The sequence below is a fragment of the Cheilinus undulatus genome, linkage group 18 (genome assembly GCF_018320785.1).
Source record: "Cheilinus undulatus linkage group 18, ASM1832078v1, whole genome shotgun sequence".
Taxonomy (NCBI): Eukaryota; Metazoa; Chordata; class Actinopteri; order Labriformes; family Labridae; genus Cheilinus; species Cheilinus undulatus.
In genome coordinates, this window is record NC_054882.1 from 25878116 (window position 1) to 26012168 (window position 134053).

General features: G+C 39.4%; 4 protein-coding genes across 9 annotated transcripts in view; 2 read left to right on the top strand and 2 right to left on the bottom strand.

Moving 5' to 3' along the window:
• chrm5a (cholinergic receptor, muscarinic 5a) overlaps nucleotides 1-167 on the top strand; it is a 1581-nt gene extending 1414 nt beyond the window's left edge. Inside the window, exon 1 of the mRNA XM_041813296.1 lies at nucleotides 1-167. This exon is cut by the window's left edge and continues 1414 nt beyond it. Coding sequence (XP_041669230.1) covers nucleotides 1-167 — 167 coding nt within the window.
• A 2124-nt stretch (nucleotides 168-2291) lies between these two features.
• zgc:194887 (uncharacterized protein LOC571819 homolog) lies at nucleotides 2292-7665 on the bottom strand. The gene is made up of 3 exons (XM_041813354.1): nucleotides 6986-7665; nucleotides 6703-6902; nucleotides 2292-4021 (listed from the first exon to the last, which is right to left on the bottom strand). Exons 2-3 carry the CDS (start codon nucleotides 6845-6847, stop codon nucleotides 3327-3329), a joined length of 840 nt encoding a protein of 279 aa, XP_041669288.1. The 5' UTR covers nucleotides 6848-6902; nucleotides 6986-7665; the 3' UTR covers nucleotides 2292-3326.
• A 352-nt stretch (nucleotides 7666-8017) lies between these two features.
• On the bottom strand, nucleotides 8018-71322 carry LOC121526670 (KATNB1-like protein 1). Of its 2 annotated transcripts, XM_041813353.1 has the most exons (11): nucleotides 71241-71322; nucleotides 21976-22107; nucleotides 10129-10241; nucleotides 9994-10031; nucleotides 9643-9913; nucleotides 9416-9531; nucleotides 9285-9335; nucleotides 9107-9196; nucleotides 8753-8848; nucleotides 8562-8655; nucleotides 8018-8461 (listed from the first exon to the last, which is right to left on the bottom strand). In XM_041813353.1, the coding sequence occupies exons 3-11, from the start codon at nucleotides 10234-10236 to the stop codon at nucleotides 8429-8431; spliced, it is 897 nt and encodes a 298-aa protein (XP_041669287.1). In that variant the 5' UTR covers nucleotides 10237-10241; nucleotides 21976-22107; nucleotides 71241-71322; the 3' UTR covers nucleotides 8018-8428. The 2 variants fall into 2 exon arrangements, with proteins under 2 accessions (XP_041669287.1, XP_041669286.1); XM_041813352.1 differs by lacking the exons at nucleotides 21976-22107; nucleotides 71241-71322 and adding an exon at nucleotides 11353-11499.
• Nucleotides 10934-37415, top strand: acp7 (acid phosphatase 7, tartrate resistant (putative)). Of its 5 annotated transcripts, none has more exons than XM_041813347.1 (15): nucleotides 10934-10987; nucleotides 11918-12030; nucleotides 12194-12309; nucleotides 12844-13044; nucleotides 13164-13346; nucleotides 15503-15528; nucleotides 16322-16419; nucleotides 25970-26032; nucleotides 28610-28724; nucleotides 28902-29015; nucleotides 32499-32565; nucleotides 32936-33003; nucleotides 33082-33153; nucleotides 33511-33648; nucleotides 37124-37415. In XM_041813347.1, exons 3-15 carry the CDS (start codon nucleotides 12201-12203, stop codon nucleotides 37187-37189), a joined length of 1320 nt encoding a protein of 439 aa, XP_041669281.1. In that variant the 5' UTR covers nucleotides 10934-10987; nucleotides 11918-12030; nucleotides 12194-12200; the 3' UTR covers nucleotides 37190-37415. The 5 variants fall into 5 exon arrangements, with proteins under 5 accessions (XP_041669281.1, XP_041669284.1, XP_041669282.1 ...); XM_041813350.1 differs by having other exon boundaries at nucleotides 11918-12025; XM_041813348.1 differs by having other exon boundaries at nucleotides 10942-10987; nucleotides 11950-12030.
• Nucleotides 71323-134053: the final 62731 nt, after the last annotated feature.

The following is a 134053-nucleotide window of genomic DNA, read 5'->3' on the forward strand; positions in this document are numbered from 1 at the left end:
TCTGCTATGTAAACAGCACCGTCAACCCCATGTGCTACGCTCTCTGCAACAAGACTTTCCAAAAGACCTTTCGCATGCTTTTACTCTGTCAGTGGAAGAAGAAAAGGATTGAGGAGAAGCTGTACTGGTACGGACAAAACCCTGTAGTCAGCACTAAACTGACGTGAAATCTTTTCTTAAGATGATGGCTGTAAATTATGTGTTTGTATGAACAAGTTGATATCAAAAGAAAACATCCTGTGTAAAGGAGCTGGTAGAGTCTAAAGTGTTGCTTGTCAATCAGTAGGTCTGCTATAAAGAATGCTGCTTTGAGCTTAAAGCTGCTGTGAGGAACTTTAAGTTTGTGTTGATCTTGGCGCCCTCTGTGGACTAAATGGTACATTTCATCTCCTTGTGGTCTCGTACTGTACATGAGTTGGTAGTTAAAAAAAAAAAAAGAAATATCACATTGCTGCTCACATGCTGTCTTTAACAGTCAAATATATCATTTACAGTGAGTCAGAGGTAGTATCCTGTTAAAGCTCCTGTTAGTAGATTTTTACATGTTATGAAACAGACTCAGAGTTGGTATGAATGCTTCTTTTTGGCTTACAAAAGCAAACAAAACAATAAGCAAAAAGGTCTTCTATTTCAGTATGGTTGTATTCAATGCCTGTAGCTGCTGCTGCGGGGTAGGTGTTAGATTCCTCAGAAATTGACCTATCGCTAAGCCCATTAGTTCACTGAGCTCACCCAGATAAACAATCAGCAAGCTGCCCAAGTTAATATTAATGATTTGTAGTTAACCTGGCACACCAGATAGACTGTTTCACATATCAATTGCATGGATATATTTCACAATCATCTTGGAAACCTCCCATACAAAGCACGTGGGAAGGGCAGGAATTTGCAAAAAATTCTTTGAAAGTGATTGGACGAACATTCTGTCCGTCACATTCATGACGGGCCAATCAGAGCGACAAGACAAAATGAGGTTATATACATATGCTTTTCCTGTATTTATATTAGCTGACAGGGTAAAAAAAAAAAAAGCTGAAACAATGTGATTAATTGCAAAAAAGCATTGGGAATATTGCTCCAAAATAAAGATTTCTTTTGATTTTCATAATTACTAAAGAATGTTATTTTGTAAATGACACCTGTCACAAAGTTTGGTTCTCATCAAACACCCTTTGATGCAAATCACCTCAATACGAACCAAACTGTGACCCGAAAATTTGGTAGGAACCAAACCATGACCCCAAAACTGAGGTACAAACCAAACCGTGACCCCGAAACTGAGGTACAAACCAAACCGTGACCCCGAAACTGAGGTACAAACCAAACCATGACCCCAAAACTGAGGTACAAACCAAACCATGACCCCAAAACTGAGGTACAAACCAAACCATGACCCCAAAACTGAGGTACAAACCAAACCGTGACCCTGAAACTGAGGTACAAACCAAACCATGACCCTAAGACTGAGGTGGGAATCAAACTGTGACCCCAAAACTGAGGTATGAACAAAACCATGACCCCAAAATTGAGGTACGAACCAAACCAAAACCCCAAAACTGAGGTACCAACCAAACCATGACCCCAAAACTGAGTTACAAACGGAATTGTGACCCCAAACTGAGTTACAAACAGAATGACGTATCAAATATGATACAATTGGCCTTACAGGCTTAATTAGCACTCATTGCTGTCCTTTATATGGTGGGGTGGCTGTTCTGGGATCCTCTGCCTGGGCCCATATGGAGAGCATTGAGCAGGAATAGCACACATTCCTCCTATTTCTGCGCTGATTAAGAAAACATATGACAGGGAGCGAAGCAGCAAAAACAAACAAAAAAAAAAACAGAGCAGGGCAGGCATCAGTGACAGCAGAATGACACTGATTAAGTCAAAAAGAACGAAGGAGGAGCTGGGGTGGAGGACGGCTGCAAGAGCAGCTTGCAGGGAGAGTGGCAGAGTGTAGCCAGGCAAGAGCAGTTTTAAAAAGGCAGCATGAAAGCATTTAGCCCCTGAAAGTGCTTGAAAATAACTTTATAGAAATAATTAACATACTTGCTGCTGCTCTGATTTGCCTTTGTAGTTCATATAGAGGCATCAGTGTTAATTTCACTACGGGAGCTTTAAAATTCAGAAAAGGTAGACATTATGAAGTTGTCCTTTCAATGGTATTAGCTGACACTTTAAATAAACTCTTAAGATATTAAAATAAGACTAATTCTCCCCAATGCCGATGATGTAAGCAGGAAAAGCCATTAACACACATATTATTTCTTGTAGTACTTTACATTTTATTCAGCGTGATATACAAAGGCAATGACAAATAGTTTCAAACTCATTATTTACATTGTATATTGGGTTTCAAATATTTAAAAACAGTGTTGCTTAAGTTGTTGCTCTTACATTCAAAAACACGTTTTTTTTCTAGTTATTATGTCTGTTTGGAGAATGCACTTTTTTGAATTTATTTTGAAGGGCTAATACGTGTCGTCCTGATGTCAGAATCTGCTCGCTGAGTCAAGATTGTAACTCGATGATAATCAAAGCCTTTTCACATGTGCCAATGTCATCTGTTAAAGGAGGTAATGTAGATTTTTTTTCACACCTCATATTATGCATTTTATATTTGATGTCCTGGCAGATAAAGAGAAATTGCTTCACTAAAAGTAATAAATAACCCCTAATTGAGCCCATTTTATTCTGCAACCTCTACAAACTAAATGGCCTGTTAGTCATTTTGCATCAGACAAACTTGCTTAACAGTGTCAGAGTTTACGATGGGAATGGCACACTGGCTGATTAAAATCTGTTTAATATTCTTCATCCTCAGGATTTTCTGTTTCTCTAAGTATTGAATTACAGTATGTTTCTCTTATTTACTGTAGCTTCATCATTTTTTGCATAATCTCATTGTATTTCTGGACAACTTGTTGTTTACTGTGGCAAAAAAAAGCACTGTTTGTGAAATGTCTTGTAAGCATTGGAGATGGCGATGTTTAACACGTGTCATAAGCTACAGTGTCATGAAGCACATTTTTGTAACTGTGATAAACCAGATAAATCTGCACTTGTCATTGGAGGAATGAAGATGCTTTGCTTAATATGATGTTCAGATGGAAACAAAGCTTGAGCTCAAACCATTCTGCATTTTTATACCGTGTTCAGAGCTTGTGGATTATTTCTTTGTTGTCCTTTTCATTATTTTGTGATCATGTCCATGCATTTCTGAATAAAATGTGGTAAATTTAACATCCATTTGTGAAAAAAAACCTTAAAATAAAACTTTAAATCCAGAGTGTCATACAGCATTACAAATCTTTAAATGTTCTTCATAGCTCATCCTTCTTGCAGTCTGCACTGTGAATCAGTTTTACCGTGTCTGATGGTCTCACCATCATCCATGCGTACTTGCACAACCGCTCCTTGTTGCAGTCTTTCTGCCAGTAGATGACATTCCTGCGGTTGAGGTTGGCACCAGCACAGGCGTCATACCACCAACCTCCTCCTGGAACTCCCTGAAATTCCAGCTTGGCACAGTTTTGGAAGTAGTTGTCGTTGTCTCTGTCTTTGGTGGTGAATCTCTGGTTGTCATGCAGATAGTTCTCTGTGTCTAGGGTCAGTGCGTCCACAGCTGTACCCTGAAACAACCCGAGCCTCAGCCTGTAAGCTGATGATTCATCCTCCACCAGCACAGGGTCGTATTCCCCCATCTTTGTGATTGCGTCTCGGTCGACCAGTTTGACTCCCAGTTTATAGCGTCCAGGCCCACGGGTGAGCTGATGGAGGTATTCGTTTCCAAGCCAGTGATCACCAGTAACATCTCCAAAGCCATGCTTGTACTCAGCCCAGGTACGATCGAAATTCTCGCTGCTGTTAACAGTGATGTGCTGAACCACAGTCCAGCCTCCCTCCTGCATGGCACAGTACGCCACGATGGGGGAATCTCCTGGCTGGATCAGGTACACGCCGTCTCTGGCCTTGCCTGAAGAAGTCATGAGCATTTCATAGCAGTCTCTGGGAAGCACTGTTGACCAAGGAAACAGTCATTAGCATGTATTAGTACTCAACACATCAGATTTCCGTGTATTTGGAAAGTCACCAAAACTGGCTAAAACTGACAACAAGGAAGACACTACATAGCTCTAAAAAGACCAGCTTAATGTTATTATGTTTTATTGAATAGACATTAAAATGTTTTTATAAAGATATTTCTGTTAAATTGAGTCAAAAGATTGATAATTGGCAGCATAGACAGCTAACTGGCTAAGCGCAAATACTAAGAACATGAGGAAGGCCAAAGTGAAATACTATTTTTTTTAACTTAGTATGACCATATATCATACTATACTTTTTATTTTACAAAAACACAAAATGCTAATTTCTATTTAAACAGGGGAGTTTGTGTTTGGCTATGAACTAACTTAGCACAGCAACTTCCTGGAGTTCAGCACCTTTAACATGATAAAAACAAACACCATGTAACTGTATTTAAGCTTCTCTCGTTCTGGTTTATATAACATTGGGTTGGTTCCAGATAGAATTTCTCCATTATTTGTGATAGCTATGCTAAGGTGACCACAGCTTAGCTTAGCCTAGGCGTTAGCAAGACTGTCCTGTTGCTAATGAAAACAACACTGTCCCAGATTTGAAGGTCCATATACAGTTTTAAACTAGTGAAATACCAAAACAATGCTTGCAACACTGATTTGTACATACATAAATCAATATTGTTGCCAAGTCTGAAATGTTTTAACCGATAGAATTTTTTTAACCTTTATTTAACCAGATAAAGACCCATTGAGAACGAGATCTCTTTCACAAGGGTGGAATTCAGCCAAGCCAAGTTCATGTTGATTTGTCCGTAAATGTTAGCTAGTGTGGTTCTTGCTTAGCTAGCCCAGCTATAATGCTGACAGGATCTGCTCTGTAACGCTAAGTAGGCTAGCTGTGACGCCAAAAAGAATGTTAGCAAATTTCCGAAGAGCTCCAGGTACAGTAGGGTTACTAGATGTCCCTGATTTCTGGGGACAGTCCCTGCTTTAAAAGACCAGTCCCCTGCTTGTGCTGTCCCTGAAAATGTCCCAGATTTTTTCTTTAAATTTTAAGAAAACCTTGCACAAGTAAAGAAGATGCTGCAGGTCTGATCGTGGTTGCACACAGACCCCCAAAAACTTTACAGGGGATTGGTATTACCTTGGGATCTCTGGTTATTTGTGATAACTACAGTGGACACATTTAAAGTCCTGTGAGTACAGACTGTGTCTATAATTTGTGAATTAAAATTTCATGTCAAATCCCATAAACCAGCTCACATGGGTCCACATGTTCAAATCCTGTGCAAATCAACATCTTGGTTTTTATGGGATGGTGATTTTGATCCCTGTTCAAAGAAAGTAATGGCACTGTAAACTTCTCTCTTGCAGACTGAATAAGATTGTCCTCCAGGACTTTCTTGTGTTTTTCAACATTCATTTACAAGCTTTCCAGGGCTGGCTGCTGAGAAACAGCATGCTGCCACCACTGAGCTTCACAGTGGGGATGGTGTGTTTGTCAAGATGTGCAGAGTTTAGTGTCTGACAAACATAGCGGTTGTCTGATGGCCAGAAAGCAACCATTTTGGTCTCATTAGACCAAAGAACTTTCTTCCATTTGACCATGGAGTCTCCCACATGCCTTTTTGATGAACTCACTTGTGAATTTGGTGCAATCACTTATTTGACCTTACAGATTTTTATTAAATTGACATTACATTATAGAGATCTGCTTTCACTTTGACATTCAAGTTTATTTGGTCAAAAACTCAAATTATATTGACCATGATTGATTTATAAAATCCAATAGAGGGTAAAACATCCAAGGGGGTGAATAGTTTTTGTAGGCACTGTATTTTAAATTATTTAAATTCCCTCCTGGCTTTAAAGTCAAAAGCTATTGGTCTTGAAACAGAAATGCCAAGAATTTTTGTCTCTATTGATGTAAACTGTAAAAAGACTGGTTATCATTGTTTTCTAGGTAAACCTAGTTAAACATTAACCATCAGCTGAATTATTACTGCTGCTTATCTGATAAATTATCTTAAATCACCATAAAGAATACACTTATCATTTTTAAACCACTGAACACTTTAGCGCTACGGTCTGGAGTTTGACCCACTGTTTTTGCCACTTCTAAACCAATTCTTGCCACATAGCCTAATATTGCCTCTGTTGACCCATTATTGCCACTATTAACCCAATTTTACAAATTTGTATTACCAATTTTTCCCATTCTAACCACATTTCACTATTTGATATGCCCATTTTTGCCAGTTTGACCAATTTCTGCCAATAGGTGCCTATTTTTTCTTTCACAGTTAGCACTGTTTTGCCAGTTTACATCGATTTTTCTTCCCATTTCAGCAGATTTCCACCCATTTTTGCCAATTTAAAGCCTTTTCTGACACTTTAATTCCCTTTTACCAATATCTATGCCCATTTTTGCATTTTTTCAGTTATTTCTTGCCATTCTTATATAATTTTTGGCACTTCTTACCCAATAAGGGTAATGTCATAAAAGCTAATTTCTTAAAATGAAGACTGTACCACCATCATCAGAGATGTTGCTCTAGTTTTGAACGTTTAATTTTCCAAAACTCATTAATCAGTCATGCTAGTTCGATAAACAGCAGAGGAAGTAAATCAAACTGAAAGTGAAAGTCTATGATACCTTTCATCCCAGAGTTCAGGACCAAGTTATGCTGATCTGGAGGAATGAGATTCAGGTTCTCAGCTTGAAGATGCTCCATGTAGACTCTAGTCACACAGAGCAGCAGCACAGTTACTTGTGGCAGCCAGCATCTTAAAGACTTCATCCTTCAGTTTCTTCAGTTTTCAAACCAAGCAGAATGAGACAGTACCACCAGTTTCCTGATAAATGCAAGAAACTTAGTGAAAATGAAAAAAATACTATTCTACAAAAGAGAATGAGTGTTAAAATGTAAAACCATTACCTTCAGTAGATCCAAATCTTCCCCACGTTCCTGTTGTATTAATCCACAATGACTGAAAACAGGCTGTTGTGTGCTCAGATCACATTCAGAGTTTACTGAAATCCTCACTCACAGCCTGTCCTACCTAGTAAGCTGGACTTCAGCCTCGATTTCACATCACAATGACATCAACCCTCCACTTATCTGTGTCAGGTGAGATAAATCGCCATGTAGACAGAGTGTATGAGCTTTTTGAACCCATATCTCTGCTTTACTTAAATCATTTCAGGACTGAATGAGGTTAAAGTCCAGGTGAGATTGCACTGTATTGGAAGTTGTTGTTGCTGGTGATGCAGCACCTTGTTGTCCCACCTTTGATTACACCTAAATGTACTTTAACTTGATGTAAAGTACATTGTTGTGATGAAGTTCAGTACATACTGTTCTACAGAAGTGCATGTTTGGAAAAGTTAAAAAACAAAACTCTTTAATGTCAAAGTAAAAACAGATTTTAAAAAAGTAATGTCAAACAAAAGTGGGGTGTCTGCATGAATATTCATCCTCTTTAAAGTGACTGACCTAATTCAACAGTGGTCTAGCTAATTAGTGTGTATAGTCTCACAGTTAGTAAAAGGGGATCACCTGAGTGCAGTCAGTGTGTCTGAAGGATTGTAGTGTAAAGACACCTGTGTCTGCAAAGTCCAGTCACTGGTTAATCAGTACGAATGAATACCATAAAGACAAAAGAACACTGAACAACTCAGAGAAAATATTATTGAAAAGTAAAAGGTGCTTGAATTCAGTATGGGTCCAGCGGTCCTTCCAAGGGAAATTTCTTTTTACTATAAATCTTTATTCTAATGTTACTTTTATTCAAGCTGGGCACCTTCTTTACATTCTGAATACCCATCTTAACTATTGAGATACTTTACACACATAATTCACATTTGCCTTTCGCCTCAAGGCCCCTTACTACATCATGCCCCAGGCAATCACTTACCTCTGCCTAATTGTGAATCTGCTTATATGTTCCCAGATCCCAGCATACTACCATACCAAGTATTTCAAAGCCAACCACAAAGCCCAAGATGTACTATAAATCTTTAAATAAAACATTTATTCATCACCAGTGTGAGAATTAACCAGAACAGATAGACAAGATATTAGCACAAAAGTCTGACATTCATTAAAGGCTATGAAGTGCCATAAGGAAAAACAAATTGTGATCATATTTACAGTTGACTTGATCAAAGAAATAAGATTTACTACATATATCAATTAATATTGCACATTCTCCTTTCATGCTGCTGTTCCCACCAATAAATATAACAAGTTCTACAGACATCACATTAGTGCAGTACAAGCTAAAAGACAGTTTTACCGTGAAAAATATCATACTTAATCCAGTGATTCCATGATTCTTTACGTTTGCTACCAGAGAATTAACTTTTACCAGGCTCTTCATTATTTTAGCTGAGACAGGAAAGAATCAATCACCTAAGGAGAAAAATTACATAAAAAGACATGAGCATTCTGTAAGAAAATTCAAAGCCAACGGTGACATTACTAATGATTTATTCATGCGTGTAACTCTGACCTTTGCCATGTCTCCTGCAGCTCCTGGAACAGATTTCAGTGAGGGTTCCTGACGCCACAACTCCATTAACTGCTGATTAAAAAGCTGGAAATTTCTGTAACAAAGACAGATAATCTTCACACAATCTGATCTTCACATTATAGGAATATCTCAGTTTTTGTGTTTCATGTGCAAAACATTACACCACTCACTTATCTGACGTTGATCCACTGTAGCCACTTGTGCTAAGCTCCTCCCACCAATTTATCAAAACTGAATTTATCCACTTTAACCCGACTGTGAGATACCTGCAGGATGAAAGAAAATTTTGGCATCTCTGTGATGATCATTTTCAAACTAAGGTTTTCAAAAGTTTTATATTGCATATTTATGTTGGCTTTATAACTAATTTTTAGAGCCCTGGGATTCTATAGTTGTTGTTGTGGTGGTATTGGTACTGTTTGCATTGTTTTATCATTATCGTATTCAAGTTTAATTTCTGGAATTGTGGCAGACATACTTTACAAATTCTGTCTGCTTAAGTTCATATCAGCAGGGATACTCACTCTTCATATGGATTAGTGAGGACTTTCTTAACTAAAGGAAAGAGGTCAACACAACAGCCAATGGTGATCCTGGGAGAGTCCTCCTCAATGCTGCAGACCAAATTAAATGTAAGTAACATTTACTGCACTTGTTATAACTCAGACTTAAAAAAAAAAAAAAAAGAAGTAAAACACTGACCTTTTACTTATCAGTGGGAGAAAATCAACCAGCACACCGATGTCTTGGATTCTGTATAAATGCAGTGAAGTTAGAACACTTTTAGCAATCACACCATGTGTCACATTGTTAAATAATGACTCACTGTGTACCTCAGGAAGTATGTCAACAGCTCTCCAACATTTCTCTGCCACAGCGTTAAAGACACTTTCAGTCTCAGGTTTCTTCCAAAAAGGACGTCAATCATTGTGCTGTGATCTCTTGTGAGCTGAAAAACATTGTTAGGTTCAGATTTTATCTGCATGGTAGTTACACAGTTATTCATTAAAAAACAACACAAGAAACAGAAGTACAGCCTGAGCCATGCAGTATTTCTGACCTCAGTGAGTGTACAGTAGTCTGCCTGCTCAGAACCAGTTCTGCCTGTCTTGTAGTTTTTATTGACACTGAGAGGAAAGTCCCAAGGATCTACGTCAAATATCTCCTGGTTCATGTCCTGCAAGCAGTTCATCTCATTCTCTTTGTTTGCAGCATCATAAGTCCTCCCACTCCCAAGCTGCTTCCTCCGAGCCACCGTGAGATGATAAGTTTTCCTCTTGCATGACACCACCCGCTTCAGTCTGCCACTGCCTGAACGACTCACTGGATTCCTGTGCAAAGTGAAGAACATCTACATAAATCCCAATATACACTTCATCTGGGATGCAGCAACAAAACATGAACGGCCTACCTCTTCTTGGAAAACTCTTCGTTTTTATCATAATCCTCCTGCAAAACATATTTTAAATAATAAAAAGGAATAAGTAAAATAAAGAGGTCCAGCTTTAAGACATAATTGTACATTTAATTGAAAGATCCGCCTCACCTGTTTTGTGTTTCCCACATGTGTATAAGTCACTCTGTATTGGGTTTCATTCCTTTGTAAGGCATAGTCAAGATTGTGGTACTCTCCGTCTTCACTGTTGGAGTCCATTATACCTAAAGACACACAAACCTGTTTTATGAGCCATGGGGTGTTGTTTGGCATTGCTACATATACTCAAACTCACAGTCTGTACCCATTCTGGTCAGGTAAGCAACTTAAGAAAATCTGTTTTATATCGCTTAATGCAGTAGTTCTAAAACCTATTTTCCTTAGAGAGAAAACTTGCCTTTTTTTCTTTTTTTTTTTTTTACTTTATTTTAACAGTCATAAAGGTTCATGAACCAAAATTTGAATTTTTAAGATTTTAGAGTAGAAAAGTCAAAATTCAAACCACTGTTCTCAGTTTGTGACTTTTAAATTTTGCCTTAACAAAGTTTTGATTTTAAAAACTTAAAATTTTTGAATTTCTAATGTCAAAATTTTAAGAATTTAGAAAGTGGGAAATTTCGAGTTTTTGCCTTGTAATTTACACGTTTTTAAACTCTGAGATTCTGTATGTTTTTTTTTAATACACAATACTTTTAAAATATTTTAAGAAAAAAATTTAACAGAAGCTTTTATTTTTTGTTTTAGGGTGTACATTTTGTTTCTAGTTTATTATATATACACACAATGGCGCGCGCTCAAGTGTTTATCTAGAAAAGTTGATTTTTGGAAGAAAAGGCTAAAAAAAAAAAAAAAGTCAAGTTTCAGGCAAAACATATCAAAAACACAATTTCCCATAATTCACGTGTGCATTGTTGTTATTCTGTACAATGACGTAATCAGGAAGTGTTCTCAAGTCGAAAAGCAGTGCTCCGTGAGTATTTTTACTGTCTTATTTAAGACATCGCTTCTGCTGACATGATTCCTCCAGTGTTAAAACTGTTGGTCAGTCTGCTTTGTTTGTAATTTTAAACGAAAATGTTGACGGCTAACACAAAAGGCTTTTTTACTTGGCGTAACGGTTTACGTGCACATCACTGTTGTTTATAACTTCACGAGATAAAACACCTATCTCATTAGCAGTGAATACTTCCCAAACAGAAGGTTAGCATACTTACATTTAGCACACAGTGGCGTAAAAATGTTGATTGTGGCAATTCATTAGCGCATTACCCCTATAGTAAGGGGGAACAAATACCCTAACTTTAAACTATGTAATAAATAAACTCGTGTGCTTACCTTTTTCCCTTTCTTAAGCAAAGATAGTCGAGTTATAAAGTGTTCGTTTGATCATTAAAAGCGACTGCCATCATGCCTTTGCAGTTTAAACTGGTAGAACCGCCCCGTATCAGAGAATAAAGGATCCTATTCATAATGCATATTATGCTATTTGCTCCCTCTAGCGGTTAATCAGATATTAATGGTGCAAATTTCAGTCGCTAACATTAAAAGTAGTCACTTTAGGGTTTTTCTCCTTGTCAGCCTGGCATTAACATGTCTGAATGCTTATGCCTGAACTGCAGAGGCATTTACCAAAGCTAGTGAATGATAAATCTGCTTGTATTGCTTTTATGAGGGAAATGAGTCTATCATATGCTTGTGCCTGCAAGAACTATGACCCTTATCCTGATCAGTGAGGCGTATGTGCTGTTTGTCTTAGCACTTTATTGATCAGAGGCGAGCTGCAGCTTGTGGGCTGATCCCAGCTGTACTTGAGCTCACTTTGATAGCAACAACTTCCCTGAATGCACAATGAAAAACAACATCAGCTACTTTTATTGACACATCATCTCTTTCCATGCAGCTCACGCTGACTCTGCTGTTTTACTTATGCAGTTTCATTACTGGATCACCGATGTAGAGGTCGTCATCACAGTCTGACACACTGTCTGTGTGTGGTGTTGTCACTGAGGTCAGGTGGGATATTTAAGACTATCTCAATCCCTGATCAACTTAGTCAGCGCATTGTCATGTGATGTTTGCATAACATCTTTAAATATCATGTGATAACTGTGCTGTAAAAGTTGTATATCCTGGGTGTTTGTTGCTACTTGAATCAGATGTTTGTTCTGTTGTCCAGAGTTAAAATGGGACCTACTCATGCTGTCTGTGCTCTGTTGAGCCTTGCACCTCTGCTGGTGCTTGCTGTTCCTCCGATTTGGACCCAGCCAGAGCAGGTGCACCTCTCTTACCCAGGTAAAGTGTTTCCATTGGTCTGTGGATCGAATTTTCTTCTGACTGCTAAAAACCTGTAACTAGGTGAAAAGGTTAACAGATTTGCTTCTGCTTAGGGCCTTAAATAATTTTAAAGCAGGAATGTCATTGCTTCAAATGTCTATAAACATGCCTAAGAATGTCGGTTATATTTTGATTTTTTTTTGTTAATGTTGTAAAATAACTCCATCTCTGTTACTCTAATGATTAATTGTATTGAATGGGACCAAAATTCTTCCAAATACACCTATTTCACAAGACAGGTGCGTAGGTGAGGAATGAGTAAATCAAACAGGCAAACCCTTGCATGTTGCCAGAAATGTCCCAAATCTAGTTGGTGGTATTAAATGAGTTGATGTCTTGTTGCACAAGTATCCGAACAGTCAAAATGCTTAACTCAGCACTTTGGTGATTATGTTTTGTTTACAACAACATCAAAAGCACCTCTCTTGTGAAAGTCAGCCTACTCATTAGCATTCTTTGCCTCATGATTTTAGTGATCTGGTTCCTTCACAGGAGAGCCAGGGTCTATGGTGGTGACCTGGACCACCTTCAATAAAACAGAAAGCAAAGTGGAGTTCAGTCTTCTGGGGGGTCGGCTCTTTGAGATGACGGCCAAAGGTGAAGCTACTCTGTTTGTGGACTCTGGAGAGGAGAAGAGGAAGATGTTCATCCACAGGGTCACTCTCACAGGCCTCAAACCTGCTGCTGCATATGGTGGGCATTGAGCTTATAATAATAATATCATTAACATTTACTTTGTTTGTCAACGTGTATCTACACATTTATGATATATAGTCATCTTCAAGTGTTCCTCTTTTTCTGTGTGATTTTAGTATACCACTGTGGGAGTGATGAGGGCTGGAGTGACATTTTCTTCTTCACTGCACTGAATGACAGCACTAGTTTCAGCCCCAGGTTTGCTCTGTATGGTGACCTGGGTAACGAGAACCCTCAGTCATTGGCTCGACTACAAAAGGAGACACAGCAGGGGATGTACGATGTTATCCTGCACATAGGTAAACTCACAACTTAACTCATTTGATTCTGACTTTTTGAAAGTTTGCACTGTGAAGGCATTGTGACAGCACTTTGTCTTTAATGTCTAAGGCACTAGTCATGCAAGACAGAAGACATGACTTATCAAGAAGTTTAGCTGAGTCCCCTCATAAATGTCTAAAGAGGGGTCAACTTATCATGTGAACAGGACAAAAGTACCTATTCTTGTGTTTAAATTTTTTGCATGGGGGGCACTATGGGTAGGATGGTCATTGCCTACACAGCTAATAATGTGAATAGGCTTGAAGTACAGCACTGTGCAAAACTTTTAGGCATGTTTGGGTGAAAAATTGAGGCTGAAGTAAGGTATAGATGTGGCAGACATCAACAGCCAGGAGGGACTGACACATCCCCCGTCATGCTGTGGATGTCTTCGAATATTACCAGGGGAAAGGGAAAATAATCTGTTGACAAAATAACAAAGTCCACACCTATAGAGCAAAGTAAGAGGGGGGTGGCAAGTAAGCATGCCCTAGGGTACCGTAGGAGTGGCTAGTAGCCCATGGTTGTGCCGTGGATGCCCCATTGGCCTGAAAATTGCTGATGGCTGCTGGGTGTATTACCAGAGGGGAGAAGGCCATCAGGCTTGACAGTGGCTGCGATGTGCCGACATGTCGAGTTTGACACATGACTGCGTATATACTTAAGAATGTGTCTCTGGTTTGCCAAAATATATTTGCCTCCCAAAATGACTAAATCTGATTCTCTGACTTTTGTACCCTTTATTGGAAACAACAACAGAAACAGCCTTGTTATTTTTTCCTTTTTTGTTGTATATGGTGTATGTTGTTATGTTAGGACTTCTCTCACTGAGTCAGTTACAGTACTTCACTGATGGTCAGAAAAAAATATTTTGAATGATTGATTAGCTTTAACTAGAGCTGTCAAGATTAATCGCATGAATTGTGATTGACTATGATCCACAACTAATGCTCTGTTTTTTTTTTTTAAATCGTGATTAATCACATGCTTTATTTTACCTTCACACACACTTATGGGGATGCTGATGTAAACTCACATCAGCATCTTCCAGCAGCCACAGTGATGTGAAATAAGTCCACCACTGCTCCTTAATGTCTCAATTCAATTTAAAAGTCTCACAGACAACTCAGTGGACAAGTCCGAAGTTATCTGAACCCTCTGCTATCAGACATTTGGCTTTTTGCCGTTCACTTATTTTCTTTTCAATCCATAACAAGTTCCTTTTTCCATAGTTAAGTTCATGTTATAATCTACAGTCTATCAATTAAAGCATGTCTGTATCCAAACACAAAGTCAATTTCACCAAGTTGAAAACTGTAAAAAAAAAAACAAACGTCCCAAATGCCACAAGTGCAATTTTAAATGCAAAATAATAGAATTTTTAAATGCAGTGGAAATGGTGTGCCTGGACCCCAGGTTGGGAACCACTGGGTTAGCCACTATAATAATGGCATTCTTAGCATTTTCTTAAAGCCTTTTCATATAATTTTTAAAAAAATTTTCAAGCTCGGAGGGCATAACTTCTCCCTGTTTTTCCAGCAGCACCCAAAATTGTTTGGTGTTTTTTTCCTTCTTTGACACCACTGAGAAACTAGTCAGTCCTCCTTTTCTCTAACTGTAAAGTGTTGTGCTTCTTTCATACAAATTTGTATTGATTAATGCTAAAACAAAACTTGTTGGCTCTAGCTTCAAGTAAGAGCAGACCAGCCTGTCTTTTATATAACCTTAAGAAATTGATGCAAAATATTTCTAAGAATTTTTCCTGTCAGTGCCACCGCTTAAGTCAAACTCTGCAAACCACATTTTAAGTATGCAAATGCTAAAAAAAACCCCACATGTAATCGGTTCTAAATAAATGATTTCAGCATGCCAAAAGAATTTTTTTAGCACATTTGGCTTGCAGAAATGAAGTGCATTGTGCTTTGTTTTGTCTTGTAATAAATCCTGTTTAAAGGCAGAAAGATTTACAAGATGAGAATGTAATACAGGCTAAAATGTTTAAGTACAGTGCTTTAAACATAAATATTTACACTGATTGTCATTTCTCTCAACTGTGAAAGAGCACAAGTCTATGAATTCCATAAGAACCAACCTAAAAGATTTATTCTGATGACTGTTTTTGTTTGTTTTCCAGGTGACTTTGCTTACGACATGCATGAGGTATTTTTCTCTTCTTTTTAATATCATGAACTTTGATCAAAGTTCAGCTCTTTCACTGACAACAAACTTCTTTCATCAGTGACTTTTATTTAAAAGCCACCCTCATATTCCTCTAATCCCAGAGTGACTGATTCGTTAAGCATCTCTACCTTTCTCCAAAGCTTCATCTTCACTCTTGTGTATTAGCAGTGAATAATAAGCCTCTCAGCTGTGGTTGAGTCATATGTGTTATGATTACTACCTCTGTGAAATGCCTTAAACTGGCGCTGAAAGACAGGACTTCTGGTTATGTCATCTGAATATTTCTTGGAAAAAAAATAGCACCACTCATGACCACAAATATGAAGTCCTGATATCATCTGTGCTCCTCTGAAAACCTCCCTGCTGTCATTGTTCATTTAGCAAACATAACCCTGCTATGGATGTTAAAATCAGCTTTCCTCAGTACAGTTCGTGCATTATTCATGTTTTTTCAAACATGGAAAATGCAATCAGCAGGCTACCAAAAAAAAAGAATAACTATAATTCATCCAAGCTGTGTTTGTAACTGGAATGTGTGAGCACATCCCGTGGCTTCACTGATAATATAAATACAAAAACAGAGAGAGGATTAATGGCTGCGGCAGGTAAAATCCATCAGTTCTGCAGTGAACTCAAGTGGGCTTTTAAAGAAAGTTTGTTTGGTTGACTGATGATGAGATTCCTAAGGCTGTAAGGGGTCTAGACGACACACTCTAGTCCAAAAGACTGTTTTTTTTTCATCTTTGACAAGGCTGAATCTTCTTATTTTCAGGACAATGCCAGGATTGGAGATGAGTTCATGAGGCAGGTCCAGTCCATAGCAGCCTACGTGCCCTACATGACCTGTCCAGGCAACCATGAAGCTACATAGTAGGTGCCATTTGATTTAAGTATGTCTTTTTATAGTGACAGGGAAACTTAGAATATAGACTGTAGTGTTGCCAAAACTGCTCATTTTCTCACACTTTTTCAGTACTTTTTAATACATTTTGCAGTACTGTTTCAATCAAGTGCTTTACAAATACACTACACAAAAGAGAAACACAACAGAGTTTGGAGGAGGATTTAAGAGAAGCTATGGTGAATAGGTGGTGCTTGAGACGTTTTTTAAACATGTCCAAAGATGGAGCATTATAGATATTTAAGGGAGGGTATTCCAGAGGATGGGGGCTGTAGTCCTGAAGGCTCTGTCACCATAGGTACAGAGTCTGGTGGTGGGAGAAAGCCAGTGGCTTGAGGACTGGAAACACCGGACTGGTGTGTATGGATGAAGAAGGTCAGAGAGGTACTGAGGGGCAAGGGTGTGAAGGGATTTGTTAGTGAGGAGGAGGTTTTTAAAGGGGACATATTTTACCCTTTAATGACAGGTTTGTTGTTCTCAGAGGTCCCCAAAACATGCCTGTGAAGTTTGTTGCTGAAAAGACACTCTTGTATAGGATAGTATACAGACACTTTTATCCAAAGTTAAGGACCTGACTGGGATTCAAACCATCAATCTCCCAGATTAAAGTCAGCAGGGTAACTCACTAAACTATCTAAGAGCAGAGGAGGGCGGAACTTTCTTCCAAGCGGGGAGGGCCAACCAAACCTGGGGTTGGTGCTTACTCCCCACATGAGATCATGAGGGGAATCTGAGAACGGCTTGTTTCAGCACACATTTTCTGAAAGATGGAGAAAGAGAGGGCGGGAGGGAATGGATTTTTCTGGTATTTAAGGGGATTGTGGACTGGCCAGGGGCACATATTTTTGTTAGAAAAGCCTGAAAAAGTGATTTTTGCACAATATGTCCCCTTTAAATTTGATCAGTAATTGGAGACGTATGAGTCTAGGGTTGATGTCCTGCCAGGGCCTAGTGTGGGGGAGAACCCTGGCAGCAGAGCTTTGGACCTACTGGAGCCTGTCAAGGGCTTTCTTAGGTACCCCAGACTGGACTCCATTACAGTAATCCAGACAGAAGGTGATAAACACATGGCTGAGGGTTTACGCCAGAGAGTCTCTAAGTGATAGTCTGAGTCTGGAGATGTTCTTGAGGTGAAAAAAGGCAGTTTTGGTCACAGAATTGATGTGGGACTATAAGGAAAGGGTGGAGTCCAGGATGACACCCAGTTTTTTGAACATCAGAGGATGGGCAAGTGGGAGTACCGTCCACATTAAGGCACAAGGTCTCCAACCTTCCTGGAGATCTCGTCCTCACCATATCGTACCATATCGTATCAAACCATATGGTTTTGTACCATATCCCATTGTATCCTATTGTATCATGTCTTATCATACTGTATGGAGTTGTGTCAAACTGTTCTGTATCGTATCACATTGTATCCTGTTGTTTTATACCATATCGTACGGTTGCTACTGGTATTTTACCAACTCTAGTAGTCAGTGAATTAAAATGAAACCTCTTCCATTTGTTATTCTGTTTGTTTACATTAATGTGGAGACTTGCCAGACTCCACATGGCAAATTACTTTCAGATCTGGCTACTGTAAATATAAATTCTATATGCAAGGCTGTAACAAAACTACCCCCCCCCCCCCCCCCCCAAAAAAAAAAAAAAAAAAATACCTCCCCAGTCTGCCGCAGTTTTTCCCCCATGCAGAACACACCGTGGCCCGCAGAAAGAAAAGCTCTTCATTGCACCATTCAAACAGATGGGAGCTATTTTGGTCACTAAAGGCTGGAGCATTGTCAGAAACCACCAACATCTAAACAAGGGAGCTCTCTCCAAAACAAACATTTATCTGACTGGGAATCATCAGCTTTTTTGCTATCTGTTTTTCAGCTCACAGAGACAGTCCAGAGGTGGTGGGAAGTCTGGTGTCTGCTTTTTGACTCATCTTCACTGAATGTGTTGATCACATTTGAGCCTGGGAAATGTTCTGGTGCTGAGAAACCCGCTGAATTATTGTTGTTATTCAAGCAAAAATTCTAAACAGCTCCTGGTTCCATGTTGTCAGATATGAGGAATGTTAATTCAATATCTTTCAACTTGGAATTTGACCATCTGTTGGAAATTTTTTTTCCCTTTTTGACATTTTAACTATACAATGTTAGATTTTAAAAATAACTTGCAGGAATACAAAATGTTGTGGCCTTTAGTGCTACTCTCCTTGCAGACTTAAAACCCATCTGCAACCATTGTCTATTGTTGTCTTGCAAGGGCCAGTATGCCTCTGGGAGTGTTGCCAGTTAGTAGTTATCAACTTTAAGACAAGACTTCCATTTCGGTGCAGCCTTTATGTTTTTAGCATTTGGATGCCAAGTTTACAATACTTATGATTACACATGACAATGCACCTTTAGTGACAACCTTCAATTAAAACTCATTTGTGCACCTCCTACCCATCAGGCTTATTATTAGACTTACAATGGTTTATTTTGTGATGAAAATAAGAATCAATGGGGGCAAGTAAGCCATGGGCTAAGTTGCTAGCAGTGCTTCTTTAACAGCTTTTCCCCCTCATTTTGTCATGAACATGGTTTTAAAGGAAACTGTGGCACACTATCAATAAACCCTGGTTAGACTGAAAGTACCACTCAATCTAAGACAAGAAGATGCAATAGTAGTGATGTGCTTTTGCAAACAAGCCAGTTCTAAGAGCTCGCTCTTTTAGGTGAACAATGGGAGTCAAGTCCCTTTAATATCAATTTTTTATTAGTCATATAAAAGCCAAAACATTACCAAATGAAGAGCCATTCGGGAGTCAAAAGATGGGCACTTATTTCTAAGCTGAGCCAAATAATCCTGATCTCTAAAAGGTGCTGGAATTCCCACCACTGCAAGTAAGGCTGGATTGACATGAGTAAAGCTGTGCTTTTTGTTTACTAGGGGACTACAGACAATTAAATCAAATGACAACACAATTGTTAATGGACGTGGCATCTACATCACTCATTCCTAATCTGAGTTGGTATGCTCATGTCTGCAGTGCACATTACAGCCACATGGGGGCTCCACCCAGAAAGCTCATCCTCTCTACCAGGATAAAACACAAGGCTCTACCTCCCATTGAATGGTGGTAGAGCTAAAGTCACACTTCCATCAGCGTTTCCACAACACCTGTGGGTTTGACAATTATCTATGAACAATCAACACCAGGTGGCAACTCATTGGCAGAGCAGTCCAATAGGGAACCCAAATGATACGATAGGAAGCAAACAATGAAATACAGCTTGATTAGGATGTGCACACATCAGCAGGGAAAAAATAAAAAGACATAAGAGAAAGACAGGAGCAGTCTCCTAACCCCTCGCCCTCCTCGCCTTAACACACACTCAGTTGTTTTAACAACAACCTTTCACTTCTCTCTAGCCAGATTTAAGGTTTTATCAAGAAATACTGGCATATTTTGTCTGGTGACCCTGTATTTGGCAAGGTATTCGAGAAACCTCCAATCTGTGCAACTAAAAGATCTAGCAACCTCAGAGATAAGCTGGTGAAAACTGACGTGTATGTTAAACCAACTCACTTCCTTTGTTCTCCCACTCCAGGTAACTAGCCCTGTTCTGTGTGAACTGTAATGCCATGATTAGATCAGATCAGCTGTTACATCCGCATACCAGTAGAAAAACAAAAGTTAAAGGCAGAATAACATGCAGAAGCACTCATGTGGTTTATCTTCTCAAATGTCCGTGTGGTTTTTATTATGTTGGTAAAACAAAAAGGGAACTCTGGATCCGTGTATCTGAACATAATAGTAACATAAGAAATCATGATGAAAGGTCACCGGTGGCCAGACATTTTAACACTGCTGGACATGGAGTGTGTATGTTAAGGTTTATGGGGATTGAGTCTGTGGGGCCACTCCTGACAGGAGGTGATATAGACAAAAACCTCCTCCAGAGGGAAGCCTTCTGGATTCCTCTTCTACAGTCTGAGTATCCTAGAGGTTTAAATGAGGAGCTGGTTCTTTCATGTTTTTATAAGCCTTGTTTTTGGAGAATGAATTAAGTGGGGTGCTTTGTTTTGACTGACATGTTTTAGGAATTAACGTGTTTTGATACATTCCTATTTGGAGGAGTCACTTGTATAATGATTTTGTGATTTTTATTCATTTATTTATCTATTTATGTTTATTTTACTTCGTTTCCTGCGTTGACAGGGATATAAACATTTGGGGATTGTATAATAATGTGATTTAAATTCCTTGTTGGTATTATTATGATTATCATTATTATTAATTTATTTTTTCCCTGCTGATGTGTGCACATCCTAATCAAGCTGTATTTCATTGTTTGCTTCCTATTGTATCATTTGGGTTCCCTATTGGACTGCTCTGCCAATGAGTTGCCATCTGGTGTTGATTGTTAATAGATAATTGTCAAACCCACAGGTGTTGTGGAAACGCTGATGGAAGCCTTGGGCTGAAATGCGTCCGTTTTCGTTTGCTGCTTACATTCCTTTTAAAAAAAAGTGTAAAACTTATGACGAGTGCCCGTCAGTTTGTTTTTTGGTCCATAACTTACCAAAGAGTAAATTTGTTCATCTGTTTTTTGTGAGTCTCAGTTCCTATAAAATGATGAACTCAGCTGCTAAAAAAGTAAAATCCAAACATCATAGTTTATTTAAAGTAGTCATGTAAAAAGACAAAAGCATTCACTCTGGTCAGGTCATAGTGAAATTACTCTGAGTCTACTGTAAAGGATTCTTGAAAACATATCTTTTAGGTGACACAATATATAATAAGTAAACATGCAAACATACTACAGATGATTATGAGAACGCTTCCTGTGCTAAAAATCCAGAATCCCAGTACAGATTCTACATTACTTCACATGCATTAGGTTGTAAATTAGAATTATGACATAGTCTTACTGAATTTATCTTCCTTTAGTTTTATCATGGCATCCTCTTAGTGCTGCCTCATTGAGAATTTCTGGTTTAATTTGAATCTGTTTGCAGATTTAGCAAAACCATGAGTTGGTAGGTTTTGAAAAAGGAAATATATAGCTGTATATGAAGTAGAGCTTATAATCTGTGTTTTGGGTCTGATATATTTGAAAACAATTGTTTAACTGTTTTAGTCAAATGTTTCAGGGTACATTTACGAGCTCAGCTAAATGGAATTTAGTTGAAGATGATTAAAGACTTTCATAAAGTTGAGATAGCAAACTTTAAGCATCCTCAGATGTTTTCAATCCCACACATCAGCAGCAGATGCATCCTTAAATTCCAAGCACATCTGCTGGTGTGTGTTTATGCATTTTGAAACCTTTAGAGGAGCCTGATCTTCCACCATAATATTTACTTGCTGCTGCATAACCGAGACAGTCCTCGCCTGGCCTTGCCATGTGTGATGTGATGGCTGCCTGGTTCTTATTAAGGAGCTGCTAACAGTAGTCTCTTTTTCTTGGCGCTGTATCCTGACATGAGAACTCGATATCAAGAACCAACTCTGTGTTACATAACTAGAAATCCAGAGCCTATACCTTAATTTGTGTTTTGCTCTGCGGTGTCGTTGAGAATCCAGATATTCCCAGCAGCTTGCTCCTGCTCTTCTCCCTCGCTTTCTCTCACTCTGTGCCGCTCTTTCCGACCTCAAAAGCGAATGGGTAGAGAAACTGAAACAGGGCAGACCACAAAAGTTTTCAGTCAGCATTCCAGTGAGATGAGAACAGAGGATCCACAGAAGATGCTAAGGCCCCAATCAAGACTGTCTTTGTTCCCCTGAGCACAATACGGTTCATCATACGGCCCTCAGAGGGGCAGGGAGGTAACCGTCGCTGCCTGAAACAATGTCCTGTGATGGCAGTCAGCGATATGCCTTCTGAAGACGACAACTGCTCCCTTTCATCCCTCTAACGGTTGGGATTAAGCTCATCAGATGATGAAAGCAGGGGTTTGATGAGGCCTGTTGGCTCAGTTTAAGAGTCAGAGTGTCCACATTGGATTTGACAGCCACCAGATTTTTATCTCCATAACATTTGAACAGGAAAGTAAACACACATAGGAACAAGCATGCTTTGGGTTACAGAGGATGACTCACACTTTGAATTGGTCTTCCACGGTGCAGATTAATGAAAAGAATATAGGCTTATCATATTTGTAGCCAATACCATTTTCCAGCCAAAACTACAAAATGAAAGACTTAAAACTGACCCTGCAGTTATTTCTACAACTAAGCCTTTCTCTCAGGGCACGCCCACTTACACCACACTGTTTGGATTCCTAGAGAGTGTGTGTGTTATTATTTGAAGGAAAATGTTGTAGTTTATTTCTCCTATCTGTACAGTGCCTGTCGTGATCTCTGTGCATGTTTGCTTTTACTCTTCCTGGCCACAAGATGGGAGCATGAGCACATATTTAGGACTGTTCCTGCTTCAGTCTCCCTACTTTTAGAGTTGAAAGTGATTTTAGATGCATGCAGCTCTCACTATTTAGCACTATTTAACTTATGTTACTTCTGTAGTTTGATATGGATTAGCCATAGATTTTAGTTTGTTTAAAAAAATTACATCCCTGGAAAAAAACATGACAGCTCATTAAATAAAAATGGTTTTTATTGGTTCTACCAGTTATAGGTTTGAGCTTCTGTTTCATACACAATAAAAAAAAAAAAAGCCACTAAGTTTAAATTCCTTTTTTATATGATTTTTATACAGTAGAATACTAGTGTATCTCAGGGAGAGTCCAGAATCGATATTTGGTGGGAAAAAAATAAAGATAAGTGAGCACTTCCCCTTTTATGATCTCTACATGTACGGCAGCATTAGCTTCTGGTGCATTATTCTCCTGGCGGGTACAGATTATTATCTTTGTTAGTTACATACCAATGCATAATTGCCATTAACATCCATTGCAGTACTTTTAACTGAAAGAAATGTCAAATTACAAAAAAAGACTTCAATTCAGACAGACAAAACCCCACTTTTGAATATTTTTGCACCTCACTTTGTTAAAACTGATTATCTATAAAACCACAAATAGGAAATAAGCTAGCCCAGTCCTCTGTTGGTGCAGCAATAACCTCAGAAGTCCCTGCATGTACATTTTGGCTTTCCTACAGAGTAATCATTTCTGCTATTAGAATTTTTGAGATAATTGTCAAGAAAGTCCATTGAAGTTAAAATAATTTACTTTAAATTTCGACCGAATTTACTATGTAATTTCAGGAATTTTCAGATATTTGGGGGAAATATCTTTGAAATTTCAAGGATTTTCATAAAAACTTTGGCATATATTTTTATGTTTTGGGCAAGTTTTGTTGGAAGATTTTTTTGAAATTTGCTGTGAATTTTGGGGGTATTTTTGATGGATTTTTTTATGTTTGGGGGAATTATTTGGAAATTTTCTGGCTTTTTTGAGTAAGTTTGAGAAATATTTGTAATCTGGGAAATTTTATTTGAATTTCTTAGGGGGATGTGCTTTGAAATTTTAAGGTGTTTTGACGGAAACTTGGAAAATGTATTAATTAATTTTTAAAATTTCATTTAGGACTTTTGGGAGGGTGAGGTGTCCTTTGAAATTCCCAGACCTGTATGGAAATTTCAGGGAATTTGTTTGGATGTTCGAGAGAAATATTTTTGGGATATTTTGGGGAAATATCTTGGAAATTTCAGGTACTGTCAGGAATTTTTATTGGAGTTTTGTGGGGGAAATTTGCTGTAAAATTTCTGGGTGAAGTTTTATGGAAATTTCTGAATTTTGGGGGGGAATTTGTTTGGTAATTTTCTGGCATTTTTGTTTAAATTTGGGAAATAATTGTCATTTTTGTTGAGTGACATTGCAAGGGGGGGTGTTTGGAAATTTGAGGTTATTTTCACGCAATCATGGGAAATGTATTTGTTAATTTTGTTAATTTTATTGGGACTTTTGGGAGGGAGCAAAACATGCCAATGAAATGGTGATTTTTATTTTTTTTCCAGAGCTGTATGTTCTAGGAAAGGGATTTCTAGCTGTTATGAAATCTACTGTTGATTTGAGCTAGTAGTGGAAGGATCAACACCATAAAGGCTAAAAAAAGATGCTGAGTCAGACTGTTTTCTCCTTTGTACTCAGTGATCACAGCTCACATCGACCATGCCCATTTAGCTTTGACCTCTGTGCCTACAGAAACGACAGGTCTCATTATGAAAGACTTATTCAGCATAAGTAATGGTCTCCTCCACCCTCCTTTTCTTGCTCCTGCTCCTGGCTTTAGACCTCTGACCCCGCTCTTCTCTAGTTACCGTTACCCATACATTAACCGTCCAAACCCACCCCGGCTGTGGTCCAGCCAGAATGTTGCCCTTTTTTCCTCTCCTTCACTTATGTAAGATAAGAAAACAATCAGCCCCATCACCTCGCTTTAGTTAATGGCCCGTACAGAAGATTGGCTCCTGCTGAAATTAAAAACCATGAAAGGCGCGCAGTGGTTTGGCGTCAGGGAGAGATTTCCATGAAAGAGTTGTTCTCTTTGGCATGCACCCGTTGTGATATATGGAGACAATGTAAATAATGGTGCAGACTTGGATGTTATTTTTGATTATGTCTTGTCTTAATGGATAGGCTTGTGAATGAATTTGTGGTTAAAAATTAGTAGTAGTAGTCAAAACAGATCCAGATTCAAACCAACCACACCAGTTTTGATACAATGGCAATATAAAAATACAAGGTGACAAATTCAGGGTAATTTTTGCTTTGAATAACCAAAAATTGCAGGCAAACTTCAGTGCACCATTTTGGCAGCTTTTGTTGAGTTTTGTTTTTAAGCTTAGGTACTTTTTGATCATACTGGTCATTGAAATAGGTGAAACTGAATACATTTAAAAAACAAGATACTATCAAAGTATTGCTGCATGTAAAATTATAGTTGGAAGACGTTCTGGTTTTTCGGGATGTATATTTAGAGGCCAGTTTTTCTTGATTGACACATGCATTGCTGCCCACTTGCTCCTTTTTAACTCAACCAAGGCTCTCTAATTTTCCTAATCTGGCTCCAAAAAATGACCATGTCCTTAACCTTAAAAACATGCCATCAAAAACTTGTAGCGATGTCATCTGTGCTTTTCTACAGCCTTTAATTTGAGGAAGCAGCCACTGATAGTCGAGATACAGCAGAGAGCACAGTTTTTGTTTGAATGTCTTAAAATAGAGACATGTTTTCAAAGTGTGACCCAGAAGTTTTAAGGTCATCTTGATCCAATGATACATATGATTTGGGGTTTTCTGCAAAGTTAAGATGAAAACTGATAGTGGCACTAAACAAAAGTACTGCAGCAGCAAGAGGCCATTTCAAGAAGGGCTGCTTTATTACATATTTTGAGGGAAAGCTTAGATTTCTCTTGAATGTGTTGTGAGTGGATTGCATGTTCTCTTTTGTGTAAGCTCTGGCGGAGGTACCTCAAAATAAAAAAGGAGCAGAAGTCTGTGGTCTTCAAAGAACTTTAATTGCATGATAAGCCCATCTAACTTACGTTTTCCTCTTATTTTGTTTGTTTGCAGTAACTTCTCCAACTACAGGAATCGCTTCAGCATGCCTGGCAAGACTGAGAGCCTGTGGTACAGGTGAGGGAGAGGAAAATTGTTGGTTTTATGGAATCACATGGATTGTATATTGAGATGGATCGACTAGCAGCTAAAGCCTGGTTTAAACTTCTGCATCAGATCTGTGCTGTAGTGGTTTTCGCTGCAGTGAGCGCTGTGTTCAAGTTGCTCTTCAATATTCAGCCCAGTCACTACTTGACAGTGTTTTTATGCCAGTTGCTGGTTATGCCTCCACATTTCCTGCATGTTTTTGTAGAAGAAAACAGCTAAAGCTGAATGTATAATGCCAGATTTGTAGCTGGTAAGTATTGAGCAGCTGATTATACTAATCTTGCAAAGTAAATTGATTAGCCAGGCTCCATGTCTGTCATCAGGCAAATCCATTGTGCAAAGCTCCAGTCTGAAATGATTGTGTGAGAACAGACCAATCACTGTCATTTGAGGAGAATGAGGTGGTAACCCAGGTGGGCTTTAGATCAGTGGTTTCAAGTTGTGGGACTCATCACAAGTTTAATAATGAGAAATAGTGACCCAAATTTCTAAAATACTCATCAATCAGACAGGTTTATTAGATAAAAGATGGTGCTATTTCGATTTTAGATAGACATATGACAAATCAGACTGAATAAAAAAAGATAAATAGTATGAAAAATAAAGAATAAAATTTCCAGGAAAGTATCATATAAGATTTCTGCAAGTTTCTGGGAAAATCCCAGATAAAATTAGAAAAAAACTGCACAGAGATTCCCTGAAATTCCTTAACATTTCAGCTGAAAATCTGCTATGAGTTTGAATGAATTCACGATGAAAACGAAAAGCGCAGAACAGAACCCATGACACATTTTTGACCCACTGAAAACATCTCCACAAATCACTTCTGGGTCCTGGCCCACCTGTTAAAACCACTGGTTTAGATGATAGCAATGGCTGCCTCTAGTGTAGCATTTAGTTTGGATGTAGCTTTAGTATTGCAGCAGTTTTATCAGAACTGGTCCACATTTCTTTTTTTTTTTTTTTTTTTTTTTAACAAGAGTAAAGAGCCACACAAGAGCTCCTCTTAAAGAAGATGTCTTTGGACTTCTCCAGACCAGTCTCTACATGATTTTATCCACTGACAAGCACCTTTGTTCATAAACCACAGTAGTGCCTGTCTGTCAAGCTCAGGTTACCGCTGGAGCTAAAAGTCCTTGCCTTCCCAAAATGCTTTGCAGGGGAGGTTTCCCAGGTGATTTTGAAATACATATAGCTATGAAATGGATGTATGAAACAATCTGTGTGGTATGTCTCGTTAGATTATACTGCAGTAAATGCAAAAAAGAAAAGAGAGTAGTCAGAAAGAACTGAATCAGCTGAGGTAGAGGATGGAGGAACTTTTTACACACCTTCAGCCACCGAGAGGTATAGATGAAGAAATGCAAGTCTGATATTTTTAAATGCTGGCAAATAGATTTGATTAATTGTATCAACGTCTCATCTCACGCCAGAGTAGATAGCTGTAGGCATTACTCAGAGACTGGTCAGCCTTTGTTACCCAGCAGACCAGTCACAGGGCTTGAGGTCTGCATATTTTGGACATGCATGGAGTTCAGGGACTATGCCGTATGCTACAACAAAGATTCGATGCAGAAGTATACATCAGGCTTGATGAAATATTTAGAGCTCCTTCTGTTGTCTGGCTTTAGGATGGGTCATAAACCCCACCTCCTCCATGTTAACAGATGGGACATGGATAAACTTTAAAGTTAAAATACACCAAATATTTTTTTTGTCTGATGTGGACAGTATAGATGTGACAGATCTCTGATGTTGTGCTTCAGTTGTCATAAGGGCGGTGTCAGTTTTGGGGGGTATTTTGGCTTCATTTTTGTACGATGGGCGTGGTTCCCATTCTAATGAGCTGTTTATGGCTTAATGTGAAAAAACACAAGCAGTTTTATTGCAAACGAGGATGTTAACTGCTTACACAGAGCTCAAAACAGGCCTCATGTGAAGCCTACTACTGTTTTCAGAAAGCATTAATGAGCTGTCTCAGGCCACCCAGAGAAGTTGGCTCCCTTTTCTTAATTTAGCCTCTCCTATCTCAGGGACATTGGGTCTACACAAAGGAGCTATACATCCTTCTGGGTGACTCATGGCCCACTACAGACCTCCTCCTCTCAGACAGAAAGATAAAACTAGACTAGATCATAGACCAACTGCCCACTCCCCAGTCTCTGGGTCTAGACTCAGACAGGCCTGCTGGCTGAGAGCCATCACTCTATGTGCATGGATATAAAAACTGGAGAAACCATCAAACTGCAAGACTGCTTCTGGAAACTTTTCAGTTCATAACATGCTGTACACATGTACAGAACACATGCCTTTCCATGAAGCCCGCATCAGAACATGGAAGCACTCAGAGCAAAGTGAGAGTTTTTCAGTAAAGAGGATCTGGCATCACATTCAACAGCAAAATGCCAGAGACAGGCCTTAGTTTTGGAGTATTTTTCACACCATCTTGAGTGTAAAGTGAGGTCTGTTCTTGCTTAACTGCTCACTTTCAGCATGCTTCCTCTACTGGGTCAGGCTGTGTATCATTTTAACGATGTGTGTCCGCAGCTGGAACCTGGGGTCAGCGCACATCATCTCCCTCTCCACCGAGGTTTATTTCTATCTCCAGTTCGGCCTGGAGCTCCTCTTCAAGCAGTACGAGTGGCTGAGGAAAGACCTGGAGGTTAATGACCGCACCACTTACATGTGTTGATGATGGCTGAGTGATCTCATTTTCTTCCCACACTTGCCTCTCTGCCTCCAGCACAATGTTATTCTTAAAAGTAGTTTTATTTTCCTTTCCCTGGTTATTAATCCACTGATTTCTCTCTCTTTTCCAAATAAAATTGTCTCGACTCAGGAAGCCAACAGGCCAGAGAACCGAGCAGTGCGACCGTGGATCATCACCATGGGACACAGACCCATGTACTGCTCTGATGATGACCAGGACGACTGTACCAAGTTTGACTCTTATGTATGTAAAACACTTTTTATACAGTGGCCTAATGTAACATTTTCTTTTCATTGCTAACATCATACAAGTATGGTCCACTGACTGTGTATTAAGCTGGATCACACGTCTCCCTCTCCTCCCATCATACAAAAGTGAAGCCAAACAACTCATAAAGTTGCTATAACATTACCATTTTGGAGATAGAGTCTGAGCCATAGCCGTTACCGTGTGGAGCCTCGTTGTTAATATCCTACCCCTTTTATCTAACAAAAACATGCAAATATTCAGATCCTCCAATCCTCCAGATTCTACAATCATTTAAATTCATTTTTTTCATTAATTGACACTCAGTACCCCATAATGACAGAGTAAAAAAGGATTTTTAGAAATTTTTACAAATTTATGAAAAAGAAAATCTGAAATATCACAATGACATAAGTATTCAGACTCTTTGCCCTTTACTTGGATGGAGACTGTCAGTGGAGAGCCATTGTCAGGTCTCTCCAGAGAAGTTCAATAGGGTTCAATTCAGGGCTCTGGCTAGGCCACTCTAGGACATTAACAGAGTTGTAGCTAAGCCAGTTCTGTGTGTTGGAAGGTGAACTTTTGGTCCAGTCTGAGGTTCTGAGAGCTGCAGAACAGGTTTCATTGAAGGTATACTATATTGCCAAAAGTATTCGCTCACCTGCCTTGACTGTTGAAGTAACATAACATTCTTAATCCATAGGGTTTAATTTGACATCGGTCCCATTCCACCCTTTGCAGCTATAACAGCTTCAACTCTCCTGGGAAGGCTTTCCACAAGGTTTAGGAGTGTGTTTATGGGAATTTTTGACCATTCTTCCAGAAGCGCATTTGTGAGGTCACACACTGATGTTGGATGAGAAGGCCTGGCTCTCAGTCTCCGCTCTAATTCATCCCAAAGGTGTTCTATCGGGTTGAGGTCAGGATTCTGTGCAGGCCAGTCAAGTTCATCCACACCAAACTCTCTCATCCATGTCTTTATGGACCTTGCTTTGTGCACTGGTGCACAGTCATGTTGGAACAGGAAGGGGCCATCCCCAAACTGTTCCCACAAAGTTGGGAGCATGGAATTGTCCAAAATCTCTTGGTATGCTGAAGCATTCAGAGTTCCTTTCCCTGGAACTAAGGGGCCAAGCCCAGCTCCTGAAAAATAACCCCACACGATAATCCCCCCTCCACCAAACTTTACACTTGGCACAATGCAGTCAGACAAGTGCCGTTCTCCTGCCAACTGCCAAACCCAGACTCGGCCATCAGATTGCCAGATGGAGAAGCGTGACTCATTACTCCAGAGAACATGTCTCCGCTGCTCTGGAGTCCAGTGGCGGCGTGCTTTACACCACTGCATCCAACACTTTACATTGCACTCGGTGATGTATGGCTTGGATGCAGCTGCTCGGCCATGGAAACCCATTCCATGAAGCTCTCTATGCACTGTTCTTGAGCTAATCTGAAGGCCACATTAAGTTTGGAGGTCTGTAGCAATTGACTGCAGAAAGTTGGCGACCTCTGCGCACTATGTGCCTCAGCATCCGTTGATCCCGCTCCGCCATTTTTCGTGGCCCACCACTTCGTGGCTGAGTTGCTGTTGTTCCTATTCTCTACCACTTTGTTATAATACCACTGACAGTTGACTGTGGAATATTTAGGAGCAAGGAAATTTCATGACTGGACTCGTTGCACAGGTGGCATCCTATCACAGTACAATGCTGGAATTCACTGAGCTCCTGAGAGCGACCCATTCTTTCACAAATGTTTGTAGAAACACCACTATGCTTCACTGTTTGATGGTACTGGGCAGGTGATGAGTGGTGCCTGGTTTCCTCCAGACATTCTGTTCAGAATTGAGGCCAAACAGTTTAATCTTAGTTTCATCAGACCAGAGAATCTTGTTTCTCACAGTCTGAATGCTTTTTTGCAAACTTCAAGTGGGCTTTCATATGTTTTGCACTCTAGCCACTTAGTCAGAGTGACCATTTGGCCCTTCTCCCCTGGATTGCTCAGTTTGGCCAGGCCACCAGCTCTTGGAAGAGTCCTTGTTGTGCCGAACTTCCTCTGTTTGAGAATCATGGAGGCCACTGGGCTCTTGGGAACCTTCAATGCAGCAGAAATGGACTCCAATCAAGGTGTAGAAACATCTCAGCAACGATCAAGAGAAATGGGAGGAACCTGAGCAAAACTTTACTTGTTGTTGCAAAGGCTCTGAATACTTATGTTAATATAATATTTCAGTCTTTTCTTTTATTGATTTCCAAAAATCTAAAATTCCGTGTTCACTTTATTATGATGGGGTAAAATCTTTTTAAGCTAATATTTGCTAATGATATCATGCTGATAATAACAGGCATCCATAAATCACTGTCTGTATTAGATCAGCTGTACTTTATAGAGATATCTGTTTACAGAGACATAAATCACAAGAATATCATTGATAAGAGCAGACTACAAATTTATTTATTTATTTATTTTTTCATTTTTAATATTTATTTATTTATTTATTTGTGACATGGGACAATGCACATTAATGGGCATAAACATGTAAATGTGCCAGATTGTAGCCATAGGCTAATTTCCATCTGTAGTCCCCGGCAGGATGGACATTAAAAATCTACACAAGAGTCAGACAACACCAAAACAAGACAACATAGATGATACAATAAAAAACAAAGACCCAAATAAAACAATACTTACTTTAGGACAGACCAGAGATAAATTGACCATTCCAGGTTAAGTGCATAAGGCATACGATAAGTGCTGTAGTGCTAAAGTGCAAGTGTGCTGATTTATTGCACATGGTCATGAGTGTGCTTATAGAAGAAATTGCACATTGCCCTTGGCCTGGTTAGATAAAGTGCTAATATTATTGCACATAGCCCTAGCACATAGTTAGCATTATCAGATGTGTTTATGCATATATTATTGCACCAAGAAGAAAACATACATAAGTGTATCTATGAATGTATTATTGCACAAAATATGCATACATAGCTGTATGTAAGTATGTATGCATAGAAATATTGAGATGGTTAAACATGGTCACAATTCTGGTTTGTCCTAAGCAAACAGAAACCAGAAAATTAAACCGTGATGATCCTTCTGTGAATAGGGATCAGGCTTTGTGTAAAGAGTAACACATTTGTATGGTAAATCATTTTTATGCCATCACATTTAGTCCTTTGTAGAATTAACATTCTGCTGTGTTGCCTGAAGTTTTAATTACACCTGGTGGTCGACGTGTCACTTTTATTGCAAGCTGGCTGGTCCACATAAGCACGCTGAGTACTGTCTGCTGTCATAATCACTGTAATTTGGACTAAATAGTTTCCACTTAGACTCTCTTGTCTCAGCAATTGGCACGGTTTGGGCTGAGACTGGCACAGGTTTAGCAGGGCTCTACCAGGTTGTATTTCAGGTAGCAGGTAGAGTTTCAGACATTGATGCCAGTTCTCGCTGTCATTATTCCTCTCTGTTTTATCTCAGGTCCGTCTGGGACGGAATGACACCACACCTCCGGCTCCCGGCCTAGAGGATCTGTTTTACAGCTATGGTATGGAGTCTATTTGACAAGGTCACACATTTTCATGATTCAACAGACTGCTGTCCTAGCAGAGGCCTATTTCATAAACATCCTTTATAAAAACAGGCCTTTTGTCCCAAAATCCCCTTTGTAAATGTTTTCCTGTATTACATGTCTCATTCTTATGTTTGTTGCATTTAATTACTGAACTTGTAGTGGAACTTTGGAGGTTTATGTTGCTCTGATGTGAAGATTTTGGTCATTGTGGAGAAAAGCTCAAAATTAAATGGGCAGTGGATCTGAGAAACATGAGATTTCACAGCTAAATGTGTGTAATTGAGCTGTTTGGTTAGTTATTTTTCTATGGAGGATGCTGATTATCATCAAATCTCTTTCACAGGAGTGGATCTGGAACTCTGGGCCCATGAGCACACATATGAGAGGCTGTGGCCCGTCTATGGGGACAAGGTCAGCTCCTCCCCACATTCTTATATCTATATTCTTTCCTCTAGATCAGTGGCTGAGGTGGGTGTTTTTCTCTTTAAGGTCTTCAATGGGAGTAAAGAGCAACCTTATGTGAACCCAAAAGCTCCAGTTCACATTATCACAGGCTCCGCTGTAAGTAGTTTCTCATCACTGTATCAGCATTTTTCAACAAACATCAACGCATGAATTGACAGCAGCATCAACAAAAACAATGTTGCATTGTTCAGAGTCCCTTCTGTGCAGCAGTTAGTCTGCCACATGGTTCAGTGCCAGCTGTTTCTCTGGTTAAATGTTTTCTGATGTGGCGGAGAGCAGCGCAGGACATGCTTCGTCATCCGACCGCAGAGGGATTAGTCATCAGCATATCAAACTGCAGCTAGACTCATGCCAAGGCGCAGCCACAGTCGTAAATGTCACACAGGGTTTTGTGGACAGCACTGGAGGAGGGCGAGGAGCTCATCACTAACAGATCTTCTGATTCCTCCGCAGGGCTGCAGAGAGAGGACCGACAGGTTCAACCCAAACCCCAAAGAGTGGAGCGCTTTCCGCAGCACGGACTACGGCTACACCCGCATGCAAGTGGTCAATGCCACCCACCTGTACCTGGAGCAGGTTTCTGATGACCAGGTGAGCACACAAGCAAGAACATAGTGGACCCCAAGAAGAATAGCTGCTGATATGTGAAAGCTAATGGGGATCTAAATAAACAAACAAATGGGGCTTTTCCATTACATTTAGTGGCTTGACAATACTTGGCAGCCCAGCGTGGCATGGGATTTGCTTTTCCACCACAACATACCCGTTTGAGGTAGCGTCTAGAGCTGATGACGCAGCAGTTTGAGCCCTCCTTGACCTCATCCACTGTCACTAATACTGCACCCGCTGAGAGTCATGTGCGATATCACTACTGGAAATCTTTATGACATGACAATAACTGACAAAAAAGAAGGAAAGACAGGAGTTAGAGCTGAATGTTCCAGTCGGATCTGATCGCAAAAATCAAGCTTTTTCTAAGCTCAGACTGACAACACCTCTTGCCGCTCTTTTCCCATTGACTCTCTTTCCACAATCAGTAAACAATAATTCACTCTCATTATCAATGAGAATTTTCCTACATACAAGTTAAAGAACAGTCTGCTGATGAGTAATTTATGGGTCTTTAGGAGAGCAGAAAATGGACACAATTATATTTTTGGATTGGGCAATAAGAATTGTATGCTTTACTAGTGCCAGATATAAACACTCGTCAGTTCTTACATAGGAAATACTGCCTCTATCACAGGCTAAATGTTTCAAACATCTCTAGCATTTTATTTAAAAAAGTCTACAACTTATTTATTTGTATAAAGGGGAAAGGATTAAACTTAAGATATTAGTAGGCGCAGACAAAGTTGTAATCCCAGCGCAGCACCTGGTCCATTCTGATTTTAATCGTCATTGTGAGAACTCATTCCATGCGCAACCATTGGACCATAGTATGAGCACAAAAATCTCTTGTTTTGGTTGCGTGCCATACATTTTCATTCAGTCTGAGTAGCGGGAGGGATAAAACTTATCCCCCTGTGGGCAAGGCCATCCATAAGGCAGATAAAAGGGAGAGCCTTCTGAGGCCCAGTCAAATAAGTGGACCCATGACAAGGTCAACAAATCATGGTCCATCGTAAAGTTAATCTGTGATACCTATGTTTGGATTTAACTGGAATAGTAACACTTATCAGAGGAACAAAAATAAATTCTATTCATTAATGCAGTAGAACATTATAGCCTTTTACAAAATCTAAACCCTTTTTCTTAAAACCATATTATGTTATGGGATAATGTTAACAATATGGATGGGGAAATTGACTAAACCACTTGAAAAGTTATGTCAGACTTCCTAGCTAAGCCAAGATGTACACAAACATACAGACAAACATACATACAAAGGAGCCGAGACAACTTTAAGGTAAGAATAATTAAATAATTGCAAAAATGGGTTAAAAGTGGCATAAATGTGTGGCAAAAAATGGCAGGAAAAGTGGTGAAAAAAAGAATAGAAAAAAGAGATTGACAGTGACAAATTTGTTGGCCAGAATAAGTAGTGAGAAAGGGTTAAAAGGGAGCAAAAATGGGTTGAAGGAGGCAGAAATGAGAAACAAGTGGCAAAAATTGGTGATAAAAATGTGTAAAGGGGTTAAATGGGGAAAGTATAAAACATGAGTTTAAATTGGAAAACATGTTGCAAAACGACCCGATAAAAACGGGGTTAAAAAGTGGGAAAAGGGGTTAAAGAGTGGCAAGATGGGCAAAATGTGGCAAAAATGAGTTTCAAGTGGGAAAAATGGCATAAATGAGGGAAACATTGAGGAAAAGGGGTTAAAAAGTGGCACAAATGAATCATTTTAGTATCAAAACTCAGTAACAACTTGAAACACTTTTAAGCTCAAAAATAGAGTACGGTTAGCCAGGATGCTAGCACCAATGCTACTGATCCAACACACATGCCCTCAGATTTGCCAGGGAGCACAAACACTGGACTGTTGATGACTGGAAGAAGGTACTCTGGACAGACGGGTCCAAGTTTGAACTCTCCAGTCAGCATTGTCGTGTTTATGTCCACAGAAAAGCTGGAGAACGTTTTGATGCCAGATGCATTGCACCCACAGTGAAACACAGTGGAGACTCCATTATGGTATGGGGTTCCATTTGTGGATACGGCGTGGGCAAATTAGTGAAAAAATGGATGGTATCATGAACAAGAACGTCTACCACAACATCTTAGTGCATCATGGAATCCCCTCTGGACTGAAAGTCAGAGAGTCAGAAAGTCAAGTCAAAGTCCGAATTTGAATCCTATTGAACAAATTTGGGATTTAGTAGATTCAAAGATGGATGGCACAAAAGTTTCATCTAAAGCAAGTCTGTGGGAACAGCTAGAAACTATTTGAAACTCAATAACAAAAGAGACTGTGGAAAAGTATAAAACCAATGCCAGCAAGAAAGCAAGCTGTTATCAAGGCCAAAGGAGGCCGTACAAAATATTACGTTTTTTTATTATGTGTAAAAAAGACTATTTAGTTGTTTCAGTTTGTTATTTGCCAAATAAATAATAATAACATTTTTAGTTTTAAACAAGTTTTTGAAATATTTCTAAAATATTTGTTTTCTTGTTTTTATGACAGGTGGTCTAATAAATTTGTTAAGCACTGTATATATATTTATTATATATATAATACTAGAAAAGCACTCGGAGAGCGCAGACCTCCACCAATAGCCCTAATTCCCAATAGTGAAGGATCCTTTTAAAAAATCCCTGGATCCATCCCCATGTGCTCCCCACCACAGCATTATTCCCTCCCCAGTGGGGTGGATACACAGTGAGGCAAAGCATTGGCTTTGCTATGGGGTACTGTCATAGTGGAAGCATTGCCTGCTGGTGCCAACAGATGCACTGACGGTCTCACTCATGGTCTCACCGGACGACTGTAATTCATGGCAGAGGGTGAATATTCCTCTATTCCTCCCAGCATTGTGAGTATTCTCACTACAATTCGCTGTCTTTCTCTCTGTTACGCTCCAACTCGTCTCCTCGACCAGGGGTACATCTTTCAAACTCTATAAACTCCAAACCTTTGAATAGAAACACATCAAAACTGCTGCTGGGATTGAAGTTACTCATGTCCGCCATCTTCTGGTGTAAAGTGGTAACAGCGCAAACCTCCGCCATTAGCCCTATCTCCCAATAGTACAGAATCCTTTAAAAAAATTCCTGGATCCAGACGCTGATCCGGATCACTCCCAAAATCTAATCAGTTCTTCCTTATGCCATTGTGACATTTCCTGAAAATTTCATGAAAATCTGTCCACAACTTTTTGAGTTATGTTGCTAACAAACAAACGAACAAACCCACTCCATCACATAACCTCCTTGGCAGAGGTAATTACAACTGGAAAGGGCCCATTCACTGGGTTTTTCAGGGGACCAGTTCTGGGGGTAGGCCTGCATCATTCTAGGCGCAGCTCGAAGTAGCCCAGTGAAGCCAAACTGGTGTTGGAAAAGCAAATCAGCATGGCTCTGTTTGGATAGGCGAGGAATATAATAAAGCCTTCTTTTGTGTTGCAGTATGGGAAGGTGATCGACAGCATTTGGGTGGTGAAAGAAAAGCACGGCTTCACTTCCTGGTTCTGAAGATTGCTGTCTTATAAAGAATCTGCTCAGAAAATGCACTTTAAACTTTATTCAAGGTATGCACTGATGATAAGATACATGATTCATTTCTATGCTTCTCAGATTTTAGAATGAAGACCACTTTATGAACCTCATACTGTAAACACACTATATGGGAATTAACTGTCAGCAATGATTTGTAAACAGAGTTATGATGGACTTTTAATAAACTCTGCTTTTCCATGGATTTCTGATTGGTCCCTCTTCCAAGAAACCTATTGTTCATGATTTTAAGCTTTTTAAGTTTCAGTTCTCATTGATAGATCGATGTAGCTCGAATATTCTGTTGACATTAGCAGAAGACAGCGAGACCCTGGCAGACACCAGGCTTCAGTCCCTTTAGAGCACATTTTTCTTTGAAAACCTGGATATGCACTTCCACACATCAGATCCCCTTCTATCACTCTGTCTAGATGACACACTCTCCCTTGGCTAATCGCATCAGGATATTGGAGCCTCATTTCACTGTCCATCTGTGTGGCCTTCGGGGCCTAAAACAAAAAGACACATGGATTTGTACGTCTGCATAAAAGGGCGGTTATGTAACTCAGGGATGCTTGTGGCTTGGGCACATGCAGAGTGAGAGAAGGCTTCTCTCCCCAGAAGGATGTTTATGCTATGACTCTCACCGCTATGTTGGCGTTAATTCCTAATAACAGCATGCTGCTGCAGATGAACATTGGCAGAAGATCAACACGGATCAGCATGCGCCTGTGTTTTTTTAGTTTTCTTTTAGCGCCAGAGTTTAATCATGTTTCTGCAAAATTATGTTGACACAAAATCGGCTACTTATACAAATCAATGCGTCGTTAACGCCGCACACATAGGCTTTAACATACAGCACGCTGCTTGGCAGACATTTTTATCAGAAGCACATGCAAGTTTTAAGAGAATATACGTAAGCAATGGTGGAAATACTGTGGAAAGGCATAATTTATCATCTGAATGAAGAGGAAGAAATATAAAGCAGCTCTGAGTTGGTCAAGACATGTCATAACAAGTTAGCCGAAAGCTGCTCAGAGTTCTTGTAGAAAGCACAAAAATAGTCAGGCGTCAGTAGCATGTGTGTAAATCAATCCAAGGATTTGTTGAACTTCTCTCTGATGTCGACGCCCCGCTGTGCTGTGGTGTCTGGCAGACCAAAGAGACACAAACGTACGGTGATCACACCTCGTACTCACATGCTCTTGGTGCGCCTACCCACTGCTAACTGCCACTCAAACACAAGCGTCAAAGTGTCTCCATCGAGAAGGCCCGGCTCTGCAGAGTGCCTAACCTTTAACCCACTCATGCTGTACTGGGTATATTGTTGTGCCCCACTGAGTAAGAGACAGGAAGAAGAAAAGACCGCAGAGACCAGGGGGGGCTTGAGAGAAGAGTGCTGCCAAATTGTAGAGCAAATTGCATCACTGCTTTTGTTTACAATTGCTAGCAAACACATTTATGGTCCTATAAAGGTTTTTTCCAGTGGTCATCCATGTAAAATGTGTGATGCTAAAAAGATGGATGGAAAGTTCTGAGGATGTCATGTGGCGTGCACGTTCATGTGATTTTCTTTAAATCCAGAAAAAAATATTGATCACAATCCAGGAAAAAAAGGGCAAGGAGAAAATAACATGTCACATCAGATCGCATGCCTATTGCTGAAATATGATGTGCTTATTACTGCTTATGATAGAGGAACAGCAGGGTTTTTGGTGCTGTGGTTTAAGGCTTTTGTTGACAGAAAATGTTTCTCCTCTTTAATAGAGCAGAAAGGTTTTACAGTACTTCCTTGACCAGGCAATCCATTCCTCTCAAACAAGAGTTTTGGCAGGTCAGAAATTGAATTTATTAGCTTATTATGGCAAAACATACTTTGGAGAATTCTGTTTTCACAACTTTAGACATGAAACAGACATATCCCCTTGTAAAATTACCCATTTCTTCCCTTCACTGCGCATCAGTTTGAGCATGCCCTGCAAGTCCCAGCTTATGACCTGGTAAAGCAGTGTTTGTTAAACTCTCCGAGACCTCAACATGACCACAAAGCCTTTCCACTTTAGTTGACTGCATTGTAACAGACTAATTTCTAATGACATATCAACCACTGTTTATCTTCTCCCAAGCTTACAGTTAAATAAACCCTTAAAGTGATGAACTCTCTTCTGACCACAAGTGAGATCAGGATGCAGATGGCTCTTTATCTCCACCAAACTGCCATAAAGCCTCTTTATAAGACTCTAAGAATCCCCTTTGGTTAGTCTTTGTGGCTTACCAACGTTATTTATCTATTTCTGAGAGGTTCTAGTAGTTCTCAAACTCAAAAACAAACTCCCCGAGGAGACAGGAGGCGGCTTCTGTGTGGTATTTCTCTCCCCGGGCGATCAAGGGGCGGCACATGATCACAGGGTTAAACTGTGGAGACAGGGGACATGTGTAATGAATTCAAGGCCCTTAGATGCTGGATCTTGGGATTTTTTTTTCACCAATCCAGAAGCTCAGTGTTCTTCCAGACCCAAAGCGCCACTATTAAAGCAGCCTCAGACCGCCACCTAAACAAACAGCAGAGTACAGTCTGCCCCGGCACATCACTGCGCAGTTTTGCCGTAATTGCACTCAACATCAACACCACAGTGACTTACAGGGCTTCAGAGTATGGCATTAGCAGGACCACAGCATGTGCTCGTGAAAACACTATATTGCCACAGTAAATCTGAAGTAAATGCGACAGCAGCACCACTAAAACACGGCTTTGTTTTTGCACTTCAACTAAGTTTGTGAGCACATTTTTTTTTCATTAGAAAAACAAAAACTGAGACAGATCAGACTGGGCGCTTGATGAAAGCTGTATATTATTTCTGGAGATATGGGAGGCTGTCGGCCTGGGTCACAATAACACTAAAAGAACAGTCTAAAGATCCTCATGGATGAACCTCTATAAGGAGTCAAACAGCATGTGTAGAGTCTCCACTAAACTCACAAAGATGTAAATCACATCAGTGTTACAAAGAATCGCACGTCGACTTAAAAACGTGCATGGTTATGATTGATTTCCTTATGCTAAGGTGTAATACTCAGGACTAGTCTATTTTTAGTGATCCAGATCATTCAAACTCAGAAGTACAAGACAACTCTTTTGGCTCCCATATGGCTCCTCATTTGAAGAATAATGTCGCCTAAGGGTGGTGAAAGGAAGACACTACACTTCCTGGCTCTGACAAACCCGGAACTTTATAATTACATATTTAGCACATGTGCATGAGGTTTGGTATAAAACATTCCTGTCATACCAGAGAGCACAAGTCCTCATGAGTATTTAACTTATTTTGCAGACTGATGAAATAACACCAGTATCAGATGATATTGGCTGCTATTGACAAACATCGTCCAATTATGTGGCATTACCTATTGGACAAACTGATCTGTTTGGTATTGGTATCAGCTCTAATCTAACTCTATAATAAGGGTCTGTTTGTCTCAATTTGCACGCCACATCGTTGCTCTAATTGTCCTTGAAACCTCTCAGAAGACTTCTTGGGTTAACTGGATCCAAACTGATGCCATGACAAAATCATAAATATGCACAAAAGTCTGAAGTCGGATGTCGGAGCTGGGAATGACGTTGCACCCCAGTTGAAAGTGTCCCATTTGCTACGAGCTCAAGGACTGGTTGACAGAGCCGGAAAACAACTGGACTTTGTTGAAATACGCCCACAAGGAACTGTATTTGGATGAGATGATACACCTGCTCCATCAAAGTAAGCTCTTTTTAAAGTACTACTCCATGCTCATATTAAACAAGACAACACAGGAGATGTGTCACGTTGCTGTTAGAATAATTCTCCCAGAAATCATGGTTTAATTGCTGTTTTGACAGTTGTAGTCGCCGGTGCTGCGTAAACATGTTTGAATATGGGTCTGTCTCCACGCAGCCAGCTTCACACACCAAGTCGCTCATGTAATGCTTTGTTAAAGCTCCACAAAAATGTAAGTGCACCAGGACTTTGTAAATAGGTTGAAAGGTAGAGCTTTAATGCTCTCTTTATTGTGTTGTTGGCCTATCAACCCACATACACAAAGGCATGCAGAGATGCTGAGCCATTATACAGCTATTATAAATGACAAAACAGTCATTTCCATGAAAACTAGCCTTATTGCTTTAAGCAACTAATGATGTGCATGGTATGTATTATGACACACAAACTTTCCAGAGATCCGGACACAATTTCAAATCTGTAAATATATAAATATGTAAATAAGGTCAGTAAATCTTACTTTGACATTGCTATTACTAAACCAACACCAGTAGTTGAATCAGTCTGACACAGCTGCTTTTTTTATCCATGTGTGGCACTGTTACGCTTGACAAGGATGTGGTTGTTTCCTAAGGCTGGCCACACACTACAGGATTTTAAGCCTGATTTGGGGCAAGGTTTGCCTCCCCTGATGATCGTGGGGGCGTATACCGACTGGAGCCTCGTCCGAACGATTATTTGTCTGAGTAGTCTGCATGTGTGTGTTGTCAACACAATTAATTTACAGCTCCAAATCGCGTCATAACCTCTCAAACCCAGAATCGTAAATATCAAATATGTTATCAAATACGCATGCTAGGGCAGCCTGTTTCGGAGAGACAGCAAGATGGTATCAACAGACATTTGTGTTTTGTTTTTGTTTTTTTCTGAAGTCACGTGATCACGCCAGGTTGTAGGCAGGTCGGCAGGTGAGTGGTCTCCAGTGATCTGACAATCTGGCTGAGTCGTCTAGTGTGTGCATTCAGAGGATTAAAGATAAAAAATATTTGGAAATTGTCCTGAAGTCTGCAGTCTCCCATGGTTTTAAAATCGTTTCAGATTAAAGGGGCTCTGTGTAAGATCTTTGCTTTAAAACTTCCCACTTTTGAGTATATAATGGTGCGCACTTTATCCCAATGTGAAGAATGAGGCTCTTTATGTCTTCCTTGTTTGCCTGTATAAGCCTGTAGAGTAGTTTCTCTGTGAAGAACTCGGGCCGAATTTTCCGCGAAATCTCAATGGAAGTGACATCGGGTACTACGTAATGCGCGCACCCCGTTGCTCTGTTTATACCTGACAACGGCGTGTAGAATGGAGAAGGCTGCTTCCGCGAGTAAACGACTGGCTAGCTCAGCCCAAACACCCACACAAACTCCTCAAAAACATAAAAAACTAAGACAGTTTTATCTGCTGAAGCCCTTTATGCTAAAAGAGAGTGTAACCGACGCAGGGGGAAATGGAGGATAAATATCGATGGATCATTTGAGAAATAGAGGGAGCTACACTCGGTGCTCAGGATAAATACCGATCAGAGATGGCCGTCTTTCTGTGGAAAAGGTAAAGCATCACTCTGGACCATGAAATACAATGTAGTGTTTTATGTTGTATAAACCATACGCTACATCACGTTAGTTTGCTTACAAAGATGCTATCCAAACAACGAGAATGTTACGTTGCTCATTTAGTGTTTTCTGGATAATATTTCATCTTTTTCTTGCTTCCTGGCACTGGACTCAACTTACTGAGTTTATGTTTTGATACTTAGTTTGTAAAATATCTTCAACACATAACGTCAGCTATCTGATATCCATGGTCGAGGCACCATTATCAGAGCTAAGCAACGTTAGCCCTGTTGCTTCTGCTCTAAAACGCATCCCATTCAATACACATCACACATTACACATGTAAAAAGACAATTAAATTAGTCAGTGCTGCACTAATTCGCTAAGTTGTTCATTCATAGAAATGGTCGCGAAAATATCGTCCTTTTTTAATAGCCTTTGTGCCGTGTCCGCACTAGAGGTTCAAATATGCTTTATTCATTTTCATTTTTAGTTGGTGGAACTTTTAAGTGTTACTTCACTTACCTCCTCTGTATACACGATGCCGGTAAACACCTTGGTCTGCGTGTGTATCAGCTGATAAACCGGAGGCTTGTTCATGAGCAAGGAGCGTGCCATCCTGGACGAGCAACACAGTATTGTTGTAGTTCGCCTAATGGCCGGCAGTGTCGCTACACTGATATTTTTCTAAATCTTGCATAGAGCCCCTTTAAAAAATTGTCTAGTGTGTGGCTGGCCTTAGGGTTTCCCTCAGTCAGAGAAGAAACTTTATCAGGATGGTGTTTATGTAAACCTATCAATATTTCCTTTAATTAAATGTTATGTGTCTGTTCTGAATGTTCAACATAGATTGTTAGAATTTGTGCAGTTTGCAGGCAGGATTTGACACATCTGTTGTGAGTGCGGGTGGGAATGGATGGCAGCAAGCGGTAATGGTCAGAAAACCAGCACCAGCCAGATAAAGAAAAACGTCCCACACGGGGCTCTAGTATTATTAACCAAATAAACTTTGGGGTAAGAGGCCTAGTGCCGGGCCATTCAGGAATGATCCTTTTCCATGAAACAACTCTTTAATGTGAACCACAGTAGCTAGCTTCTGTTTGAGAGCCATTTTTATTCCCTATATTTTTGTTGTTATTTAATCCACATTTACAAAAGCTAAACTGGTACCAAATGAGGAGCTTTTTGGAATCCAAAAGATCTTACTACTTAGCTGAGCCCAATGATAGAGGTCTTTAAAAAGAGATGGGTTTCTTTAGCGAGGCTCGACAGACATCACCTGTGGAAACACAAGCAAGATTGGGACTTACTGTGCCAAACTGTAGGCCACTGAACCTAGCTGGACGGCTTTGCAAAAAAGGATCGTACAGGAGCGTTGTCTGCTTCAGCTCGCCCAGGTTTAAGATGAAAGCTTTTAATCTGTGCCTTTTTTAATCTCTGAATGTGTCACTACTGTCGGGACTCAAAAGTAGCTAAATATATTTTATTTACAATTTGAACAGTCGGCACAGTCATAAAATAAATAGCATTTTAATAGCATTCCTCGATGCAGAAATCACTACTTGCCCCCCATCTGGAGTCCTTCACTGACATCATCTATAAAAGGACCAATATAATCCTTAAAAGTGGAGCTGGACTCACAGCAGTCTGTTGGTTGGTCGAAAGAATCATTACTTACTGTTTAACAGAAATAATAATGGGCAAACACAAAATGAGCCATGTTTTCTACTGAGCTGAACAGTGTCTCTCCTTCATTTTGTTATAAACATGCTTTTAAAGGAAACGCAGTGCAAATAAAACCCTGCCCCCTATTTGATGCTGGTTTCCTCTTTTCCATCTTTGTTGTTCAGTTGATATAAAAAAAAACAAAATGTTACCAAATGAAGGGCTGTTTGGAAACCATAGGAGTGACTCTCAGAAAATAGACACAGTTTCCATCAACATGAGCAAGGCTGGATGGACACTGGGTGTGGAAATGCAATCAAGATGAGGGTTTACTGTGCCAAACTGTGCCAAACTGTACTGAACCAGACCGCACGGTGGAAACATACCATCAGAGTCGGTGAGATGGACTCTGAAATCTAAAGCACTGCCAGCATCATAAGTGGGCTTGAACTCTTCCACTTTACAAGGAAGTGGAAACACAGCAGGTTAGTAACCAATGATTTTAAGGATTGCTTTTATTTACATAACTACCAGTAATGAACAATGTATGATTATATACCCAATGAAATGTTTCCACATAGTTCTGAGTTTGTTACAAACAATCAACACAACTCTTGCACCAGAAAAGGACCAATTATCAACATGCAATTTAACAGTGAATGGGTTAGGCTCCTAGTTTTTCATGTCTCCCTATTCCCTCACTTGCAGGTCATCAATCTCCCTGAGTGGCCAACCTTGAAATCCAAGGGTCATGTTGTTTCACATTCAGTCGTAGCTGCTCTGTACGGGCCAACCTGGGTCTCGTCTCAGTCTGCAGGAAGTGTTTGCTTAGAGCTGGGGAGAGCAGAGATTCAACTCATTAATCCAGCACTTGAGGAGTCTTGAGAGCTGGGTGATAACAGGGGTTTGCTAACAGACTGGCCGCTTTGGCAGGCAGAGTTGGGGATGTCACTCGGTTCACAGAGTCCATGTTCGGGTCTGTTAAGTCCCCAAAAAAGTCCCCCCTTGCTTGTGTGGGAAGCTAAATTAGCTCAGCCTGATCTGTCGACAACATGACGTCAGACTTCTTGCCAGTGAATGACTGTAAAGAAAGCCTTGCTTTGCTGAGATAAGCAAGAGTATTCATCATTAATTCTACTTTGCAAAGGATTGGTTTGTCATTTCTAGTTGTGAGCATCCTCAGATAGCAATGACATCTAACCTATTGTGGACTAGAGCTGCTGCTGAACACATTTACATCTTTTCTCTAAGCCAGGCCACAAGGATCCAACTAATTTAACCACCTCTAATTTTCTCAGGGCTGCGTCATGCCTGCCTGGTTGAGACAAATTGCACAGAAGAGCTGTCTACTCTGACGGCTTGGCAAAATGCTTTCAGAGAATGCAGCATGCTGTTGAGAACAATGCCAGGCTCATTATTGCCCCGTCCTGTGTCCTAAATGTTGCGCATGCCAGGCAGTCTGTGTGCCTACTTCAACTTGTGTCACTGTGACGTTCGGCCAGCATTGTCAGAATTTCTTAACATCGCAGTGTTCCTGTTGTTCTTTGTCCACAGTCTGATCCACATGGCTGTGGGGCACTGACCATGTTGAGGTGAACAGCCCACCTTTGTCTTTTTGGGTACAATCCATCAGTCTATCAACATTTGAGATCAGAGCTTCACCAAAGGAAAGGTCAGCGATGGGTTTACAGTACTTGTCTGGGGTTTTACTGGAATGGTAACTCAGGAACTCAATTAAACTGTGGTTTTAAGACCATTTAGATAGGAATGAAGTGATAACCAGTACAAAACCTCCTTTAAAATGTCACAGAGCTTGAAGACTTGGTGAGTGTTCTCTACCTTCTGAGCACGTGTGGAGGACATACTTCACACTCCTCACACTGGGAAACAAGTACAGGGAAGGAAACCGCAAGCTTTCTTGAGAGTTAAGCACAAACCTGCTACCACCATATGAAACGACAATCACCCAGTAGAAATAAATCCCGGCAGTGCCAAGAGGAAATCATTTAGCCCCGTAAAGGTGTTATTCTAAGGGCAGAACTGGCTCTAGACATGAGATGAAATTTCAACACCTTATCTCCCAAGGGTAGCTCATGCAGGATCTTTCTTTTGGAACTCTAATGGAGGAATCAGGCCCTGATGGATCTTTCAGCACTCAGCTAAAAAAAAAAAAAGGCAATTGTCAAAGCAACATTTTTTGTTATCCAGCTGAGGTAAGCTTTATATACAAGACTGAGGATAGGTTACAATACAAAACATGAAATAATGTCCCTATACTGCAACTCTGATATCTGATTTACACTATATTGCCAAAAGTATTCACTCACCCATCAAAATAATTAAAATCAGGTGTTCCAATCACTTCCATGGCCACATGTGTATAAAATCAAGCACTAGGCATGCAGACTGTTTCTACAGACATTTGTGAAAGAATGGGTCACTCTCAGGAGCTCAGTGAATTCCAGCGTGGTACTGTGATAGGATGCCACCTGTGCAACAAGTCCAGTTGTGAAATTTCCTCGCTCTTAAATATTCCAGTCAACTGTCAGTGGAATTATAACAAAGTGGAAGCGATTGGGAACAACAGCAACTCAGCCATGAAGTGGTGGGCCACGTAAAATGATGGAGCAGGGGTCAGCAGATGCTGAGGCACATAGTGCACAGAGGTCTCCAACTTTCTGCAGTGTCAATCGCAACAGACCTCCAAACTTCATGTGGCCTTCAGATTAGCTCAAGAACAGTGCATAAAGAGCTTCATGGAATGGGTTTCCATGGCCGAGCAGCCACATCCAAGCCATATATCACCAAGTACAATGTAAAACATCGAATGCAGTGGTGTAAAGCACGCCACCACTGGACTCTAGAGCAGTGGAGATGCATTCTCTGGAGGGACGAATTGCACTTCTCCATCTGGCAGTTTGATGTGGGTTTGGCGCTTGCCAGGAGAACGGCACTTGTCTGACTGCATTGTGCCAAGTGTAAAGTTTGGTGGAGTTTTGGTTCCAACATGACTGTGCACCAGTGCACAAAGCAAGGTCCATAAAGACATGAATGAGAGAGTTTGGTGTGGATGAACTTGACTGGCCTGCACAGAGTCCTGACCTCAACCTGATAGAACACCTTTGGGATGAATTAAAGCAGAGACTGAGAGCCAGGTCTTCTCGTCCAACATCAGTGTGTGACCTCACAAATGCGCTTCTGGAAGAATGGTAAAAAATTCCCATAAACATACTCCTAAACCTTGTGGAAAGCCTTCCCAGGAGAGTTGAAGCTGTTACAGCTGCAAAGGGTGGACCAACATCATATTAAACCCTATGGATTAAGAATGGGATATCATATGCGTTCATATGCGAGTCAAGGCAGGAGAGTAAATACTTTTGGCAATATAGTGTATGTCAGGACAACCATACAGTGATAAATCATATCTGACTAAATGAAGATAATGAAAAACACGGAAGAGTCTGCACTCAGAAATGTCCTTTATAGGGATTTTATTACTGGACTTGGCAGCTACAGGCCACACAAACCTGTTTCAACATGACAAGCGGTCTTCCTCACATTGTGAAGAAGACCACATGTCGTAACAAACTGTGTCTGTTGTGGCCTGTACCCTTCCAAGCCCAGGGATAAAAGAATCCTCAAAGACATTTCTTTTTACAGACATTTCAGTTTTTTAAAAGCCTTTTTAAAATTATGTACCTAAGTCAGATTTATTGAGTGTGCTCCTTTCTTTGCCTGCATTATATGTGAAGATGATAAAATGTCGCTAATTAGATGGATTGCAAGATTACTGCATGCAATTTGGTTTTAGTTTCATCATTTATCTTGCTTCTTATCAGTGTTGTTGAGAAAGACATAGCTGCAGACTGCATATCTCAGGTACCTCTCTCAGAACAGATGTGATGTAATTTGCTGGTACAGTGTTTCAGAAGTTTTATTCAAATTCATCTTTAAGTCTAGCAGTTACATTCATGAAATAACCACATTATAGACTAAGAAACATGTCATTAAAAATAACAGGAAAAAGGTCTGATATATTCAAACAGTGATGAAATTATGCACAGACCTATTTTAGAAGTAGCCTAGTTAAGCAAACAGTGGCTTGCTTTAGCTTCGTTAGCAAAAGCTAAAGCTAACATAGCTTCATTGTTAATGTAACTGCGTAAGTTAATGTAGCTACATTAGCTTTAGCTTCAGCTAACAACTAAAGTAAGCCACCAATTGCATAACCACTTCTACAATAGGTCTAGCTTTAGCAAATTCAGCATAAGCTAACATAGGTATGTTTGCCTTAGCTACATTAGGTATGTAGCAACATTACCAACACATCTGACATTTTTTGCTTTCTTTTTAGCTACGTTACTTATATAGCTATATTATCTATTTAGCTAATTTAATTTACAAAGCTAGCGTCGCTTTGTTTTCTTTAGTTTTAGCTATGTTACTCATGTAATAACATTAACTACATTGCTTATGTAACTCACATAGCTTATGTTGCTTTGTTAGCTTTTGCTTTAGCTATGTTACTACTAAAATAACATTACCTACTTAGCTAATGTAACTCATTGCTAATGTTGCATTGTTAGCTTTTGCTTTAGTTATGTTACTAATATAGTAGTATTACCTACCTCACTTATGTAACTCATCGCTAGCGTTGCTCTATTAGCTTTTGCTTTAGCTGTGTTTCTAATATAGTAACATTAACTACTTAGCTTATGTAGTTCACATAGCTAGTGTTGCTTTATTAGCTTTTGCTTTAGCTATGTTACTAATTTAATAACATTACCTACTTCACTTATGTAACTCACATAGCGTTGCTTTGTTAGCTTTTGCTTTAGCTGTGTTACTAATATAGTAATATTACCTACTTAGCTTATGTAGCTCACAGAGCTAGTGTTGCTTTATTAGCTTTTGCTTTACTAATATAGTAACATTAACTACCTTACTTATGTAACTCACATTGCTAACATTGCTTTTTTAGCTTTTTGCTTTAGCTATGTTACTAATATAGTAGCATTACCTACTTTGCTTATGTAACTCACATTGCTAACATTGCTTTGTTAGCTTTTTGCTTTAGCTATGTTACTAATATAGTAGCATTACCTACTTTGCTTATGTAACTCACATTGCTAACATTGCTTTTTTAGCTTTTTGCTTTAGCTATGTTACTAATATAGTAGCATTACCTACTTTGCTTATGTAACTCACATTGCTAACATTGCTTTGTTAGCTTTTGCTTTAGCTATGTTACTACTAAAATAACATTACCTACTTAGCTAATGTAACTCATTGCTAATGTTGCATTGTTAGCTTTTGCTTTAGTTATGTTACTAATATAGTAGTATTACCTACCTCACTTATGTAACTCATCGCTAGCGTTGCTCTATTAGCTTTTGCTTTAGCTGTGTTTCTAATATAGTAAGATTACCTACTTAGCTTATGTAGCTCACAGAGCTAGTGTTGCTTTATTAGCTTTTGCTTTACTAATATAGTAACATTACCTACTTAGCTTATGTAGCTCACAGAGCTAGTGTTGCTTTATTAGCTTTTGCTTTACTAATATAGTAACATTAACTACCTTACTTATGTAACTCACATTGCTAACATTGCTTTTTTAGCTTTTTGCTTTAGCTATGTTACTAATATAGTAGCATTACCTACTTTGCTTATGTAACTCACATTGCTAACATTGCTTTGTTAGCTTTTTGCTTTAGCTATGTTACTAATATAGTAGCATTACCTACTTTGCTTATGTAACTCACATTGCTAACATTGCTTTTTTAGCTTTTTGCTTTAGCTATGTTACTAATATAGTAGCATTACCTACTTTGCTTATGTAACTCACATTGCTAACATTGCTTTGTTAGCTTTTGCTTTAGCTATGTTACTACTAAAATAACATTACCTACTTAGCTAATGTAACTCATTGCTAATGTTGCATTGTTAGCTTTTGCTTTAGTTATGTTACTAATATAGTAGTATTACCTACCTCACTTATGTAACTCATCGCTAGCGTTGCTCTATTAGCTTTTGCTTTAGCTGTGTTTCTAATATAGTAACATTACCTACTTAGCTTATGTAGCTCACAGAGCTAGTGTTGCTTTATTAGCTTTTGCTTTACTAATATAGTAACATTAACTACCTTACTTATGTAACTCACATTGCTGACATTGCTTTTTTAGCTTTTTGCTTTAGCTATGTTACTAATATAGTAGCATTACCTACTTTGCTATGTAACTCACATTGCTAACATTGCTTTGTTAGCTTTTGCTTTAGCTATGTTACTAATATAGTAGCATTACCTACTTTGCTTATGTAACTCATTGCTAACATTGCTTTATTAGCTTTTGCTTTAGCTATGTTACTAATATAGTAGCATTACCTACTTTGCTTATGTAACTCACATTGCTAACATTGCTTTGTTAGCTTTTAGCTTTAGCTATGTTACCACTAATATATAACATTACCTACTTAGCTAATGTAACTCATTGCTAATGTTGCATTGTTAGCTTTGCTTTAGTTATGTTACTAATATAGTAGTATTAACTACCTCACTTATGTAACTCATTGCTAACATTGCTCTATTAGCTTTGCTTTAGCTGTGTTTCTAATATAGTAACATTACCTACTTAGCTTATGTAGCTCACAGAGCTAGTGTTGCTTTATTAGCTTTTGCTTTACTAATATAGTAACATTAACTACCTTACTTATGTAACTCACATTGCTGACATTGCTTTTTTAGCTTTTTGCTTTAGCTATGTTACTAATATAGTAGCATTACCTACTTTGCTTATGTAACTCACATTGCTAACATTGCTTTGTTAGCTTTTTGCTTTAGCTATGTTACTAATATAGTAGCATTACCTACTTTGCTTATGTAACTCACATTGCTAACATGTTGCATTGTTAGCTTTTGCTTTAGTTATGTTACTAATATAGTAGCATTACCTACTTTGCTTATGTAACTCACATTGCTAACATTGCTTTGTTAGCTTTTGCTTTAGCTATGTTTCTAAAATAACATTACCTACTTAGCTAATGTAACTCATTGCTAATGTTGCATTGTTAGCTTTTGCTTTAGTTATGTTACTAATATAGTAGTATTAACTACCTCACTTATGTAACTCACATTGCTAACGTTGCTCTATTAGCTTTTGCTTTAGCTATGTTACTAATATAGTAACATTACCTACTTAGCTTATGTAACTCACATTAGCTCACAGAGCTAGTGTTGCTTTATTAGCTTTTGCTTTACTAATATAGTAACATTAACTACCTTACTTATGTAACTCACATTGCTGACATTGCTTTTTTAGCTTTTTGCTTTAGCTATGTTACTAATATAGTAGCATTACCTACTTTGCTTATGTAACTCACATTGCTAACATTGCTTTGTTAGCTTTTGCTTTAGCTATGTTACCACTAAAATAACATTACCTACTTAGCTAATGTAACTCATTGCTAATGTTGCATTGTTAGCTTTTGCTTTAGTTATGTTACTAATATAGTAGTATTACCTACCTCACTTATGTAACTCATCGCTAGCGTTGCTCTATTAGCTTTTGCTTTAGCTGTGTTTCTAATATAGTAACATTACCTACTTAGCTTATGTAGCTCACAGAGCTAGTGTTGCTTTATTAGCTTTTGCTTTACTAATATAGTAACATTAACTACCTTACTTATGTAACTCACATTGCTAACATTGCTTTTTTAGCTTTTTGCTTTAGCTATGTTACTAATATAGTAGCATTACCTACTTTGCTTATGTAACTCACATTGCTAACATTGCTTTGTTAGCTTTTTGCTTTAGCTATGTTACTAATATAGTAGCATTACCTACTTTGCTTATGTAACTCACATTGCTAACATTGCTTTTTTAGCTTTTTGCTTTAGCTATGTTACTAATATAGTAGCATTACCTACTTTGCTTATGTAACTCACATTGCTAACATTGCTTTGTTAGCTTTTGCTTTAGCTATGTTACTACTAAAATAACATTACCTACTTAGCTAATGTAACTCATTGCTAATGTTGCATTGTTAGCTTTTGCTTTAGTTATGTTACTAATATAGTAGTATTACCTACCTCACTTATGTAACTCATCGCTAGCGTTGCTCTATTAGCTTTTGCTTTAGCTGTGTTTCTAATATAGTAACATTAACTACTTAGCTTATGTAGTTCACATAGCTAGTGTTGCTTTATTAGCTTTTGCTTTAGCTATGTTACTAATTTAATAACATTACCTACTTCACTTATGTAACTCACATAGCGTTGCTTTGTTAGCTTTTGCTTTAGCTGTGTTACTAATATAGTAATATTAACTACCTAGCTTATGTAGTTCACATAGCTAGTGTTGGTTTATTAGCTTTTGCTTTAGCTATGTTACTAATATAGTAACATTACCTACTTCACTTATGTAACTCACATTGCTAACATTGCTTTTTTAGCTTTTTGCTTCAGCTGTGTTACTAATATAGTAACATTACCTACTTAGCTTATGTAGCTCACAGAGCTAGTGTTGCTTTATTAGCTTTTGCTTTACTAATATAGTAACATTAACTACCTTATTTATGTAACTCACATTGCTAACATTGCTTTTTTAGCTTTTTGCTTTAGCTATGTTACTAATATAGTAGCATTACCTACTTTGCTTATGTAACTCACATTGCTAACATTGCTTTGTTAGCTTTTTGCTTTAGCTATGTTACTAATATAGTAGCATTACCTACTTTGCTTATGTAACTCACATTGCTAACATTGCTTTTTTAGCTTTTTGCTTTAGCTATGTTACTAATATAGTAGCATTACCCACTTTGCTTATGTAACTCACATTGCTAACATTGCTTTGTTAGCTTTTGCTTTAGCTATGTTACTAATATAGTAACATTACTTAAGTAGCTAATGTTGCTGGCTCTTTTTTTCCTTCAGCATACTTGGCTTTATTAAACGGGGACTGATGATTATTTGATATGTGACATATTATGTCATCCAGATAAATGGCCAGTAGTATTTATCTGAGATGGAGCATATCTCCAACAGACATATTTCCGTCTAGAAATCCGTCCTCTCTACATTGGGACAAGAGTAGATTAATTAATTAGATGTAAGAATGCTAAGAATGACAGCACAGATTTTGTCCCATCCCATGTCTGACTGCCATCTGGAGCTCATGTCCAGAGGAGACCTCTCTTCTTTTAGAGCAGCAGAGAGCACAAAAACATTCAGCAGTGCCCCGTGTTGACCCTTGTATCACCTTTAAGTGGTCAGGAAGGTAAATTTATTTTTGTTTATGAGAAAGGGAGCTTCAAACTTCACCAGGGATAACAGAGAAAGTGATGAACGGCAGAACTAGAAGCTATTTGTGTCTTTGGAGCCACATCTCAGACTGTAAAGGTAATCATACCCATGAGACGGTATCTAGTGTTGTTTTTGAAAGACTGCGATCAAGTGGTTTTCAGTGTTTATGGAGGGGTCCAAATGAATGGGTAATGTAGATCTCCAGTGTACCTTGAAAAAAAAACATCTCTTTTCACCAGCCTGTTGGATGGGAACTGCAAAAACACAGATGTCTCAAATCACAAAAAAGTAAGTATTCAGAGTATCTATGCAGCAGTAGCAGGTGATTTTGTCATTAGAGGTCATTGATGTCCTTGGCTTAATGGCATGGCACAGTTGGACTCAGACAGACAGCTATGTCCCCTGACTAGACTCTCTCAGATTCATTGCGTCTCCATACCAAAATCTTCTTAATGAATCAGGACCTGGGGACAAGGCTGGCTATGAATGACTAATAACGCTACCAAGAGAACATTGTACTCTTCAGACACATAAATAGCCTGCTTGTTGTCTGGGGACTGTTTGGAAATGTGCTGAAAGTTAATAACAAAGAGTGTTTGAAATATGAAGCCATTGTGGAAGTGCGGAGAACTGCAGTTCCTTTAGTTTCCACAAGAGGCAGGCTCAAAAAGCCCATGAGATGCCATTCACAACAATGTTCAAATGCCCACTATGACAGTAGAAATAAGCATGATTATGAGCTGGAGTAAAGACAAATTAGCTATCAGGAGCTCGTGAATTTATAGGTTCGTAAGGTAGTTAAAGTCCCTTTAAAGTGAAACCCAAACTTTTTGTCTTAACACAGCAGATATGTCGGAATGAGGTTGCTGTAAACATGTGAAACACTGAGATCTACAGTATCTGTGTCTGAATTCTGGATTTAGACTTTTAGCAAGTTTTTCACCTCTTTTCTGGCCTGGTTTTATTTGGGCAGTGCATATACAGGGACCTGCCACATCATTGGTCCCTATCGGGAATTATTCTGCACCCCAGACTGTACAAGGATATAAAATCACAATTTATTTAAGTACAGTCTGATGTTAGCTGATGTCACCTCCTTCATTGAACGTTAACAGCCAGCTACATGATATATTTTTGTTCATTGTGAGGTAAATCTATCAGCCTCAATGGTCTACGGGTCTTTAAAAGTATCATAACAGAGATATTTGTGCCAGAAAACAGTAACTTTAATCTCCAACCTCGCCATGCTGCTCTGGCACAGACTCAGGCAGCTGCGCTTTGACCTGAGTTCAGTGTCAGGGGGCAGGCTAATTGCTGGAGTGCTTGTCTATTTTTTACTTAAACCAGCGGGAACAAACAAACCTGCTGTTGGTAAGATCTAATGCAAATCAGCATTGAAGACTTTTATTTTGAAGAGCAACATCAGGAAATGCGGTGTTTATGTTGCAACAATGACATCTCATGAATGGTAGAGAGACATAACTTCTCATAACTTAGAAAATGAGTTATAAGGAATACCTGAAGAGTTAAATACAGGATGAGAAAATGAAACTGAGACTTTGAAGCTCTAAACTATCAAGACATAAATGTGATTGTTCCTCTGGTGGCTAACAAAGAGAGCCGACAGGTCCAGCAGAGGAGATAGATGATTCCTCCAGTCAGGTTGTAGCAGGGTGGGTTTTTTTTTTTTTCAGTTTGAGAGGATAATCTTTCTCGTGAGTGGGTGTGGCTTCAGCTCATCCAACTTACATACCCACGCCATCCTAGAGCAGATGTTACTGCCTTATTACTTCTGCCAAGGAGGTTATGTGATTGGGGGGGGGGGGGGGGGGGTTTGTTTGTTTTTTTAGTAACATAACTCAAAAAGTTATTGACGGATTTTGATGAAATTTTCAGGAAATGTCACAAAGGGCATAAGGAAGAACTGATTAGATTTTGGGAGTGATCTGGATAAGCGTCTGGATCCAGGAATTTTTTAAAGGATTCTGTACTATTGGGAGATAAGGCTAATGGCGGAGGTCTGCGCTGTTACCACTTTACACCAGAAGATGGCGGACATGAGTAACTTCAATCCCAGCAGCATTTTTGGGTGTGTTTCTATTCAAAGTTTTGGAGTTTATAGAGTTTGAAAGACGCGCGCCTGGTCAAGGAGACGAGTGGTTCATAATACATTGACCTGTCATACAAAAAACCTAAAACAAAGATTTTTTTCATCACTTTATAGGGACTTTAAATAACTTTAAATGAAATAATTTTGACTTTTACTTCAGCAGATTTAGGCCAGAAGTTTTACTTTTACTTTCACAGGATCAGACTTTAACTTAAGTACAGTAGCTGTGTCCTTGTGCATCTCTACTGAGATGTCAGAACGGAATAATTCATTTTGCACTTATTAGCACTCAAATCTGCCAGTTTAGGAAAGTTGAAGTAACACAGACTATCAAATGATATTTTACTTCATATATTAAATAATGCATAGAAAATACATGATTTAAATATGGTTGACTTTTATTTCAATCATGCAATATTTGGGTAACTTAAGAAAATAAACTAAGAACTTTAGTGAGAATATTTTTCCATGAAACACATCTACAACAACCTACATCATATAAAGGCATTCAATGTGTTCAAACCATCATTTAAAAGTGCCAGTTTTTAGAATAATCGTGGTTTCCATCAAATATTATTCATTTTGAAATAATAAGGTATGGACATTGTCTCTTTTGTTTCCAATTGTTTTCCCCCTCCCAGATTTAACTTTTTCTACTTCATCTGGTGAGCATATTTTCCTGATTACAGCATGATGGACACTGTTTCTGATGACAGCGCTGTCAGATCTTGTGATACAATCAGATTTATCTGTAGTGTATATTTAGTAACCACAATTCATGCTATTTAATTACCATGTCATTCAAATCAGCCTGTTTGGCCTTCATTTCAAGCATTCACTACTTGAGTATTTAACTCAGGTGCCCTGTGTGAAGTCGTTTTGAGGTTTTAGCTTGGCATCTCTTCCATTGACTTCTGATAGTGTGTGACTTTTGTATGAGTGTATGTATAGGTGTCTCTGCAGTCTTATGGCCTTATATGGACATCAAAGGGGTGTTTTTTATGCTCATTTGGAAAAATGTGAATGAGCTTCAAGCTTACAAAAACATGACATTAGTCGTTAATGAATGAAGCCCTACATGTTGAGGCTGTTAGACCGTTGGTGAACTCATCAATCAGAATTCATGTGGAGATTTTATAAAATCGCAGGAACAAATGTTAGCCACACATTGACAGCATGCTACATTCTTCTTGTGATGACAGAAACAGGTGGTTGAAGATTTTGTACCCTTAGGGAGTGAACAAAACCCTGACTTGCAGTGTTTGCTGTACCCGTCAAATGGACCACAGCATGAATTTGGGCAGAGAAAGGCAGATCATGCCGAGCTAGGAAATGGTTTTGTGTGGCCACCGGCCGTCTGAGGAGCTTGTTTAAACAGACACAGACTGAAAGACTTAATGACCACGCTGACAGCAGTCATTGGAGATGTCTAGTGAGGCTGGACCGCTGTGGCTAACAGCTGAAGAGTCGGGCAGCTGCAGAAAGAAAAGAAGGGATGTTGTGGTCACTGTCTCTTTATGTAAGCTCCAGAGAAAAGATTCACAAGGGATTCATTTTAAAATCTGACTTCAACATTTGTTCTCACACCAAACCTAAACCGACAGAATACGGAGTATAATCCCTCAACGGCCTGCTGAGTTTCCCCTGCCACCTCAAACGTGTTCTGTCGTTTGCTCAAATGTCATCTCAATTAAACTTCATTATGTGGACGGAGAACAGCTCTCACTTAAAAGTAGGTTTGTGTTTTTCTAAGGTAGTGGTGAGTTTTGGGTTGCATCCTAAATAATATCACACATATCCTGGATTAAATTTTGCTGAATTGATTGATTCCCTGAAACCCATGTGTGATTTGCACGTGCTTAACACGTGCAGAGCAGCAGAGGCTGAGCACATGTAGAGGAGACAGCAGCAGGAAAGGTGGTGCAGATGCACAGGAGCAATCTGAACATTTTGTTCAAGTGATCTGCGTAACTCAAAGACATGTCTATTTTCCAAAATAAATACAACACTGTTACAAACGAGTCTTTTCTCTCTTTTATATTCCTCAAAAGCTAAAGTTTATTCATGTTGGCCCATGATACTCTGGATAACTTTTATCTTTGACCCTGTCGTACCCTGGGTTTCAGGAGACCACATGCATGCTAAACCTCCCCAGTACTCTGATCCTCTTTATCTGATAGAGACTTGGTCTGCTGCTACTTTTTGATCCCTCTAACTTGGACCAGGCCAGAGCAAAGGAGAGGATCCATATATCAAAGGCTCTGAATAAGCTGAATCTGTACTCTGTGTACTGGCTCACTCTATATTATTACAAAACCAAATACTTTAAGAAGAGAAGGTATTTTTCATTTTTCTACTCGGTCTCAAAGCACTTTAAAAAGCCAAGGTCAAAGCAGACGTCTGCTTTCTTAAGGAGCACAGTCATGGTTGAATTCTGTCAGTAATAACTATCAGGACAGAAAATAGAGATGATGTTTAGGTTGTTAGTAAAGGCATGCTGACTGTAAGGAACACTGAATCCTTCTTTAAAGCTCCCATGAGAAGTTTTCAGCTGATTATGAAACAGACTCAACTTAATGTTGATACCTCTTTATGCCCTTTAAAGGAAAACAAGACCACCATTATAATAGCTGATCATTTCTTGCCTTGTATTTTTATTACCTTAAGCATCAGACAAGGTGATTAACTGTTCACTGCTCAAACTGCAGTGTTTTGTTTTGCAACAGCAATGATTTGATGAGTGATTTAACAGTTAAAAGAGAGTAGACTGAGATTTTTTTGTGTGTAAAAATACCGCTTTTGTTTGTCCAGGACAAACTTTGTCCACAGGGGTCGCCAAATCAACACAAACCTCACCTACCTCACAAGGTTCAATCATTTTTTTGTAAGCGTGCTTGGTGCCTAAAAGAGGATGTAATTAGAGAGGAATCACAAATAAAGGCAACATTTTTTTGCTGATTCATCATTATAGCAAAATCTTGTACCTAATATGAATGAATTGATGCTCTGATTATATTAAAATATCTATCAGAATAACTGCAGAAGTGGGTATCCCCTCAGTAGGTCCTCAAAATTTTTTAGTGACCCAACTTGCAAAGGAAAAATGTCCTTAGAACTGCACAGTATGACCCGACCTACCCAAGATAAAAAGATTTCTACAAAGTCATGTCACTTCAATTAAAATATGTGATTTAAAATAAGTAACTACATAAATATTTAATCCCTTTAAAGTGACTGACCTAATTCAACAGATGTCCAATTAATTGGTGCTAGTAGTCTCACAATGAGTTAAATGGGGATCACCCTAATCAGTATTCCTGGCTACCATTACACCATGAAGACAAAACAACACTCCAAGCAATTAAGAGAAAATTTTATTGAAAAGTATAAGTATGGGGATGGATACAAAAAATTTTCAAGGTGCTGAACATCCCCCTGAGTTCAGTTAAATCATCAAGAATCGGAAGGGATATGGCACAGTTCTAACCTTGCAAAGCAGATGGATATGCACATTTCCGTGTTTCTCACTGGCGAGACCATCTTGCAAGGCTGCCTGAACAGTTTGGGCCTGGTTAGAAAGTTACAGGACCAATCAACGATGAGAGGCAGTACTTTCGAGCGTGGCAGAGTCATGACATAAGCAAGCAGCAACAAGAGGCCGGTGCAATAATGGCAGATGACATGAGCATGGATGCTGCTAAAGCATCAGTTTTATCAGAACAACATTTCTTCATTAAAAGAAGAACAAAGAACAGCATTGAGTTCTTTTCTTTTAAAAAAACGACAAAAGTTGTGTACTGACATGTCTACGGTCGTCATGGTTCGCTGCGTTATGCAGTTCTCTAAGGAGTTTACTCCTTTGGTAGGGGTGCAGGCGCGCAGCTTGGTAGCGGCTGCATCACGTGTTTTGTTGCTCTGATTGGCCCGTAAAGATGTGACAGACCGAACATTCATCCAATCCCCTTCTGAGTTTTTTTTCAAAGGCTCTGCCCTTTCCCCAAACGCTGTCAATGAGTGGTTTTCCAGGTGGATGTGTGAAACACATCCATCTGGCATGTGTTAATCTACATAGATCAGGCCATCCTCACAAACTGAGTGACTGTGCAAGGCGACTAGTGAGAGAGGTCTATGACTACGCTGAAGGAGTTAGAAGCTTTAGCAGCTGAGATGGGAGAGACTCTGTATACAACAAGTAATGCCCGGGCTCTTCACCAGTCCAAGATTTATGGAAGAATGGCAAAGAGAAAGCCACTGCTGAAGAAAACTCATATTAAATCTTGACCAGTTCACCAAAAGGCACGTGGAAGACGCCATGGTGAAGTTGGAGAAGGTTCTTTAGTGGGAATGCTTCACAGCAGCAGGCCCTGGAAGGCTTGTAAAGGTAGAGGATAAAATAAATGCGGCAAAATATAGGAAAATCGTCAAGAACAATCTTGAGAAGTATGGCTTGGAGAAAAAATGTTTTCCAGCAAGACAATGACCTGAAGCAAACAGTGGAAACTACACAGAAATGGTTTAAATACAACAGGGTGAACGTTCTGGAGTGGTTAAGTCAAAGCCCAGACCTCAATCCAACAGAGAATTTGTGTGCTGGACTTGAAAAAGGCTGTTCACACCTGATCCCTGTGCAACCTGACAGAGCTTAAACAGTTTGCAAAGAATGGAGGAGATGGAGAAAAGATCCCTGGGGGACACCACAGGAGAGAGGACAACAAAAAGAGAAACATGTCAAACATCTGCTCGGTTCAGCGTTATTCATTTGAAAAGAGTAAAGACAGATAAATTTAGTGGATTTAATTGCATAGAAACAAACAGTTGTTATTGAAGAGAAAACATTAGTCTGCAGAATTTAAGCAAGCTTCTGTTGTTGATTTAAGACATCCCAGTCTTGATAACAAAGAGTGGATCCTCCACATTCCAGTCTACAGGACAAAAAGATTAAGTACTTTTGGAGGGAAACACCGTCTCTCCTTCCTGCTGTGGTGAGTGTGATCAAGTCTCAAACAGAAGTCAAAAAGCTAAACGTGGTGAAATTTTTCGGTGCTTCTGGAGATGTGTTTTGGTTTATCCCAGACTCAGCAGTCTCCCACAGTTTGACCCCTGCTTTGGTCAAAAATACCCCTCACGAGAAGTTTAATAAAATGATGTCTGTCTTTAGTTGTGGGCATCTGAAACATGTTGATTTTTCAGCTGCCTTGACGGATACGATTTGCCATATTGGATCCATGTGATGGACCAGACCGAAAAGCAGCAGTAAGCCAAATGTTCCTTCTTCAGACAGCATAACTCAGCAAAACAGAAACACACAATACATCTGAGAGGGCCTACTTTCACTGACAACAGGAAGTTAAAAAAAAAAAAAACAGGGTCAGCAGCTCATCTTTTCATCTCACACAGACCTTTCATGTCTTCTCAGTGTCTATTTTTAGCTTCCGCCACTTTATACTGAAGGCGGCATGAGGTCAGCTATGGTTTTCACAACCAGGTGAAATATTCCCCCTCTGTATGGTTTTGGGCTTCCTGTCTCTGCTCTGTGTGTCCACATAATTTGTCTCCTCAATGGTGTGTAAACTATCATAAGCTGTGTCCCAATTCAGGAGCTGCATCCTTCTGAGGGTGAACTATGATTGTTGCTATTTCAGATGTTCCCTGATCTTTAATTATTAGTTTAAAGAAGGCCATGTTAGTAGATGGCATGATGTTAGTTATATAAACAGCTGTCAAGATGATGCAGCTATCAAGGATGTGAGACTGGACTGCCCCCACCAACACCAGTTTTCATTCTTTTTCTTTATAAGATTTGTTTTTGGACTTTTATTCCCCTATTAGATTCTGGACAGAGTCAGAAAAGCAGAAAAATATTTACCAATGTAACATTGCAAGGCTCTGAGTATTCCACCATCTGCAGTGCATAATAATATTGAATGCTTTTGATGTTCGGGCCCTCAGGTAGCATAGCATTAAAAACGGGCAAGATTCTGAACTGGAAATCACTGCATGGGCTCAGGAAATCATCGTCTTTCAACACAGTTACTGTGCCATTCACAAATGCCATTTAGGCAAAATGGAAAACTGTTCTGTGGTCACATAAATCAAAATTTGAAACTCTCTGGATATTACAGATGCAATATCCTATGGGCTAAAGAGAGGGATCATTCAGCTTGTCATCAGTACACAGTTCAGAAGTCTGCATCTGTGATGGTATGGGGTATTATTAGAGCCTATGGCATTGGTAGCTTACACATCTGGAAAGGCACTATCAAGGCTGAAAAATATAGAGAGGTTTTAGAGCAACATATGCTCCCATCCTGACAACATCTCTTTCGGGGAAGGCCTTGCATATTTCAGCAAGACAATGCCAAACCATGCTGTTTTGATGGTTGTGGCATGCCTGCAGTCCAGACCTTTCACCAATAGAAAACATTTACTGCATCATAAAACACAAATCAGACCAAAAAAGACCCAGGAATGTTGATAAGTTTGAATCCTACATCAGACAAGAATGGGACAACATTCCTCCCCATAAACTCCAATCACTGGCCTCCTCACACCCCAGATGTTTACAGACTGTTGTTGAAAGAACAGGGCATGCTACACAATGGTAAACATGACCATGTCCCTACTTTTATTTAGATGTGTGGCGACCATCAAATTCAAAATGCGCTAATATTTTTCATGAAACGGTAGCATGTTTCCATTTAAACATCTGATTTGTTCTAATGTAAATAAAATATTGGTTTCTGAGATTTGCACATCATTGCATTCTGTTTTATTAAGATTTTACACAGTGTCCCAATTTTTTTGGAATTGAAGTTGTAGATATGTCTTGAGATAGTTATTGTTCATTCATAAAAACAGATTTGTAGTTGACTGAAAGCATTTATACAGACTCATTCATGGTATATTATTTTTATTATATATTAGTTTATTATCATTTTTTCAACGAAGTGATAAGTATGAAAAATGTAAAACAATGAAGTAGAAGGAGTTAAGACACAACAGTAGCTTAAAGATTTTACAATAATTAATGATGTTGCGCTTGATTAAGCTTCATGTCATTCCTGGACCCCTAAGAGGGACTTGACCCTTCCTAGATTGGGCCTCCAAAGGATGCTATTCCTGAATTGGGACACAGCTGCAGACTATTCTCTATGCCACTAAAAAAAAACTATTTCTTGAGTCATAAAGGGTCAAAAGGTCTCAAACTTTTGAGGGAGTCAAAGCAAATTGCCCCCAAACAGGTCTTTTTTTAGCATTCAAATAAACACTGAAAGGATTTTATTTTGAAGGATTTCATTCACACAATGCTCTTGCACATCTCAGAGGAGCCATGTAACAGACAATGGACTTTTTGATCTATCTACACATTTATGTGCATGTGTGATGTTACAAGTGTGTGGGCTCATCAGTTCACACTCTTGTCAAGTATACACATGTGGAGCGTCTTTCCAGTCATGGCTTAGATTCCTGCCATTTCCACGGCTGTGACGGATCCAAACACCAGTCCTTCAGTCAGCCGCCCTGCGCCTGCAGAAAGGCGTGATTCACTCCTTTGAGCTGCGTGACTCAAAGCCCTCTTCCCTGCCTCCTCATGTCCTCCCCTCACTCCCACTGTCCTCCCTGGACTCAGGCTTGCCATCTGACCCGCTTCCAAATTGGACGTGCTCCCCTCGATGGCCAGCTGTGGGCTCATGTATGACGTTTCTGCATTGCAACAGTTTGTGGACTTACACTTTATGGCATAGACATTCAAAAAATAGCAAACAGATGGCTGTGAAAGTAGAGTGATTTGCATTTTTCCAAACGAAATGATTGATTCCCCCCTTTTTCCCCTATTGCCTCCATACACTCTTCATCAATAATGAACTGAAGGAGGCCCAGAATCTATCTGATACAGGCACAATGCTGTCAGCTTTGGTAAGAATCAACACGTGCAGATTGTTGCTTTTGGAAAGCAAAGAATTGACTCTTTCATGAGGTGGCAGTCTGAAAAAAAATTCCTTCAAATTGTTCCAACTTTGAGGAAAAAACGACAAGTTACCAAGTCCAGCTGAAGTATCATAAGAAGACGGAGCCCATGCAAGTGGATCTACTGACGGGTGTTGAAGAGGACCAGATGATTGGGTGAAGGTGTTTTCAGCCATGGGGTTTCACATTTTCATAATTTCTGACAGGATAGGAAGAGAGGAGAGCTGCAGATGTTCAGGCTTGTTCTGCAGATTTTATTTGAGTTCATATCGATTAAGATCAAACCAGATCAGCTGGACCACTGACCTCAGTGGGCTTGCCACTTCTGCATATTTGAAATTGGGTGTGAAATGATCCCCTTGTCAGAAACAGAACCAGGGTGAGATGAGGTTAGACTGAAATGACCTCAGAGCCCACAGGGCTGAGATTTTGCTCCGAATGTTCCAGTGAGACACTTTCCCTCCAGAGGATGTTGTAAAAAGACTTTCCTGTTCCTCTCCTTGTAAGCCTCAATCGCATTTCTCCACTTTCTCACCAGGACCGTGCAAAACAGAATCCAAGACTATCGTAAAAACAGTCAAAGCAGGGGGAAAGTCAGTCTGGCCTGTGTACAGAGGCATGGTGTCATGTAGGCCAGGAAGCCAAACACCACAGAGGAGCTCGCTCACAGGGAGGGGCGTCCAGTCTCAAGAGTGTCCTTCAAGACTTTAAAAACCCCCTCAAACATGTTTAATAGCCAAAATAATTTTTAAAAACGTGCATTGGAATTAAATATCCAACAATACCATACTAACTATCAGTGAGTATTATTGACAAAGAGCGAGACACAATCATCAAGAGTCAACACACGACACATAAGTGACTATTTGTGTGAATGAAGCAAATACAGCGAAGCTTCAAATATAATCAGTAAACAACACAGATTTCTTTTTGAAAGTTAAGCTGTTTAACAATTCTCTAATATGAATTTCATAAATTAATACTCAACACTGATTTGTTTGGACCTGGATGGTGTCCAACTCAACTAAAAGAGCTGTACAAGGGAATTAAAGAGATTGTGCCATGAGTAAAACCTAATCAGGGTCAGATTGTAAATGATATTTTGGAAGTGTTCAGGAACAACAGCAACACAAAGCGGAAGATCACGCACATCAGAGTTGGTTCAATGACTGCTAAAGCTCAAAACACACCAGCACCGTCCAATGTGCATCAAAAAGATTGCACCCCATTATTTTCTGTGAACAAAGCAGCTGCCAGGTGCCTGTGGGCGTGGCTTGCTGTGGTACTTTGGGTCACTGCTCTTTTTCTGACTCCACAGTCTGCGGCTGGCGGAGTGTTTCCCCGAGAGAACATGCCAGTCCAGTGCCGGTGTGTTTTGGGCTGCCAGCACATGCTTGCCAACTAAAATTGCCAACCCTGTCATGATTCCACAATGAATATTTCCGAACTTCCACTGGCATTAATGCAGGCACAAAAACTGTGTGGCAGGAGCTTCGTGGAACAGATTTCCATGGGTGAGCAGATGCATGCAATCCTCACATCACCAAGTCCAATGCCAAGAGTCAAATGGAGTCATGCAAAACACACCGACACTGAACTATGGAGCAGTGGAAACAAGTTCTGTGGAGTGACCAATAACGCTTCTCTGTTTGGCAGTCTCCGGGAGAACATCACCTGCCTGACTGGGATAAGGGTATGGAGCTGTTTTTAGGGGTTGGGCTAGGCTCCTTATCTCCAGGGAAGGTCAGTCTTAATGCTTCAGCATATCAAGATATTTTGGACAATGCAATGCTTCCAACTTTGAGGCAACAGTTTGGGGAAGGCCCTTTTCTATTCCAACATAGCTGTGCCCCAGTGCACAAAGCAAGGACTATAAAGACATGGTTTGATGAGTTCAGTGTGGCCCACACAGAGCCCTGACCTCAACCCTATGGAGCACCTTTGGGATATACTGGAACTGAGATTGCAAGCCAGGCCTTTTCATTCAACATCAGTGCTCTACAGAATGAATGGGCATAAATTCCCACAGAACTGCTCTAAAATCTTAGGAGTAATTGCCCTATCCGCTGCACTTTGGCAAATTTCTGTATTTTATTCATTAAAATTGCACTTATTTAAAAAATGGGTTTGTGCCACCTGAGGGCAGAGGCCTCACAGACTGACAGAACATTGATACTATAATCCTTTGTAACAGTCTTGCCAGAAAAGATGGATTATTTTAGTAAACACTGGCACTATTTCTTCAACACTGGAATCTTAAACATCCTTTCCAGGGTGTTAGAATGTTGTTCATTCTTTGCAAACTTGCCATTAGGACTGACCCAATAACAGAAGACAAAAGCTCAATAAATGCCTTTACTAGCAGATTTGTTCCAGACACTCACAATGGATGCCTTTTGTGTTACAAAGAAAATAAAAAAATCAAATTATCACATCTTGCAAAGCAACTTTTATTAAAAGCTGCTGCAAAATCTGGACTCTTAGGCTGCAAAAATAAAAAAAAGAGTAAAATCCTGGATGGACGGCCTTCATTCCTTTATGGTATCACTGTGTTTACTATTGGTTTAATATTACACACATTCAGCCTCACACATGGCTAATTGTTCTCCTAACCAGTAAAATGAAACTGTGGCGGTCTGCAATTTACCTCAGACCACAAACTGATCATAACACCCACATTATCATTCCTACTTTCACCGTTAGCCAAACCGTGACCACAACACTGAGTTTTCTCAGCTTTTGGTCATAAAAACACCAAACCAGCTGTGTTGAAAACCAAAGCTCAAGCTGACGCAGTGAGAGAGCACGTGCCATACACAGTGGTTGCCCTCTCTCTTGCGTGTCGGTGAGTAGTTTAGCAGCACCTGTGTTTTCATATTTGTTCTCAGTTTGTCTCTGCTGGAACAAAGTTTCCTCTGAGTCTCCAGCTACTCGGACCACACCTGGTTAACATTTCTGCTTAAGTGACTCAGATATATTTGGCTCTGTTGCTTCAGTCATGGCAGCAAAAAAAATCTTGGCACAAACATTCGAGATTTTATGACTGGATTTTTGATAAAGGTTGTAGACTTTATGCCTTTAGCTAAAAGTTTGCATTGCAACTCCCTGCACTAAATCTTGAGGAAAAAAAAAAAAAAAAGCAGAAACAGAGCTGACCAAAAACAGAGAGTTGGTGATGTGACTGAGAAGTTTTCTTGCTAGTCTGTTACTTTAAACTGTTCTAAATCCTCAGACAGAATTCGAAGAAAAAAACAAAAACAAACTGCCACCAAGATCCAACAACCACCTAGGTGTTAGCTAGCCGGTAAAATAACCATTTTACAATTTAAAATGTGTTCAAAAGTTGGTGCATCAACAATACAGATGTTAGCTATAGCCTAACTGTTACTGTTAGCATAACAAGCCTTGACCAATGGACCATTTGTAGCTAAGTAAGAGCAAACATACCAGCCATAAAGATGTAGCTGTAAACTAGCAAAAACAAACCGTAACTACTTGTCATTAGAGCTGTCTAATGCAGGAATGGGACATCATCAGAAGAGAGGGAAAATAAAGATGATGAGACTCAGGTACAGTCTTCAGAAATGAGACCATCGCAGGGAACTAAGCTCACAATACCATCTAAGATTTCATAAGTGGCTGACCTAACAAGTTTTTTTCCCCAGTTAAATTTATGGCATTATGAGCATGGCCTCTGCAGTCCATATCTATTTTATTCAAGTTTTGCTGGCAAATAACGAAGCACAGTAAGTTGTTGTTTATCACACTCATATCCTTCAATAGTTGTTGCTATTGTGTGTGTGTGTGTGTGTGTGTGTGTTAGGGCCTGTGTAAGACACATACTTTTTAAACCCTAATGGTGAAATGAGTCCGAATACGTCGCCATCATTGAGTCCGCGCATGTATAATGAACAAAACCTCACTCCAGCCAGCAAGCCAAAGTTGGCAACCCTGGTAATGGGCTAGCAGAAACACCAGTGCACAGATGTTAGCAGTTAGTTGGCATGTACAACGTAACCATGTTGCAATTTGAGCAGCCTGAGCCATAGTAACAAAGCACAGATGTTAGCTAGCAAAACAAATATGATTTTAGACAGACGTCCACTGATGCGCAGACTTCCCTGTTAAAAGTTTACTCCTGTGTTGCTGCTTTAAAAGTTCATATAGAAGTCTAATACTGTTAAAAAGCACATTTTTCGTTGCAAACTTTCGTGATGTCACCTACAAGGAGCTTTCTGTGTGTGCTTTCATGTTAAAAAAACTTACAATAATTAGTGAGACAAAAAGAGGATGTCATAGACATTATTTGAGGGCTTTCCTGCCAGGAACTGCCAGGAACCAGGCTGCTAGTGCATTATTCTCCAGGGAGGTACAACTTCTCAGAGATGGCCTTACCCTCAAATTACACATACACCTTCTGTGAGTGATCTTCAGCCACATTGGAGGGGTTTTAGGCATGAACAGCCTGTTTAAGGTCATGCCACAGCATTACAATCGATTTGGCCACTCAAAAACATTTTTTTGTGTGTGAAGCCATTCAGAGGTGGCCTTGCTGGTGTATTTTGGATCATTGTCCCAAGTGCACTTGAGCTTGAGGTCATGAGATGATTGCCAGACGTTCTTCAGGATTTTCTGGTAGAGGGAGGAATTCATGGTTCCATCAATAACGGCAGGTGGTCCAGGTCCTGAAGCAGCAAAGCAGCACCACCACCATGTTAGAGTGTTTGTATGATGTTTGTTTTATGAAATGCTGTGTTAGTTTCACGCCACACCTTCCAAAAAGTTCAACTTGTGTCTCATCACTCCACAGAATATTATCCTAAAAGTCTATGGGATCATCAGGATGTTTTTAGTCAAATTTGAGACGAGTCTTTGTGTTCTTTTTGGTCAGCAGTGGTTTTGGCCTTGAAACTCTTCCATGGATGCCGTTCTTGCCCAGTGTCTTTCTTATTGTTGAATCGTGAACACTGACCTTAAATTAGTTAAATGAGGCCTACAGGTTTTTAGTTGGGTTCTCTGGGTGTTTTGTGACCTCCTGGATGAGTTGCTCTTGGAGTAATTTTGGTAGGTCGGTCACTGCTGGAAAGGTTCACAACTGTTCCAAGTTATCTCCATTTGTGGATAATGGCTCTCACTGTGGTAAGCTGGAGTCCCAAAGCCTTAGAAATGGCTTTGTAACCCTTTCCAGCCTGATAGATGTCAGTGCCTTTGTTCCTCATCTGTTCTTGAATTTCTTCAGTTGACGGCATGATGTGTTGATTTTTGAGATCTTTTAGCCCACTCCACTTCAAGTGATTTATTGATTAGACAGTTCTGGCAGTAATCAGGCCTGTGAAATTGTGGCAAGTGAAATTCACATAGGGCCGGAAGGGTTTGGATGATTTTTTTCCCTTAATAAATTATCATTAAAAGACTATTTTTTATTTACTTTGGTTATCTTTGGTTATCTTTGTCAAATATTAAAATTTGTCTGATGATCTGAAGCTTTTAAATGTAACAAATATGCAAAAAGAAAACAAATCAAGTAAGGGGAAAATACTTTTCCACAGCATTGTTTATAAGTCTTGCTAATGTGCTTCAACTTGTTGTGCGCGAGTGAAAAGAAGTCATCCAAATTTAATTCAAACCATCAAATCAAGAACTCTACCAACAGCCTATGTAAGAACATTTCTCACAGATTCCTTTATTTTCTTGCTGGCAGTTAATTCTCCAAGTAAACCGTGCCCAATCATCCCCAAAGTTAATGTTTCGGATCATCGAGTTGTCTTAGCTTCAGGCAGCTCTCTGGAGCTGAAAAACAATGGTGCAGTGTGCTCAGATACCAAATATCTTCTGCTTGCCAAAGTCAATGGAGCTGGAGTTCCTTACGATGCTGGAAAACAGGCTCCAAGCAACAATTAACAAGCAATGTGATTTTATCTCCCTCTCTCACGGAGAAGAAACACATTCAGTTTCCACTGGTGTTTGCTTTTTTCTTCAAAAGCTGAGGACAGATGAAACTGCCCAAGAAGACATGAGGAAAGGGCAGTGAGGTTTTGCTAACACCACCTGGAAAGCAAAACAGGTGAAAGGATGGCAAGAGATGTCTCCAAGAATTCGGGCTGTATTTTCCAGCGAGCCCTCGTGTATAAACATAAAACAGAAAAAGGCTGTCTGAGAGTGAGCTGTCAGTGGGCAGTGACAGCTCCAGATATCTACACCGCCGGCTGCATGGTCTAAACAGAAGGGACAGGGATTCCACAGAGACTCCTCAAATAAGCAGCACACGGCACAACGCCTCCCTTCACAGGATGACGGGAAGGAAGATGAGACTGAGCGAGACAGAGACCTGCCTGTCCTGTCAGCCAGTGGAATGGGAAAACTAAACACCTCGGTTTAAACAGTCAGTGATGGACTCCACTCATCTGTGATCAACAAGCTCAGACAAAAATGGAGACCTCCACTTTTGTTTTTATGATTCATTCTGGTAATATGCTAAAAAGGACTAGTATTCACTCTGAGGCTCAATTCTAGGAAAAAAAACCTCCAATATAAAGCTGACCATGTGAAGGTTGTCCTTTCTGCTATTTGGAGACATTCCTTTTGTCCAGTACTTTTGATGATAAAAAAATACCAAGCAGCAATCTCTGGTGTTGAAAAATAAAGCCAAGTGGAATAGCAAAAGGCTGCTGTACCTCAAGTGGATGTCATATTTGTTGCTTGAATTTATCATGCATGCAATGCCTACCATGTTTTTGCAAAGTTGATTTGTCACCTTAGAAAGAAGCATCCAAACCCTACTCTTGCATGGCAAAACAGATTGCACTGAAACTGAAAAAGAGCATAACACCTTCTGTCCTTTAGAGAGTTTCTTCAGAGTCACTGTGCTTAAGGTTGTTTCAATGATGTGTGTACCCAGTACAGAACGCTTCTTTGGCTGCTTATGTCTATTAAAAACACATATAGAGCTCAGCCAAAGGTCAGGGTCACTCATTAGTCGCCATTTGTTCATATCTCTCTCTTCTCTCTTCTCTTTTCTCTTTTAGGTCTCCTGCTCATCTCATCCTGCATACCTCAGTCTCCTCCTCCAAGCCACCTCATTGGTTCCTGGTCCAGCTTCTCCGAAGTCTACTCCTCATCTGATCCTGGCCTGCATCCCTCATCAACACCACTACCAGTGTCTAGACTCCTGCTGTTTGCCCCACTTTTAACATTTCTGTTTCATTAAATTTAGCGACCCAATCTGCCAGTGAATCGTACTTTGGAGCATATCCCTCTCTAGTCTATCAGAGCAGTTCCACAGCCAGCGCTCCAGTCCGCCATCGGCGAGTCACTGGAGAGCCACTCCACTCCACTTCATTCGAGATACGCTGCAGGTCTATTTTCAACGCAGGCGGCTGCCAAACCACATCATTTCATGTCGATGAGAAAGCTCAAAACAGTAAGTCACAAGCGTGGTGTATCTGGTTCTTTCAAAATACAACACAATGCAAATCATTACTATATCAACATTCATCTCATCCTGCAGTGAGAGCAAAGGGTCACAGAGCTACAACGGTGCCATTGACGAGGAAAAGTTAACTTTTGAGGACATTTAGTCAAAACCACAGCTCCTTAAAACAAACATTAATCTTTTAACTTCCTAATGTACTCACCCAATGGCAGAAGGAATAATGTTAAGGAACTTAAACCAGAGAGGATGATAAATGAACCCCAAAAGGTAAAATTGTCCACTGTTGACATACTATTCCTGCGTGAACTCGCAGTTCTCCCATGATCTCTGCCTGCTGATCAGGGCTGCGTCAATGAGCAGTGCTCTAGGCACGCTTCCAGTGGGTGAGGTCGCTCAACTTCAGTTGGAGCACACCCGTGGCGCTTTGGTGCGCGGCACAGTCGTCCTATGTGGAAAATTGTGGTTAACACTCTGCCATGTTAAGATGATTCTCTAGGTGGATAATCATATTGATTTTGCGCCTCATGTATGTTGCATCCTGGTGCTTGTGCATGCGCTGAAGCCTACCTTATACTGAACTGATTATAGGTTTTAAGCATATTTGTACATGGTACAGACTGCCAAGTGTGAGTGTAGCCTCAGGTCCCCTGAAAGTGTAGTTTTGTAGCTGCAGAAATTGTTTAGTGGTGGTGATCTGACTGATGTGCAATTACACCTCAGTCACTGACATTAGACTTTTTTTTTATTGTTTCATGTGCACTTTTTCCCATTTAGACTGGAATGCCAGATTAAATTATGGCGGCTTCCTTCATGTAAGTGACCTAAAAAATACCACCAGTGAAATGTGGATTTTTTTGGCTGTTGAAAATGCTGCAGTTAATCAGAAATAAAATTATGTAAAGATGCAATAATGTTAGAAAGAATGATGGAGGCTTTTTCTTCTAATAAGTGTGTGTTATTATAAACTCCTGCTCTGCTGTCAATGCCCGTTTCCTGCTCTTATAGGTGGCCTCAGAGAGAAAAATGGCCCTGATGCACACCTTTAACTGCCTCAGTCTCTACAGGGAAAACAAGCTCTTGAAAGCAGCAGTAAAATGAATTTGCAGCATTGTGCTTTCTCAGGCTGAACACACAGGATTTGTTTAACATGTTATTTACACACTGACATGCACGAGCAGAAATCTAATCATCCTAGATCTTATCGTTAAAGGCCTTTATGTCGACGGTGAACATAACCATACAAGGGAAAAGGGGAAGTGATGCTGTCAGAGAGTAACGATTCAGCAGCTGGTCTTCGGTGGAATCCTGGGCGATACTGGGGATGACGGAGACCAGCTGCTGACTCAGTGACTCATTTTTACCTCAGCGGGGAGAAGAAGGGAAGGAGAGAAGGAAATGGCAGAGCAGCAGCTCTCGCCCAGACAAAGAACAGGCACAGCCAGCTCCCGCAGAGAGACGGCCACACAATTTCAGTCTGCTCTATCAGTTTGTACCGTATGTCCTTTCCCGTTTGGCACCACACTTGGATCGTGTTGCAATTCCATCATTTGGTGCATAAACAAGATGTGATGAAAGAGTCATGGGAGAAACATCCATCCTTTGGTTATTTCAGTCATGACTGTGGGATAACTGGAAGCTGAAGTTTGTGAAGAAGGTTTTGTGTGTAGCTTTTATCTTTGAGGCTAAATGACAGCGACCCAAATATCTGTTTCCCCTCTCCTCTCCTCTTCTCTCCTCTCTGTCCCTGCTTCACTCCATAAATTTTTGTGTGCAGGCCTGTGTTGTGTCTGGATACGGGCATTAGTAATAATTTAATGTTCTGACAGATGAAAATAGCACAGTAGTCCACAGTGCTCACAGTCAGCCTTTAGATTCATGGTCGGAAAGAAAAATGGTGCAAATGATTCAAGCAGATGTAAAATTACTCAGAAGTAGGAGAGATTATTTTTTTAATTATTATTCAGACAAACGTCACAGTAACTCTTCTGTTAAAGCCTTAAATATTGTATTTCCAAGTCTAGAACCTTGGTTATCCCTAAAAACACGTTTAAATTTTACTGTCCTACATGTTGAAAAGACAGACAGGGAGCAACCCTGATCAATATTTTTAAGTCATTAATGGATATATAGGTACAGCTCAAAAAATTAGAATATCATAAAAAAGTTCAATATTTTTGTCACTCATTTCAGAAAGTAAAACCCATTTATTATATAGACTCATTACACAGAACAAAATATGCAATCACACAATCATGGGGAAGACTGCAGACTTGACAGATGTCCAAAAGACAGTCATTGACACCCTCCAGAAGGAGAGTAAGCCACAAAAGGTCATTGCTAAAGAAGCTGGTTGTTCACAGAGTGCTGTATCCAAGCATATTCATAGAAAGTTGAGTGGAGGGAAAAAGTGTGGTAGGAAAATAATCCTAGATGTGCATCTGTAATTGCTAAGTGATTATAAATAGACGATTTAAATTTACTTGGATCTTTGAGGATCCAAATTTAAAGGTGCAGTGTGTAATATTTAGCCTAGTAGCATTTAGTAAAACAAACAAACTTGGTTAAATGAAACATGATGTCTATAGGTAGGTCTATCCTAATTAGTGTTTATCCACCTGAAAAAATGTGTTTTTCTTTAATATTAACTCAGAATAAACAATCTATTCATACATGGGGAGGGTCCCCTCCACGGGCGTCGCCATCTTGAATTTTTGCATTTTGCATGTTTCTCTGGTGAAAACTGTGGCAACCAGTGGAATTTAAAAAAAAAAAGTGTATCTGTTATATGGTCGCTTCTGTAGCGCCATAGAAACATGCAAAATGCAAAAATTCAAGATGGCGGCACCCGTGGAGGGGACCCTCCCCATGTATGAATAGATTGCTTATTATGAGTTAATATAAAAATAAAAAACAAAAAAAAACTTTTCCAGGTGGATAAACACTAATTAGGATAGACCTACCTATAGACATCATGTTTCATTTAACCAAGTTTGTTTGTTTTACTAAATGCTACTAGGCTAAATATTACACACTGCACCTTTAAGAGTTTTAAAGTGTAACATCCTTCAAACTTTACCTCTTCTGTTATCCTCTACTTTGAAAAACAGCTGTTGTGAATTCAGTGTAGTGCATGTATAATACCCCAAATCAGTGTGTATCATCGTATCACATTGCAGCCTCTGTATTGGAATACATATCGTATGTGAAGCTGTGGGAAACACCCAGCCCCACAGAGATTAGATTTTACTGAACTGATACATCAATTCAAAACAAAAACGGAGCTGTAAAGTGTCGTCTTTTGTTAAACTTTTGCTTGGGATCCTCCTGGCAACGGGATTTACATGCAATTGTTGCAGAAATGCTCAAATTCTACTTTGCTCTTCTGTTCACCAAGCAGCACAAGGACAAAGCCAGCAAACTAGCACAAGCTAGGGCTAGCATACTTGAGCATTTGTCAGCTTATGAGCTACAGTAGATGTTTAACCCCTGAGGTGACAGCCACAGCAAAATAACTGCTATAAAAAAGAGTGAAATTTCTTTTTAAGTTCAATCACATTGGCTAGAACACTAATCTTGCAAAGCAAATGGACTGGCCAGACTCCATGCCTGTCGTCAGGCAAATCTATCTTACAAAGCTACAATTCTGGACCACACTTCTTTATTAAAACAAGAGCAAAGAGCCACACAGAAAGCTTTTCATGACAAAAAATATATTTTCATTCTACCTCTGACCTGCTTTGACATGAGTTTGCGATTGTTACGGGTGGGGTTTAATTGTTCTGCTAGTGTATACAATGACTGCTGTTGAAGCAGTTAGCTCAGATGTAGCTATAGTATGTTTGCATTTTTATCAGATTTGTGCCACTTAATTAAAACAAGCAGAACGCCACACTGGGAGATTTTCTTGGCAGAGAAAATATTTTTGCACTTTGTCCGACTTGCCTTGCCATGAGTTTTATCCACCAGCAAGCTCCACTATTCGTAAACTACAACCGTGTCTGCCTACCGAGCTCAGGCTAGTACTGGAGATGTCTTCCTCATTATGTCTTGTTGCTCTGATTGGTGCAGAATGAATGTGGCAGACGTGTTTGTCCAAACACCTTCTGATAATAATTTTTTTTTAATTCTGCCCTTCCCAAACGCGTTGTAAGAGGGGTTTCCCAGATGAATGGGAAATATACCCATGCAGTGGATATATGAAACAGTTTATCTGGTTGTTCGCTCTAAACGGATGCTAATTGTGTTTGTGCTCTTTGTTTTTTGAATGTGTGAAAGAGCAATTTCTTTGCTGATCCACAAATAGCTGAGAGGCGGTTATTCCACAGGAGGGACTTTTGTATTTATCATTAAAAGGAAAGTACAGGTGTAACTAATAACACTAATAATGGATTTTTCCACAAAGAATCTGTGTAATCCGTTCCAGTGAAGAAGCTTGGACAATACCAGGAACTGACTCATCTTTGAGGAATGCAGCCACCATCAGTGTTATTAATTACAACGTGCTTTATGTGCTGAGAAAGTCAAAGGTCTCTACCCTCGTTGCCACTGCATAAGTCTTGGCTCTGCAACAAGTAGCTTACATGATCATGCAGAGCAGCATGGGTACTGGGTCTTGTGTTGTACCATGACAGATATACCTCTAAAAGGTGACTTGGTTTGGTCGTGTCATTGTTGACAGCAGCTGAACCCAATTGAAAAGCTTGAACTCTGGCACACCTCAGAGAGACCAAACAGAAAGAAAACACACACTGCTCAACACCACAAATTTAACACAGATCCTCTCCCTTTTAACTCGATGGAAAAAAACAGCATATTTTCCTGTAAACTGTCTGATTTTTGAAGTGCCAGATCTGGTTGTGCATTCCACCCGGATGCTTTTTGTCCCAGATGCTTTCTTTCACGGCTCTAAAGTGGCGACTCCTCACCACACACCATCTCAGAAATGTATGAGTGTGTGTGTGGTTGTCTTAGAAGATTAATTTAACTGATAACAGTCTTGACTTCGTGGTCCCTATGAGTCTCTCTCCTCCATAAATAAAGTGACACTGTGATTACAGACACGTCACGTTTGATTGAACTCTTCCCACATGTCGGGGTAAATCCCTCTGAACCCCTCTGCTTTATTCACTGTTAGACAACACAAAGAAATGCTCCTACGCCTCGGTAGCATGTCTGTAGTTACAACGCTGAATATGACTCTATTTGTACAACAATCAATCAGTGCATTTAGTAAGCAAAAACCTCATGACATCAGCTGTGACTGCACTGGAAAGAACCTCCTAGGATAAACAAGTTCACTTCTCACGGTCTCAGACAATAGCTCAACATGAAACATTCAATGAGAATTTACAGCGTCTCCTCAAGGACACTAATGCAGACTTTCAAAATAGGAAACCAGTTCAGATAGCAGCACATAAAACAGCTGAAAGGTGGAAATGATAATTTTCTCTAAGTACATACCATTTCTGTCTGGGAGTGTGTTTTTTGGAGATTAAGGGAAGCTCCGCAATGACACGGTAGCTTTGCCCTTATATGGATGCCTCTGTCCTCCTACTGTGTCCCGCTGAGACTGAACGCCACCGTTAAAAGTCTTAGAAACAGCAGAGTTCAATTACATAACAGACCTGGCAGGGACAAAACATGTATGATTAGGGCTTAGACCTTGAGCCACGAAGGATTTGTCAATGGAGGTGGCTGGAATGTCTGGTATGGCTGGTGGTACCACCGGCGTACAAAATCAGAACAAGCTGCTGTTTGTTAATTCAACACAGAACAAACAAGCTATTATCGTGGTCCAAAGGGGTTTATTAAGTCTACGTAACCATATCAAAATAAAAGATACGTTTGAATAAACAGAGCAGACTGCGGTCTCAGACACTGACATGAAAAATTGTTCTGAGAAGACGTGACGACTTCATCAAGAAAGACGTCAAGTCAAACTTTCCACTCCCTTTGAATCTTGATTATCTGATCCTGCTTTTACTGAAATCATCATGAGTCATGGGTTAAAAGGGGACGGTTTTCATTATGGGTTACTTTTGCATGTGCTCTTAAGTGACTTAGACTGGACTGATGAACAGCACACGGAAAACCATCTGTGGTGACGGTGCAACTTTCAATTTCCGATAAAGTATCCTACAAATAACAGTGTTGCTTATTCCAATAATGCATTTTCAAAGACATCTTAGTTAGAAAGGAGGTCTAAGGGGGGTTCCACATTAGAGAACTGGGCCTGGATGTTATCACACGGGACCCAAATTTCAGTTCAGAGGCAACTGGCGACTATAGAGATGTCAGTACACGACATTTGTCATTTTTGAAAAGAAAAGAACTCAATGCTGTTCTTTGTTCTTCTTTTAAAGAAGAAATGTCATCAAGTTCTGATAAAACTGATGCTTTAGCAGCATCCACACTAATCTCTTACACCATAATTGCACAGCCCCTTGTCGCTGATTGGTCTTGTCACTTTCTGACCGGGCCCAAACAGTTCAAACGGGAGCTCTGCAAGATGGATTAGCCAGAGAGAAACACAGAAACGGGCGTATCCATCTTCTTTGCAAAGTTACTGGACTTGAGGTCTGTTGAAGAAGTGGACTTGATTCATATGTGCTTGAGCACAGTCAGTGGGACATGCAAACGCAACCGTGCTCAAGTACAGGCTCTCATAAGTAAGTAAAGTTGTGCAGGCATCTAAATTACTTCTTTTCCTTTAAGATCCATCATATCTGTGCACTTAGAAGACTTGTCTGTTCAGGAAAAAAGTCTAAAAAAATGATTATTATCTCAGCCAGTGTTTTGAATTATTAACTAATACATTTTCAGACGTTTATTAAGGAAGCGATGAATTTTCCCTGCATCCTGACACAGAATTATCATCCAGATTTTTAGTGTTTTGCTTGCTAAAATTTAAAATTGAGATATTTATAATGTTTCTCTCAAATTACAAAAGAGATTAGTAAGACTGGGATAAAAATCAAGGGATGCTCCAGCATTAAAATTGACATGTAAAATGGCATTTAAAAGTGTAGTTGGAAACATTACAATCTGCACAACTTTGGCATTATTTTAACCTGATACACTAGATAGACTGTTTCATATATCCTCTGCATGGATGTTTTTCACATTCATCTGGGAAACCTCCATTACAAACATGTGTTTGGGAAGATCAGGACTTTTAAAAAGCATCTCTGAAGGTGATCGATTGAATATTCTGTCACATTAATTATGGGCCAATCAGAGCTACAAGACATTATGAGGAGCAATAGCGGAGCTTGTTGGTGGATAGAACTCAACTTTATTGCAACATAAGGGATACTGCATCTAATGCAATTTTATTTATCAGCTTTGCACAATAACTTTTTATGTACTTCTCTCCACTTAAATGAGGTACAGCCATATTGTTGCTCAATGCAAGAGACTATGTTAAGTTTGACAGCTATTTTTAATTCTAGTCTCAGTCTTAGTCTTCAGATTAAATGCCTTTTACTTTAACTAGTCACATTTTAGTGATTTCTACCCTTCATAGTTTTAGCCTAGTTTTCGTCGACAAAGCTCAAAAACATTTAAGTCTAGTTTTAGTCCATAAAAAGTCTTCACTTTTTAGTCTTTACTTTAGTCCAAGCATTTATTCTCTTGTCTAAATCTGGTACCAAACCATCATAGGGTGTACTATGCACCCTACCTAACTTGGAGTCCCTGCTTTCTACAGCTGAGAGGCAGAATAGCTGCTGATGTATTATATTCTGACAGATTTACCCACAGTGGAGAAATATCAAGAATTTTGATTGTCCAACGAAAACAAAAATTTGTTTTAGTCTAGTTTTAGTCATCTTGATGAAAACTATACTGACCTTCAGTCTAGTTTTAGTCATCAAATATCTATTTTGGCTAGTCTTAGTCTCGTCTTTCTCATGGAAAAAAGGCTGTAGACAAACATTTTGGTCATAGTTTTAGTCGAAGAAATTAACGCTGGTAAAATAAAGACAAACAAGTGAACTCTGACCTAGAAAGGGCTCCTTAATTGAAAATAGCGCACCTGTCATGTTAAGGTCACAGCTTTTTTCAAAGACAGCAAGTCACCAGCTGAGCGGGTAACTTCACTCATGGTACAAAAGTGTCGAGCAACACTAATACTGGGAGCAGGGTCAAAATAACCTTAACAGTGATTAATATGTAACAGGCAACATCAGAGCACCAACAATTGCCTCTGACTTTTAGCAGGCCCAAGGGTATGCTGGAAAGCTCTGCCCAAGCAATGGCAGCACAAGGTAGAGTTTATTACATTTGTTTGTCTTGCACCCATTATTGTTTCAAAAATGGTGAAATAGATGATTTTCAACCTTAAAAATACATTTTTACAGTGCGTGCTCAGGCACAGAATAATGTCACTAAAGTGAAAGCGGAGCAGCTAGAAAGCTAGAAAGGGGAAAGGAGAAGCAATCGTTATTGTTTTCTAGTCAGTACAGTACATCTGATAAAGTCCATGCTGGTGACAGCCCAGCTATCAACTTCTGATAAATGACGTAAATCCAAGAGCAATGGTAATTTAAAAAAATCAGTCTGCAAGGATGAGACATCTTCTTACAAATGAAAGCTTTCCCCTCTGCCTGTGATGTCAAAGGAGGCCTCTGGAAATGGATTATCTAATGTAGGATTTATTGAAATCACCACAAGTCAAAGGTTTTAAAAAGAGGGACTGGTTTTCATTATCTCATTTTTTGTTTGTTTGTGTTTCACCTGATTGATGAAGACCAAATGGAACAAGATCCTCTGTGACAATGCAAGTTCCAGTGACAAATGAAATAAAACCAACAGTGACGTTAATTCCAATAATCAATCTCCAAATCAGTCTGCAAAGACTTCTTTGTAAAACATAACTAATCAGACTTTTCCACTCTGCCTGTGATGTCCAAAGACCCTTTGGATATGGATTATCTGATCTCGAATTTACTGAAATCGTGAGTCAGAGACTTTCCAAAAATAAATGTACGTTTTCCATTTTGTGTTTTTTTTCCCCTTCAGTCTAGTCTATCTGATTGGTCAACACCGTACAGAGAACATCCGGACACAGTCCTACTATCATTTATGATAAATGACGTAAATCGAGGTGTTGATTCATAAAATGAGACATAGAGAACAAGTATTTTTGACTATAGTTTATTGAGAGTTTTATTGCTAGGTACAGAATGTGTGATTTTTTTCATTGCACAATTATGCTTCTTATCACACAGCTGCAAAAAATTAGCCATATAAGAAGGCAGCCAAAAGGAGACAGATTCCTTGTAATAGTGCTAAAAGGCCTTTGGGAGTCTGTGTTGATAGGCATGAGTAAACATGGTTGCTATGTACGAAGGGAAACAGATGCTGTTCCAGCTCTTCAGGTATCTATGTACACTACATTTAGAGAGACACACGTCAGATTAGCTTATTTTGACTGACCTGGGTTGTTGGAATACCAAATAATAATGTGAAATATGTGCCAACAGCAAGAAATGTTCAAATCAAAATCTTACTTTTTAGATCATATTACCGTTTTGACAAAGAAAAGGCTGTTTCAATAAAAACAGCTGATGACATAACAATAGTGCAGAAGAAAAAGCTCTCTAAATCCACTGGCTTATTGCTGAAGGACAAAGCGAGCCAATCACTGGTTGATTTAAATCTGTGGATCTTCATGCATCTGGAGGGCTGTCAGACTGTGACTGGACATACATTATAAAACACATTCAGTACTCAACACAAAGCCAGCCGTTATGGTACATAAACTCTCCTGGTCAGGATGCTGTGTTTCACAGCCAGCACGTTACGGCAAAACATGTTCCATTTTTTTACTGGACAAGTCACTCTGCAGGAATTTGCCAAAGGAAGTGCAAATGTTTGATGGAAAGGAGAGTGCCGGCGGCCTTTTGTCATCATTTTATTGGTTACTGGAAGTACTCCTCTTTAGTCCGGTCATTCGAATTAAAACAGCGATTTGAGGGATCAGCGAAAGTTCAGAGTCCCTCTGAGAGGAGTCAAACCAGGGTGGTTTTCTTTGCCTGCTGTATGAAGGGTTAGCGTTGGACCTTTGTGGAAAAAAAGTAAATTAAGTGTGCATGCTTGTTATAATCAGAACATGTAACGAGTCAACAATACACTGTTTTTGTTTACAGTGAGGGTGTTTGTGACCAAAATTGCCCCATTTAACTGGAACCAATTAAAGCACAGTTTTTGATCCGCAGCCATCGCAGTTAAAAAAGGAAAAAAAGTAAATTTTATGGAGTTGCTTTCAATTTTCAGTTTTTCCTGATCATCACTGAATGTCAGCCGTTTTCCCATATTACTGGCATTAGGGGAAATTTTCTCCATGGTTTCCTGTAGATCTTGGCTACGTGATGTCATACTCCAGTCTGCCGCAGTGATTTGTGGTGCTAGCTGTTGCTGCTGCTAAGCATTATTATTGCCCTACTGGCTTTTGTGCACTTGTAAATAATTTTTAACAAATTTCCACGCTAACTGGTTTCTGTAATCCAGCGGTAACTGTGTATGCTTGACATCCCGGCTTCTGTCACAAGTTTTGACACCTTTACAAACAGGGCTGGCTCTGGCTATTTTGGCGCCCTAGGCGAAATAACAATTTGGTGCCCCCCACCCCCCAAACAAAATGTGTGGTTACAGATGCATACTTCTTAAAAAGTGCAGAAATATTAATATTAAGGTTTCCATTTATTCTCTCGTATATGCTTAAGCTTTTCAATATAAAAAAGAAAAAAAACTTCTGTTTTTTTTTTTCTTTTTTTTTTCCCGCAGTTTGGCAACAAGAATGAAATTTCCATGTTGTGATCAGCAGGGTCAATCTGTTTTTCATCATCCAAGATATTTCTTTTTACATGCATCAGTCATAACAAATTAGTCCAGCCTGTCAGCTATTATAACTGATGTCTTTGGAACATTATGGTTGACGAGAGAGTTTTCTTTCATGCTTCATTCAGTGAGAAAAGTTTGAGTCGAACAACGAAAATCCTTGATTGTCAAGTGCAGTGCTTACGTGAACGCAATGTTATAATTTCTTAATCTTAACGCCGAACAGTCTGTCATTCCATGTTTTAAGTGGATGGTCAGACTTTAGGGGGAATTGGACGCCCATGTTGCAGATACAGGTGGGAGGGAGGGATGACACACACCGCACAGGCAGGCAGGTGTTAATGGTCAGGAAATCAGGAGGAATGGGCAGGTAGGGTGTTAGCTGTCCCACACAGGGCTCTATCTCAACGTCCAGTCCATTCAGCGCTGTGGGAAGAAAGAAAAAGAAAACCTTTTTTCTCTCAGCATCTTGCTGGGCTCCCAGTGTGCGTGGGCCGGGGGGGGCATGGAGAGAGAGACAGAGAGCTGCGAGGTGAGGTTTGGCTGTTTCATGAACGAGGGGCGCAGAGGTTAGAGTTAGAGGAGTGCTGAAGTTGATGATCTGTTGGTGGACCTATTCAAAATGTTCAGGGCTCATGACGCCCCCCCCCCCCCTTTAGCGTGGCGCCCAGGCGAACGCCTACATCGTCTATGCCCAGAACCGGCCCTGCTCTCGCCCCAAGACAGGAAAACTTACATAGACTATGTGACAACCATTTATGTTAAAAAAAGAATGAAAATCCCAATGGTCCAGAGACAGGCCTGTGATGGCCAAAAACAGCCCATAACTGGGCGGCCTCTCCAGCATTTACCCAGACTCAAGATGAGCAGTCCTTCACTGTAAACTAGAGACTTCTGGATCTTTAGAGTCAATAGTTTCTGAGTCTCTGTCTCTTCTGTGAAGGGTCCACATCAAAGATTCCTGGATGGTGTGTGAAGAACGTCCCAAACTGAACAGCCCTCCTCGTCACTGGGCTGCTGGCTGAAGGTTCCTGTGCTGTGAGACAGAAAGATAAGTTTGAATACTTTTGAACAAAATGTAAACCCCTTTGTGTGGAGAGATCTGATATTAAATCTGCCTTCCAGAGTTGTTACAGCATAATCAACAAAATCCAGATATTTCTGGAACAGCTTTTATTTATTTATTTATTTATTTTATTGGTTTAAAATACAGAGACAATGCACATTAATGAACATTACTGTAAATATGCCGGTTTAGCCAAGTTGGCTAATTTTCAACCATAGTCTCTGGGGCAGCTGACATGAGCACGGCAATAATTAAAATCCATTAAAAACAGTACTATGCCTACTTAAAAGAAACATTATAATACAAAGCAGCACATGTATTATTTGATGTGACTTTTGCTACCACTGAACACTGACTGAAGGGATTAGTTAATTTGATATGTGGAAAAAAAGGCGACCACTTCTCTCTGTGTCAGCATCTAAAAATAGAACAATACAACATAATGAGTGAGATATCACAACAGCTGAATTATTACATCACATTTAAGACAAGAGAATTTCATTCAAGTTGTTTTAAATCATAACTCTTCCTCGGCCAACTAGTTACAGCCATCTTCTTCAACAATAAACCAAATAGGACAAAGTGAGAATAAAAATGGCATTTTTACAGTTTTAAAATCAGTTAAAATTGAAATTTCTTAAAGAAAATCAAATTTTTATTTGATTCATCTTAAAGTTTAGTAGTCATAGCCTTACTTCTTCTGACTGACTTACTTTTGTCTTCAGTAACACTTTATGAAGATAAATGGTATAAAAGCGTTAGTAGGAACAACAACGTCTTCATTTCCTAATGAAGTGGTCAGTGTTATTGGTGTACAGTACATGGTACAGGTGTGCCTAATGAAGTGGTCAGTGTTATTGGTGTACAGTACATGGTACAGGTGTGCCTAATGAAGTGGTCAGTGTTATTGGTGTACAGTACATGGTACAGGTGTGCCTAATGAAGTGGTCAGTGTTACTGGTGTACAGTACATGGTACAGGTGTGCCTATAAAGTAGTCAGTGTTTTTATTGTTGTACAGTACATGGTACAGGTGTGCCTAATGAAGTGGTCAGTGAGTGTACTGACCAATGATGACATTATTATTATTATTTGGAGGTAAAAGGTGAGTGGAAAAACAGGATTTGAAATGTGCCTCTAAAAGTACATTCATATTTTCTCTCCTCTTTCTTCCTGAACATTATGAATATCGTTAATCGGTCAACTTTTGGCCCATTGACAATTATTTTTAATAGGCTATAATCGGCAGATTAAATCAGTGGGCCGAACAATCAGTCGGGCCCTACTTTAGATGTCAGTTTTGATGATGAACCAATGAACTCTAATGGAGAATCACAGCAATTCGATAACTAACTAACTAACTCTATTTTTATCTATTTATTTTTGGGCATTTTTGTGCCTTTATTGGATAGAGGAGGACAGTAGATAGAGTCGGAAACAGGGTCAAGAGTGGGGGAGAGACATGCGGTAAAGGGCCTCTGGCCGGATTCGAACCTGGGACGCCTACGTACATGGAGAGTGCCTTTAACCACTAGGCCATCTGCTCCCCTAACTAACTCTATTTTAATGTTATTATTATCACTGGCTGTCAAAATGATGATCTAGAACAGTGTTACTCAACCCTACTAAACCAAAGAGCAAAATTGTTGAAAAATACCTATGCAAGAGCCACAATCTAAGTGGTGAAAAGAGGCAAAAAGGGCTTGAAGTAGCAATAAGAATAAGTTAAATTTGGCAAAAATGGTCAAAAAGCAGCAAAACTGGGTGAAAAGGGGCGAAATGGGGAGAAAAAGTGGAAAAATGGTCAGAAGGTAGCAAAAATGGGTGAGAAGTTACATTAAAAAATGAGTTACAGGTGGCAAGGAATGGTCCAAAAGTGGCAAAAATGAGGCGACAAGTGCCGAAAATTGGCAGAAAGCAGTCTAGAGTGGCAAAAATGGGCAAAAAAAAGAGGAAACAAGTGCTATGTAATGCCAAAAGATAGCTTATTTGGATGAAAAGTGGCAAAAAAAATGGTAAAGAAAAAAAAGGCAAAAAGGGATAAAAGTTTCAAAAAGAAGTTGAAAAAATTAGCAAAAAATAGGAAACAAGTGGTTTTTATGGCAAAAGGTAGCTTAAATGGGCAAAAAGTGACAAAAAATTGCGATAAAGGGCAAAAATGGGATTAAAGTGGAAAAAGTGGGGGGAAAGTGGCAAAAAGAAGTTGCAAAATGGCCAAAAAATAGGAAAAAGTGTATTTAATGGCAAAATGTAGCTTAAATAGGTGAAAAGTGGCAAAAACTGTAATATAGCACAAAAAAGTTTTCCTTTTTTAAGGTTTTATGAGGAAATACAGTAATATTTAAAAGAGCCACATTTTGAGTATCACTGCTCTGGAACAATGACAATGCCAGATTTAACCAAATAACTGCACATTTACTGTTAAGGACAAATGTACAAAGTCAGTTAAAATGCAGTAAAATTATAATAGAACAAAAAAATTCAGTCTTTTTTTTCTCATGTCTGTTGCTAAAGGGGGATTATTGAATGTATCATGATTTTGTCAAATAAAAAAAAACCATTTAGATGCCAGATTTGACCATAAACCACTTAATGCTATTAGATATTTTGCATTTCTTTTATTTTTACAAAATGAGAATATATTTATTCTACATTTACTGGAGCCTTTGTTAGCAGGTTGAGCCATAGAAAATAAATCATGTTTAACTCTCTGGCTCATGAATGTGATTCTCCTTTAGCTGCTGATACATTAACACAGATCTAAATCATTCGAGAGCACGTGACCCTGCCTGTGTACGTCATGACGTTCTACGATCAGAGGATCAGAGGCAGTCTAGACCATAATGTTTCAGAAAACTCATGAGTTTAATCCTCCATAGTGGCGAACCTCAGTAATGGCTACATCACGTGTTTTGTTGCTCTGACTGGCCCGTAAAGATGTGACAGACAGAACATTCCCCCTCCGAGTTTTTTCAAAGGCTCTGCCCTTTCCCAAACACTGTCTATGAGTGGTTTACCAGATGGATGTATGAAACAAATCCATCCGGCGTGCCAGATTGCATCTGATAGGTATCTATTACTAAGGCTTGAACTAAAACAACAGGCTATCCTGAGTTTGTGTCAACTATGCAGTTTTCGCCAGATTAAACACTCTGTAGCCTCCCACAACAGTCTTTATGACCATTTAACTTTGACAGACAACCCAGGAACACAGTTAAAAAAGGTTTTCGCTCAGCTACTGGAGCACAGGACAAGACTGTGTCCAACCACAACAACAGTGCCTTAGGGAAAGATTTACTCCATATCAGCCTCCGAAATGAACAGAAGATAAGCAGACAATCCTGAAATCACCCGTTTAAACTTGATCTTAGAATGTTACAAGATGGAATTATTGATAAATCACTAAATTAAATCCGTATGGTTCATTTGAAATAAATCTTGTTACTGTACCTAAAATAGCAATTAAAGGGTTGAATTTCCGAAATTAATTATTTGATATTTATGATCGGGTCTGATCTATATAATGATGTATTTTTATCATTATTTATGTATGGTGTCAATTTTTAATCATAAACACCCTGAGTGCAACCATTTATTAAAATCAGGAATATTATATAATTACTGTTTTTAATTATATTTCAATAAATTAAAAATACATACTATTAGCATATTAAAGGCTATGACAATCCCCTACAAGGAAATTTAATTTTCATATAGCATGAATTATGAAGTATCAATGTTTTTTTTTACATAGGGATGTTTGCACTTAAAAAAATAATTACAGGGTTAATACCCCAAAAAATAATTATTTGATATGTAAGGTCTCATCTTCATTACAAATATTATGCAAAAAAAGGTGGAAACAAAATATTGACATCATTAGAGTCACATCTTTTTAATATCATCGGAGGGGTTAAGATTTCCCCTTGAAGCATGCAAAGCTGATATTTTAACATCGTAGGTCTCACCTGGTCAAGCATGAGGACCCACCCACAAATCACAACCTGAATTTCTTACATTTTTTAATCAGAATTAAATGTTTTTAATGATAAATGGTTCTGTTTGGCATTGAGATGTATCAAAGTCTGTGATCAGACACAGCAATAGTGGCATATCCTTCAAAATAAAAGCGCATCATAGATTTTTGCCAGGCCCACTGAAAAGGACCCTATTTTGGGTCCTGACCCATCAGTTGAGAACCAAGGTTCTGCCGTAAATCAGAAGAATAATCATTATTGAGTCTTAGTGAGTGGTAGTCTATTATGCAGAGGGTCTTTTTACACCTAAATTAATTTTTTTTATTATTATTATTGCTGAGTGTGTTTTGGCCAATCACACTATTGAAGTTCAGCTTTCATTTTTGGACGTGACTCCAAAGATCTAGGTGCCCTATTATAGAAATAAAAACAGCAAAAACTTCAACCGAGTCAATTTCAGCAAGTCGAGGCAGCAAATTTCTTGTTGAAGAAAGAGGCTTTATTTTCCTCTCCAGCTGTGGCTGTTCTTGTTGGCAGAGCGTTTCTCTCTTAGAGGAATCCTGGCCTCGGTCTCTCCAGCTGACGTTGAAACCTCGGCCTGTGATAAATGAGCGAGAAGTGCTGTAATTCAGCGCTCCTCTCTGGTGGGTCCTTCTAGACCGGTGGTACGATTTTCACTCAGGCGATTTGTTCGGTGGTTGATGTTGTCACAAAGTGTACTTAACGTATGGTTCAGCTGAGAGGGATTGAGGAGTAAAGTGATTTTTAGCTTTAACTGAAATATAAAAGGAAAGCTTTGTTGTGTTTTGAGGGTCCTTCTGTGAACTCAAAGCCCAGAGAGAAACCTGACATGTTATATACAACGTTAAATCTGTCTTGTTTAAAGGATCTAACGCTGGATTAAAACAAGGCCACTGTGTTTGTGTGAAGCTTCTCTCCATCCATAGCTGTGGTTAGCCACAGCATTCCTGCCACAGATACCGATGTAGTCATACCTGCACGAGCCACGGGAGCAGACACCCAAATAATGATCCAATCTGTCCAGATGACTCTACCATTCAGCCACCGAAAACAGCCTATTTTAGGGTAAAAGAGCTGTATATTACACAAAATATAACTAACTATTAGGCATAGTTTCAGCATGATGTCATCAGCGAAAACCTGAATCAATGTTCCACATGGAAATTTACCTTTTTATGATGGCTTTTTTCTATAAATATGCTCTATAAAGGGAACATTTTAGGACAAATAAATCCTGCTGGTGTGATACGCCATGACTTTAAAATGGCGTGGGTTTTATTTCCTGGTGTGTGGCGAGCTAATAAATGTCAACCAGGATGTCTCGAAGCCAATCTGTTAGAAGTAAGACAAATAAAACTGATTCCCAATTATTTTCCACAACGTATAAAACCATCTCTCCACAGTTTTATGTAAGGTGTAAACTAAAGGAAGCTGAACTAGCGGTCATGTTATAAAGCCAGCTTATCTGAAATCATTGCCTTGTTTGATTATACAGCTCTCAATATAAAAGACATGGTTCCAATACAGACACTCATCATCTACTTCTGTGTTTGGCTGCAGTTTATGTGCACAAAAACTAACTTTTCTGGGTTGACTAAATTTAGATGATTGCATTGTGGGACAGCTGAAAAAAAAGTCAGTTATTTTGTTCCATTGTGGGATTTCAGAGAGTGCAATAGAGATCTCTACATAACAATACTTATTTGAATTAGATTTATGCTAAAACAAAGCCACATCCCCCAGTGAGGAAGAGTAAAGTGCAGTGAAGACTGTGTGGTATAAAACTGACTCCAAAACCTTCATGCTTTCTATGCTAGCTCTTAAAGCACTGGAATCAGGCCGAAACCCCATACCCCCATTTTTCACAATTTTATTTCATTTTTTCTAAATCAGTGCTATTGGTTAAACGTTACATCTTTCAGTGGGTTTTAAGAATTTTGAAGCAATCTCCAAAAGACGCCAACAAGATGTGTCTCACTCTTCTCTTTCATCCTTCAAGAGTGATAGTTTCTCTCTTGCTATTGATGATTGTTCGGATTGTTATAATATATCAGTCCATAGATAGAAATGAAACCCCTGATTGTGCAAGGTGAGGGATTCCAACCCACATAATGTGGAATAAGCAAACCCAAGTCCGTCATTGTGGTCCAGCAGCAGTGCATAAAAAGTATTCACCCCCTTGGATGTTTTACCTTTTTATTTTGTTTATACATCAATCATGGTCAATATAGTTTAGAGTTAGAGTGAAAGAGGCCACCAAGACATCTACTATGACTACTCTGAAGGAGTGACAAGCTTCTGCAGCTGAGATGGGAGAGACTCTGCATACAACTGTTGCCTGGGTTCTTCACTAGTCAAAGCATTATGGGATTGTGGCAAAGAGAAAGTCCCTGTTGCAGAAAACTCATTAAATCTGGACTAGAGTTCACCAAAAAGGCATGTGTGAGACTCCATGGTGTAGTGGAAGAAAGTTCTTTGGTCTGGTGTGACTAAGATGGTGCTTTCAGACAAGATGCACCATCACAACAAACACCACAAACACACCATCCCCACTGTGAAGCAATGTGGTGGCAGCATCATGCTGTGGGGATGCTTCTCAGCAGCTGGCCTTGGAAAGTTTGTAAAGGTAGAAGGTAAAATGAACACGGCAAAATATAGGAAAATCCTGGAGGGCAACCTTATTCTGTCTGCAAGACACTGACTCGAAACAAACAGCCAAAGCTACACAGAAATGGTTTGAAGAAAACAAGGTGATTGTCTGGCCGAGTCAAAGCCTAGACCTCAGTCCAGCAGGGAAATCTGTGGCTCAAGCCCGATCCCCTGGCAACCTTGACAGAGCTTGAGCAGTTTTGCAAAGAAGAATGGAGTAAAACTGCAGTGTCCAGATGTGCACTACTAACTGAGACCTACAGACTCAGTGCTGTGATTGCAGCCAAAGGTGCGTCTATAAATGACTGACTTGATGGAGGTGAATATTTATGCAGTAACTTATTTAAGAATAATATGTGAAATGATTTGGCAAATTTTTAATGGATGCTACCCACATACTCAGCTCTGCTGCTCAGCCCACAAAAGGGAAATCAACAGGCTTTCCAACAGTAAAAGATTTATCAAAGCATTCTCACGACAAAGAAATATTCTGCCAAACCCAAATTTCTTTACTTTTTGTGCTAACTTTGTATATTTTGTGCTTTTACACTTTGCGTGGAATATTAAGTAGTAGCACTGAAAACATGTAAATCACATGTTCCATGTTGTTTTATTGAATGCAGACAAAACAAAGTGGAAAATCAGCGTTAGAGTTATACTGTGGATTTTTTTCTTGGCTTAAAGCACTGACTTCTAGGAGTTTCCACCGGCTGCAGATGTCGTTCAGCCCGTAACCCCCTGTGAAATAGTGGATTCTCATTCTTTACTTGTTTGGATCATTTAACAGAAAGGTGTAAAGATTTGATTATTAAGCTTTACAAGTCTTTGTCTGTACATTTATAATTAGTGTTATCCCTTAACTAGATTCTCCCACACTGGCAAATTTAGGTTTTAGTACACAAAATGGTTAAAAATAAGTATTTATTATTTCCTGACATGTTTAAATGCTACCTTCGGCTCCTTCTGCTGCTATCAACCATCCTTCATAGCTCACTTTTTGCCAGTTCTTGTACCTAAAAGACCCTGTTTTATTGTAATTCTTATATAATCTGCTGCTCCAGACATCTAATTAGATCCATTTCAGAAGCCCTTCTGTGTGAGTCTTCTCTCTTGAGGAATGAAATGTGCGCCAGGGGCATTTACATGATAATCTGAGTTCAATTTCATGGTAAAAAGCCACGGAAAATCTGCCCGTAAAGGAGGATAATGAGCTTCTGTGGTTTTGTCTTATTTACGTCTCCTGTTGTGTCTGTTTACAGCGAGGTCTTCTTAATAGACACTGAATACTTTGAGTGTTGGTGAGTGGAACATTTGATCAAACTCTGATGTGTGGTGCTTCTCTCTCCGTCTTATTGTTAATGCAATGAATGCAGTCATCATTAAGGACAAAAGGCCAAACCGCAGACACTCAAACCTCACTGGTTCCACTCTAAAACATGAATCTGAGGACTTCTCTCAATGGATCATTTGAGTTGTCATATATTTTTATTTATAATGTTACATTGTTTTAATGGAGAGTAGTATTTTCCTGTTACAGCTTCAAAAATGCTTTCAAAAGCCATACAAAAAAGGTGCAGATGGTCCAGTGGTGAGGCTGCACCCCATGTATGGGAGCTAGTCTTCCAAGCAGACAGCCTGGGTTCGAGTCTGACTCGTGGCTCCTTTCTCAGGGTGTTGTTGCCCACTCTTTTTCTCTGAATTCCTGCGGAATCCACCAACCTGTACTCTTAAAATAAAAGATAAATTAACTTTAAAAAGAAGCATTGTGAGGAGCTCAATTACTTCAAGCATGGCACTGTGATGGATGCCCCCTTTGCAATAGGATGTTGTTTAAAATATTATCCCATTCAACAGTAAGTGATATCACCAGAAAGTGGAAGCATTTAGGAACGACAGCTAATGTAAAATCACAGTTCAGAGTCAATGACTGCTAACGAGCAAGGTGCTTAACCCTTAGAGCTTCAGGCACAACCCTTTGTAAATTGCTTGGTAACATTTGAACCGTAAGTCATAGGCACCAAATTGTTTTTTCCTGTGAAAGCTCTGTGTTGTGCCTTTCTATATATGTTCTTCATTCATTCCTAGCTCTTACCGAACACTTTCTAATGAGCCCAGAACTTGGCTGACTTCCCGGGGTCTCTGAAGACAGGGTTGTCGTATACAACAAGAAGTGACACAGTTTAAAAAAACGTTAACAACTTTTGAACCATACGTCGTAAACACTTTTTTTTCCCCTGAAAGCTGACCATTTTGCCGTTCGTTTGCTACCCTTGATGTCTCCGTAGCCCTTAAGGACGATGTTCTAGCAAGCCTGTTATTTTGGTGACTTTTCAGCGTTTTTAAAGATTAAATCCACTGCATTAGATCTGATAATAAGCGTCTTTCTGTCCATTTTTAATCCATTTTTCGATATTTTACTTTGGCTTCGGTGGGTAGCACCATATTTGTTGAGGGCAATATTTAGATGCAATGCATTGTGGGAGTTGTAGTCAACTAGTTGCTTCTCTACTGCTTAAAGGAATGGCAAAAATGAATCCTACTGCATAAAAGTGCATGGACTTTTTTTGTATATATGTAGATATTTTGAAAATTGTCACAGAAGGTTTATTTTTTCACTGTTTTGTCCCAAAGAGATAGAAGATCAAGTCTGTGCAAAGAAAATGCTTTGTCACTTTTGTTTACTGTGTGTTATCAATGAAAATCTTTGAGTTTCATATTCTGATTTGTTTTTTTAATTTTGTCTTTAGAGTCCTATAACTTTTTCAAAATTCAAGTGACATTACTGTAGTAGATACATTCTTAAAGCCCAGGTTGTCCTGAAAAAAAAAGATGTCTAGAGCTTGACTGTGCACATCAGGATTAATGTTTTACAAGCTTTTTCAGAAAAAAGTCCAGACTAAGGGTTAAAAGTTGCCAACGTTCTGCTGATTCCAGAAGAGAGCACAAAAACTGAGTGGTGGGAGCTTCATGGAATGAGTTTCCATGGCCGAACAGCTGCATGCAAGCCTAAAATAGTCCAATGCCAAGTGTCGGATGGAGTAGTGTAAAGCACACACTGACATTGGACTGTGGAGCACTGGAAATATGTTCAGTGGGGTGACAAATCACGCTTCTCTGTTCAGCTGTCAGATTGGTGAGTCTGGGCTTGGGAGGGATAATGATATAGGGCTGTTTATCAGGGTTTAGGCTAGGTCCCTTATCTCCAGTGAAGGGTAACCTTAATGCTTCAGCATCCTAAGACATTTTTATAACCAATAGAAGTAGCCCTGATGCGACACAGTCTCCTGACTGAGGGGCAGGGGGTAAACAGTCTGTTTGCAGGGCGCGTGTGGTTCTTCATGATGTTGGAGGCCTTAGTCCTGCATCTGCTGGTGTAAATATCACTGACGGTGGGTAGGCTGCTTCAGATAAATCTCTGCCACACCGTGATGCAGGACGAGAAGACACCACATATGAAGTCACATTTGCTGTATGATGAATGAAACTAGACGTAATTGCAACTAATCCAACATTTATCCAATAATTTAACACTGTGTGAATAATACAGGTAAAATGATGTGATAAAGTGCCGACTACTAACCTACACATCAGGCTTTTGAATCCCAGATTCTAGAAAATCCTTAAATGAACACCAATGATCATCCTCTGCACTATTAGCAGCTCCTTCCCCATTTGTTACCTCAGCACTCTGAGCATTACTCTGTAAATCTGTTGCGTAATGTACTTTCCCCTGGTCTTAGGGGAAAAGTAAAAGCAGGCTTTTTCTCTTACCTATTATCCTCATGTGGACTTTGTCTTTGAGCTATTTCTGTGATCCCACACAGGTCTATTTTCCACCCAAGATGAAACCAGTGTTTAAATCAAATATTTGCATCTCGGTGCTTTTTGTGCTGCACTGGAACATATATTTGTTCAAAGAAGGGGCTGGCTCAGTTTGGGGAAATATGCTACTTAAATTTCTACAAAGTTCAACACAGGACAAACATTTTACAACTTCATGGGCAAAACAGACTTCACTGCAGTCACACATACTCCCACACCTGCAGACAGAGGTGAGAAGAAAAGTGTTTTTATGGCTGTTACCTCTGATACTGACAGGAAATATGTCTGCTGAAGTCAGAAGCACTAAACACGTTTAGAGAGGCATCTGGCTGCAGGCCTCTACAGTGGGGCGACCTCGACCATGAGGCGAGAAGCGATGTACCAAACCTTGTTGGGTTTTTTTTCTTATTTTGTGGTGTTTTATTTCTAATTTTATCTCCCTTACCCTAACCCAAACCTTTATGGTTTAGGTGCCTTGACCTAACCCTCTTTGGGTTTCCGTCAGTTTGTGGTGTGTTAAATTTAAATGTATCCCCCTCAGTTAATTTTTTATTTTTATTCATAAAATTCATCTGTTGGGAAAAACAGCCGCTTACTGTAACTTCTGGCAGTGAGCAGAAAACACACATCATTCAGTACGTCATTCTGGTTCTGGCTTTGGTACGTCATTACCCGCCCCCTGGGCGAGGTGATAAGAATTCTTTTGCATTAATTTTGTTAAATCGAGATCAAACTTGCTTTTCAATATCAAATATTGACTGATTTTGGAGAATTTAACTCTGTCAGTGCATTTTTAAGTGAAAAACAAAACAAAAAGTGTTTTTTTTCCATGCAAATAGAATTTCCTTTAAGGCAGTTATCTCAGCCTTTAACATGTTAATAATGAGCAATAGGGGTATTTTTATTTTAAAGATTCTGATAAACTGTCACATTTAGGATGTAAGTGTCCATAAAAGGCCCCATACATAAATAGCGATTTAATAAAAAACTAATCACTATTTTTCCCCACTTTTTTGCATTCATTTTTAAAATCGCGTTCTGATACTGATCATAAATATCAAATATTAATTCATTTTGAGAGATGTAACCCTTTAAATGAAAGATTAAGTGCAAAAAAACTCTGACATTTGCAATATACATGACATGCAAATTGAAATTACTTGAAGGGGATCATTACAGCCATGAATATGTTAATAATGAGTAACAACTTTTATATTTTATGATTTTCTTTTAATTAAATTTTATTTTTAGATTTTTAATAATAGTGGTAGGAAATCAGGAAAAAAAGCATGCAATTGCCCCTCATGCAAAATATGGGGAAATAGCCAACATTCAGTAATAAACAGGAAAAACTATCAGGTGGAAAAGTTCTGGTGTGAATTATTATACAGTTATTGAAAAGAGATAAATGCAATCTGTTCAGACATTAACATGATTAAAATATCCTGCTTTGACCATTTTTCCCCTTGTTTAGCCTTTAAATAACAGAATTTTTGTTACTACGTAAGCTAACAAGCTACATTAGCTTTGGATTTAGCAATATTAGCTTTAGCAAATCTAGCAAAGAAATGTAGCTTAGCTTTGTAAGCTAATGTAGCTTTGTTGCTTTAGATTAAGCCACATGAGCTGCATCAGAGTGTTTTACTCTACAAAATCAGAGATATATTTATTGCCATTATAGCCATAGATTTATCTTCCACTTGCTGTTTTGTTGTTTCGCTTGTCCCTCTTTCTGCAGCCCCCCTCTTCTTTCTCCAGTGAGTTCTGGGTCTGCCCCAGGATCTTCTCCCAGTTGGAGTAAAGACTCATTCCCCACCTGGAGGGAGCAATTCTGGCAGAGGACCATGGCCTTGAACTTGGAGGTGTCTATTCTCATACCAGCCATTTAGCATTTAGCACTAACCACCTCAGTGCTTGCTGGAGGTCCCCAGGCGTGGACTCTAACAGGATCACATCATCTGCAAATAGCAGAGATGAAATTCTGAGGTCCTTAAACTGGAAAACCTCCTCCCCCGTGTAAACATGCATGCTGTTTTTTGTATGAGGAATGGAATAGTTGATAAGGATAAGCTATCAGTCTGTGATCTGGACCTGAGCTCAGATTTAAATGTTTTTACCTTTTGTCTCTTTGGATTGTTTTGAGTCTACAGATGGTGATCCATTCATGCCTGATTTCACTCACGTGTTGTGTCTTTTATCAAAGCTCTTTCACAGGAAGCGTAATATGATCTAAAAAAAGAAGGCAAGCGTGTTTATTTATATGATTAATGTTGACTTCAAGAGAAGTCACCAACAGCTCCTGTGAAGTAATCTGTGAGCCTCAGACATGACGTGTTTGAGACGACGGAGGCTTCAAATGTTTATTAATGAGCCCCTCAGACTAACCACAGCTATGATGCTGGATGCTTAGAAAGACATGATCTAATTCAATAAACTTCTAAGGCCTGTCAGATTACAGCTTTACGCTGCACTCTTTGGGCTGCACATCACTTTGCAGTGTCATCTAAGATGGTATTGTCACAGATGTTAATCGTCGTAATAGATCCAGAGTATTAGAGAGCGAGGCAGTGGTCACATTCTCCAGGTTTGTCTGGCCCTGCAGAGGAAGTTGTGTTGGAAATATTAACGTTATGGTGAGGCTGAAAGCAAGTCAGAACCATTAACAATCCAATACCCAGCGTTTGTGGTATGGATATCTCTTTCTGTGCGTCTCCAGAGCGAGATCAACACAAAGGCAGTGAAGCTATCGGAGCACTAAGTGATCTAGCAGAAGGAAATGGGTTGTCTAATGTCTGCAGAGAGGTTTGTGCAGAGGTATGCTCGCAAGTTTTCCATGATTGCATGTTCAAATCACAATAAATATTCCTCTCTGTTGAGCTTCTGAGGCTGAGGTAAAATGTTCAGTGGCTCTAACAGATGTAATTGCTATTTAGAGACCCTGGCAAGGTGTTCAGAGTGTGAAATACCTGCAGAAGTGCACCACTAGAGGGGAGATGGCTCCTCTGGATGCAGGGTTCAGATATTCCAGAGGTCTATCATATGAAAGTGGGGATAAACTCAGAAAACTTTAAATTGGGATGCTTTTTTACCACGTATTCCATCGTATTCCCTTTTAAAAAAACTAATGCTTGAAGTAACTTTCTTCAAAGGAAACGTGTCGACTGAGTGAATAATGGAGGTAGCCACTGTGACAGCACCAGTAGTTTCTCAACTAGCTCTGAAACTCAGTGGTTTAAAACTTGAAGCACACTGGGGTCAAAAGTTACAGTATTTGAAGGGAGTGGAGCACCGGAGACATGACTGTTTGGCCATCACAAAGTTATCAACAGTCAGCACATGAGGCTAATTCTGTAGACGGGGCTTTTTACCCACAACTTTATTTTTTCACAGTTAACTTTCAATGTCTTAAGTAGTATCACCTTTTAAATAGCTTCACTTAAAGGGTATAAAAGTGCCCCAGAGCGAGGTCTTCATTTTGAGGTACTTTTCCAACTCAGAAAGCCCCAACACTAAGCCTTCATTTTGGCACTTTGGGCAGCTCTTTTGTTTTTGGGCACTTTGCCTCAAACACCTGAGGACAGCCTCAGTGTCCTGACCCTCATTACACCCTCCCACATTAGCTCCCCTTAGACAATGCTAACACTAGTTTTCAACAACCTCCTGTAACCTTTAGTTTAACATGACAGTATCATTAGCTTTTAGCCTCTCTCTAGCTAACAGTTAAAATAACATCATGGTATCATTAGCTTTTAGCCTCTCTAGTTAAAAGCTAACCTATGTTATCATTAGCTTTAGCCTCTCTCTAGCTAACGGTTAAAATAACACTATGGTATCATTAGCTTTTAGCCTCTTTGGCTAACGGTTAAAATAACATCATGGTATCATTAGCTTTTAGCCTCTCTAGTTAAAAGGTAACCTATGTTATCATTAGCTTTAGCCTTTCTCTAGCTAACAGTTAAAGTAGCACTATGGTATCATTAACTTTTAGCCTCTGTAGCTAACATTTAAAGAAACACCATGATATCATTAGCTTTTATCTATTTATCTAGCTAGCTAGCTATCTAGCTAGCTAGTTAGATAGCTAGCTATCTTCATCCAGGGATATGCATATCACCAAAAAAACAAAACAAAACATGAAAACAATGTAATTTATCATTACCTGACTGAAGGAGCTAAGTGAGGGTGAGGGGTTTTAATTTTTTTCACCAGGACATACATGGGAGGATGTGAGCCAAAAATAACCAGGGAATTTATGGCACTTAATTGCATTTTCTCTGTCCACTTAAAGGGCAGCAAAAAAGGCATTTTGTGATTTTTCTCCACAAAGGTGACACTTTTTCAAATTATGTGCATTTAGAGGGTACCAAAGATTGCACTTTGTCAAATTACCTGCATTTAAAGGGTACCAAAGATGGCATTTTGTCAAATTTCGTGCATTTAGAGGGTACCAAAGACGGCATTTTGTCAAATTATGTGCATTTAGAGGGTACCAAATTTGGCACTTTGTCAAATTATGTCCACTGAGGGGGCTCTTTATCAAATTTTATGCATTTACAGGGCCTGTAGAAGACACTTTGTAAGATTTTGTCCACATACAGTGCATCAAAGAGGACCCTTTGTCAAATTTTATCCATTTAGAGGGAACCGAAGAGGGCACCTGCTATTTTTTTCCTGAAATTTTCTTATAGTCCACCCTGAAGACTAATGGGTTTCTTTTGTCTATTGAAAGCATTGTCATCCCTGAAGAGGCAGGAGGTGGGTTTTGCAGGAATATTGTGATGTTTGGATTGGGTTAATATTGTCTTTAACTGAAAAGTCTCATTTTGTTTTGCTTATTTTGTCACCAACTCTGATGTTGGTTGTAGCAATTCCAGTAAACCTTAAAATCCTCACTTAAAAATATCCTACCGTGTTTGAAGAGGATGTACTGTAGCAGAATATTTATGTCCTTTCTGCTTTGTTTTTAACCTCATACAACCACACCAAAGAGTTTGGCACCTCTTTAACACACATGCCCTCCACATGCATATTTATGTTATATCCAGTCTACAGGAAAGTTCACCAACGGTGCAGCCTTGGATGTAAAGGAAACTTTTTGGCCTCCTTTAAGGAAATAGGTGAATTCTTCTTGGGTTTATACCTCTGTTTATTGGCCTTACTTTCTCCATGTTCTCATGTTAAAACACAGAACACTTTCCTCACCATATAAGAAGTGTGTCATAAACCCGGCCGTTCGGTAAATGATATCATCGGAATAAGGAGAGAAATGAGGTGTAAATACGGCTCATAGCACTCCTGAAATTCTTTTTACTGTAGATAATTTGCAGCGCAGACAGACACCATATGGAATAACATTTGTGGGGCAATAATCCCGACACAGCCAGAGCAGCAAACGTGACAGTAAATTCTTGCTGTTTCATGTTTGGACTTTATGTGAAACACAGAGGATGAAAAAAGTTTAGAAATCACACTTCGAAGACTCACTAGGTCGACACACGACCGCAGGAAAGAGCTGGCTGCAGGAGGTAATTCTCAGCGTGATAGTACCACAACTTTCCAGGAGTTTTTTCAGCACGGTTGTGGACTTTTGGCTCTTAGGTCAGTTATTACTGTGGAGCTATAGAGGCACAATCAGCTTTTCCATGTGGTGGACATTCCAGGCCACATCTGCTTTCAATACAGACACATGTCCAGCTGTTTAAGACCTATAGGCTACCAGTCTTCCCAGTCACTCCACTAGAGCTGTACATCTGATTGGGATTAACATTGATTAAATCCTTGCAGTAGTGTGTTGCCATTCAGAATAGCCTTTAGAAAATCATATGTGTAGTGATTAGTACAATTTCTGCAGGTCAAATTATTAATAAATAAGTGGAATTATAGTAATAAAACCCAGGCTGCAGATCATCAAGAATTAACTTAATTGCAGTTGCTAACATCTTTCATAACATTTATTATGGCAGTAGCATCCAGTTTTTTCATTTGCTTGTAGACGCTGGAGAAATTACAGCTCTCTGTGGAGGAAGTGAGCGTACATCTCAGTGAGACATCTGCTTCTGATGCACAATTTAAATCAAAAGAAAAACCATGTCTTTGCTTGTCAAGCTGCAGCTGTGTGATGATCATCACATCCCCTGAATGTGTTGTTTTCTTCATCCCTTGTGTTTCTGCACGTGCTTGACAATAATGCAGGACTGAGTTGTAAGAAAATTCTGAAACAAGCATCCAATTTATGCAATGATATCTTAGGACTGTTACTATTATTATGCAAAATTAGGGGGAAAAAACAGGACATTACAGGTAAGAGATGCTTGTGCTGTCTTGCAGTAGGTAATAAACATGTAATACACATTTAGATATGTAGAGGGACAGACCCTAATCATACATGTGAGATTTGATGCAAATCAGAAGTGTCATATGAGAGTTACAGTGACTTGCTGTGACTGGCGTGATAAAGAAACAGCCCAATTGTGTCACTTCCTGTTGCCAATAGGGGTGCTACATCAAAACAATGAAATTAACCTTTGAATGTGTAGAGGGGCAGACCTTGATCCATGTAAAATTTGAATGCAATCAGATGCTTGGTAAGCTGCGCATACTTCCTGTCAAATTGGCGAGATACTGAAACGTTTGCCATCACCAGTGAGACGACCTTTAATTAAACATATCTGTGTTGTGGCCAATTATTGAGGCCTTTCTTTCAAAATCAGAGCTCAGTAGATGAAGCATGATAAAAGGAATGAAGATATGACCCATTTGCATCACTTCCTGTTGCCAGAAGGGGACGCTCTGATGAGATGTTTTCATGTGAGTGTGTTCAGTGTGATACTGTTTATTGCAAGAAAGAGCAGAAGATCACAGAATACTGTATACTAAATGTATAATAGATTTAATTGATTTGGCACCGCCTTATTTTGAAATTGAGATAAAACAAGGGAGCTGAATATTGAAAGGGTATATTAAAAAACAAACAAACAAACAAAAAAAAGCCCCCAAATTAGTGATCATAGTGATTCTCCTGACAGAAAAATTAGGCCTACAGATAAAATAGGGTCCTTGGTGGGGGCCCCCACCGACTGAAGTTGGAGCTCGAGCCCTAGTTATCTTTTTTTCCCCAAATCATTATGTATCTAAAATGATCCCCAGGAGAAACAAATCCCATAGAGCTCTGGGAAGACATCAGGTGTCAGTCAGAGGAAGCAAGTTAAACCATATGCACATTTAAAAATTGAACCAATTAGTCATCAGCACAGAGTGATTTCTCCTAGAATACCTCAAATAAAGTTTTGCCTGACCTCATCTGTAAGTAACTTTCAAGTTTGTGGTGTTTGCCTCTAACCAATTTTAATTGACAACACACAGGGGAGAACCACAATGAGGCAAAAAAAAGACAAAGCACCCAGACACTTAAGCTTAATTTGTACTTTACAGGAACACTTTCAGCATAGATGAAATCATAGCTTGCAAAACGGATAAATAATTTTTTTTGGTGATGAAGGCTCTCCTCAAAAGATTCTCCTTGTGTTAGCCACACATGCTGATTTTCCAGGGAGCAGAAAGCAAGAAGAGATCCATACAAGAATGCAACAAAAGCTTTAGGGCTCTATTTTGACGGTACAAGGTGCACTGTTTTGGATTCATTATCTTCTTTCCCACAGTCCGAGAGTCCTTTAGGGGTTTTTTTGCACTGCAGGGAGGCTTCCATGTAACCATTCTACTATAAAGACCAGATCAGTGGAGTGCTGCAGTGATGGTTGTCCTTCTAAAACTGTGTCCTATCTCCACACAGGATCTCTGGAGCTCAGTCAGAGTGACCATCAGGTTCTTGGTCACCTCTCTTACTAAGGCCGTTCTCTACCGATGGCTTAGTTTGGCCGGGGTACCAGCTCTTGGAAGAGTCCTAGTTGTGTGAAACTTCTTCCATTTGAGAATCATGAAGGCCACTGTGCTCTTGGGAACCTTAAGTGCAGCAGAATTTTGTTGTAGCCATCCCAGATCTGTGCCTTGCAGCAATCCTGTCTCTGAGCTCTGTGGACAGTTCCTTTGACCTGATGGTTTGGGTTTTGCTCTGATATACCTTTTCAAAATTATGTCCAAGCAATTTAATTTACCACAGGTGGACTCCGGTCAAGGAGTACATCTCAGCAAAGATCGAGAGAAATGGGAAGCTAAGAATGAAGTTTTGTGTGGGTAGATCATAAATGTGTCTGTTTAGAGTGTTAAAAGGAGCTAAAACCCATCAGATCAGGACACCAGGGTGATTTAGTGTCCTATTAGCAGCCTTTAACAGCTTTAAAATGTTGACTTTGTCAACTGTGACTACAGATAAACATCTAAATGTTCCCAGCACCAGTTATTAAAATGCACAATGGGAACATAATGCTTCAAAAATAAAACTGTATAACTTGGTGTAATGTGTCTTTTTTCCAGCCCGTTACCACCTTTATCTCTGTCCTGGCTGTCAGACAACTATTCCCTCCCCTCATCAACCCAAAATAGCCCTTTGCCATCAAGTCGCCATCACCGACTTGGGAATTCATGTGGGGATAGAGTTTGGACTCGTCTGACCCTTGTTCTCATCTGGACTCTGGAACTTTGTCAAGCTGCCCTGGAGGGGGGCTGCTCAGCCTGGAAGGACCCCTCCTGTGTTCTTACTGACGCTTTGCTGTTTATTTGTCTCTTCTCAAGAAATTCTACATACATTCCTCCTCCTTTCCCATGTTTTATTATTCAAGATGGAGCTAATTATGACATTACGAATGGCTGATTTTACGCAATCATCTGGAGGTCAAAGTAAATCAAACAAATCTGAGTCCGGGGAACGCAGCCTTGATTTACAGTAGTTGACGAGATCTACAAGTATACATCCAAAAGTTAATAATGCCTTGATGTGTTTCCAGTGCAGCCTCCCTGATCTTAAACTGTTTTACAGATGAGGAGCTGTTTCTCAGCAGATAAATTTCGCCCCTGGAGCTGTGTCAGCATTTTTGAAGTGACAGCTGATGCTCGCAGGTCAAGTTCTCTTGTGTGTTTAAAGCGCTCCCTTCAGTCAAAGAGGTCAGTCTCCTCAGTGATCCCTCGGGCCAGAAGCATGCTGCAGCTTCCATCGGTCAGCGCAGATGGTCAGGAGTCACGTCATGGAATTTGTTGTGGATCATCCAGAGAAGACTCTCGCTTCAACCTGAAATACAAATACACAAAATCTCAATTAAAAACGCTATCTAATGTTTTCCAAACCCTTTCTGCGTCCAAAATTAGCCCTGCTTAATTGATAAAACTTACCTCATCAGGTGGACAATAGATTTACATTTTCCACTGGAAGGCCTTTCAAAATAAAACACAACTATGCAGAGCTATAAAACAGTTGCTGTGTCAGCAGTTTTGAAATCTGAATTCCAGATAAAGAGCGCTCCCACACAGGAAGGGAACTTCCAGCTTGGAAACATCTTGTTTTCGACTCGTCAGTTTGCTTGTAAATGCAGAAAGATGTACAGGCTCTCTGTTTTCCTGAGCTCCGGCTAAAGAGAAAGATAAAAGCTGCTCCCATACTGAAACATATTTAAACCACGCCAGAGCTTACATAACAGAGACAGACGTGTGAGATCAGGATGATTTAAAGCTATAGAGAGGTGTTTGGCAATCCTATCGGAAAGTGACTCTGTCTGCATGTGGGAAACGCTTCCATATGCAATGACCAGAATATGTCTTCAATTATTGGTTTTCTTTTAATTTATTACCCAAAGTGCCATCTTGGCTCTTGTCATGTACTTTGACACATTGCCATGTTTCTAAAAGTCCTTCACTTGAAATATATCCATACATTTTTCCACCGTAGCATTAATGTGGACTTCTGCAACTGATTTATTCCATCCTGTAGGTCTCCCTATAGCACACTCTAGAAGTCATGATGCTTATCTAGACCTGGTGTTCATGTATCTCTGCATGTCCAAGTCTGGTTTCCATGCCGCCACATCAGCGATAGAAGAGGCCAGACTGTCCGTCTGTCTGGGTCAGTCGTGTTCACAAGATTTAAAACTCTTTGATGGATTTTCTTCAAACTTTGCAGAGATGTCCTCTCTGACTTAAGAATGAACTGATTAGATTTTGGAGGACAAAGGTCAAAGGTCAAGGTCATTAGACCTCATGTCCATCCCTTACTTGTGAACTCCATATCTCTAGAACGCTTTGAGGGGTTTTCGACAAACTTGCACAAACATCCACACTGACCAGGGTGTGAAACGACCAGGGAGAGTTTTTCCCCCTTCTGCTGATAAAACAGCTGTGTTGACGTTAGCTCACACTCTGTGACTCAATCATGATGTTACACAGGTTAAGAAAACTGACTTTTTCATTTTTATTTTGCAGTCATTTTGTTTGACACTGCATATGGCAGGATTTTTTTTTTTTTTTTTTTTGTAGAGAGATATTTCTTTATCAATTTTGGAATTTCACTTTGGTGTTTTTTTTTTATTAAAAAATAACAAAAATCTTTTTTTCTGAAAAAAAAAATTGCATTGCATTGATTAATAAGAAGATTTTTTTTTTTTTTTAATTAGCCCCGAGTTCCATCATTTATTTTATTGAAAATGAAATCCCCAACATATTCAAATATTTGGTAGTTTTGATCAGAACTGAAGTTGATGAAAATAATTAACTCAAAAATTTGAACCACTCAAAATAATAATAATAATAATAACTTGTTGGCTGAACGTAATCATATTATGGAAAGTAGTTTCATCTATGTTAAATGTGTTCTTTTAGCAAGAAGGCCATAATGTGCACAAATGTCAGGGTGCCAGAAAATAAAGTAGAAGAAATTGAGACAGCTTGAATGGATAAATATTGAACAATTGTAAAAAGAACTGGGTTAACTGACAAAAACAAGTAGCCAAAAATTAGATAAAGAAATACAAAAAGAAGAAAGAGTGGCAAAAAATGGGTAAAAAAAAAGGTACAAAAGGAAGAATTTTTTTTTTTTTTTTTTTTTTTTAAAAAGGGTAAAAATTACAAAAAGAAGAAAAGGTGGCAACAAAGTGCAACAAAAAGGAAACAGTGTCTAAAAATGGGAAAATATAGCAAAAACAGCACAAATAGGCAAAAAGCAGTGGCAAATTAGTGTTTTAAAAACAGGGCAAAAAGCTACAAAAATGTATTAAAAGATGCAAAATGATGCAGCAAGAAATGGGCACAAAGTTGCAAATATGTTGTAAAAATGAGCTAAAACTGGCAAAAAGAAGTTATAAAAACAGGCAAAAAAGAAGTGGCAAAAAGGGACAGTAAGCAGTGGAAAAATACAGGTTAAAAGTAGGGGGAAAAACTGCTAAAAAGCTGCAAAAATGTATATAAAAAAGAAAAAAAAAAAGGTGTAGCAAGAAATGGGCATATAAGTGGAAAATAAGTGACAATGTGTTAAACCTGGCAAAAAGAAGTAGCAAAAAGTGGCAGGAATTGGTTAAAAATGTCAAAATAGGACAAAAAACTGCAAAAAAAAAAAAAAAGAGCATAATGTGGCAAAATATTCCCATAAAACTTGCAAAAATGAGTTAAAGTGGCACAAATGTTTAAGAAACTGGGCCAAAAGCTGACCAAAAAAAAGGGCTGAAATTGGTGAAAAAAGGGCAAAAAGCTGCAAAAAAAAAAATGGCCCAACCAGTAGGCCTGGTGAAAGCTCACATATTAAACCCATAGAAATAAGAGGAATGTATTGAAACATTATAACCTACTAGGTTTAAAGTTTTAAAATATGTGATGTAGAGGGCAGTCTGACTCTGAGCTCTTCATCCGTCTTTGGGACAAGGATGTTTTCCTTCATGTTATTCTACACTGCTGTGTTTGGAGTTTGAACTTACTTACATAAGATGGATTATCTTCTTTTGTTTGTGTTTTTGAAAAAAAAAAAATTCAGTGAGCTACAATTTTCCTTTGTTTGTTAATGCATCTTTTCACGTTGCCCGTATATTATTTCCTTTTTTATTATCCGGCATGATTCCACTCATGGAATAGCCGTTTCTTGGAGAACAGAGCGGTTAGTTTTGATCTTTTCATGGTGTTTTTTTTATTTACCATGACCAAATATTGCCAGCTAAATCCTCTAAACAAAGAGTAACTTTAAGGCTTATATCATAATCGTCTCATCTTTTCTGTCAGCACTATATAATGTTTCGTAGACTATTTGTAATCCATCATTTGGGATTGCTATCCTGAGTGGCACTTAAAAAGGAGCGTGTCCAACTATCATTTACTGTCATCCAAACTGGAATGTCCATAACTCCAATAATTCCCACTTTGGAAAAACTAAAGGACTAAAGCCACATAAAATCACATCCTCATATTTCTGCAATTGCATAAAAATATCACTCACTCTTGACCACAATCCCTCACTGGGCTTAAAACAATATTATGATGGAAACTAAGTAACATACAGCCCAGTCTACAAAGATATGAATATTAAAATGAAATTTTCCAGCTCTACTCACTCAAGCTTTCCTTTTCTGTCACAATCAAATGACAGTGCTGCTCAAAATCTCTGTACATGTCCATTTCATTTACAGCTCTTCTCTGACAGCAGTTGTTTTGATAGTGTTTTATTTCGGCCAATATTGAACTCACTCCGTTTATTTGCCAAAATAGACCTTGTCAAACTCATCTACCCCCGGGTTAGCAGATTCAAACACAACACATCTGTGGGATGTGTTGCTCGGCGTTGAAAGAAAGCTGGTCAGAAAGTGGAGGCAGGGAGAGGTAAAAGACTAACTGTTGTCTGAGAGGTCACACCAGCAGATGTTAATGTGATTTATTTGCTGATGTACGGATGTAAAAAGACATTTATTTGTCCTTTGTTACTGTCTGCAGTGTGGTGTCTTCATCATGTTGACATTCCTGAGTGTCTCCTGGATCAGTCAGACGTGACCCGAGCTCACCAAACCCACACACTCAGGCAAAGGCCTGATCGTGTCATCAGGCTTTAGAGGCGCTCCAGTACTTTTTAAATGTACTTCACACTGTTTTTAAGCCTCCAAACCACAAGGTCTAATAGCAAATATCAATAAGATGTAATGGTTCAATATGATTCTAGTTGATTTGGTTATTTTTTTTTTCTTTGGAGTAATTTACATTATAAAAAATCCTTCGGCTTTAAGATGCTCTCAGACCACTACTTTGAGACGCTGCATCTGTCAGGATGGAAATACAGGATAAAAATTTCAAAATAAAGTTAGATTAACCCACTGTTAGCATTAGGGCACCAGACCCCCTGATAAGAGTCGTTGGTCCCTGTATGACCAGTGTGTATACTACATTTAATTAGGGCATTTATAAGCACAGCCAGAAAGCTGCTCAAGTTTAACTCCACTGACTGAAGAAACAATGCACAACTTCTAGTAATCTCCTTTATACAGATGACAGTTGTTTTTTGCATGAATCCTTGTTTTAGTTGAAGTCTCCCTTTTTTAACTCAGACAAATCAGAATATTTTCAATTATTGAATTTGTATTGACGTATAAAATTGCAAAAAGGTTGTAATACTGAACACAGATTAGCCATGAGGTCATGAAACAAACCTTTTTCGTGTTTATGGACTACTTCAGTGGTTTGAATGTTCTCGGATTCAGGTTACATCTTTGTACCCATTGGGTACATTTGTTTTGCGGTCAGTACGGAAATGACATCCATTATGAGACACAATTATACATGGATGTGACAATAAAGGGGACATATTCAAAAATCACTTTTTCAGGCTTTTCTAACAAAAATGTGTGCCCCTGTCCTGTCCACAATCCCCTCAAATACCATAAAAATCCCTTCCCTCCCTCGTTCTCTTTCTCCACCTTACTGAAAACGTGTGCTGAAATGAGCCATTCTCAGATTTCCCCTCATGATGTCATGTGGGGAGTTAGCCCCGCCCCCAGGTTTGGTTGGCCCTCCTTGCTTTGAAGAAACCTGCCAGCTGAGCGGAGGATCAAGAAAGCCACATCCACTAAGCCAAATCCATTTCCTGAGAAGGGTGTGGTCAGGGGCGGAGTCAGACAGCTCTGTAACATTTAAAGCCACAGACACAGAAACTGCTCGTTCTGAGCAGGGCAGAAACAGAGGAGTTTTTAGACACAAAAATCCAATACTGGTGTGTTTTTTTTTCAGCAACAAACTTCACAGGAATGTTTTGGGAACCTCTGAGACCAAAAAACTTGTCTTAAAAGGGTAAAATATGTCCCCTTTAAACAACACATTAAAAAGGAAGATTCGATTTAAAAAAAATATTTAAAATTCAGAAATATTTAAAAGGACAAAATGAAAGTGTCATAATAGAAATAAATATCAATAACCTCCAAAATATAACCAATTCACCCTCGAGTCACAGTGAATTTTTGTACAAAGTTTGAAGAAAATCCTAAAAAGTGTTCTTGTGATATTGTTGTCACAACTAAAGGACAAGCATGAGGCCCAACTACCTTGACCTTTGCCCTTTGCCCTCAAAGGTCTACTCAGTTCATACATTTGTGCAAAGTTTAAAGAAGATCTCTCAAAGGATTCTTGAGAGTTGTGCTCACAGCATAAAAAGTTTAAACCCAGCCATTCAGGATAAGACAAACTAATCAAACATTTTTAAAATCTCAGCCAGTGACACAGTCACAGATAGGAGATAAATCCGACTAACTCAGCCTCTATGGTGGGCCACACTGGGAGGGAGGCCCCCCGTGTTATCACCCACCATCAGACAGTCATTCACTTAGAAGTTCTGTCAAGCATTAATTTTCTACAACATTAACTCAGACGGACTGCATGCTATTCAAGCAGGCAACAAAGGAGCGAGACAGATAAGTATCTCTTTGCACAGACTTCCTTTTCAAATCAGTGAAACTGCATTACACAGAGGTGACTCAGTGATCTTTTACTACAGGAGGTGTTGATGCCAAGTCTGCTAGAACACTCAGTGAGTTACTCAGACAACAGCTGCTAAAATTAATCTTCAGTGTCCAAATGTTTAAACCGTATGGTAAGATACCACTCTGAAAGGTACACTTAGATTGCTTTGTGCACTTATTCATAAACAGAAATGATTGATTTTTTTACTTTTGGTTTTCATAACTCCCAGTGTTATTGATGCTCTCATAACTCTTACTATCAGTTCTAATGTGTTAAGGAAGAAGTAGATTTAGATGTAATACTCTTTTTCTGACGGACCCCTCAATAAAGTTTGACCTTTGAATGAGGGGTCCGTCAGAAAAATGCATATCCTTACCTACTTCCTAACCTTACCATACATCCATATATCATAGACGCCCTCTAAGGCTGACTTGTTTGTGTTGTTGAGTTGACTGTAGGCCGACAGTAGCAGACAGCACGGGCTGTCTCCCCCCGAGGAGGAAAAGGGGATTGCGATAAATCCTTCAGACGAGGAGAGGGAGCTCTATAAAAACTGGGCTCCATTAAAAACACTCAGCTGTCACGGCTCTTCTTTGTTCTCAGCACTGAGAGGGATTTAATTGTCAACATCTTTACTGCTGCTGCTTTTCTAAGCGCAAAAGTGAAGGGACTATAAAGTTTCTGTTTGTTTAGGCAGAATATTTGCACTGCATTGGCAAAGAGAACATTTTAATGGCATGTAACGGGGGAGAATTTGGCCCTGTGCAATGCGGTACTTGTAGTGACAGAAAATGCACTTTAGTAAGTTCCAACTTTTTAGCAATGCTTGCATCATGCTGGACTTTACAGGGTGTTAAAAAGTTGATTTACTGAGTTGGTCCAGCTAAAACCAAGACAGTCTGGCTGATGGCCACTCTCACAGACCCTTCATCTGAGACTCTATATATATCAGAACGGGAATACACACCAAAACTTTCAAAATAAAATCGGATATGTTCAGGGTTAAAGTATAGGTTAAGGTAAGGGTTAGGATACTAGGGGTTAAAAGCCAAAAACCTGACCTGCAAACCCTAAATATGAATGTTTTGTAAAGCCAATCAAACAGCCTGTTTACAGGGTAAAGCTTGAAAACATTTTAACAAACATTTTTAATGTTAGCTTAAGTTTGTTTGTTAAAGCTCACATTGCATAAGTTAACATAGCTACAGCATACTGGTTCATATAATAATGTTAATTATGTAGCTAGCATAGCTGTGTGAGCTAAAGTGAGCCACTGTTCATGGAACTACTCCTATTATTATGTAATTAAATCCTGGAGTAGACCTTTTGACCTTTTGTCTGTTTTATTGCTGAAATGTTGTTGTGTTGTTTGCAATGAGGTTATTTCATGAATGTAACTGCCGGATATTTTTATGAATAAAGTTGTATCCAAAAAAAAAAAAAAAAAAACATAAAAACTGGAACTACATAGTACCGGCAAATTACAGCACTTACTTTTGGAGATATATGGGGTCTCATGTATCTCATATAGATATACGGTATAGACTAGCATCCCCAAGCTAAGCATCCTGTTTGAAGGGGCAGTGAAATCTCTGGAGGCTAATGCTACTGCTATTGCCAGGTACCTCAACAACCCAACTTCAGAAATACAGGTATGTCCCTTTAAGAAGGAATCTGGGATGAACAGCATAATTCTATCTATTTAAGTGGTTAGCATTGTAGCTAATAAGGCTGTTAGCTAAATAACACTAACTTGTACCATTTCTTTAGTATAGTAATATTTGTACCCACCAAAGCCATTGAAATGCCACAGATGAATTTAACCTGCTGCAGTCTTTTTTTAAATTCTAATGTTGCTGTGACCAGACTGCAGTTTACTACAAATGTGTAAAAAAACACAGTAAGAGCAGAGAAATGGGCTGTGAGTGATATGATCTCAGTTTGTTTGGAAAAAACAGTGAGTGGAACATGTACACGCCATCTAAGTCCCAACGCATCTCAAGCCATTCAAGAGACAACAAGAAGAGGCTGCTGAAAAAGCTCTAACCTAATCCTACTGATGATTTCAACAAGCGGGGCCTGATTTTAGTATTAGATGGGCCCACCAGAGACAGATTTAGAGCTTTGGCTGTTTTGGGTTTTCCAACACTTCAGATATCAATGTCACCTTCTGAAGTGGTGAGATCAAATTACAGCACTGCAACCCATACTCTATGAGAAGAAGGTGGCCTCTGTTTCCTGGGATTACATACCGCTTATGATTATCATCCGTTTACATCCTGTTGTCAGTTTAATGAGCTTGGGTGGCTGGAGAGCCACCGCAGCGTCCCGTCTAAAGTCTGCCCTTAGTTTCTTTGACGGACATTTTTAAGTTCACATGTACTTAGGCCACTGTTGACTGATTTCTCTTAGCTATGGAAACCCATTAATTCATCACTTCCACATTCCTCAGTGGCACTCAAATGGTCAGTTTTAATTACAGGGTTACTCGGATACATCAGCCAAGAAAAACATTGGTTAAATATTGTGAAAAGTTGTAATGAGATTATAGTGATTAAGGGATACTAATTGGGCTGTGTTGTGACTATAAGGATTACTGTTATTATGGGCTAATTCTTCATGATTCATCGACTTTTTGAACATAACTTGGTCAGTGGGCTTATGAGTCAGGACCCAGAGGTGACTGTGGAGTTTGCATTGACAGGAGTACATAATGGGACAATATAAAAAGCAGCAATATATTGACTCATATCACTAGAGACAATAGCAAATGTTCTAATTTTCAAAAATATATTTAAGTTTAACCCTGTCTCACTGTGTCACCACCTCATGACTCTTCAAGTGACACTTTTGACATGAATTAGGGTAACATGAACAATAAATTAACTGGCTGAAAAACAGCAATAACAATAGCAACTTTTAAAAAAAATTACATTTACATCAGACAAATTTATAAACAGACATATCATTCAAAAACCAAATTCATTAACACCTATCTGCCTGGAAAGGGTTAAAAAGCCATTTCAAGGCTTTGGGACTCAAATGTGCCGCAAAGAGTGCCATTATCCACAAATGGAGAAAACTTTGAACAGTGGTGGATCTACCCCAGAGCGGCTGGCCTACCAAAAGGACTCCAAGAGTGCATTGACGACTCATCCAGGTAGTCATTAAAGAACCCAGAACCACATCCATAGCAGGATAATGATCCAAAACAAACCAGCAAGTCGACCTCTGAATGGTTTAAAAAAAATCAAGGTTTTTGAGTGGCTGATTCCGAGATGTTGTGGCATGATCTGCAACAGGCTTTTCATGCTGTAAAACCCTCCAATGTGGCTGAACTAAAACAGCTCTGCAAAGAGGAGTGCACCAAAATTCCTCCACAGTGATGGGAAAGACTCATTGACATTTATCACAAACACTCAAATACTTTTCTACTGCACTAAAGCTAGGTTTTAAGTCTAGTTTTCAATGTAGCAATCATGGCCCTTAAGGCAACAGGTCATTTTTTCCAGAAAGAAGAACCACAGTAAAGCCCTCTCTCTGGATTTTGACCTAATTTTAGGTACAGTTAAAGGAGCCTCATGACCTGAGGGGCTGTGCTGGGTTGGAGACAGTGAGCAGGTCAGAAATGTATCCAGGAGCTGGGCCACTGTGAGCTTTACAGACTAGAAGGAGGATTTTGAACATGATTTTGAACTGCACAGGAGCTAGTGAAGTGTTTTGAAGGGGAGCTACATGTTCACACTTCCTTGTATATGCCAGGACTATTGCTGCTGTGGTCTGAATGAGCTGAGGTAGCCCTATTGATTGATTAGGTAGCCCAGCAAAAAGCTTCAACTCAGTTGAAATAAATATGTGGTTTAACTCATCATATCATATCATATCATATCATATAATGTGTTAAACATTAAAGATTTGTAACTTCTGCAGTGCACCCTCTGGCCCATTTCCACACACATGCAACATTATTATTACTTTTGATTGATTGCAGGATCTAGGATTGCATCAATGCAGGATATAACCCATTAAGCTCAATAGCAATCTAGCAATATTAATGGTGTTATTCTTATACCTAAATACTGTAGAATAACCATAGAGAGTGAATCACATGGACCTTTCCTGATGCTGCAGACCAGCTAAGCCTTCCAGCAGCTTTTCTTGGCTGATTTTCAGCCTCCTTATGGGGTCTGGAAAACATATCCCTGCAAGGGGTTCTAGTAGATGCTGCTCATTGCTGTGGCCCAGCAGGCACCCCCCCCCCCCCCCCATATTATACCCCCCACTGGGAGCACCACCGGAAAGTGTCAGTCACGAGACTTCGGCATCTGCAACCTCAGGGAAGCAAAACACTTAGCTTCTGTTTCTCCACTTTCCCTGACACAGCACATTACCACTGGCGCATGCCCACTGAGTGGGAACTCCAGTGGAGTAATATAAACAGTGCAGCATGGGCATGGGGATATAGTAGCCAGAGATGAGTACGTCGGCTACATTGGAGAAACTGCTCTGTGTGGTATCACTCCAAAAGTCTCATCTGGTGGTTTGTGCCAGGTTCTCTCCAGTAGATGATAAAATGCCCTCAGAGGGGCAATACTGCCAACTGTGTGTTTATCTTTGGTTAATTTGCTTTGTGAATGACAACAAAAGTTACATAAATAACATATTAAAGCACATACAAGGTAGGCTGGAGGTAGAAAACCAAACAAGTTATATTAGTAGTACTTGACGTTGCAACATTTTTGCAAGAGCCACAATCCAAAAACATCTCTTAATGTCCTGGTGATGTATGCGTTTGAGAACGGGCAAAGCTAACTGGTGTGTTGATATCTCAGAGTTAAACACTTCCAAGTTAATTTCAACTCCCAAAGTCTAATTTTAACTTCATTCTGAGGGAGAAGGTGTTCAGTGTTTGAGTTATTTGATAGTGTTGATCCACCAGTGTCAGTCCAACTCTGCAAAGAGTCAGTTGATCTAAACTCAGCCCACTGGTTTTCAAATCTGGGGGGATATGTGGGTGGGTTTTCCCATCATGCCCTTGGGCAGAGTGTTTCGTTTGGGTCCTTTACTCATGTCTGCTGGATTGCTGTTGTTTTTGTTGTTCGACAAATTTGCACCATGAGTGAAGTTTTCCATCGAGTTCTGGCCTGCTCCTAAAGGAAACACACCACATTAGTATGTACTGCCTTGCTATGAGGTTGACTCTGCTTTGTTCTTACTAGAGGAGACCCGCCTCTCCTAAGATTATAAACAGTTACTGTCATGTTAAATATTTAACACTTTAAGAGTGTAGCTTAACTATTTGTAGTGTTGACCACTTTTCATGTGTTAAATTCAACCCTTTATGAGTTTAATCAACACTGTCAATTTAGCTGTATATTTCACTTTATCATAGAGGTGTGACTTTACCTGGGCAACCCTTTTGGATAGATATTCTCTTGTTGCTACTGCCAATAAGGAAAGATAAGATTTTACCGTACAACTCCCCAGGGGCTACTTACCCACTTCTGCTTAAAGATTAAAAAAAACATTAAGAAATAACTCTTCTTCAAACTTTTCACATATGTCCACTTTGACTAAAGGATGTAAGGATTAGATGTAAGAGGTTTAGCAAGAGCAGAATTTCAAGAATATATTGACAGATATTTGTCAAATTTGGCACAAACCAGAGTGGATTTAGACATTGACCTTTTATTTCCAATATGGTTGCCACCATTGATGGGTTTGAAAATGTCTCCTTATAAACTCACGGCTGATGTCCCTGAGACTACATCCATGTTTTATATCGTCTATGGTCTGAACACAGCACTGGCATCAATCTTTAAGCAGGGAAAGGCTGAGTTTTTATCTATGCAGAGCTTGGTACCATACATCCCTGACTTCTCCCAGAGCTGAGATGTTGATTCTGGTGCATAGTGTGGAAAACCTTGAAGACTATTGATGTGCGTGTAAAAATCAGGCAGACAATCCAGAGGAAATCTCATGAATATATGACATGGGAGTTAAGATGTTTCCTGGCAGGGTTCTTGTCCAATCAGCGCCGTACGAGCAAAGTTGTCAGGGAAACAAAAGGGCTTCAGTTCAGGGGTGCAGCACGGTTCAATCTTTGATCGATTCACCAGTTTGTCTTCATCAGCGTTTGAGGGAATATGATGGAGGAGGCTTTGACCCTTCCGCTGATTTGGAACAGAACACACCCCCAGTTTTGTATTTAACACTAAAGATAGTTTTCTCTTTTCCTCTTCTGTTCAGATCATCTGCTAAAGATGTCTTACTTCAGCCTTTTGAGAGTATATGTTCATGAGAGAGCACCATGGTTAAGAAAAGTTCTTTACTGAGACAGAAACATGATCTGACACGAACCAGAAACCAAGCAGGCAATGCAGTAAGGAAGAAGGAATATTGCAGCCTTCTAAGTCCAGACAATCTTATTGAAAACGCTTTTAGGAGAAATATAGGATGCAGAAGCTGAAATGTGTCTAAACATGTGTTTGCTATATCTGCAATCTGTCACTAAAAATAAAAGTAGTAGATTCCCTGTTTTTTTGCACTGAAATGTCCACATTGATTTAAAAATGACTGAACCTTTGTTATATATCATGTATTTTGTGATTGAGTTGTTCCATCACCTCACATATTTCAAATTCAGAGAGATTCTTCATTTTTATGGTTGTTATAGTCTGTCCTGCCGCTGCAATGAAACAGCCCCTGAGCTTACACGCCATGCTTATAGTTGACATGGAAAGGCTGGACGTTACGTCAAAGAGGACTACAAGGAAGCATGAGCTGGCCTTAAGAGACATAGCTCGAGCATGTCTTGCTTTACCGTAAATACTGAGACGTGACAGCCTGATTTACAATCCCACCTGTCGGAGGGAAACCTCCAATTTGTTGAGGCAAGGAAAGATCCAGAACAAGCAGTAGAAAGAGAAAGAGTTTAGCAGCACTCCTTAAAGTAGAGGGGTCTACCTGCAGCTCTCAGACACCCCGCTCTTGTAAACCACTACTGTGAGACTCCTCCTATGCCAGGACGGAAGAGACATTTTTTTACAATTACAATGTATTTCCCAATTAAGAGGTTTTTTTTCTTTACATTCACCTTTATCCATAAATACAGTTCGGCAGTTAAATTCACAAAATAACCACATTGCAAACATAACAGACTAAGGAACATATCATCAAAAAAACTGAATAAAGGGGTTTAATCTGAGATTAAATTATGCATAGACCATTTCTAAAAGTGGTTAAACACAAACAGTGGCCCGCTTTAGTTTCGTTAGCTTTAGCTAGAGCTTACATAGATATGCTAACTACATTGTTGAGTTAGTTTTAGCTAAAACCAATATAGCTATGCAAGCCATGTAGTTAACGGTGTTACATAAGCCAATGTAGCTACTTTAGTTTTAGCAATGTGAGTTTTGGCGAACGTAGCCATTGCTAATGTAGCTACTTTAGTTATGTAGTTATTGTAGATATGTAGCCCACCTAGTCTGGTTGGCTCAACATTCCTGCTCTATCATAGGAGAGGATTCTGTCACCACTGTGGCTAAATACTGCTAGTGCTCATGGTGATTAACGTAGGTGTTGATTATTATAGGGTTTAGTCTTTATTATAATATTAATGATTAAGGCTGGTCTATTTTGAAAGACCATAAAAACGAGATTATGGTCTAGGCCTGCCTTCTTTGTAAAGTGTCTTGAGAAAACTTTGGTTATGAATTGGTGCTACATAAAGTTTGATTGATTGATAGTAAGCTTTAGAAAACAGCATAAGCTGGCATTGCTTTGTTAGCTTTAGCTACATTAGCTACTTAGCTATTTAAGTGAAACAAATATGTTTCTTTTCAGATTTGCAAAATTGTAAAAGCTGTACAGTTTTTAGTTATGTAACCTGCGTCGCTAATGTAGATTTGTCGGCTACCTTAGCTACGTACTTACGTTACCTACATAGCTCTGTTATATTTAGATAACTCAGCTTAAGCAGCATGAGCTTTAGCAAATGTAGCTAAAGCTAACTCAGCTACGCAGATAGTGTAGATATGTAGCTTACGTAGCTGCTTTGTGAGCTTATCTTTAGCTACATTATCCACGCACCAATCTAAGCTCTGTTATCTTATGTAGCTAACAGAGCTACGTAAGCTACACTGGCTACATAAGGACGTTTTCATGGAGGATGAGCTTTTTTCCTGTAAGTACTGTTTACTCAGACTGGACATTTGATGTAATTAAAATGCAACATCTGGTCATGGACTTTTTAATGCATGTAGGCTTTTACTGAAGCAGAAACTACATCTATCAAAGGAAAAAGTTGCATGCAGCTGCAGTATTTCAGTGTTCCCCATGTGAAGAACAAATCATGTGGCTCCAAACATTTGGTGTTGGCAGATTTTCAGAGATGATCTGCCCATTGAAACTCCCATGGTTTCAGTGTAGATCTTTGCAGATACACTGTCAAATGAAAGATTTATAGTGAGCACATTTCCAAGTCATGTTCAGCTGAGTTTGTAATGGTTACAAACAGCAAAGCCTTCTTGAAGATGTACATTCTGTAATGTAGAATATAAAGAGCTTCTACAGCACTAAAGATCTAACACCTATCCCAGTTTTATCATCAGGGAAAGCTTTTTTGTCCAGATGCATTCAGAAGGATTACCACCCAGAAATCTCTTTCAAACAGCCAGGAAAGAACACTGGGTTCAATCCTGGTCCCAAAAGACACAGCTCGAGCATGCCTGGGCTTTACCGTAAATACTGAGACATGACAGCAAGAGTTATAACTCCACCCGTCGGAGGGGAACCTCCGATTTGCGGGGGCATGGAAAGATCCGAAAAAAGCAGTAGGAGGAGTAAGGGGTTCCCGGCACTCTTTAAAGGGTTATGACCCTATATTCCATCCGTTTTTCTGAGAAATCACCGTCTATTTTCTCCTTTGTCAGAGAGAGAAGAAGCACCAGAAAACGTGTGGAAAATTCCTCAGATTCCTGCTTGTTCTAGTAACTTTTCTGTTCAGCATGTTCGTCTGCTCTCTTTTCTTTTTATAGCACGATGAGGTGGCATGTTTGTTTCCGATCAATTTGCTGAGAAAACCTTATCAGGTATTTATTGGCTGATTAATGGTGGGAATAATTACACATATGGCCAACACATGGAGTTAGAATTATACGCCTCTAAACACGTACGCAAGTGAGATGAGTCCTGATGCAAATATGTCGATTTATCCCCTTAAAATGTAAATTTGCTGTGATTAGTTGGAAGCTTTCAGACATATTTAGTAAAGCAGAGGTAAAAGGATCTTGAACAGGCCTCCAGAAAATAAGATTGCATATCAGTTTGGTTTTTTTTGGGTGTTTTTAATATCAAGCAGATTAGTGCGTGAAATTTATTACATAACGCACATAAATTACAGCTGAGAGCCTTCCAGTGAACACCTGCATGCGCTGGCGTGTCCCAAACTACAAATGACTGGAAGTGATGCAGTTCCTCTGAGGTCTGCAAAATCATTGTTGACTTGGGGATTATACTGTTTGCACAACATGCAGGTTGCCCAGATTTCAGCCAATACATGTGTCATCAGCATTAAAATAGAACATACAATATGTAATGGGCTTTTATGGACATGGAGTCCAAAACTAGCCAATGAGAGTCTTCGAGGCTCACAGGTACGGAGTGTCCAAACTGTTTGTGCTGAGAATTTCAGGAAATATTCACCCTGCTAAATCGATTTACTTCATTCCAGTATTTCAAAAACAAAATATGAGACAAATTTTGGCTATGTTGCTCAAGATGACACTTAATACAGTGTTTCATTTTCCTCAACCAAGTCTGAGACATGGTATGAAATCAACACTAAGATATACAACCCTGTTGTGTTCATTCTATCATGACGGATTGCTCAATATTCATGCCCAGCTCTTTATTTATAGCCCTGCTGTATTTTAAAACACAATGTGTTGGTTCACTGATGTTGAACTACAACAAAAATAATCAGACGGTTCTGTTTTAGGGCCCTCCTGAGTAACAGAGACAACACACGGCTCAGCCCGTGCCGCTGAAGCGGGCTCACGTTTGGATGAGTTATTGTAAGCTGTTCACCAGTCCCACCTGGCATTACGATAAATCACTCACATATTGACTGGAGCTTTAATAACAATGTTGTAATGTTTAGTGTGACAGTGTGAGGACGACAAGAGTCGCTGTTTAAAGCTTTTTCTTAATCCATGCAGCTCAGGAGTCGGTGTAGTGTTTAAGCCATGTTAAATTGCCCGCAAAGTGTCTTTCTCTCTCAATGGCGTTGTACTGTGACTTAGCTAAACCAAACTCAGCCTTGTGCACCGAACTACAATTACCTGAATGATAATACCTCTCCAAGAGCTGCAATAAGTCATTTTAACGTATATGTTTGGCCTCTGGAAGAGAACACCTCTGCCCTCAACAACCCCCTGCAGCTGCGGCAGGAGGAACACTGAGGGAGATGCACTGATGGATTTTCAAGATGTAGGGACTACAAACAGTAGTCAGGGCCCGCTTTAAGTGCTCTCCAAGCTGTAAGAGGCCCTCGCTGAATGGTTACAGATTCAATCGAGGGATAAAAGCCAAGGCAATATCTGTGTTTGGGTACATTCTTAGGCCACATTCCCAGACACCGACAGTGGCTTTAGTGACTCTCGGAGACTGCTCTGGCTTTTCCAAGCTCATCCAAAACGCAGGGACAATTTAAAGATTGTCCAAGTAGGTGATTGATGGAAAGACTGAGAGAGGAGTGGAAGAGATGATGGAACATTTTTTGGATCAGGCGTTTGTGTTGCACAAACATCTAGTCATAGTCCGAGTCTGTTTGTTTGGGTTGTGTTCTCCTGTGTCACATGGAAGAAGACACGCACTGGAGGAATCAGAGGGTAAACCTTCAATGTCCTGATGTTTGAATAAACGCTGTAAAGGTGCCCTCTTGGAGGCCCTATAGTACATAAGCATGGTAAAGTACCATCTAGGGTGCACTGTTAAGTGACGAAACATGATAAAATGCCTGCTAGGCTTAACCTGACACCCCAGATGGACTGTTCTCTATATCCATTGCATAGGATGTATTTCATATTTATCTGGGAATTCTCCCATATTAAGTGTTTTGGAAGGGCAAAACTTTTCATAAAATTTTAAGAAGGTGATTAAAAGAAAACTTTGTCTTTCACATTCATTACTAATCAGAGCAACAAGTCAAAATGAGGTTGTAAGCATGCACAGCTCTGGTAAGGAACCTGAGCTCAGCAGGCAGTCACTGACGTAGTTTACAAATGGTGGAGCTTGTTGGTGGATCAAACTCATGCTGAGGCTGGTCTGTGGAAGAAATGAATGAAGAAGAAATGTGGCCAAGTTCAGATAAACTGCTGCTCTAGCTACATCTGAGCTAATCACTACACTGGTGGCAGCCATTGTTACCTATGTACAATACAATTAAACCTCGCTCATTGCTACCGACTCATTCGCTACAAATGATGCTGATTGGTCAGGTCTGTTCCCAGACTGGGTGAAATCGTTTCAGATTGTGCAAGCTGGATCTGCCTGATGACAGATGTGGAATCTGGCCAATCCATCAGACTGGGCTGCCATCTAAGTACAAAATGTGATAAAGTGCCTTCTGGGTGCCCTTTTAATGGCTTTAATTAAAAAAAGAGCTTTCATGCCCTCCAAGTGGGCAAAATTTGAAGGGGGGGAGGGGGGGGTGAATGACAAACACCTGTCTATGTTGCCCTGAAAGTGGACACAATCTTAGAAAGTGCCCTATAGTTGGCCACTGAGTGAACATAATATGACATAGTGCCTTCTTTGATGCCCTCTAATTGGGAATATTATTACCTCCGCCAAGGAGGTTATGTGATCGGGTGGGTTTGTTCGTTTGTTCGTTTGTTCATTTGTTTGTTAGCAACATAACTCAAAAAGTCACGAACGGATTTTCATGAAATTTTCAGGAAATGTCAGAAATGGCATAAGGAAGAACTGATTGGATTTTGGGACTGATCCGGAAGACCGTCTGGATCCAGGAATTTTTTAAATGATTCTGTATTATTGGGAGATAGGGCTGATGGCAGAGGTCTGCGTTGTTACCACTTTACACCAGGAGGTGGCAGACATGAGTAACTTATTCAAAGTTTTGGAGTTTATAGAGTTTGAAAGACACACGCCCGGTCAAGGAAACGAGTCGGGGCGTATCAGAGAGAAAGCAAATTGTAGCGAGAATACTCACAATGCTGGGAGGAATAGAGGACTATTCACCCTCTGCCATGACTTTCAGTCGTCTAGTGAGACCATGGGTGCTTCCGCCATGACAGTCCACACGTAGCAAAGCCAAAGCTTTGCCTCACCGTGTCTCCACCCTGCTGGGGAGGGAGTAATCGGCAAATTAGATTTTGGGAGTCATCCGGATCATAGGGTGATTCTTTTGTAACTGATATGTAATAAAGTGCCCTATAGGGTGACTCTTTTGTAAATGATATGTGATAAAGTACCCTCTAGGGTGATTCTTTTGTAAATGAAATGTGATAAAGTGCCCTCTAGGGTGACTCTTTTGTAGATATATGATAAAGTGCCCTCCAGGAAGACTCTTTTGAAGATAATATGTGATAAATTCCCCCAAAAGAAGACACTTTTGTAGATTATATGTGATAAAGTGCCCTCTAGGAAGACTTTAGTTAGAAAATATGTGATTAATTGCCCTTTAGGAAGACTGTTTTGTCGATAATATGTGATAAATGCCCTCTAGGAAGACTCTCTTGTAGATAATATGTGATAAAGTGCCCTTCAGGAAGACTCTCTTGTAGATAATATGTGATAAGTGCCCTCCAGGAAGACTCTTTTGTATAAAATATGTGATAAGTGCCCTCCAGGAAGACTCTCTTGTAGATAATATGTGATAAGTGCCCTTGAGGGTGCCCTGTAATTGACCAAACATTGAGAAAATTTGATAACAGCTCCCATGGTGCCCTGAAGTGCACAGTACATGATAAAGCGCCTTTAAGGGTACTAGTGGACATCTTCCAGGGGACATTTTGTGACAAAGTACCCCATAGGATGACCATCTTTGGAAAGTACATGATAAATTGCCCTTTAGGTAGCCCTGTAGTGGACAGAACATGATAAAGTCTCTTAGAGGTACCTTCCATTGGACAATGCAAGGCCTTTCAGGGGACAATTTGTCACAAAGTGCCCTTACGATGATCAGTTTTTGGACAATACATGGTAAAGTGTGTCCTGATGAAGAATAAGTTACACACCACTGCTCCTGGGCATCCTCTCAGTGGACGTAACCTTATGTGCCCTTTAGAGAGCACGTGTCACCGGAGGAGAAAATGTAGAAAGTGCCATAAGCTCCTGGGCTGAAGCTTTTATTAGTCAAAGTTGACCTAATCGTTTCCCTGTAAAACTTGGCTGACATGTTTGCCACTGACTGGAAGAAGCAGAACCAGCAGCTGTAAATCAAACTGTCTTTATCTTAAAGCAGTGAGACGATAATAAAAGAAAATGCTGCCATTAATTAGCTTCTTCACTGCTGCTGTTGATGAGTTTCCAGGAAGAGTGCAGAGGAATGGCTTCAGATGGCATACACCCCAGAACACAGTGGACACTTATTTTGCATGGAAACTGTTTTGAATCAGCAGTAAATACTCAGTGGAAGTTTTCAGACCTTATAAGGGATTCAGAATAGGAAAAAAAATCTTCCGCAGTATTTCAAAAATGCATTTAATCAATCCAAACATGCAATGACTAGAGAAGAGTTAAGACCAAGTAAACAAGGAAGCTGAGACAATTTGACAGTAAGAAATAAACTCAAATCTTTATTTTTATGAGTGTTTAATACATTAGGAAAGAAGGACCAACTTGCTCATGTGTGAGTTGATCAGGGAATTCCAGGGCAGCTTGTGCAGAGGTGTATAGCCTATAGCTTAAGGCGAACATGTGCAATAAAGCAACTGGGAAATATTAAACTCCCACCTGGTTTTACTCAGCAAAAAAACAAAAACATGTGAAAGAATGCAAGGAATCCCAAAGATAGGGATAAAGATATAGACTTTTAGCATCACAACTGGATTTTAATCAATAGCTTCAATGACAAACTGTTTCTGCAGTATGGCCCAAGCAACAGAACCCCAGAAATGACAGTTGTATTTATTTATTAAATGTATGCCTTTCAAGTGCTAATGTTAACCTATTCTCTCTTAGCTTCAAAGTAGGTCAGTCATCGTTGCACTGAGAGTGCCTTGGATGTTTTCCTCCTTGAATGTTTTGGTTTCCTGCACCTTCATCACACTTTGTTTGAACTACAGACTCCCTTTTTTTGTAGGTCAGTCATGTGCCATGGATCGTAAAAAGAAGAATGTGATTGACACATTTACCTCCAAAAGTCCCTTGGTGCAGCGAGGGGTGAGGTGAAGCAGATTCATGTCCCAAACGTGCCTCAGTGGGGGATTGTCTCTGATCTTCTCACCTAAATAGACAAGAATGTTCATCCTATACATGACTGATGATGTTTTCCAAGCGTGTTCTCAACTTGATTTTTACCCTGTTATCCTCTAGCACATGTGAGTGAGTCCAATAACCTGGAATGAAAACTGATTCCCTCCTACTGGTGTGCAGGAATGTAACATGTAAAACGTGTGACCGTACAGAGTAATGGCATGTACAACAGAAACATGCATTATTCTCCTTGCTCCTCTTTATTCCACAAAATGTGTGTTAAGCTGCACTTACCAATAATCATCTTCACCCGCCCACAGAGTTGGATGTGTCACTGAAAACTGAGAGAATGTGCTGTCATGTGATTTATTGATGGTGTCATTGCATGAGTGTTGGATCAGTAGCATTGATGGTAGCGTCCTGGCTGACATCATTTTGGAGCTGAAAGTGTGTCAGGCTTTTATTGGATTCTGATGCTGGAATGATCAGATGATGATGTTCCTGCCACTGTTTGCTCTTTGTTTTTGCCATTTTTTTTTTGGACTTTTGTTATGTTGTTTTTGCTCTTTTTCACCCATTTTTGCCATTTATTTTTACCCCTTCCTGACCTTTCTGCCACTTTCTGCCCATATCTGCATTTTTATCCACTTTTCATCCATTTCTACAATATCTTTTTGCAACTTTATGCCTCTTTTGGCTGCTTTTTTTGTATTTTGCACCTTTCTTGCTGCTTCTGCCCAGTTTTGCCCCTTTTTGCTGCTTTTTCTCATATTTTCCACCTTTCGCCCATATTGCTGCTGCCCATTTACGCCACTTTTAGCCCATTATTGCCACCTTTCACCCATTTTTGGATTATTTTTGGCCATTTTTTCCCCAATTTTGCCATTTTTCTTTGACACACTTTCCCATTTTTGCCACTTTGAAACACCTTTTGCCTATTTATGCCACTTTTTGCAGCTTTTTGCCCATTTAAGCTGCTTTATGACTTTTTTTGGCCACTTTATCCCAATTTTTGCCCCTTTTTGGCCATTTATGCCACTTTTGCTCATTTTTGCCACTTCTCTTTGCCACCTTCCCTCATTTCTGCAACTTTTTCTTGCCACTTTATACCAATTTTGCCTCGTTTTCACTCATTTATGCAACTTTCAACCCATTTTTAACATTTCTTTATGCAAGTTTTCACCCATTTATGGCTCTTCTTTGTATCTTCTTTGCCACTTTTATCTCCTTCTTGCCATTTTTCATCTATTTTTTGCCACTGTTCCTTTTTTTTGCCCTTTTTTGCCACTTAAGGTCATGTTTTTCTTCATGTGACCTTACCCCATTTTTAAACCTTACAGTAGAAGACTTCAAGAATACTTTTATGAGATTTGCTTTTCACCAGTTTTTGCAAATTCGCACTAAAATGAGCTAGCTTTAGTTTAGTTCAGTTCAAATGAAATACAAATGCAAACAGAGACTTCATGGCTAGGTGCTTGATGTTATACACCTGTGGCAGAAGGTCTAATTAAAACACCTGAATCCAATAATTAACAGGTGAGGCCAAATACTTTTGTCTTTAAAGTGTAGTTCATAGTCTTAGTTCAGAATTTTTGTTTTTGAACTAAGTCCGCAGTTCAAAAGTTGAATCAATTCTTGTTCTTTTCTTTATTTTTCTTTGTTTATTTATTTGTGTTGCTTTACCAAGTTCTTCACTGAAAGAACTTTTGTGAAGGGATTATTCATTCTAATGTTTACCTGAATTGATTCCATGAATGTTGTTTGAATTTATCAGTTTTATAGGTATCATAAGGGCTAATTCTGTGGGCCTTCAGTGCTCAACTAAATCATAATCAATCCCTGTCAATAAAACATAAATTTTAATCATTCATCATTTTACAGGCTGTTAGTTATGCATGTACAGAGGTGGTTTAAGTTGATATATAGGTTTTGGATATTTGGCTTTTAGAAAAAGACCTTATTTACATTTAGAAAGTTAAGATCAGCTGACATTAAGGTGCACATTACAGCATGCAAAGAAAGTCAAAGAGGGAGGTAGTGTATGGAAAGAGATTGCACAAGAGAATTTATCACCCAAAACCTGATGTTTATGATCATTTAAATAGCCTGTCTAAACAGCCTTTGTGATTTATGACTATGTTATTTGTTAATATACTGTAGTTCAGCAGGGACCCAACGAAACAGCTAGAAACAACTTTGCAGGTCATTTATAGCTTTCCTGGGAAAATATTAAGAATAAAAGCATTGTGTGAAAACATAAGTGTTGTCATGGAGAAAACTGAATATCCATTGCATGGGTAAATTTCACATTCATCTGGGAAACCTCCCATACAAAGCTTTTGGAAAGGGCAGGACTTTTCAAAAGTTCTCAGAAGAGGATTGGACGAATGTTCTGTCTGTCACATTCATTACGGGCCAATCAGAGTGACAAGACAAAATGAGGGAGTACACATGCGCAGCTCCAGTACTAACTTGAGCTCTACAGGTTAATGCTGCTGTAGTATGTGAAAGGACAAGCTTCTCTGCCAAGATAAGCTTTTTTGTGGTCCTTCGCTCTTGTTTTAATAAAGAAATGTGGTCCAGTTTCTGATGCTACACTACAGCTATATCTGAGCTAACAGCTACCACGGCAGTAGCCATTGTATACGCTGGCAAACCCCAGGAGTAACAATCAAAAACTCATGCCAAAAAAAGCTGGGAGAAGAGCGAAAACATCTTTTCTGTCATTAAAACCTTTCAATGTTGCTCTTTGCTCTTCTTTTAATAAAGAATTGTCCTGTTCTGATAAAACTGCCGCTATGGCTACATCTGAGCTAATCACTCCACCAGCAGCCATTGTATATAACCCCTCAAACTACAGCCAACCCCTTCCCCCCGTAACTAACAAACTCATGCTGAGGCAGGTCAACAGAAGTGTTCAAACATCTTACACAGTACTGAAACCTTTCAGTGTTGTTTTTTGCCCTTTATTCCATAAAGAAACACGGTCCAGCTCTGATAAAACAGCTGCTATACTATAGCTATATCTGAGCTAATTGCTACACTAGTGGCAGTCATTGCCATCGGCCCACAGTACAACTAAACCCCGCCCATAGCTACTGCCTCATTCTCCTCAAATTATGCTAATTAGTCCCAAATGTTGTAGATTTGAGCTTTGCAATATGGATTTGCCTAATGACAGATATGGAGGCTAGAAAATCCATCTGCTTTGCAAGGTTAGCGACTGAGAGCCATTGTGCCATCAGCCAACAGTTATTTGTCACAGACTAAGATTTTCTAAAGACTTTGAATGGAGAAGGAAAAAGATGGGCAGAAGTACCTGCTGTCCTCAAAAATCCTGGGGAATATATACTACAGCTAGGTCGCAAACAGGCTAGCTTGCTAACTACGGCTTACTCGCCAGGAATTTGAGTGTTAACTCGTTCTTATCTTCCAGTTTGACGCTGGCAAGACTTGTTGTGTTGGTTATCGACAACGGTCATGTCAATTTACTGAAGACAGGACTGAAGACCTGTGCTATATACATGTTTGATTTAATCATAACACCATGTCAGAAAAAAGACTCAAATTGACTTTCACGACCACCTTACACAGGAGTGCACCTCCACTCTGCAGAACTCTCAGGATATTATTAGAAATTTGTTTGTGACTCTGAAATTGCTTGAAATGTCATTTGGTGTAAAGCTAGCATAACTTACAAAAAAAAGGGCTTCTCTATCAACTACTCTCCAGTCAACCTGTATAAGCAAGAAGCTCTGAGTGAGTTAACTTTTTTTCTGCACTGCATGAGTTTCTGTTGACTGACCTAGAGTGTCAGTGGTGTTGAAAAAGTAGAGAACATTCTCTGCTTTTTTTGTAGAAAGCAGCAGGTACAGGATCACTCAGTTTATTTATATTCGCTCCATTCTCCTTTAAAGAGCTGAGGAACCAGAGATGTTAACATGGTACCAGCACTGAGCAGCAGGGCTCCCAGTGGTCTCATACATACAGCGTATATAGTCCATACAGTTATTTCGACAGAATTAGACCTTGAACAACAACGTGGGCTCATGATGTCATGGGAAAAGCAGAAACTGACACGCTGACAGTGAGCTGCTAGTTTTAAACGGCTGTTTAGTGCCTGAAGAAATGAGCTTGGTCTCACCTGACTGCCAGCTCTAGTTTGTTTCACGATGACTTTAATATCCTTAAGGGTGAAAGCGCACTTCCTAAGAATTGGTGTGGAATTTTAAAACAAGGCCAAGGCAAGCAAAGTTGTATAGAACACAGAACTGTGTGAGTGGGAGGATGAAATAGTGCCATTAACACTGAGTGTGTTCTGTACCGCTGAATACACAAATATAAGAATGAAGCCACTATTTCCTTCTGAGGAATTTTGGGAGAAACAGGCTCTGATGGTGCTCTACGTGGAGGCTTTCTCCAGGATCCTTTGAATAACCACAAACAAATTTCCTTTCTTCATAATTGCAGGGAGATATCAAGAGTCAAAAATGAAGGGGGCACAACCTAAAACTTTTGGATTTGGCTTTCTAATTTAATATATATTTAAGTTACATTAATCATATTGCTGTAGAGTAGAATATAATACAAAGATCATATTAAAACATTGTGTAAATCTAAACGCTCTTAGATTTATTTTTTTATTCCTAATCCTTGTGTAACATGAATGGGGTTAGTTTTAACCCAGTAATACAACCAGCCCAGCTATAAGAAGTTTTTATTTATCCTAACACTGGCTGTGAGGCAGTTATATATTTCAGATCAGTGCTATGTTTCAGACAACAGTATAGTTATTAAGATGATATGAGGATGGACTGGGTGTCTTAGTAACTGAAAAACAAGTGTGCTAAAGAAATTTACTTTCATGTGGTAAAAATACTCTTTCCCAAAACTGATGAAAGTTAGTACGTCATACACTGCTGGTGCTGTGGTAGCATGAGCATGAACATGCATGCATGTATGAACACACGCATGGTGCTTATTAAGCTAACAGAAAATGGTCAGAAACTCGAGTGGTCATAAACATGATGAATGCTAATACTACTTACTAAAGCATGTACATAGCCTACTGCTTATTAAGCTAACAAGAAATATGCCAATCTACCATACTTAAAAGCCAGTCATCTTTAGCATTACATGACTTTATATTTACATATTTCTGGTCCACACTTTGTTGCTAAGCTAACAACAAGCTAGCACAATTGTCTGTAAATAGAATCTACAATAATAACCATACATTCATTTTTTTATACAGCTACATAGTAATTAAAATGTTATTTAAAATTTACAACATGTGTCAGTATAGAAATAAACCTAGCATACACTAGGTAAAGCACAAGGTTAGCAGTGATGACTTGTTAGTAGCCAGATGAAATAGATGTAGCTAGTCAGTATTAGCTGTGTTGTTTTAAGGCAGACATTACTAATCTTGCAGCTATCAATAATCATAAAAATAACCTTCCCAAAAATATCCTTTAAAGCTTTGACGCAGGTAGAGACTGATAAACAGGTTTAGGAGACACGTCTACGATTATCCTAAGCAAAGCCAATAGTAGCCTTACTACAGTGTCTAATGACCTCAAAGTTAGTATTTAGACATAGATAACAAGGAGCTTGCGGGGCTACTTAATAGATATTAGTCTAAAGACCCCTAAAATCAAATTAAAATGCTGATTTGTAAACTATGACAATCCTAGCAAACACTATAGTTAACCACTAGCCAGTTTAGGAAGAAGCGTTTCCTGATGGTCCAATTCAGTCAGTTAGTTAGTGGAAGGTAAACTTTTTCCAAAAACGCATACTACATGTCAATTCTAGCTACTCCTACTTATTCAAGCATAAACATACTGCATATTAAGCTAACAGGAAATATGCCGTTTTACCATACTTAAAAGTCCATCATATTAGCATTACACGACTTTATCGTTACATATTTCTGGTCCACACTTTGTTGCCAAGCTAGCAAACCCTCTGTAAATTGAGTCAACAATAATAAACATGTTCATCTTTTTTATATAAATACCAATTAATCAAAATGTTATTTATTTACATTTACAATATATTTCAGTGTAGGGATAAACCTAGCTTACACTAAGTAAAGCACAAGGTTAGCAGTGATGACTCGCTAGCTAACTATCTAGCTAACATTTGCTGCTTTAAGGCAGTGAATAAAAGTCTTGTAATTGCCCATTAGTCACAAAAAAAGCCTGAAAAGGTACTTGCATCTGTTGGTGGAGAGGTAACATAAGCCTATAATTGTTTGCTAACACTTTTCAGGCAAAAACAACTGTAGAAAATGATGACCTATGACAAGTCTTCTTACATAATCTCTGAGAAGACAGTCACTGCAGGTTTTCACACATTGTAAAGTGCTAGCATTAGCCGTCTGACTCAGAATTTTTTTAAGGTGGTTTCTTCTCTATAAGCTAAGTCATAATGGTGTTTTGGAACCATTTAGATGTCAAAAAAAGCCATTATCCACTTGTGTGGTCATTGGGAACTTTTGTGTTATTATGAGTCTCAGTTCTTTGACAAACCAAACACTTGCTTTTTTCTAAAGACCTTAAACATTCCCGCACACAGTTTTTTCTTACAGCTGAGTGGCGTGTGGTCTCTCAGCTCATTAGTCAAAAGTGTGCACTTAGCTGAGAACAGCAGCTAACATTTAGCACCATCACTCACCAAACCCAAAGCCCTCTGTGCTTGTACAACCGGCATGCGAGGGTCATCACGGATGACTTGGTGTCAGTCTATAAACAGAGAGAGTGAAGACGAGCTTTCAGAGAGTCTGTCCAACATAATCAGACTCTGACATCACTTGCCGGAATTGAGCGGACTCGCTGCAACCAATTAATCATTTTCTTCCGTGCATACAACCAGGGATAAACCAGCCAAATGCCACCACGACATGATCTGATCCCTTTCTTGCACAAAAATCCACCTCGCTTCTACTATGAGGCTACATCTAGACATTTAACATTTTTAATCAGGACTGGATTAGAATAAGTGGAAAGTAATGTAAGACTTTTACCCAGTATGTCTGAAATGGTGTTCTGCCACAGACAGAGGAAGTTCTTATAATGCTATTTCACAGATCACCATTTCAGCCAAGTGAGGCCAGCTCCAAAATCCACCAGTAATATCCATATTTCCCACTTTTATCCCTCCGAGGCCAAGCACGAATTATGATCAATGATTTACAGCAGCCAAAGGGTCCAAGACATTTTAGCGTTCTGGCATGTGCTAGAGACAAAACAGCTGAAAGACTAAAGAAAAAGTTTAGTCTCTAGGCTTCTTCCTTAGAGGATATCTTTTGATTCCTACATTTTCTTGAGAAAGCCAAGATGACAAGTAACTGAAAACTGTGCATTAAGTAAAAAAAAAAAAAAACAAACCCTGAAAAGGAAAGATTTAAGGATCACTGTCAGCACTTGAACCACAACTAAATCAACACATGTTGAAGATAAAAGCTGACCACTGATGCCCTTGCTACTGATCATGTTTTCTAGTAGTTTATCAGTGACTCATGCTGTTCTGTGTGACTAGTATCCATGTAGGACTCTTACTCACTCTTTTATTCTCAACATGTTGTCATTTTGTTCTCCTAAAACTCTTCTTACACAAGCTTTGTCCCTCAGGGCATGTTTTACGTTGGATAAGAATGATGGGCTAAAGCAGGGCCTGCTGCCAAATAAAATTTGTCAATACATGCTAGATTTCAAACACACCTCCTTTTAAAAAATCTCCTCATTCTGCTGTGTAAAAGTACACCTGCAGGGGTGAACATAGTGGAAGCTCTCCATGCTAGAGGTGGCATGGACTTGAATTGTTTGATGACTTATGCAGTAAGAATGATGTTAAGGAGAAGGTTTAGCATGTCTGTACGGTAACCCTGCGTCATGCGTACCTAAAATCAATCTTAATCTGCCCAACCTAAGATGTCAGTCCAGTTTCCATGCTCTCATAAATTAAATCCTGAAAAAAACACTTATTGAGCCACATATTTGCTAAGAGGGAAGTCATAAAAATTTAACACGTGCATAGACTGCAAAAAGGTCAAACCCATATAAACTATTGCTATCATAAAATACCAAAATTCTCTTTTTTATCCTTAAGAAAGAGGCAGAATGAGAGCAAGAGATGGCAGACTCATAAAAGGAAAACATTCCACTAACTATTGCTTTTGTTTGGATAAAGCTAAATTCCTAGCGTTTTTTGCTGTATGGTCATAAACTGAAGCAGAGAAAATTCAATTGCTGTGAATGCTGCAAGAAAGTTTTTGAATATTGTTGGTGTTACTGGAGAGAAGGTGCTGGGGTTGCAGGGGGAGGCCTTCAGACCCTCTTAGAGCCTGGGTGGAGGAATCCTATTAAATAGAAGATGGGATAAGGGGTAGGATACTATTTTTATTATTACTATCATCACTGAAGTAAAAAGGAAACTGTGGTGTTACTGTAAATCAAGAGGTAGGCAATCTTATGGAAGCCAGCCAGCTTTGAAAATCCCAGAAGAAGTAATCAGCTAAGAATTTCATCTTTCAAGTGCAATTTTCCATCATGTACATAAAGCACATCATGCACATCACAATCTTAGAAACCATCAGCAATCATACTGTATGATTGTCTGACAGCAGTGCAGAATATGTCTAGGGGAATCTATGCCAATATCTTAGTGTGTCCAGTTTAGCCAGCAGGACTGTAAGGGCATCCAGTTGTCCTGTACCATGCTAAAACAATAAGGAATCAAAATGCTGATTGGCTTTTGCAACGAAGTGTCAGACCAGTCACTCAAGAGGAAATTTTGATCTGTAATGGATTTTTAACTGCACTATTGTCCAGTAAGCTGTTTGTAGAGATAAAATAATCCAATGGGAAGTAATTAGACATTAGCACAGATGATATTACTCCTGTTTTTACCCTCCAGACATACTGATTGTCCTGCAGCCTGCTGATACACGATTGGCCAAAATAGCTTCAATTACAAACGTGCTAAAAACAGACAACCAGCTCACTTCCCATGCAGACAATCCAGGGCCCGGTGTGGAGATAAAGCACCTAGTGAGATCACATCATCATGGGCTTAGTAGTTGAACAAAATTAGAAACAAATCTAACCACTAACAGTGATGAAACTTGGCTTTATTAAAAGTCTTAAGTACTTAATCGCTACATCAATAGCTCTCTTCCATCTGACACATGAACAGATTTCATAAACAAGTTTTCACCTGCATGCCCACCACCTTCAAGGTGCCCTCTGTAAGCCACAAACTGTTTTCATGGATGATACCGCCCTTTCTTGTAGCTCTCTTAACCAGCCTAAGCCCCAGGCAATGTAAAATAAAACGCTAAATACAGAGCAGTTATCTTTTTTAATGTTTTAATCAGATCTTTTCACGTGCCTGCTTGGACGCGTGCAATTAGTCATCACTCCAACAACAAACTTTAGCTCTCAGTGTTGTTTTTAAGATTGCCCACGTTGCCATAGAGTTCATTTATTGGCACCCTTCCTGCCGGTATCTTTACTCTGGATTTGTTTGTAGGGTTTGTTTTGACTGCACAGGCAGGCCTTCCTGTTGCTATAGTTAAAAGCCATTTACTGGTAAAACTTCTTCATATTATTCACAGCATAGAAACATGGCTTTAGCTCCATCTCTGAATAACAAGAACAGTTTGATACCTAAGGTAAAAAAAACTAGGCTAGTTGTTTTACTGTGTCTATAGTTTAGTACCTTATTAGTTGAGCTTAGCACAAGAAAACAGGGGGAAATAGCTAGATTTGTCTGCTTTTAGTTTCCTGCTTTGTTTTAAGCTAATTCAACCAGACACTAAATAAAGCTCGAACAAATATACTGCGTGATGTTTTGGAGGTGAATATGGTTGATTTTGAACCTTGAACAGGATAAAACAATTAGCCCAACTCATTTTAGTTAAGCTAACATCTCCTGGCTGTAGATTTATATTTACCCAGTTATCTTATCTAAGTTAGTTAAGCTTATTTAGGTAGTAACCTTGAACAGGGTAAAACAGCTAGCCTAGCTTATGTAGAAGTACTTGAATTAATCAATTACATTTTTGCTTTCCTGCTTTATTATTATCATAATCATTATTTAAGCTAAGCTAACGTCTCCTGGCTGTAGCTTCATATTTACCCAGTTAGCTTATCTTATTAAGCTTAGTTTAGCTTATTTAAGTAGTCACATCACAACAGGGTAAAACAGCTAGCCAAGCTCAGGTCAGAGTTGTTGAGTTAATGATTTATTAAATATATTTTCCTGCTTTATTGTTATTATAATTATTATCCCAGCTAAGCTAATGCCTCCCAGCTGTAGCTTCATATGTACCAAGTTAGCTTATCTTATTTAAGCAGTCACATTGAACAGGGAAACGCAGCTAACCTAGCTCAGGTCAAAATTATTGAATTAATGCATTATATTTTTATATACCTGGTTTATAATTATTATATTAACTCTTTCTAACATCTCCTGGCTGTAGCTTCATATTTACTGAGTTAGGTTGGCTCATTTCAACATCACTCAGCTCTTTAACAGGTTGAATAAGCTAGCCTTGCTTTGCCCAAAGCTAGAAAGTTAATGTGCAATATTCTTTATTTTTCTTCTTTTCCCCCCTCAAACTTAGCTGCTGAATACAGCACCTTTGTCAGCGATTGACACAACAAGTTTTGCACACCTAGATTGAGGGATTTTCTGCCATACTTCTTTGCAAATCCTCTCAAGCTCAGTCATGTTGAGTGAGGACCATTGGTGGACAGCTATTTTCACATCTCTCCAGAGATGTTCGATAGGGTTCAAGTCAGGACTCTGGCTGGGCCACCCAAGAAAATTCACATAGTTGTCCCTAAGCCACTCCTGTGTTGTCTTGGCTGTTTGATTAGGGTTATAGTTGTGTTGGAAAGTGAACCTTCAGCGCAGTCTGAGGTCCTGAGCGCTGTGAAACAGGTTTTCAGTGAGGACATTGCTGTACTTTAGCTTTCCCTCAACCCTGACCAGTTCCTCAGTCCCTGCTACTGAAACCCCCCACAGCATGATGCTGCCACCTCCATACCTCACTGGTGGGATGGTATTGGGCAGGTGATAAACGGTGCCTGGTTTCCCCACGACTTAATGTTTAGAATTGAGGCCAAACAGTTCAACCTTGGTTTCATCAGACAAGAGAATCTTGTTTCTCACAGTCTGAGTGTCCTTAAGGCAGACTGTCATGTGTTTTGCACTGAGGAGGGACTTCCATCTCATTAAGCCCAGATCAGTGGAGGGTTGCAGTGATGGTTGTCTTCCCGGTCACCTCCCATATTAAGGCCCTTCTCCCCCGATTGCTCAGGTT

What these genes read in the sequence shown, in the direction of transcription:
- zgc:194887 (XM_041813354.1), bottom strand. Translation starts at nt 6,847, where the DNA reads ATGAAGTCTTTAAGATGCTGGCTGCCACAAGTAACTGTGCTGCTGCTC. An exon ending in CCTGAACTCTGGGATGAAAG is followed by an intron (nt 4,022 to 6,702) that starts GTATCATAGACT and finishes CTTGGTCAACAG; the next exon opens with TGCTTCCCAGAGACTGCTAT.
- LOC121526670 (XM_041813353.1), bottom strand. Translation starts at nt 10,236, where the DNA reads ATGGACTCCAACAGTGAAGACGGAGAGTACCACAATCTTGACTATGCC. An exon ending in CTCCCACTGATAAGTAAAAG is followed by an intron (nt 9,197 to 9,284) that starts GTCAGTGTTTTA and finishes TTTGGTCTGCAG; the next exon opens with CATTGAGGAGGACTCTCCCA. An exon ending in AGTGGATCAACGTCAGATAA is followed by an intron (nt 8,656 to 8,752) that starts GTGAGTGGTGTA and finishes TCTTTGTTACAG; the next exon opens with AAATTTCCAGCTTTTTAATC.
- acp7 (XM_041813347.1), top strand. Translation starts at nt 12,201, where the DNA reads ATGGGACCTACTCATGCTGTCTGTGCTCTGTTGAGCCTTGCACCTCTG. An exon ending in CGATGTTATCCTGCACATAG is followed by an intron (nt 13,347 to 15,502) that starts GTAAACTCACAA and finishes TTTGTTTTCCAG; the next exon opens with GTGACTTTGCTTACGACATG. An exon ending in GGCTGAGGAAAGACCTGGAG is followed by an intron (nt 28,725 to 28,901) that starts GTTAATGACCGC and finishes GTCTCGACTCAG; the next exon opens with GAAGCCAACAGGCCAGAGAA.